The sequence below is a fragment of the Vespa crabro genome, chromosome 10, assembly GCF_910589235.1.
Source record: "Vespa crabro chromosome 10, iyVesCrab1.2, whole genome shotgun sequence".
Taxonomy (NCBI): domain Eukaryota; kingdom Metazoa; phylum Arthropoda; class Insecta; order Hymenoptera; family Vespidae; genus Vespa; species Vespa crabro.
This window is the reverse complement of record NC_060964.1, coordinates 251,629-361,570: the sequence shown is the minus strand read 5'-3', so window position 1 is coordinate 361,570 and position 109,942 is coordinate 251,629. Positions and strand designations below refer to the sequence as shown.

Here is a 109,942-nt window from a genome sequence, read left to right as displayed (position 1 = left end):
AAGGGGAAGAGTTCATTTTTGTTCATGGAGAAGGCATAACCGCAAGGACTCAAATGCGATTTTTTTTGTCTCCTATTCTCTCTCTCTTTCTCTTGCTCTCTGTCTCTCTGCTCTATCTATCTTTTTTTCTCTTTTCCACGTGCAAACATACTTGCAAGGCTAGAAGCAAAGAACTGCTGAAGGATCAATCATAACTTTTGTTAAGGGTAGAAGAGGTGGCTTGCCTTGTGTAATCTATCAAGCCACCCTTCGATCTGCCCTATCTGCTGTGTTCCTTATCTATCTATCTATCTATATATCTACCTATCTATCTATCTATCAATCTATCTATCTATCTATCAATCTATTTATTTATCTATCTATCAATCTATCTCTATCTATCTGTCTCTTTCTTTCTCCCTCTTTCTCTTATATATACGCAGATGCATACAATAAAATTTTACAATATGCATTGTCGTAGAAAATTCGAAAAAATGACTCAGTTATAGAGTGTGCACTTAACGATTATTATGAATTATTGCTTGGGACGATATCGTTCGGCATATAAGCAACATCGTAATGACTAAATGAAAAAGAGAAAAGAACGCAAGTTATAAGAAAATTGCCACATTATACAGAGCCAACAATCCATCGTACACATGCCAGTGAGAAAAGCGTAATCGATAAAATGAACAATCTTAATGCATTAATGAAGTTTTAACGCGCAACGAGGACAAGGAAATTTTTTGGTCATTCATGTAATGCAAAAAGAATGAGTACTTCATTCGGTATTTCATTTTTCGAAGTTATGAATCGCACTTGTAAAACTCCACTTCCAATTCCTCATAGCTTTTCCCTCTCCCCTTCCAGCCACTTCCCGCCCCTTCTTTCCCTTCCTCACGCCATTATAGCCGGCATTGGCGACGTTTACGGCAACTCTGCGTATCTGTGGCTACTTCATTAAATGGACAAACTGGAATACTAAAGTGATGCTAGAAACGAGATAATTAAAAATTTAATCGTCTTTCCGCAATCCATTGGTGGTTCTTTTTTCTCTCTGTCTCTGTCTCTGTCTGTCTGTCTGTCCGTCCGTCCATTCGTCTGTCTGTTCTTCCCCATTCTTCTCTCTCTATTTATCTCTATCTCGTTCTCTTTCTATCGTTACTATCTCCATCGGGTCTGTCTTTCTCGCAAGATATTCAATCTTGGACGATAATTATCTTCGATTTGATATTAAACGATCCTCTCATTTTAGTATTTCACGCTTATAGATTCGTCGTTTCTATACAAGACCAGCGAGAATTGTTTAATCTCGATATTGATACGTGCCATCCACTTTGGCGATATAAAGTGAAGTGATACGTACTAAATATTTCAAATCGTCATTTAAATGATTCATAAGACGATTTAGTTGAAACTATTTATTGGAACTATCGAAGTGTTATGAGATGGAAAAAGCATTTATAAGAATGATTTTCAACGATGTTGATGTTACTATTTGTGAGAATAATTATGATGTTCATATATTGAAATGTATTTCATTTGTCATAGTGATTATGCTACTTAACGATGTTTGTTAAAAGTTCGTTATATGGATTGTAACAACGCATATTATTTTTGGATTAAAAATTGAAATAGAACAAATGTCGATTAAAATAATACTTCTTTTAATTTCAAAATTCGACAAAAATTGCATTTCTTCTCTATTCATCCGAATTTTTCTATCTCGATTTAATTCAAAATTAATAAAAAGAAAAATCAAAGAATAAATAAAATGAATTGTTTACTAATATTCGATATTATCAAAATCGAGGATGAAGAAGTTGTAATAAGTTAGACGGATTAGTTTTACGCACAGACTCAACTAATTAATCGAGTCAGATGATACTTGGCAAGTCGAGATGGTGAACGCTGTTTGGATGTACAAGCCAGCGTACTAGCATGCGGAGAAGAGTAGTTGGTCGTCTGTTTCCAGGCGCGACTGATAATGCACTTCTCTTGCGCAATTCGCTGTCAGGAGTAATGGTTTCCTCTTGAACATGAAAAACTCGAGGCACAATAAACCGCCAAAATTATGACTGCAGGCTTACGGCGTCGGCATCGGCATCGTTCGGCAATGCCGTTGGAATGGGCGCCATCGTCGTCGACGTCGTCGTTGTCGTTGTCGTCGGTAGAAATAGACGAAAGGAGAAAGAGAGAGAAAGAGAGAGAGAGGGAGAAAGAGAAGGAGAGAGAGAGAAAGAGAGAAAAAGAGAGAGAGAGATGCTAGTCTAAAAGAGGGAACGACATGAAGAAAAAAGATGCAAAGCAAATGGACAAGCATAACTATCGTGAGAAATCGAGATATATCTCAGACTCAAATTACAGACTTTGGCGACTTGGTAAATTTGTGATTTCGATGTGCGATACGATATAGTGGTCAAGGTGACGCATCCTTTCGTTCGGTCTTTTACAATGCGACCGATTCGAGATTTGTCGCTGGCAATATTACACAAACGAATTTCCCTCTTCTCTCTCTCTCTTTCTCTCTCTCTCCCTCCCCCTCTCTCTCTTTCGTTTTTTCTTCTCCAATTTTCCAATCTTCTTTCTGAAATTAACATCATCTTTAACTTGATCGCCACGTAAATCGGACTAACTAAAAAAAAAAAATCCGTCGTAAATTTAATAAACTTGTATGGGGCGCTCTTGCGTGCATTTACGTATAAATAAATTAAATAACACGAACGATTTAACATTCTTCTCTTATTACTATTATTATTATTATTATTGTCATTAATGTTATCGTTTATTATTATCGTTATTATTATTATTATTATTATTATTATTATTATTATTATTATTATTATTATTATTATTATTGTTATTATTATTATTATTATTATTATTATTATTATTATTATTATTATTATTATTATTATTGTCATTAATGTTATTGTTTATTATTATCGTTATTATTATTATAACAAACTTCGGAATCGACGTTGAATTTAGTTTGGATTCTTTCTCGAATCGATACTTAATATTTCTATTCTGATTCAAATCTGGTTGATGTTCTGATTCAAAGTAGTCTCTTTTTTATCAATCTTAAAATATTATTGATTTCATTTGCAATGAAATAAAAAATTACGGGTGATCAATATATACGATTGATGTTCTTGCTAGTTTTTTTAAAGAAAGATATATAAGAATTCGTTTATTATGATACTTGAAATAAATTGTGATAATTAGATAATTATATTGATTTATTTCTCATTTTTGTATTTAATTTACGAAAAATAAGACTATTATTTACTGTTCATAACTAATTTATCTATTTCCTTATTTTTATTAATTTTCTTCACTCATCATTAGTAATTGCACCTTTTTGATTAATTTCTACGTAATTATTAAACGAACATTTACCAAAAAAATAAAAAAAAGAAACATACACGATTAAAAATAATCTCCAGTTAGCACTATTATCTGACATCGCAATTGATAAAAGATATATTTGTATTCTTTGTTCCTTTCTTTCTTTCTTCATAGCGTTATAAAAATTGTCTTCTCAGCAACGTAACAATACCCCCTAGGTTAACGGAAGATGCATAAATTCTTATGATGTCTTGCAAATGGCTGAGAAAGAGTGGCGAGAATAATGCAGACATTGTTTTTGCACAACTTCCAAATCTCTTACGATTTAACGAATTGACAAGGAACGACAGAAAATACGCTTGATGTGTTTTCTCTCTCCCTCTCTCTCTTTCTCTCTCTCTCTCTCTCTCTCTCTCTCTCTTTCTTACTGTCATTCTCTCTCTTACTCTCATTCTTTCTTATTTTTTCTTTCTCTCTTTAGCACCTGTGCGCGCGCGCTAACCTGCACGCGAGTACTTGCGATGTGGGATATGGTAGTTTATATCGATTGTAAGTACCGTTGGCTCGTCGTAACCGTTGGTGGTCGAGTGTCTCGTCAGGTAACTTTTTAAATACCGTTTATTCACTCTAGCTCGGTGCTTTACCGGCAGAGGTCCTAGGATATATCAACGCCAACGTGCTGCTTCTTCGTCTTTACTCACGGTTATTCAATCTTTCTTTTTCATTTTTTTTCTCTCTTTCTCTTTCTCTCTCCATATCTTTCTCTTTGATAATGAAATTAACTTATCCGTTCTTTCATGTTTTTCTCTCTCTCTCTCTCTCTTACACTATTGCTTTTTCTCCCCTTTCTCTTTCCTACTCTCTTTTTCTCTTGTCTCTTTCTCTTCTCTTTCTGTCTCTCTTTAATCCGTTCGATACCCTGTATAACTCGAAGTCTCTCTAGAAAGAATGCATACATCGCGGTGTTCCTCGTTAATCGAATAACATCGGGCAACGTGAACGTATCAAGCCGTCGATAGATGTTGATCCGGATTATTAAATGTATTATAGTAATGTGATAAGAGACGAATGGACAAGGAAATAAACGATAGCGATCGATAATAAATATGTAATATGATTTTTCATTAACATTGACGAGAACGAGAACCATTTATAGGATTGATAAATAATAATTTTATATATATATATATATATATGTATTTACTCTTCTCCCTCTTGTGATCGAGTGATGTATCTAATCTTTTACCTTCTGTGATCTAATGATCGTAATTGTGTTTCTTAGAGAGAGAAAGAGAGAGAGAGAGAGAGAGAGAGAGAGAGAGAGAGAGAGAGAGAGAGAGATAAAATCCCGTAAAATCGTTTAGCATTTTCTTTCTCCGACGAATTATGGAATCATGTAATGTCATCAATTAAAACATCGTTACTAATGACACGCAGGCCGGTGATGTAATTTGCGTTTCTCTTGCTCGTGCAATTAGAGCACAACATCGTTTAAAGGAAAGAGTGATTATAAGTGCATTCCTATGGCACGCAATTCGCATTTCTATGTTTCTTCACCTGCATTATCTTACTTTTCTCTTGATTCTCTTTCATCTCTCTCTCTCTCTCTCTCTCTCTTTTTTCTTGTCTCATTAATGACAAGAAGACATATTCGACGATCGATAAAAAAAATTTTAATGACCTTACGAGATGTTATCTCTATGTAAAATCAGATATATTAGCTTTTAATGATTAATTTTATTACGTTTTATTGTAAAAAGTCAAAAATATAGCGAAGTATTAAATGAACGAAATATACCGATACAGTTCGAATTATTAGTAATTATTAAATCCACGTTGAGTCAGGATACACAAGGGATTGTAATGAAATTTATTAATAGTCGTTATTAGATCCGTTTGATATTGTTGTTTTACACTTTTAGAACGATTGCTCCAATAATAATAATTAAACGAAAGCATAAGAATATCGCATAAAGACGAATTAAAATTATCAATTACAATAAGTTAATGATTCGCGAGATTTGTATTTCATTAAATTTCTTTCGCATTCTTGATGCTCGATAAAAAGAAAGAGAGAGAGAAATAGAGAGAGATAGAGGAATATATAAGGAGAGAGAAATAGAGAGAGATAGTAAAAATGTTTGAAAATGTGAAAATCCTCAATCGTTCCACATAGGTTGTTCGAGTTAAGGATATAAAAGAGGTTTATCGGTGTTACGTAGAAATGTTTGATTTAAATCGCGTGTCACGATAGGTGAAATATAATAAAAGCTCCGAGAGAAGGACGATTCTTACCAACGCGATTTATGGATACGGAATAAGAGAAAAATCAATAATCGACGCGACGGCTCTCCGTATACGTATATGTATATCTAGATGCGAGCCAGCTGAACGATTTGCTAATGCCGTTGAAGGGTCTGTCGCCATCGAGTGAATTGGAACTTTCATTTTTCGAAGGACGAAAACTTTTACGGTAAGAAACGATCACAATCGACCGAGACCAATTGTTCTTTCTTTCCTATCCACCCGAAAATTTAGCTCGGAATACATCTCGCATTTTTTCTCTCTCGTTTTTCTGTCTTCTTCCAGTCACAATTTATATTAGGGAAAGAAGATAAAGATAAAGATAAAGAAGGAGAGAGAGAGAGAGAGAGAAAAAAAGAAAAACAAGATAGAATATATTATTGTATTACTCTTCCTTCTATTGTCATACATGAAGAAGAGTGGTTCGAAGCAATCGAAAAGGAAGAAATTAATTTCATGAGAAATTTAAGAAGAATCTTGAAACCGTCCATTGTTATTGAGATCGACATTTTTCTTTGGTCTATTATTACCGAGGGGTAGACTTAAAAAAATTATCTCTAAAGGAAAATCGTATTTCTCTCTTTCCCTCCCTTTTCTTCTCTCTCTCTCTCTTCTTCTTTTTCTCTCTCTCTTACTTCTTCTTTCTCTCTCTCTCTCTCTCTTTTCTTTCTCTCTCTCTCTCTTTTCTTTCTCTCTCTCTCTCTTTTCTTTCTCTTTCTCTCTCTTTTCTTTCTCTCTCTCTCTTCTTCTCTCTCTCTCTCTGTTCTTCTTTCTCTCTCTTCTTCTTTCTCTTTCCTTCTTTCTCTCTCTCTCTTCTTCTTTCTCTCTCTTTTTTCTCTCTCTCTTCTTCTTTCTTTCTCTCTCTTTTTCTTTCTCTCTCTCTTTTCTTTTTATCTCTCTCTCTTCTTTTCTTTCTCTTTCTTTCTTTCTCTCTTTGAACAAAGCACAAAAGCGAAGAGGAGGAGTAGCTTTGAAGTTTCGTAATTAAAGGACAAAAGCGATAGTGGGAATACATTATCAGGAGTCGCCGTTGGCCCAATATCGCCACGTACCACTATCATAGGCGTAACAAAGAGGAAATAAACTATTGGACGATCGAATGTCAATATTATCGAGCTGGTCGGCGTTCTGAAGGAGGAGGGAGAGGAGGACGAGAAGGAAGAAGAGGAAGAATAGAAGAAGGAGGGAAAGGAGAACACAGAGCGTGTAATAAATGAATAACAATGTAAAATCTTAATGATTGTTGAGCGAAATACTCCCTCGAACCATGTTTCCTTTATTCCTATCATCCAACGTGACATTTTGAGCGGTGTTTGAACCATGTCGGACGTAATAGAAAACTCGATGGACGGCTCGCTTTCCCAAGCGAGAGTTCGTGGAATTTTTGTCTTTTCCATGTGTATGTATATATATATATATATATATATATATATATATATATATATATATATATAAAAAGAAAAAAACGCGGTTATATGGAACGAAAAGTTTTTTCCCGGGCACCTCCTTTCAGTGTTCCTCTTCCAACCACCTCTGAACCCACGCAACCCTCTACACACCCCCTTCCCCGCCCACGACTAACGGCCGATGCACGTCGATGTTGGTGAAGCGAAGCCGGCTCGTAGTTTCTTTAGTTTCTTCAAAAAGAATGACGTGTTCCGTTGTTCCCCGTGTGTTCTATAGTGAGAGGCCGACATTAACGTTAAAGTAACACACACGTAAACGCATCGGTGATGTACCAAGAGAAGGGGAATCCGCAGAGCCAACGACCACAAATTCGTCTCATATTAAATCACGCTTAACTCTTCTTTTCCCTGACACCTGTGAGATATTTCACGGGAATGCTTTTTATCAAAGTCGCAATTCGATCGGAAGGAAATATCAAAGTGTTTGATGTAAGTAGAATTTGTTATACATGTCGAATTAATTATAGAATAATAAATAATTCAGAATAAGAAATAATAAAATTCTATCGTTATAAATTATGTAATATATGTAATTGAACGAATATACGCATTATATTATCGTAAAAATATATCGAAGTAGGAAAATTAATTTAATGATTTGATTTGATAAAAGAGAGCAAAATGATTATAAACCTTCTAAAATTGCCTTTTGGATTTTCAGCGGATGGCGATAAAGAGGTGATATAAATTGAAGACATGGTAGTGGTTGGATTTGAAAAGGAGGTACGAAAAAAGGAAAAAAAGGTGAAACGAGAGTGGTTGATTAATTTGAGCGCCTAACGCTCAACTCGGCGCCGGCGCGAGAAGACAACACCAGGCCATAGTGGCCCGCACCGTCCCAGCACTATTGGCACAAGTAACATTAACGTCTCTACCTTGGGGTTCTATTACCCTTATTGTTATACTTAGAGTTAGCGAACTATAGACTGCTGCCGCGACATCGACAACCGCGGGCCACGTGGCTCCAAGCGTGTGGCCACGCATGTATTCGAACAACTCCGACAGTCACTACTTGCCTCTCCAAATAGAGAGGTGTCGACGTTTAATCTGATTCCGATTATTATCGAATATCTTTTATTTTCTTCCTTCGAACGATCTCTTTGATTTCAAGTAGAAATAATATTCAAACTTTTTAAATTAATCGTATCTTTGGACAACTCAGAGAAAAAAGAGAAAGAGGAATAGAGAGATAGATAGAGAGACAAAAAGAGAGAGAGAGAGAGAGAGAGAGAAGGAGAGAGCGAGCTTTTTTATCAGATCAAAAGCAATATAATATCAATAATTAAGAAAATTCAACGCTACTCAAAATTGTTCGAGAACAAGTACGTAGCTATTAATATTATATATTCATTTATCGAGAAATGGAAAAGAGTTAGCTTTCATCATTGATCCTTTCTCTGTTAATTAATGAAAAGTAAAAAAGGTAAAATCAAGCGGCAATAAAGTACCATCTTCACCTGTTAGATAATCATACCCATGTAATGTAATTCAAGTATTTCATAGAAATTCTAATGATTAATTATTATATCTTTTCAAAGATTTTTCAAGTCGTTATCCGACTATAGTTTGAAATCTTATAATTTACGTTAGAGTGGATTAACATTGAAAGAGAAAAATTGTTGCTAATGAGAAGAGGATAGATGATATACGTACCGGGTTCGGCAAAAGTAATAATCTCCGATGTTCTTGCGTAAAAATCATCCATCTCCTCCTGAGGTTCGCGCCCCGGTCTAGTATCGTAATCACCATATCCCTGATAGGGCGTGGTGGTCCTTGAATTACCATCCGTTGTCGTCTCCTCGTTTTGCTGATCAAGATTCTTGTACGAGTATTCGTCGCCACCATAAAGAAATTCACCTGAATATTCGGCCCCGTGATCGTTCCGTGTCCTCTCTGGATACTGCGGCGATGCTTGAGCTTCAGCTCGGTATAGAGTCTCCAAAGCGAGATGTCTCGGAACAGCAGCCAAGGTTCTGTTCACGTCAGGCCGTGTTCTTAAGCCCAATTTCGTTAATATCTGATGTTTGATTGCTTCCAATCTGAGGTCGTCAGGACTCGGCGCAGTTCCATGCTTGCTTCCACCTCGATGGATTTCATGAAGGTGCTGATGTTGCTGCTGCTGATGAGGACAGCCGGGACAAGTCTGATGATGATTCTGTCTCGGTTGGACGGGTGGTAAAGTCAGGTAACAGAGAAACAGTCCAATAAGAAGCAAATTGGAAGGTATCAGGAGTCCGCCTCCATATCTGGAGAACAGTTTAGGCGATCGCACGTGTAGGCGTCGTGTACTTTCGTCTCTTCTTTCGGTATATTCGAAAACTCGACTCGATCGTTCGCAAATGTCGGCGTTGTCACCTTTGTCTCGTTGACGAGGCTGGCAACGAGATTGTTGTTGCTGCCGATGTTGGTGTTCTTGTTGATACCGTTGTCGTTGATGGTGCCATTGCCGGCAATATTGGCTCTCCTCTCCGAACTTGGCGATTCGACCTTCGTTCGAGGTGAGTCCCACTCCGTACGGCACCTGGTGCATTTCGGCGGCGAGTCACCTCCTCCTCCCCCACCACCTCCTCCACTTTCCTCTCTTTTCCTCTCCCTCTCGAACGGCCGATCTAAGGAGCACCCTATCTCCTTCCTTCTTTTTTCTCTCCGAGGCAAAGATTCTATGACTACGAACTGTCTCGCTTTCCCTACTATCGCTACTATCGATGCTACTGATTCTCTTTCTCTCCGTCTTAGCAGTCTTCTTTTCCTCGCTGCTACGAAAAAGAAGGACGAAGACCGTAAGGAGAAAGGATCCAAAAAGGTGCCTATCCGCGGTGAGAGCTTTCCTTGGGTTAGACAGCTGCAAGGCGAGGCTGCGATGACGACGGCGACGACGACAAAAACACGGACGCAACGATAATGCGACGACAGTGTGTAACGACGGTGACGACGACGACGATGACGATGACGACGACGAGAAGAAGGCATCCTCGCCTAAACCCCCCATTACCAACGATCCGGTGCCGGTGCTTTGGGATCGATCTGACCGTCACGTTGGACCGCCGTAATCGGGTACACCCTGCTCGTTTTCTTGGCCATTCGCGCTCCCTTCGAATACACGCAAGGCACACGCACGATCGAGCTTCGCGATCCCACCTCTTTACGATTCGTCGACTCTCCGCCAACCTGCTGAGTATCGATCTTGATCTTTTTCAATTTTCTTATTCTATTTTCTCTTTCTTAAAGAATCGGAATAATCTTACTCTTTCAAGTCAAGGACACTTGTCGTTCTTCGCATATCGTTTTTTTGATTGATCCTGGTTGATTCTGTCTGTTTCTTTCTCTCTCCCTTTCTCTCCTCCCCCTTTCTCTCTCTCTCTCTCTCTCTCTCTCTCTCTCTCTATCTATCTATCTCTCTGTATTTCTCTCTTTATTTACGATACGCGAAAATAAGCAAAAGTCTTACGTTCTAAGGTCTCCGCGACTTTCTTGGACACTTTCTATGTGTACCTAATGCTTCACTACGACTAAACCCTTTGGAGGAGTGCACCATTTAAAAGTTTGGCGCGGCCCAACAAGCAAGAATATCTGACGACATCGGCCGACTCAAGATCTCTCGTCTAAAGAAGGCGTCGCGACGATCTATCGCGCCTCTCTTTAGTTCTTATCCCTCGCGATAGCACGTCATCCTCGTCATCGTCGTCGTCGTCGTTATTATCCGTCGTAGCGCGTCCCTTTGGAAAATTTTCTATGAGCTGACAAGGAGCTCTAATATGCTCTCGAACGATAAATCCAATCGCATCGCCTTTTTCCTTTATATGAAAATTAAGGTAAAAGAAACGTTTGCTCTTGATGTTACTGCTGTTGTTTTTCTTTTCTTTGCTGATATTAGCGTTGATATTGCCGTTTCGTCGAGAATGGCTTTCGAAAAATTTCAAAAATCCGTATAAACATTCGAGTGACTCCAGTCGTCCCGAGATATTTACTAAAGATTCTTGATCCTTCCCGATTTTCGTCGCTTACGACCTTTCCCGATTTCGGTCCACTTGATTTCGCGAGGACACGGATAGACTAGCATCGACGAAGGAGGACGAAACGCCACAGGATCTCCGTAACGAGCGAAGCACGCTTGTCGGAGGCGCGCCGGACACTGAGGGGCATCCACCACCACTACCAACAAACACAAGAACACCACTACCGTTCTACGATCAGCGCTACTAACAGTAGTGGCAGCAGCACCGGCACCGGCATCACCACCGCCACCACTATCACCACCCACCAACGAGACACTATCTACCCATCCACCCACCTACCCATGACGATATAGCTACTCTACGACGCTCAGCTAAACTCTTCATAAACTCTTTATATAGGTGTTTTCCCATATAACGCGATGGTATACCGTTCAAGATGCGCTAATACATTTAAACCTTCACTCATCTATATGCCATGGAATGTTCTGCGAACATGGAAATATAGTTGTGTAACATAGCCATCGGATGGTGATCTGTTCAGATCTTGAGATAGATAGATAAATAGAAATAGATAAAACCAAAGCCTTTTTCTTCTTTCCACCGGTACCACCTCCGCTATATAACGAACAACAGCAGAAATCCTGCCGCCGACATCGGCGCCACCCTGGCATGAAAAGGGGAGGGCGAGAGAAGATCCGTTCAACTAGCAAACACGTGCTTCACGCGTGGTACTCTAATTCCGACTAATCATTATTCTCCTCTTCGTCCTCCATGTTCTTTTTTCGAACTCCTCCAATTGAACAAAAAGCAAATTTTCAAGAAATTAAGATTCGAAGAAAAGGTCTTATCTTTTCGCTGAACCTTTTCATTTCCTTTCGTAATGGAAACGTTTCGACGTCGTCGCTGATGTTCTCGGCGTCGGTTTTCAGGATGGTGGTTAACGTGTAAAACGAGCGTAGAACGTAGAAGGAGATAAAAAGAATAGGAAGAAGAAAGAAAGAGAAGCGAGTTAGCTGTAAGCATATTGATCAGGAGACAGTAGTTGGCCGCATGCCACGTGGTGATGCTGAGGCGCCGGTCTCTCCTCCTATTATGAGCCAAGACTCCTATCTTCGTCTTTTCCTTTCCCTAGGACTTTCTTATTCCTTCCGTAATAGTACTTTCCAGAGGATTCAGTCTCCTCTCTCTCTCCCTCTCTCTCTTTCTCTCTCTCTCTCTCTCTCTCTCTCTTCCTCTTCTTGTCATTTTCTTATTTCTATTTTATTAATCTATCCTTTCTCTTTTCTCCAACCTCTCCTGTATTTCTTTACGAGAGAAAGAGAAAAAGAGAAAGAGAGAGAAAGAGAGAGAGAGAGAGAGAGAAAGAGAGAGAGAGAGAGAGAGAGAGAGAGAAAGAGAGAGAGAGAAGTAACGTAATATGTAATACGCAAAAATGCGTTTCTCCATGATACGTAGACCTATATCAACGTATATAATCCTTTTCTATCTCTCTCACGTTTTCTCATTCTGGATAATTTTGCATCTTTTGCTTGCATTGATTCGATTCAACTGAACCTGCGTGCTCGAAAGCGTTTAAATTGAGACGTCAAGTTAACAAGCTCACCCCGCGTCGCCGAGGTGCAAAAGACTCCTCTCTTTCCTTCTTTCTCTCTTTTCTTTCTCCCTCATCTTATATGTTCACCATAGGCAGCGGTAACCTTGAAGGCAAAAGGTACGAAAAAAAAGCAAAGAAGACCATGTTAAAAGCGGTCGACTTCAGAAAGAAAGGGAACCGCCTTCTTGGGTGGCTACCGGTTCCTTCCTCAATCCTTTACCGCTATGTTGCATTTCACTTATCTTTCTTCTTCTTTCTTTACTTTTTTTTCCTTCCTTTTTTTTCTTTCAATTTCGCCTTTTCCCTCGAGAGATCACGTCGATACTTTAGAAACCTTCTCATTGGATCATGTTCATTCTAATAGGATAATTCCAATCATAATAACGATACCTCGTCTTATGTTCAAATGGATTTCCTTTATATTTGCAATCGGTAAAAAGATCACTTTCGCAAAACGTCAATCTGAGATTATTCCATTACCTTTTGAACAAAGGTTATCTTTTTAGCAAGAAAAACAGTTGAAATTTTTATCATAGCAAGATAGCATAACGTCAATTGATTTTTTAACGGAACTTCTCCTTCTTTACGACAGCCACTCTCTCTGTTTTACCCTCAATCGACAAGCTCGGTACTTTCTTACTTGGGACGATTAATATTAAGAATTAACATGGTCGCCGTTGTCGTTATTTGTCGGTTAATTTTATATAATTTTGTTGTTTTTTTTGAGATCATTTTATCATACTAACGTCAGAAACGAATTTCGCTTATTTGAAATCGACTTGGGAAGATTTTTTGTCTTTAGAACACTGTCAATCCAATTCTTAGAAATAGATAGACATTTAGAGGTCAGTTCCTAAGCAACAAATTGTTATTTTGTCAGTGGTCACTGTTGAGATCGAGTAGGTATCGGCTCTAGTAGCGTGACTTTTTAGAACGTCAAAGATATGACGAAGATAAACGAAAAAGAAAGAGATAAAATACAAAAAATAACGAATAAAGAAAGAACGGAGAATGTGACGCACGACACGCGTCTACCCATGCAAATTAGATTGATCTATCATTGTCTTGTCTGGCTGTCGTCTCGACCGTTGATTACCAACGAGGCGAATATCATCTTCCTAGAATTCTAGGGTATCACTGGTTTCATTTGCTCTCTTGCTATTTATTCTTGTATTTCACAGACGATCAGGCATATTTAGCAATTAAGAAAAATCACGAAAGACTTTGGCAATCCATAATTTTTGTCATTATTTTTTCCATACGATTACGAAAAGGTTAGAACCGAAAAGGTTAGGTAAAGAGTTCCTGAAAGAGCTCTTTAAGATTTGAAACTAAAAAACTGGTTGTTCCAATGAGGAAACCTTCAATTACTTATAAAAAGGAACAATTAAACTGTTATATCGTTGGTCACGTATTTATTGAGAAAACGAAATCTGGAGAAACCAGGAGAGAAAATGAAATTAGGAGAGTCCAAGACCCCACAAAGTTTGACGACATTCAACTGAAAATGGAATAGACGTGATAACGGAAGAGAGAATTAAGGAAGAAAAAGAGAAAAGAAAGAAAAAAGAAGAAAAGAAAGAAAGAGAGAAAGAAAGAAAGAAAGAAAGAAAGATGGAACATGTTAGCTTCGCCTTCGCGGTAAGTTTGATTGAATGCGGATGTGCGTGCAGCCAGTGGTGCCGTTGGTCGACAGCCACGAATCGGGGGAAAATTATAGGTAGTCCTCTTTCGTACGTCGGGTAGTTCGATGTTATCTACCTTCTTCTTCCGGGAATTTCGCAGTATAAATAGGAACGTCGGTGATCGTCGGGAGCAAGTAAGTACTCGCGAACACTTGCGACTACTTGCGACTTACTCGTACGTTCGCTTGCACTTCGGCACGTTAAACCGAATATTCGGCAACCGACCTTCGTATAGCTCTTCAACGAATATATATATGTATATGTATATATATCGAACGTAAGCATTTTATCACGAAATGCTGACGTGGTAGTGTGACCATCCCCAATCTCAGAACGCAACGATGTCCGATGTTTTTTCTTTCCACGAGACACCACCCTATTATATAGTGTTTCGTATTATTTTTCAAAATAATTGGACATTGTAAAAATAAACCTTTTTCTCGTTGTATCCGATTTTCTCATAGATAAAAATTCCGAAACTCGGAGGAAATTAGGAAGTAATGAATTCATAAATCCAGATAAGATCTTTCTTAGATCGATTGGTATGTATATTCGATCAGGATTTCAATGTCATTAAACATCATCGCAGACTGTCCATCCATTGAGTGATACCGGCTCACCAGGACAATGGGACGGTCTAGGCGTTCGATAAATCGTGACATATCCGTGAGATAACACCATCCCTTTTCACGTTGTTCCCCTCAGCCCTTTAATCTCGGTATAACACGGTCGAAAGAGGACAAAGGAGGTGAAGGAAGAGGCGAAGAAGAGGAGGTGGTGTCACAGAGAAGGAGGAGGAGAGGAGTTGGCTTGGCTACTTTATACTCGAAGGCTACCTGTCTGCTTGAAAGGGGAGGTATTACGGGGTTACTAAAGTATTGTATGGCCTCCCCAAGCCCCATAAGGATAGCCCTCAGGCACGCACCCCTATTATCGTATGCGTATGCAGTTTTTTCGCTGGTGCGTGCGCGGGGGCGCAGCCCTTATATGTGCAGTGAAGGTGAAGGGGGCATCGGGTAACACGGGCAGGCAGCCACCCAAACGACCGAAACCTGAATGCTCAGCCGGGAAGCGACTTCTTGCCGTGCTAAAGGTGTGCTCGATGCTTACCTCTTCTCTTTCTCATTCTTATTCTTATTCTTCTTCTTCTTCTTCTTCATCTTCTTCTTCTTTTTCCTCTTATTTCTCATCCTTACTTGCCGTCCAACGTACCTGAACTATCGTAATCGATAGGGACCAACGTACGAAAACAGATGATATCGATGTCAACTAGTCGGAGTATTTAGAATATTATTGTTTCCTATTAGTTATATTTTCTTTCACTTTTGAAGTACTTCAACGATGATATGACTTTGAGATAGGTAGATAGGTAACTGCATTTCTCAGTACTAAAGATAGCTTTAAAGCTATTCAAATCGATAGTCGAACATTTTAATTTGAAAAGCTAGGTGTGTCCAAATTTCATCTTTTTTACACACTCTTTTCTACGTTAGTCAGATAACAATGTTTCAAGAAAGAAGAATATCTTTTCATATCGTAAACAAGTCAACCCTCTTTGCTTTTTAGTGGCTGTTTTTCTTCTTCATCTTTCTTTCTTCTTTCTTTGGCTCCTTAGAGCTCGTGAAACGTCGATATTCCCCCACGTTGTGAATACCGATACTTCATCATCGTACGGCTCCTCGAACGAGAGGGTCTCTCTTCAGTAACTGGAGTATTATACCGATTGTCACATTGCTTTCTTTGCGAACTAAAAGAGTCATGGTACTGATAAGCCTGTGCGCGCGTATATAAAGAGAAAAAAAGAGAGAAAGAGAGAAAATGAAAGAGCATGCATCAACCTACACAACATAGTCTCGCACGTTACTAGAATGTTTATAGATATATTTATATGCATTTGTATAATAATGTAAAAACAAATTAGATCTCATTAGTATAATAGTAAAGAAATGTTACCTATATTGTAAAGTCTCTCTCTTTCTATTTTTAATTAATTTCGTAATTCTATTTTATCAGAATCACTTTCGATATTAACATCACTCCTTTTTTTCGTCAAAAAATTATAAGGAAAATCAATTTAAAGGTTTTAAACGTTACGATTAATAAAAGAATATTTTTTAACGACTTCCCTTAAAAGATATATTTTAATTTATTGAGATAAATGCTTTGCATATTTTCGTACGTAAATGAAATTAATTGTATTATTTTTCAATTTTCAAAGTGAGGAAATAAGAAAAAAGTCTTCGTTTTTCGAATTGAGTTTTCAGTTTTCGTTATTGGGAAAGAGAAGGGGTCGAAGGAGATTCGATCAGGTTTCATTAGATTCGATTAGGTTCGATTTAATTCGACAACCGGATCGAGCTTCCGGTGGTGACGACCGAAAAAGTGACGCGTGCGTCCTATCTTCTTTTTTCCTACACCTACCACTTTTCTTCCTCTTTCTAATCTATCATTCACCTCTGGCTGTTCACTCGTAAAATGCAAATCCAAGTAACGGGTGTGCTTGGCCGCTTTAAGCCTACTCGTAATTGAATGGCTCGTAAAACACAACTGCGGACTACCACCGACGTTATCCATGATAATTATGTCAAAGCCCATGACTTCGAGAAATAATATTACCACTTAACTCTCGAAAGTATCCTTCTTAATGGTCACGCTAAGAGAGACCTTTTGTCTTTCTCTCTCTTTTCTTTTTATATTCTTCTCTCCTATATTCTCAACCCTTCCTCGATACGATCTCGACAACGCGCAATGACTTTCACAATCTGTAGCCTTTTTCCAAGACGATCGACAATTTTTTAGAATAATAAGTAGGTACTGCGAATCGACCAAAGATCGATCAATATTTCTCTATAAATATGATTTGTTGTTCTTCAAAAGTATTAATGTTTATAAGTTTAATTAAAAAAAATAAAAAAAAAATAAAAATAAAACTAACTTTACAAGTTAATTCTCTAACAATTAACAGTACGGATTCGCATTTTCTTTTCATTATTTATAAACAAAAAATGAATTTCATCTATCTTCGATATTTTTTTGTGTTTTAACAATAAACTTTTCTGTCATTCCTTATCATTTGTGTCAAATCAGATACGATTGACACGAATGATAAAGCAACATTATGATGTTTGAACGGTAACAAATTTAACAATTTATTTATTAAATATTTATATGCGTTATGGTGTTCTTGAAATCGGCAAAACTTTTTTATAGGCAGTTCTACAATGATCACTTTTACTAAACGTTCAGTCGCATTGTCTTTCGGAGTGCATGTTTATTAAGGCACAGTCTCGTCGACGAGTACGTGCCGTTCACATTAGATTGAACTTCTGGCCGCTGTCATCGAGAATTCATTGCCATCGACGAGAAGCAAAACTTCGTTTCGGATTACTTAACGTTCCGTCCTTGTATAGGAAATTGACCCTCGATCTGTTCAGTCGGTTCTAAGCACTAGAGCAAATGCGAAAATGTAATTTCGTTTTTTATGTTGCCTACGTTAAAATTGTTATATATCTTTTTTTTATAATCCTATGATATTTAGATACTTTCTTAAACATGAGCAAAAAACAAACTATTTAAGCTTTTAAAATAACAATTTACAATGATTTCAGTTACTATGAAATTTCCTGATGTGTTCAAACGATAACGTATTTAATTTTCTTTTTTTCACCAAAAGAAAGTATATGAGGCAAGGTCAACCTTATAAATTCATGTTTTAGCAAAAGGAGATCAGTAACCCGTGCAAGGACGAGCTATTCGTAAGACCGCCGAAGAGGAACAATGAGACCGAGAATTGGAACGTCTGGCGAAACAGTTGACTGCCGTAAAGTCAACTGGTTGATTCGTACGGCCCATGCATCTACGATCGCATTATGAGCGAGTAGACTTTCGTCGTGCAGTTCGCAAAGATTCGTGACTTCTTCTAGCGCGCGCAAACTCTCGATGACCATTCAACTAATCATGAGGTCATCGTTCTCATACGAAACAAGTAGATATATTGTATGTAATTATATTAAATGCGAATTTTTAAATGTACAGGAGCAACCAAAAGTTTATAAACCATTTGACAGTTTTATTAATATTATTAATATCCCAAATATATACGATTACTTTTAATTTTAAATTTAAAATATTAAGTTAATAGTAAGATAGACATGTTAATAATATAAATAATTAATATTCTCAGAATGATCTAAATTTATAAAATATACTTTTATAATAAGTAGGTATATATCTATAAATTGTATAAAATAATATACGTTAAATATATTATATAAAATATACATTTGCTATGCAATTCTGTATATAGGAAAGATTATTTTTACAACAGTTCAGATAAGGACAAACTTTAAACGAATTTAATTATCTATTTCTAAATATAATATACGTATATTTGTTGATATACTATACTATATATTTTTCTTTCTGTCGTAGTAAAACATCGTATCGAGTTTAAAGAAAAAAATCAAAGTACCGATTCAATTCGAAGAAGTTTATGCATATACATTTGTACGTGATATCACAGAAATGAGATTAGTATACCATGATGTTAAATCCCTATCGATGATTTATTTATCAATAAGCCAAAACCATTACCGTGCAATCAAACTCTAATAACAATAATGATAACCTTATCGTTTTGATATCTATTTCGTTATCGTCTATTTGTGACTAGAGTTCTTAATCTTTCAATCTTTTAAACTATTCTAATCCATAACGAAAGAAAAGAAAAAGAAGGGGACGATTGGTGAATTGAAAGAGAAGGATCACTCTGTCTCGAGTTTCTGTTCGAAAAGCGAATTGCGTCTTGTCGATACCGAAGTGATCGTTCTCATCAAATGATTTATCACGAATTTATTGTTGCAATATCTTGTCAATGCTCTGAGTAAGGAACAAAAAAAATAAATGTACTATAGAGTAACATAGTTTTATCGTTGATTAATGGAATTACATGGAAATGAAATGTGTTAATCATATTTCGAAACATTGTTTTCAATAGTCGATAACAAAACAACTTTGTTATAACAGAGAATTGATTATTAATAATTTGTTTAATAATTATTATTGACTATTAATTTGTGATTATTGATTAATTCGATGCGCGTTAAGAAAAATAACACGTTTCATTTTTCTTATAAAAATTAGTATTTTTGACTTTGTGATCATGAAAAGCAGTACTTTTCGATTTTTTCCAAAAAGTAGCATATTTTCATTTATAGCAAACAAAGAATAAATGCTCAAGAATAGATTTTTGATTATGAAAACTAATAATAGTAACAAGTTTCAATAGTTTGTCACAAGAAGAAGCACGTTTCGATTTTGTTCGCTAAAAGTAGCATGTTTTACTTCTGAAATGTGCTAATCTCTTCATAAGACAAATAAATTGAATGCAATAAACTGAATATAATGTGTAAACTGAATATAATGTGTAAACTGAATATAAATTGAATATAACGTAGACAAATTAAACGTGCTACTTTTCACAGCAGTGTTCAAAATATACATACTATTGTTAAACAAAATTGTAAAGTGCTTCTTTTCTTGATAAATTGATATGTGCTCAGTTTTCGTAAGAAAATGAAACGTACTACTTGTTATCACTATGCAGATCGGACTATTCTTGATTATTAAAAATTATTAATAAAATCTTCCTTATACTCGACATTCACAAAAAAAAGCAAAATAGATTTAACGCGATATACGAAAATGTTTACGTTCATCGAGCTCGTTATTGTCGGCACGATAAACAAAAAGAAATAACGCAGCTCAGTATTCTTTTAAATGCGCATTTACATGCTTTTTAATAGAGACATGAAGGTGTACTTGTGTAAACAAAGATACGCGTGTATACATAAATAAATACATATTAATATATGTATACGTACATATAAACCCAACGCGTACATATCTTTCTCAGAGTGGTAGCTCGCTTGTAATCGGGTGCTGCACTCTGATTAATGACTCGTTTAAATGAAGCCGTATATTGTAGATAAATTGACAAATGCGCGAGGCACATGCGAGGGTCTATAGTTCTTGGTCAAACATGCCAGACAAACAAGTACTCATGCATTCCACACATGTAACGGGTGGTTCGATAAAAAGGTGATGCTTCGTTGATCCAGGTGCGATCGTACTTTTACCTAACGATCTTGATTGTGTATTTGTAATGTTCTTTAAATCTTCCATTTTTTGAAATATCACAGATTAGAAATATTATTAATACTTTTTTCTGGATTCCCCAATCAATATATTTTAACATTTTATCTATTATTATTAATAATTTCTTTTTCGTGGAATTGATTAGATTGTGCAAGAACATAAATAAAAAATGATACATGAAATTATCCAAGATTATTCGATAAGGTAATTATACTTACCTTTAGACCTGTCAAACTGGTAATTAAATTTGCCAATCGTAAAAACGAATAGATCTATGGATCACTGTTTTAAAAGTTGTTTCTAGCTGGTTCCAAATTTGAGATAAGTTCAAAGTATGCTGGTAAGTGATTGGTTACGTAAGTTCATTATTGCTTATAGTGCTATATATACTATCAATAAAAGTGAAACTTTAATTCAGGTTTATCGACGATCAATAATGTCGCCATAATATATTCGTAAGATTATAATAATAAATCTATTTGATCAGAGTTAGAATTTGAGAAGCTCGGTAGGAAATTCTTTTTGATCATCGTCGTTTAATCGAGAAATTAAGAAGTAAACATAATTTTGAATGCAACTGATTCGATTTATTCGCGGGTCAAGTTCTATCAGGTTCGATAAAGAATCATCGGTGTTTTTGACTCCGAGTAGAGGCCAACGAAAATTTGATTTTCATTATTTTTTACGTTTCTTCTTCTAACAGCGTCGTTAAGATTAAGAGACCCTCGAACGACAAAAGAAATTTATCATGGAAAATTCAGCTGATCTACGATATTTTCATAACTGTTGCGAAAAATATTTACCTCCTTCGTATTTATTTGTACTGATCTTTCTCTCTCTCTCTCCCTCTCTCCCTTTCTCTCTCTCTCTCTCTCTCTCTCTTTCTCTGTCTCTGTCTCTCTCTCTTCCTCTCTCACTTTTTTTTACTTTTTGAACAAAATGCATTTAGTTTAATACTTGTAGACAAAAAAGCGATCATCAAACAATCGCAGCCGCCTCTTGTGCCCCGAAAGTTTATCGCGTTGAACGTCGAGAAACGAAACGTTGCCGCTTTCATCGATTTTGATTTCATTCTCCGACTTATAGAAAGAGAAAAGCGATTTCGTCTGAAAAATAAGAATATCAAAAATGGCAATGAACAAAGAAAATGCAATTCAAATTTAACGCGAATCTTTTTTTCGACTAAAGTCCTTCGTGAATTCAAGGAACACGCATGAATTTACCCTTAACACGTTGACGTAACAATCATCATATATCTTTTTTGTTAAAAAAACAATATCGATTTCAACGAACAAAATTGCGGTATTCTTTTAATTGCGATAATGTGTGTCGACGTGTTAATACAAAAATTAAAGTAAACGTAAGCGAAGATAAAGACAATAAAGACACTTGTTTCTCGAAAAAACCATTTATTTTATCGAATAAATATTTTTCTATCTATGCTCTCTACCTAAGAAGTACACATTATACATATAAGTATGCATTTTTTTTTCTTTGTCGTTCTCCTTCGGATACTGGAAAGTACACAATTCCATTATTTTTAATAATAGATACACTGACAAACAAACGAAGAGCGAAAAAGAAGACAAAGATAAAAAGACAACAAAATCAAAGAAAAAAAATATAAAAGAGGTGGTTGCCTTTTCGTTTGAAGGGCCTTAGCTCTAAACGATAGTAAGGAAAAGGGAATAGCCTCGGTAAGAAGTAGTATTGAAATATTGGGTGTACGAATGAATAATCCAATTTTTTCTTTTTGCAAACCTCAAGGTTTATTTTGAAATCAAATGAAGCATTCAACTTATTCACTCAAGTTCACTCAAGTTATTCGCCGTTACTTTTTATAAATTTAAGCTATCTTTGAGACAGGTAATGAATTCAGTCTCGGAAAAATATATCTTTGAATGCGATTAAATCGTTAAGCCATTTTGTTGTATCTTTCATCCACTGATTGGAAGTATATATTGGATAAGGATATGTTGTATCGTTCGGAACAAGCGGTAATCCGATGAAGCAGTATCTGATAAATATGTTGGATGTTCCGGAACATCCCGCTAAAACTCATTATGATATCTTTAGAAACAGCATGTGGTCTGATGTCATTGCAGCAATTTTGCAGGACACTTTTCTTTCCTAGTATACGGACTTTATTGTTCCAATTCTTGGCTTAAACTGATTAGTCGATTGATTCGATAACAGTTGGCAGTACTATTTCACTCGGTTTCAACTTGATATTCCATTAAATGCAGAGGAATAATTGTTTTTCGAAGCATTTAAGCTTTCCAACCGATGTTGTTGTTTGTTCTCAGGATTTTTGCCATGATTTTTTGCATCTCAGATTAATTGTCCGCAAGAAAAATTTTCTACATTGTTTATTAATTAGAGGAAGACACTCTCACACGTTATCGGATGTGTATTTTACATGTTGCCATATTCGACTTTATCAAACTGAATACAGTTTGAGATTATATTCAATATTATTCCAAACCGATTCTCACTTCTAACAGCTATATACCAACGTAATATAATTGTAAAAGAAAAAGAAAATCAATCAATTTTAATATTAATTTTTTAACTACTGATAAAAATTTGGATTATTCATTTGTACACCTAATATATTTTTATACACTTTCCTCGCATAATTATTCGTTGTAATTTTTGAGACGATGCACAAGTCAATTATCTATTTTACAAAAGTTTACTACGGTGCACATAACTTGGAAAATTCGAAGCCGTAGAAGATAAAAAGAGAGGAAAGAGGTGGAGAGAGAGAGAGAGAGAGAGAGAGAGAGAGAGAGAGAGAGAGAGAGAGAGAGAGAGAGGAAGAGAGAGGAAGAGAAAGGGAGAGAGATGGAGAGAAAGGGAGAGAGAAAGGAGAAAGAAAGGTTGAATGTATTCAGGTGTATCAAAAATTTTCGTTAAATTGTAGTAAAGTATTTCGTTAAATTGTATTCGCAAATTATCTTAAAATGGCGTAGGAAGGAAACCTTCATTATTGTACGATAGAATTTAATAAAAGACGCATGCCCGGGTCAGTTACACTTTTTATCTACAACTTACCATATTAGATATTCACTTTAGAAAAGAGACGGAGCTTCGTTAATTAATTCGCTCCTCTACGAATTCCCCGATACGAATCGAGAAATTTGACAAAAGTTATGTCATACTTGCTTGGATTATTTTATGTACACATTCACAGTTTATAAGCATTCTCTCACAATCACTCGTAATATCGATTTAAAAACAGAAAGAAAAGAAAAAAACAAGAAAAGAAAAGGAAAGAAAAAAAAAGAAAACAGAAACAAGTGCATAGGAAAAAGATTAGAAATTTCGAAAAGACTGGAGTATGAAGAAAAATGTTAAAAAAGAAACAATATTATTTCACTGTATACCGAGATCTTTTGGCCAGTACGTCCTCGTCGATCAAAAATGATCTTTGCTACAGATATTATAAATGTAAGACGAACGATGTCATCATTTTTATTACCATAGCAAACGCTGTAGTATTACAAATCGCTAACAGCACGAGAGAGAGAGAGAGAGAGAGAGAGAGAGAGAGAGAGAGAAAGAGAGAGAGAGAAATTTCAATAATCGAAAAAAGGGACGGGATCAGTATGCTCGAACTTCGTCATTAACGTTTCTACATTCGAAACGAAGGAAAGGAGAAGTCGAACTAAAAATAAGAGAAGGGATGTACGAGGAACACGTAACGAGGAAGAAATCAAAATGCCTTATAAAGGTCGTTCTCTTGAATCAGGAGCAAACGCATTGGCGCCTTAAAAATAATACCGTGACTCTAGGAACTATTCGCCTTGCCGTGGATTCACCATCAAGGTTGCCCGCTCGAACTTTTTTCTCTTCCATTCCTTTGTTTCTATTCTCACCCTCTTATTTCCATCTTCTTATTTTTCTTTCATTCCTTTCTTTTGAACGTCATTTTCTACACGTCCAACGTTCAAGCGCGCGGCACCTAACACTTCCGAACAAGGCACTTTCAGTCTATCGGATGAAGAATTTTTTCCCATGTTTTTTCTCTTTTTTCCTTTTTTGTTTTTTTTTTCTTCATGGAAAATTCACCAGTAACGAACCAACGACACACGTCTTCCTCGTTCTTGCTTCTCCAGAATGGAAGTAATGAAGACTATGAGCATCCACATCTTTCAACTACCATGCCTGGTAGTCGCGAGAAAACGATTTGATACTCGTTGTCAAAGTAAAGCATCGTAATCTCCGAAAGCTTTCTCGGAGCACAACATGGACCCGTGTTGTTCGGTGGTTCCGCCAAGCTAACTATGTGGGTGTTCGGATAGACTGGCAGAAAAGCCATCGGACAATCGCCCGAACAGTAATTTGCATCGTATCTGAAACAAAGAATATGAAACGGAGTTGTGTTTATACCTGTCATCGTATTATGCTGATTTTGCTTTTTTTTCTTTTTTCACCCATGATGATTTGAAACAAATTTTGATATACACTTTTAATCATTTCTTAATATGTATGTTAAATCCAAAATTATATATACATATATATACATAAAAACTCACTTTTTAGGCGCAATTATCCAATCCCAACCGAACTTCTCGAAATCCACCGTGAGCTTGTAGCGACAGCACCTCGTTTCTTGACTGGCCTCATCACAATTAAGGCCGACGTTTCTCTTAATCCTACCACCTCTCCTCGTGTCCAATTCTTGTGTTTGCACTTCGAGATATGGGGCAAACTCAGCCCCGGGATTCGTCTCGACAAGTCTCGAATTCCTACGATGATTTCCACCAGAACCCGAAATCTTTAGAGCGACACCTAAGTTATCTCTAGGATGCTTGAACCATTCGGCCACCATTCTTCTTAATTCAATCGTGATCCAAGCACCTCTGCGACCGATCGGTCGAGGATGTTTCGTCGTTAACGGTGGGCCCAACAACGGACCACCTGATTCTGTGACACCGCGAAGAATCCTCTGAAGCGTGATCGTCATAGGTCCTTCGTGATGAATCTCCAAGTTATCCAGATCAACTGACTCGCTTGGCTCGTCATTATCCTGATTGGTACCCCAAACCCAGAGAGACAATTCTGCTCTTGTCACTCGATGTTGAATCACCTTGTCGGAGAACTTAAAGTACAACACGTCTAGACTTCCTTTTGAATGCCTTAGCCTTTGATCTGTCAACAGAACATTACCGATTTTTTTTTATTTAGTTAGACATATTCTAAAAATGATTAGAACATATTTAAATATTAAATAAAAACGAGTGTCAAAAAGTATAATACACATAAAAGTATAACTTTTGTGTGTGTATACTTTTTAACAAATGCGTTTAAAAATATTCCGACATTAGAAAATTCATCGCGCACTTGTTAGAAATACTTGCTATTATGAAATACGTTGAAGAACCACATTACTCTGATATAACGCTCACGATCGGAGCTGTTAAACTGGCTTGAAATAATCGCTTGTATACATATATACAATTACCTATTATATGCAAGAATGATTAGAGGAAAATGCAGACTGAATATATGATTTCAATCGAAACATAGTCAAGCATTAATGATTTCCACTAACGTAGTAAGAATCTACACAAGGATCGTTGCTTGTCACGAGGTTATCAGGATAGAAAAGATTTGCGATAATCAATGATGTGTATGCGCACACGCCAATGATTAAAATGCGAGTCTCTTGCGATTATTACGAAAAGACTCTTTCGTTATCGTATGTTATTAATCAGAACAGTGTGCCGTATTAATAGAAGAAAGTCGTTTGCTGACATTAAAGAAAATTGTTTCGAGTAATAATACGAAATAGAAAAAAACGTGATTTTAATTTACCAGACCCGATCATCGTTCGCAACAATAAAAAAGTAAGTATCTAGAGCGTATTGGTAATTATTTCTAATTGACAAATAAGTTGTTGCGAAAGTATTTTATGCGATAAGACGTATTAGAAACTTTGTAACTAATTGCCGTTGAAAATAAATCTAACTAAGTTATTAACATGTTTGTAGTGTGTTCATCTTTAAATCACGACGCATTATAGTTTTTCTTAATTCGAAAGGAGTGATTAGAATTACGTGCTTATTTTTCGTTAACATTTATTTAATGATTAGGATTTGAGAAAGAATTGCGAAGGAATAGATCTAATGTCGAATAGATGCACTGTAATTTTGTAAAGATGAAAAAAGAAATGCTATTAAAGTTTACGAAATATCCAGATTATCATCTTGTTCTTCTTCTTTGTTTTCTTCTTTAAAGAAAATAACGAATAAGTAATGGCGAGTTGATCGGTAAGGTTAAATCCAATGGAGAAATGAGTGTCGATGATTTGAGTCATCAGGTCAAAGGGTTAAAATCTTTGAGTGTCGTTCGTTCGGAGTAACGTTTCAGCTTGGCTTGTTCGCCTAGAAATGACAAGAAAAGGCAAACCGTCGTGGAAAGAAAGAGAGAGATAGACAGAGAGAGAGAGAGAGAGAGAGAGAGAGAGAGAGAGAGAGAGAAAGAGAGAGAGACCTCAAGAAAAGTCACCATCCTGATTGATCGTTGTGAGAAAAACGATGCTCCGCATAACGGTAAGACTCGCGAGGCGGGCTTTACCCTTCATGGAAGCGGTCTTGGATGGCCCGAATAGAAGTCGTCACTACCGCCACCGTTTGCAGGTTTAACGGTCCTAAGAAATTTTCAGGCACTCGACCAAGAACATATCTTTCGCCTTAGTACATCGGACCGTCCATTAATCCTTTCGCTCCTAACAAATTGGACACGGTATGTGCGATCTTTGCGATGAATTTGTCCTAAGCCAATGATCAACAGAGAAATATTGAATAGTCGTGGACCGAACAAATGTTTTACCTCTACTTTCATGTAAATATTACCCATGACGAAATTTTATTAAGTACTAAATTAATTTTCCCAATTGATTCAATAAATATACCACCAATTTGTTACTTCTTTTTTTTTTATCGGACACATTCTCAATCTTCTCTTCTCCTTCTCTTTTACCTCTTCCTTCCCCTCCTCCTACTCTCAATCACGGTCACATTCGAAAAATGACCAGGACTCCATTCTCTCGTTCGTATAATTCTACTTTAAAATTTCACTTAAACAAGGGAAATGGTTATCTCTACGGGAAACATTTATGTTTTATCAAATAATACACAGCACGACGTTTTCTTGCACGATCATAATCTCGAATAATTATAGATTCGACATATGCTATCGTACTCGACATTTATGAACTAATTTCTTACGACTAATTGCGTTAATCTTACAGATAGTAAGATCTTCTATCCCCTTCGTTGGCGACGTCTTTTGGAAACTTCAGACGATCAGAATGAAGGTGGATCAAGTTTTCCCTTCCCGTCCAGTATAATCGACTTAAGGAAGACAAACCTAATCTCTTTACTGTGACTTCACCTTCGAAGTGCCAAGGATTCATAGACATACACCTAGTCTCTTTCTCTCTCTCTCTCTCTCTCTCTCTCTCTCTCTCTTTCTCTCTCTCTCTTTTTCTCTGCCCCTCTCTTCCTCTTTTTTCTCTCGTTCTTACAAATACCAACAAAACGACATTTGTCTTCCTTTATCCATGAAATCATATATTATGGATTTAATCGAATAACCATTATTATACTACCACGCTTTACCTTCATCAATTTGACTTCTCCCTTGCTAAAAATAATTTCTACATGAGCCAACAAAATTTGTTTCATTGTATCCACAATACATGCATATATACTGTCGCTTTTAACCGAATGAACTACGGGTATTTCATTTCGCAAAATATTTTTTTATTGACTGATTACATGTTACAGAATAGTCCGAAAAAAAAACATTTGATTTTGATAATTTTTAGAGTTTCAATCTGAACAGAATTTTAAATCGAACTGTCTGGAGGTTGTCTGAAGGTTCTCGGAGTGTCTGATTTTAAACAGGAAAACGTGCGTCATAACTGAGGTGAAGAGTCGCGCTTTGACGAGCGAGGAAGAAAAAAAAGAAAAAAGGGGGAAGAAAATGGCGAAAGAAGAAGCGAAAAGGAAGAAGGAACGACAAGACGGAAAGATGGGTGACTTATTTTGGTCCAGACGAACTACCGACCGTCTGGCTTGGCAAGTTCGAGGACTAAATTTAAAATTACGCGAAAAAGGGGAAGAATTGTGTCTGGAGAAAAAGTCAAAGGAAAGTGAACACGATTACTGAAAGGGAAACGACTGGGATCTTAAAACGTCTAAGGCACCCTTGAAAATACTCGAAATATTCTCGACATTCGTACGTTCTTAACGCTTCGGCGATTGGATTCAGAAAAGAACTGAGAAACTTGGAACCGTGACATCTCGTTATATACGTATAAATAAACCATTTCTTAGATCTCAGACGAGAGTAAAATATGAATGAAAGAAAGAATTAACAAATTTACGGATATCGTTTAGTTATCATGTGGACAATCTTAACATATTTTTGTATTAGAAAATTATGTAAACTTTATTTATATTTCTCCAAATGAGAAATACAAAAAACGATTAATTTGAACGAGCACCGAGAGAAATAAAGATTTTCAAAACAAACATTAATCGTTTTAATTTTGAATCGATCTCTATGAGGTATATGAGAAATGAGGAAATCTAAAAAAAGAAGAAATAAAGAAAGAGAGAGAGAGAAAGATATAAAGAAAGAGAGAGAAAGAGAGAGAGAAAGAGAGAAAAGGAGAGAGAGAAAGAGATGATTCTACACGTCTAAGAGATACATCTTCGTGGTTATGTTTTAGCTTAAGGCTGTCACACGACGTTTAAAGTCCGCTCAACGCCGGCACACGTGATAGTACTTGGCGCGGATTTTAAATTTGGCGGCGCGCAGACATAAATAAATGTGTGGAACGTACGCCAGCGAAAGTGACTGAGAGAAAAAAAGAGAGAGAGAGACAGAGAGAGAGAGAAAGAAAGAAAGAGGGAGAGAGAGTTAATGGGAGAGGGGAAACGAAAGAAAAACAAAAATAAGAAAAGGACAGAAGAAAGACAATAAAGCGAAAGTGCTAAGTACATCGACGTTGCGCTTTAGCTCTCTCGAGATAAATATAGTGTTCGCAAACGGAGGTCACTCGCATCGCTGGACCAGCCGATGAAAACGTCTCTTCTATCCGAATCAAAATCCCTTACTTTCTTGATAACTTGATGACAACCTGATCGAAATCGAAATTAATTTATCATAACTTATTCATACTTTAAGATTAAATCAGTAAAACAATTATAAGTTCTTTACATTTTCCTCTTTACAACACAATGTACACACACACACACACACACACACATATATATATATATATAATATGTATATATAAGATACATATATAAGATATTTAGAACAAAAACATAACAATATAAAATAAAGTTATTATCGATTTATAGATTAATTACAAAATTACATATCTGATCCTTGAAAATGTTTATATCACGCATAAAATAAAATATAATCTATAAATTTGTTTTCTAATTAACCCATAAATCTAATTTACTTTATATATTCATTACTGTGTATAGTTTACACATACACGCACGTGTGCGCGCACATATAGAGAGAGAGAAAGAGAGAGAGAGAGAGAGAGAGAAAGAGAGAGAGAGCGATAACAAATAGATTGATTGCATACAATTCACATAAATTTGTAGGAATCATTTTATCTTTACCACGAGACAATCTTATCTCATTTTTCTCTTGAGCGAGCACATCATAACGTTCAAATTCTAAATAACGTGGGAATTTTTATTATAAAGAAAAATAAATAAATAGATAGATAGGTGAAATAGATAGATAAAGATAGATAGAAACAGACAGGTAGATAGATAGATAGATAGATAGATAGATAGAGATAAATAAATAGAGGGAATGAGACAGAAAGAGAGAGAGAGGGGGGGGAGGGAGAGAGAGAGAGGGAGGGAGGGGGAGAGAGAGAGACAGATAGACAGAGACACAGCGACACAGAGAATCAGTGGAAACTATGGAAAACAACGGTGATACCGCGATGTCGTGGCCCTGCCTATAAATAAACGAAGAAATAATTGATACGGAACGACCTCTCCTCCTCCCTCCTAGTACTCGATCGTGGAACGCGAGTTCTCACTGCTATCGGCCAGTTCTTTAACTCTTCGGCGTTGCGGAACGCGTAAGGGCGACGACGTTTAAAAATATCATGCGACAAATCGTCTACGTGCAGCGCATGGCCACGTACCAGAGCGCGAGAGCGGATCGTATGACTCGTCGAAATTTAATACCAACCTTGCTGTTGGCGGATAGGATAGTCCGGTAGTCGAGTACACACTCGCACACCAACCAAGCTTTCGAACGTCTAACCGAACGTCTATTTCTCAACCCCCCTCAACTCAAAAATTATCGTGTTAGCTCTCGTCAACGTCCAATCGATTCTTCTTTCTCTTCCTCTATTTTAAACGAGTGTTCAAAAGTGCCTAAGAAGGATCTCGTATCTCTTTCGAAAGATTTTAATACAACATGTTTTCGTTATTTGGGTATACCTTCAAGTGTCAAAAAAAAGTATTTTACATGAACATTAAGTGAGTCAACAAATGTTGTGTATATATTATTTTCGTGTTGAACCCTTTCAAAATTTTCTATCTTCGTTTATAAAATTTTCTAACTAGAAAGAGGAAACACATTTAACAAATTATATTTATTTTAGTATTCTTATGATCGTTAAGTAAGTCGTTTGCATAAGTATCTATATTAAATAGTGCATAATATTGTACTCTTGCTAGAAAATATAAAGCAAGAGCGAAGGATTTTAGCCATCGGGTGCATTTTACAAAATCAATGGGAATTCCGATTGCAAATGAACGACGAGACAGGTAGGTGGTGTAAATTAGCGAAGAACGAAATTGAGGGTCGATTGGAATTCGAAAGAGTGAGGAAGAAGAAGAAAAAGGAGGAGGAGAAAATTTTCGAAAACGTTGATTCGTCGATGCAATCGGCCCGAAGCGAAAGATCTTCGCGTGAATCTAAAGAAACGATCGTACCCCACCTACGTGCAAGATGAAAAACATTGAACACCAAAATTCATGTTGTAACCCTATCTTCCTACCTCTTCCCTTCACTCCTACCAAAAAAAAGCATTATCTCATTTTTCCCTTAGAGAGAGTTATCCTATTTGATCTAAAAACATTTGATAACGTTCTCTCCAAGCTCTCCGAGAGTTTTAACCGTAGCTAATTGCAATTGTGAATCGTAATGCTGGCTAAAGTAAATAAATAGTCCGTGGATATATACGCGAAAATTATAATACCAATTCGGTGAGAATGCATTGAACGACGATCTGCGCAATGTCCATTTGGAAGATCTCCAAAAATCTTTTTGCGATGCCATGAAAAATATTGAGATTATAAATTTTCGTTGTCTTCCTTTTTCTTCTTTCTTCGAAAAAGAAGAAGAAAAAAAAAAGAAAGAACGTCTCACACTCTCTTTCGCAAAATCTAGCGAACGAACGAAAGGTCGATTCGTTCCTTCTCACGAATGTGGTTGTAGTCCTTTTTCTTCGCTTTTGCCGGAGGGTCATTTGTGTCGAACTGTGTACATGAAAGAGCGATGGGGTGCAAAAAGAGGCGTTCCTGCGTTTTTCTCTCGTCATTCCTTCCCTCGTGCGCGCCCACCTGTCGTTTCGAAGGGGGTGATGCGAGAGCTGTCACGAACGCACGCGATGTCGATGAAAAGGCCCCGCGTCTATATGCATATGGACGAGTGAACAAGAAAGAAAGAGATAGAGAACAAAAATAAGAGAAATAGAGAGAGAGAAAGCAAAAGAAAAAAGGGTGGGTGGTAAGAGAAACGCGTGACCCAAATGTGAATTTTATCGAGTTACGCCGTTATACTGTCGAACTGTAATCAGCAATTGTGAGCTATCTTCATCACGCAATAGCTAATTATTTGTAGGATCGTTCCTTTTTACGTCCGACTTTGGTCTAAACATCAAACCTGCTTTGAACGATATGGTTCCTTTCAAAGAAAAGGAAAAATTGAATTGTTTTCTATCCCAGGATAATCTTCGTATCATTTATGACCGATACTTCTCGAAAAGCGATAAGGTATCGTATTCGTGGATTTTTTCTTTTCAATTTAAAATTACATATTAAATATAATTCTATCCAAATTACAAGTTTTTTTATGAACCAGATTATAATAAATTATCCGACGTTCATTCATTTCCAAAAATATAACTAATGTTGTACTTTTCTAAAAAAAATAACAGAAAAAAGAACGAAATCTGCTCAATAATTAAGTTGATACATGTAAGAAATCAATGGATCTCCTATTTACGTATATAATATGTTAAAAAAAAAAGAAAGAAAAAAAAAGAGAAAAAAATGATAGAAAAAATGAACAAAATCTACTTGATAATTAATGCGATACGTGGAAGAGATCAATGGATCTCCTATCTACTTATCTAATATATTAAAAAAATTGCGAAAAGGGAAATCTCGATCTGGATTTAACGAAAATATCGGATCTATAGAAATTTGGGTATAGCTCGTAAAGCAAACTGTATTACGAAAGCCGCACGTAACGAAAATATAAATAAATAACGCGTGGCGATAGTAAGCCGATACGCGAATCTAACTTTATCTAATGTCGTAAACGTCGATGGAGCGGTAATACACGTTGAATTGTTATGTAATCCAAGTAGCCCTTAAACGCATTCGCGTTGCTGCGTGTCAGTGATATTTGCACTCTTAATATCTCCAACTAAGCCGGGAACACGACAAACTGGTTTTCTGCATCGATCTATCCCGCCGCCACAGTGGATCGGTTAGAACACGTATCGTTAGCACAAGAGAGCGCCGTTTCGATCGGTACCATCTCGGTGTTAAAATGTTAGATCTCGATTGCACACGCAAAGTATTTAAGTGGTTTCGATAGCATCTTACGTTGTTAAAGAGTGATAACGATTAACTAATCCGATAATCCGAAAAATGACATTAATCTTGAATCTTTTCGTGCAAATTGAAATCGGAGCACATATTGTCGATGACGCAATAAATTTTAATAAATAATCTTTCACAAAGAAAAAGAATATAATTGTTTGCAACGATAAAAGAAAAAATCGAATTCGAAGTCCGTATTTTGGTATTATCTGTTACAGAAAAAGCACAGGCGAGCACGCGTATTCCTCGAAGGAAAAGCGTGATCATTCGGATGTCAGTAAATAATATTGAGAACCACTAAAAGTGCGGCGCCTGTCTGCGAGTATGCTGACCGCAAGTGCCGCTATCAGAACTGTCATTATTATGTATCTGTTCCAGAGTTATTCATTTCACGAAAGCGGGTGGATTTAAGGCTGCACGCGCGCTACAAGATTCGGAGATGAAAAGATCGGACAGATCGTTCAATAAATAGACGAATATATTTTAATTTATTATAAGTTGGGTGATCTTTACTTAATTATAGATTGGACACTATACTCATACTATTTTCATACTGTTATCATAAACAAAATGAATACGTAATTGAAATAGAAAATAGAAACGTTGTACCAACGATAAACAACATTTAACCAAAAGTCATTGTCAACGTATCGTAACTTCTACGGCTGTATGTTATCAAACATATGGTTGAAGTATACATGTGTGAAAAAAAAATTCGCGATAGCGATAGCATGTACTGAAAAAGAGTGTTTATGTGGACGTCTATCGCGATACTCGATTCTTTTAATAACTCTTCTCACATAAGATTTTGATTATTCTCGGTAATCACCGAGTTACGTTCGAACATTGGAAATAGTTATCAATTAATAAAAATATTTTTTTTCTAATGTGCTTCTTTTTCTATGGACGATGGTTACAGTCAAATAAATCTCGATAAATTTAAATATAGAGACATTTCAATAAAATTACCAAATTACATGATGCAACAATGACGTAAAAATCAAATATTGAAGAATATGAAAAGAAAAGGTAATGTCAGTTAAACTATTCGTATATTCACTTTTCCGGATCTTTTTGATGGAAGTTTCGTTTTTTTAAGCGCACGTCTTTACGGGTTGTTAAATGACACGAATTAAATTCACACAACGGGTTGTTAATAAGAATTATTTCATTTACGATATGACAACTAAAAATATTACGAAGTATTATACATCCCTGAAATGTCGGATACGACGATAAATTTGCATGAAATCATGTTGAAATAGACTCGTTTTTTCGGTCATTTAATAAAGTAACGATAAATATAATTTAACGTGCTAAAGATGAACTGAGGATACCGCAAAAATACATTATTATAATAAGTCAGCATTTATAACGAACTTTTATTAAAAATAAACAAATAAAATACTCGCAAAGAAGAAAGTTCAAAATAAGAGGAGAAAGATCGATTCTAAACTAGAAGAGTCCTAACAGCGACCTGTCACCTACTACAGACAGCTTTAACGCGATAATGAGCGATGGGCCTGACCTAGGCTGTGCATCGGCCGTGACCTTCGTTACAAATCGAGGCCGGTTCGTCGTTCGTACTTGGAAATTCGTACACGCCCGTCTCAGCTTGGATTGTAACCTTATTTCAACAGGTTAATGTCTCTCTCATTCTCTCTCCATCCCCTCCTCCTCTTTCTTTCTTTACCCCTTTCTCTCCGAGCGACACTAAACTTGAAATAAATTTGTTTAAAAAAATCAACCTAGTTTATATATATATATATATATATACTCAGGAAAAAAAGAAAAATTAAACATTAAAAAGAATAATTCTGAGAAAAAAAGAAATTTAATCTATCGAGAACATCAGAACAGATTCAATTATATTTAGTTTCTTACTTTTTACAAAATGAAAAAATTCTCCTCTCTTTTGAGGGAGCCGCCTTTACTCCTCAAAAAAAAACCAATGGCAAGATCTAGATAGAAAAATAATTCGTTTTCGCTATTTATATGAAATTTTTCCATCAAAGCAATAATGTAAACGTTCGAATGCTGCTCGTTCAGTGTCGAAAAGAACAAAGAAGTTATTTCGGTTGAATAAACGTAGGCCAGACGACAAAAACACCGTAAGGAAGTGACTAATTCGTTAACCACAAATCGCGCATATGACAGATCGTTGTTAGAACACTTACAATTCAATTCCAAGACACGTATGTACACCGAAATTATTTCGCTTGCTTGTTTCGAATTAATTCTTTGCGTATATCTACATGCATATTATAGTTACGTATTGCATGGTAAAAATCGAAAGAGAACAATCTGGAAAATGGAAACGTCTTGTAAGTATATATGTATATGTATATATGTATGTTGTGTGTATTATATAAAAATTGTTGATGTTCGCGCACGCACATTCGATCGACTTGCAACCGAACGACCAAGATCGATCGATCTCTCGAGGATGTACTACAAAAAACTGACTGCCGTTTCGCCGAAGGAAATCCAGATGCAAGAATGAGAAGTAAGAAGGAAAGAGAAAGAAAAAGAAGTAAAGGAAAAGAGAGAGATGAAAATTCAAAGAGAGAGAAGTAAATACGAAAGAACGGATAAAGAAAGAAAGAAAGAAAATAAGAACAAATTTGTAAGATCGAGATCCAAAGATCGCGTCCTGTAACAGTTGCAAAGTACTCGTAAAGCGATATGGGTCGCCCTAAGCGATAACCCCCACGAATTTGATATTTCGTTCGCTATCGTCCTGTTCTCTAAAGATACCATCTGACTATCTTCTTCCTTTGGTGTGTAAAACCCGTTTTCGATATAATTAACAAAGTAAAGAGCTTCTGTCTCATACTGACATAAACAAATCGAAGAGAACGCATGGTATCCGTTGTATTTTTTGTTAACTGATAACAACCAACAAAGTATAAAAAATACGAAACAACGATTAACTTTTACTTTTCCTTTTTTTATTATTATTAATATAAATAATACAATGAAGGTAATAAATAATAATGAAAAAAATGTATTTGTTTTTCTTTTTCTCTTGTTATTTCTTCATTTTCTTACTTCAGTAAAAAAATGATATTATGCTCTGTGATCAATTAGTAATGTCCTATTATCGACACGAATCAGAACAAAAACACATGTAAAACAAATAAATGAATGCTAAGACACGTAAAACCGCATTAACAGTTGAAAAGGATTCGTCATCGGTTCGGAAAACGTGTCTCTAAATGCTGTTCGCAAGAACTTTGTTTTACTGTCCTAAGATAGAAGGATTATAATATTCATTCAAGCAGTTTGCGATATGTTTATGTGCGAATAGAATAGAACATTTAATCATCGATTTTCATCGTAAGGAAATTCCGCAATGCGGAAAACAAATCGAACTCTATATACAATAATTTTTTTGTTTACATACCTAAACAACTTTTCTCATTTATTTCATTAATTCGAACGATTTCGATATTTATCGTTTTTATAACTTATTCTATGAAATCCAATCGTTTTTATGTTTTCGATCGGCATCGCCCATCTTTGAATGACCTTGCATGAACATAAAGAAAATACTGCGTTTCATCTTGCAAAACAAACGTGAACGAAAGAATCTCCAAGCGAAGCTTTATCTTTCTTAAAACAAAGCGCACAAATTTCAACGAGTAATTAGTTATCGTTGATTTGTAGCTCACGTTGACTTTTATACGTCTCCGCAGACAGCTTGGACTACGTTCGCGAGTGATTCATTCTCGTATAAATGTGCAACATTGTTAACAATTTAAATGTAAATCTAGAAGAACAAAACTATTTAAAAAAGTCTAATATACATATATATATATATATATATATATATATATATATATATATATGTATGTATGTATTTACGTATACACTTATATATTTATGTATTTACGTATGCATCTACGTATGTGCGCACATATATGTGTATCTGTTCACCTGTTACCTACGTACATGGAAATCTTTAAAATTATATATTTTTTAAAGGTTCGACGCGAAAATTATTCCCAGCATTACGAACATGAAAAGACAACTTTCGTGAAAAGATCAAAAGAACATGTTGAATAAATGCCGTTTCGTGGAACAAGTTATACGTAATTATCAGTTACGCTATCGAGATTGATCTCGAAATTTTCAAAGTGACGCAGTACATCGATCAAGCCTATATTAAGTACGTTAATACGGCCATGAAATTCAGATTAACTGGAAGCAGGTAGAAGAAGAAGCCGTCGGTTGTTCGCGTCGATCATTTCTCGAGGTGTTTTTTAACAATACATTTTTTTAATATATGAATACAGGGAGGAAGAGTTAAACACAGGTTGTAAGATAGCCTACTAACACAAGTACATGCCTTTTACCCTACAAAAGATTCGAGGATAATCTCGCCTAAAGGATTCGCGTAGGTAGAAGTAAGTCGTGTCTTCTTCTGAACCTTCCTTCCCTCCTTCTTCTTTCCATTTTTCTCGAAGGAAGAAACATGCATTATGTATGTATATTATATAGAGAGAACGTTTTTGACGGAGAAAAAAAGAGAGAGAGAGAGACTCAATAAGTCCCATTATCGCCTTGTACGAGCCCTCGACGCCTAAAGGCAAAGATCGAATTTCAAATCGATTCCGGTAGAATCCGGTATGATGAAGAAGAGCAGATATTGCCCGATCCGTTCCACTGATTAACGATCGAACAACTTTTATTTAATTTGTTCCATGTCGATACACGAATTACCTGGTCAATCGCTAGCAAGAGTATAAATGAAAAAGCTTTTGTAGAAAAAAAGATAGAAAGAGAGAAAGAGGGAGGGAGAGAGAAGGGCGGGGAGAAAGAGAGAGAGAACGTCAATGATAATGGGGTACTCACGTGGTTGTGCCAAGGCAAAGACGCTTTCGGTCTTGGCGGTGTACTCGTCGACTTCCTCATGATGAGTGATACCAGGTTCTACAGGTTGAGGTTGATCGGCCTGCATCCCGTACATGTCCATGAGTTTCGAAATAGGCGGGATCCTCGGTAAGGCCCTGCCAGTCATATTAGGTGCCTGTTTCAATCCGAGCTTATTGAGTATCTGTTCTTTGATAGCTTCAAGACTGAGAGCCCTGATCTTCTCGTGCATCTTACAGGCGTTGCAAGCATTGCCGGCCATCACGAAATATCCGACGCGAGCTCTCTCGATGCCAGGCGCGTCGAAGGCACCGAGGAGGAGCAACGAGAGTATCAGGAGCGTTCTCGTGACCATTTTGCTCCCAAGGTCACGCTCCTCACAACGAGGAAGCGTCGATCGCGGGCTTCCGTCTTAGACGCGATCTGACGATCAGATGGCCCGCAACGACAACGTCATCCTCCTTTTTTTTCTTCTTCTTCTTCTTCTTCTTCTTCTTCTTCTTCTTCTTGTCTCCCTCCTTCCTTTTCTACTCTGCTCTCAGCGCTTCTTCCGCTTCCGTATCCTCACCTCGAAAGAGAAAACTCCACCCTCCTCGAGTTTTCCTTTTCCTTTTCCTCCTCCTCCACCTTCTGCCTCTTCTTCCTTTCTTCCGGCTGGTCGCCGTCCTCTTCTTTCTCCACCACTTTCTTCTCCACCTTCCTCTTCTCTGCAACCACCACTTCCTCCTCCTCCTCTGCCTTTGCCGTCTCCTCTTGCTCCTCCACCACCACCACTACCACCACCTCCTCCTTTATCGCAAAGCACCAGCTTCTTCTTACCAACTACGTGTGACCTCCGTTTCACGTTTTTCACTTCGAGAAACTTCCGTTTGGCGTGTTTAGCCGTCGGTGATATTATACCGGCTGGAATATGCGATCGCCAGCCCGTCGTAGCAAGATCGCGATCTACGCGATCCAGCTTCGCTTTCTTCCCTACGTCTTCGCGGTTTCAATCGGTGCCCGTTTTAACGATCAATTACATAGAAAAGTTAGCCTTTTTTGGCACTCGCGACTAATTCACGAGAAGATGACAACGACGGGATAGGATCAATCGGTTCTCGCTTTTAAGGCACACTTTTAATCGGTCGGTAGACTTTTTCTCATCACATCGCGAAAACGAAATAATGTACGCATGGTAGTAGGGGTTGAAAACAAATAGATACGACACACTGTCTGATAAAAGAAACTTTGACTGACTAGGAAACAAAAGGATAGAAAATATGAAAGAGAATCGAGAGTGAGAGAGAGACAGAGAGAGAGAGAGGGAGAGAGAGAGAGTGAGAGATAGAGAGGAGAGAGAGAGAAATATTGAGAGAGGGTGGGAGGAGAAAGAGACGAAGAGTGCGACGAGCGGTCCCGCTGCACCCTCGTAACCTTCAGTTCCGGCCCGGTCTCCTCATCATCGTCATCTCGAAGAATATCGCGCGCGTACTCGAAGTCGAAACGGAGCTTCTTCACCGATACACCACCTTGGCCTGCTTTCCTATGATGACATGCATCCTCCCGATGAACATTGCCCCCCTTTCGAACGACCGTCGCTGCTATTTCTTATCCTTCTTCTTCCTCCTCCTCTTTCTCCAGTTCCACTCACAAAGACACACAGGCACGCTCGACCTTGGCAATTTTAGCGACAGTAATTCTTTCTTCGGTTCTTCCTCCTTAGATCTTTCTTTTCATACATTACGTCAGACTCGAGATGGTTCTCCAGAGACAAGAGTAATGTACCCTCTTCTGAAGTAACAGAGTGAAAGACGCTGATCTCCTCGTGGTGTCTATCTGTTTCTCTTCTCTAGGATAGCAAAAGAAAAAAAGAAAGAGATCGAGATGAATAGAGCGAGAAAAAAGAGAAAGAGAGAGAGAAGAAGAAAAAGTAAAACAAGAGCAAAAGTATCACGCGTGAAAAAGATCGAGTCGATAGGGTGGGGGAGGGGTTCAGGATTGTCGGTAGGCGCGATACCCACAGATCCTTAAAGCTTGCTAGCCTGTCAAGCACTGAGTCAGGAGGCGCGCGGTTTCACCGCATATATGTCGAGGTGGTGGCCTCCTCCTCTCTTTCTTCTTCTTTCTTTCTCCATCGTCCTCTCCTTCTACTCTCTCCCTCTGCCTCCTCCACCACTTCCTTCTCCTCTTCCTCCTTCGCCTCCCCTATATAACGCGCTCCCGTTTTCTCTCCCGGCGCCTTACTCCCCCTCTCTTTCTCTCTCTCTCTCTTTCTCTCCCTCCCTCTTCTTTTTCTCCCTCTTTGACGCGCGAGCGTAGTATCTTACGCATTCGCGTGTAGCGGGGCCGTGCGTCTGCCCGTCGCCGCCGCTGTCGGCGCGACTGACGCCTATGGCTCGTTGCCCCCCACTCTTCCACCCCTTCCTCTTTACCATCACCATCACCTCTTTTTGCACCCTCCAGCCCGTCACCTCCTTCGGCCCTCCCACCACGCTCTGCGATCCTTCGTAGCGATCATCGTTGCCGGTTAAAGAATGCTCTTTCTCTTTATCTCTGTCTCTCTCTCTCTCTCTCTCTCTCTCTATCTATCTATCTATCTCTCTCTCTCTTTCTCTTTCTCTCTCTTTCTCTTTCTCTCTCTTTCTCTCTCTGTCGAGTTTGAATCTCTTTTCTACAAGCAAGAACATCGTCGCCAATCGACAATCGATCGACGACCGATCGACCGACAATCGCTACCACGTGCATAGAACGCCCGTTGCTGACAACGAATCTCTTCGCTGTTACTTCTTCATCTTATTTATTTTCTTCGACTTATTCTTGGTATTCTCTTAACAAACTTTGTGCATCCTTTATTCTCTAAGAAAAGACTTTCTCTCTAAAAATCTTTTTGGCCGAGATCTTCTTGAAGAAAGAAATAAAAAATAATAAGTAACCCGAGAGGAGTTATTCTTTTTCTTCGGATCATCTGTATACTCCTGCGTATATATACATACATACATACAATATATAGTATATATATTGTATATATATATATATATATATATATATATATATATATATGTGCCTACCTCTACGCCGAAATAGAATTCACACGGCTTTACAAAATGATCGAGCTACTTCTACGTGACGCATTTAAAAAAAGAAAGTAACAAAGAGACAAGAGGAGAAAAAACGAAAAGAAAATGAGAAATTTGAAATTCGACGACATCGGCTTGCTCGACGGCACACGTGCACCGTCTGATGCGCGTGCAATTTGATGCACGATCTCTCGAGAGTCCCCAGGAGAATTTCGATCGAATTTTTATGGCTCACGGAATCGAGGGCACGCTCAAAGCCGTCGTCCCGCCGATCGGCCAGATAGGACTACGCATGTCAGAAAGAAAGAGATAGAGAAGAAAAAAAACAAAAAAGGAACGAAGACCGAAAGACCGAGATAGGCCATCGACTTCTTCTCGTGACGTTTGAAAGCCAAATCGACTTTCAAAGCGATTCAAATCTCGCGCATTGGTCCGCGTTCCCTGAAAGATGCACACCAGCCGACATATATTATATTCTAAACAACGAAATCGCCAATTCTTTCCTTCTTTTGCAAGGGTATGCTGCATATTCTTTAGGGAAGAAATCTCGATGGAGTTAAGCGAGCGAAGATGCACGAATGCGATACGTACAGAAACCTGAAACCGAACCCGTTCATTTGCATTTTCGATCTTTTTTCTCCTTTTTTCTTCTATCTTTGTTCTTCACTAGTTTTCGCTCCCTTATTTTTCTAGCATAATCAGTTTAGCGACTTTTGTTCATTTTTTGTTTACTCCTATCTTTCTCTGTTGTTGTAATTTTTTATATAATAAGATAACTTTAGAAACGTTCTCCTAACGTTTGTTAAAATCGATGTTACCTAAAATATTCCAAAATAAACATATGGGTAATAATCGATGTTACCTAAAATGTTGCAGAATAAACATATAGGTACGCTTATTTGTGATTGTGATCGCTATCGTACAATCCCTGCACTCGTTATACTGCCCATAATAATGCTTATTATATCGTTTAATAAAAATTAATGACTGCTCGATCGATGAGATTCTCATTCTCTCCTCTTTTCTCCCCTTCATCTTCTGTAACAGTATCTTGGATTCGTGGTCACGAAACCGTTTATAACCATCCATAACTTTGATACTCGAAGATTAAGTGATTTTATGGTTTCTTGGAAAAAGTCGTCGCATCGGTGGTCTGCAGAATCTAAATGGCCCATATATTCTTTGGTTCTTCGATCAGTTATTTTTTCTTTCTTTTGTTTTATTTTTAATATAGAAAATAGAAGATACCTTTGAATATATTCTAATCTAATCAGATATATAATTAAAACCTATTTTAACTAACATTATCAATCTATAGGAGCCGATTGTCAATAAGAAAAATTTACGAAAAAAAAAGAAGAAAAGAATAAAAAGAAAGGCATTTAATAATCCATTAATATTTTATGTAATTATTAACTAATACTTATCGTAATTTGTTTTGACAGAAGTGTAAGTTTACGGAATAAAAGAAAAACGATTACAAGGAAGGTAGAAATCGGAGAATCAGGGCATGGGAATGCGTGAAGCCATCCTCGATTCTTCCCATGTTCCCCCTGATTGCCCCACACGTTGCACCCGTCTGTCATCATGAGGACCAATCGAGTGGCAACCACGCTTACAGTTGCTTTTGCAGTCGTAACAGCAGGTGGCTCCAGAAAAGGACTTTCAATCTTTTCGTCCTTTTTTTTATGGTGTCGTATCGCACTAACAAGCTACCATTGCTGGCCTTTTCACGCTGTGGTGGCATTTTTCCCCGGTCTTCCCTTTCTTTCCCTCATCTCTTTTTCTTCGTTGTCTTCTCTCCTTTTAAAACAAACCGATCACAAACCATGAGAATTTGATTGAATTTGAGGAAATATCTTAATCCTGTCTGATCGACGAAACTCTCAGAAACAAAACTTTAATTTTTTATCATTGACTTTTCGACATCATGCGATCCAATTATTTCATAAATCGGTGTTGTTCTAAAGAAAAAAATTAATTAGTGACAGTAGCACGAAAGAGTGTAATATATTTAAACAAATAAAAAAAGATAATAACAAAATCATATAAAAGATAATGACAAGCAGTTTCATCCAGTCAAGTCAATGGAAAATGATCGCAAAAATGATCGGAAAGATTAAATCGTATTTAAAAATGGAAGGAAAGAAAAAGAAAGAAATCGAGAAAATTTCGATGATAAGAAAATAGTAGGTACGGCTGTGATTTTCAGAGATTATATACATCGACAAAGTTAAAAAAAGATTGATTTTTCAAAGATATTTTTTTTCGACAATATTATCTTTTAAGAATATTTTTGGAAAATTTCATCAGAAAATTCCAAAAATTAATAAAGTTACAATTGATTTAAAATCGATCCTACAGAGTTCAACTTTGTATATATCTTAATCTTTAAACGCTGTTTTCTCGAAGTTATGTTTTTCGGATCGATGTTAGTGTCATGTTGAAAACTACTGAACCAATTTAAATGAAATTTGGCTTGATTATTTCTTATATCATTATATAATTTTTATTATATGGAAAATTTTTTAAGAACCCTAGTATTTTTTTAATTATTAAGAAGCTACTGAAATTTTTTTATCGAAAATCGCATGATAAATTCAATCACTCATATTTGTTTATAAAATGAGAATAATAAAAATTAGCTCCGTGAAGAACTAGTTTTTTAATGTACTTCAAGAGTTCTTTGATTTTTTACATTTTTGATAATATTCTAAGGAGATATTATTGGCATCGCAAATGCCGTAGAAAATAACACTGCTTCGTTCGACATCGATAAGTTCAAGAAAATAATAATAAATGAATTTCATTTTTTTTTTTTAATATTCCTCCAAGTACACATTATTTTATGTTCTTTTATTAAAAAAAATAAATTACATGCATAAAAAGAAACCATAAAAATTGCCTTTTTTGGGACCGTTTAGGTATATGTAACCTCTTAATTTATCATAACTATAATTCCTTCTTTAATGCAGACGAATTTTTCTTTCTGTACCTTACGTTATCTCTCCGCTCTTATTCTATAGCGAAACATATCAATATGTTTGTATATAATTAAGATGTGACGAGTCAATGATATGTATCTAGAAATAAACAAAAAGCCGATGACGACGTTTTCACGTCGCTAAGGTTATTTGTAAATAACGAGCATATGTAAAAGCGGTATATAAATTAAAAGCTTTCCCTCAATTAATTGTTCATTATTCTATGATAATTCTACGTAATAAACATTTAATATCCACCTGATTTAAGTTTTGAATTGAAAGTTATTTTTAACATAAATTATTGTCGATGTTCGTTATTTACAAATAACAATAGTGACGAAAAAATTGATTATCATTAGCTGTTTACTTGCTTCTAAATAAATATTGGTTTATCACATCTTCACTACATACAAACATTACAGAGATGCATTCAAGTTCTAAGATCATCTCATTTTTTTTCTGAAAAGCTACTTATACTAAAAAGCTGAAACTACTGTTATTTTTCAATTTAGTTATCCTATACACGTATACATTTTTCACAACGTCGACGCCATGATTCTACGGATGCTGTGAACAATTCTTTAGGAGTCTGTTTTGCCCTCTGAAAAATCGCTAGTACAAGAGCGGCACGATTGGAAATTGATCAACCACAGTCTACATAAATTCTTCACGACAAACAACTTCGAAGTGATTCCTCATGCTTCCTACTCACCTGGACTTTGCACCTAGCGATTTTGGGCTTTTTCCAACGTCGAAGGACACTTTCCGTGGTCTCTCTGTTTTCAATCGTGCCGTTCTTGCATCAGTGATTTTCCAATGGGCAAAATAAACCTCCTAAAGAATCATTCACAGCCAGGTCATGCAATCATGGCATTGACTTTGTGAACAGTACGTACGTGTACAGAATGACTATGTAGGAAAAAGACAATAATTTAAGCTTTCTGATGTAAGTAATTCTTCGGAAAGCAATGAGAAGACTATAGAACTTGAACGCACCTAGTACTATCGCATAATAATACTTCGCTAAATAAATAGGATTTACGTATGATTTATGAAAAGGAAAACTATATGAAAGAGTAGCCTCGCTAACGCCATTAATGATTACAGATGTATATACTTATGTAACTATGTAAGGTAAATGTTATGTAAGGTAAAGGTCGATGTAAACTATGCAAAAATTCTACAAACAAAAGTACGAAGCTAAAATATACGAAAGGAAGTATACGGAAAGAAAGCGCTCGAGGTGATATAATTACAAAAATGGATAAGTATTGTCACATACACTTTTATATGACATGCGTATTGTGCGATTCGTCATGATCTCGGATACTTGCAACAAAATGGAAGAAACAAAGTATATAGGTCTCTTATGTACTTTTATGTTGTATACGCGTTTACATACATATATAGATCGTATATGCTTATTTCTGACGAAACTCTTACAAACGAGTGACCGGTCCGTCGGCCCTGACATTCGCAATGATACTTTCTTGCAACTGGAAATAAACAGGATATTATTGGAAAAGTTAAAATCTTCAGGAAAAGCTTAAATCATCAATCAACAAATTCCGATTCCTTCTTCGCCTTTTCCGTAACTGTAGTTAGTCCACTACATTATAATCACAAATACAAACAATCCTTAAACTTACGACGGTAACATCTTTAACTGCTGTCACAACTAATAAATGTTTAAATAACTTTTTCAATTTGCAATTTTTAATCGAAGTTGTTCCTCTGTAACACAGTAACCTCGATATTAGAGAATGAAAAAAACGTGTTGCGCATAAATCGTTTGCAACAACTCGATTATCGGAAATAAAATATACGTCGACGATGCGTTATTCCTTTCCTTATCGTTTCTTATAATTGTATATACGAGAAAAGACTTCGCTTAAAATAAGCGCGAAAGAGGGGCAAGTTCAGCGTTATTATCTCTTTACGCTTAGTTTACTACGAATCTACTTTGACTTTTTTACTCGTTCACTCAAGAGTATTCGTTGAGTTCCTCTAAATTAACTGAAAATATGAAATTTAATGTAACGAATCATACAAAAGAATTGAAATCTAATAAAAATTAATTGACCGATCGTTTAAATATTCATCACAAATCTTTTAGATAAACTCCGTTGAAAAACTCGATTCATCTTACCTGCCCTTATGCGTGAATAAGTAATTGGAAAGTACAACAGTTCTTGTCACCTCTAATATTCTACAGGCAAACCTGTCAATTATTGTTCTCATTAAGGCAGTAGAATGTGCGCATAGTCGATGATTAAAAATTAAATTCACTTCGGAAAACGGAACAGGTTAGTAACGAAGGTGCCCGGTGTCATTCGAAGTCAGAGCATTCGAACTCGAACTACCATGAGGAATTTCGTTTGTTTCGCGGTGGGTAATATCCTTGCTCTTAAAAATTTACGCTATTAGACAATGACAGTTATTAGAACAATTCGTTTCGCCAAACCATTTCAGGCATTGTTTCTCATGATTCAAGCAGAAATCTGTCTACGCCTTTTAAAGAATAAAGAAGAGAGCAGAATCTTGCAGAAAAGTCCAGGTCGGATTTGGAGATGGGATTCGATCGCAGAAAACTTTGTTCCATTGGAAGCATTGAAATCGAACAACGGACTCGTGTGTAGCGTCGATTTCGTCAAGGACTTGGCCATGAAATCAATCACGGTGGTTGCCGATAATGTGAGCTATTCGAGAAAACAATTTCTCGAATTAATCAAATGAAAATGGTAAAGGAAATTATTTATCGACTATCCTTCTCATTTTCAGATGAATCCGTACATCATAATAAATGCAAATCAGAGCCAAGTAACAGGATTCATAGGGGACGTCTGGATGACTTTGGAAGAAACCTTAAAATTCACGTTCGTATATAAACCCCTTCATTACGAATTCGGTATTAAATTGGTCGGTGAGGAGGAAAACAAGATAGTTTTCTTTTTGTTTTCCTATTAGTCCGAATCGATTAAAATCATATTATTCCTATCGATTATTTTCATATCGTAGGTAACCTTACTTCGTTTTACGCCCATTTTTCTTTACCTGTGCAAGACAAAGATCTCGTTGTTATCATTGTCGGCACGTAATCTCATAGAAAATCCACGTCCGTCTGGTCACGCCTTTCACGTTTTTACCTGTTACTCTCCTTGTCGATTTCATTCATTTGCATGCCGAGAGAGTGAGAGGGTCAAACTGACACGACAACCTATCCGTACGTAGAATCTGCCTAATTTTCCGCGTACCATCCAGACGCGCAGTGGTGGGTCAAAATACTCGCATGATTCATTCGTCTAGACAGGTATAAGTATAGTATCACGCTTCACGAAAAACGGAAAGAGAGAAAGAGCCGCTCACACCGTTGGGTGCGCTCACACCGTAATAAAAGTGTTTCTTCGTCGAAAATACAGGACGATTTACCGTAGAGCGGGATCGTCGGCCGGCTGGACGCTGATGAATGGTCGAGCTCACGCACTCTTGGAAGCTACGGTGATTTACTCCTACACCTCCGGTTATTACACTTACAGTGTTCCGATCACGACCAACTAGTAAGTTGAAATTAAAAAATACATAGTAAGTAACATATATGTTCTTTTATTCTTTAAGAAAGAAACAAAAAAGAAACAGAAACAAAATAAATATTATTCAAGCGAATAATATTATTTAATAATATTATTCATTCTATCATCAATAACTATTTTTTTTGATTCGATAATATATATATATATCGCGAAAAGAAATTTGAAATCCTTAATAAGTATGATTATCCACAGTTACGCTCTATTCGTGCAATCCGAAGGTACGAGAGTTTCAACGTGGTGGTATGCTAGTATTTTCAGTCGGAATCTATGGAAAGTAACGGGATTATTTATTGTTTGTATCGTATTCATTATTATGGGAATTAATGCATTAAGAAAAACCATCTGTAAATTTAACATCGAATGCGACGACGAACTCTCGTCTCTTTCATTCGTCTTCCTTTACGTTTTAAGTGGCATAAGTGGTCAAGGTACTTATCATATATCATACATTTTATATATTATTTTAAAAATTAATATTTTGTCAAGACATTCTTCTGACACATTTGTTTTCTTTGTTCTAATAAAAAATAGGTTGCCAGAAAATTCCGTCGAGCTGGTCGTTACGTTTGACGATCCTCTCATTTTTGTTTATGGGAATGTCACTATTTTGTGGGTTTAGTAGTACCCTAACTTCGTATTTAACAATCGGGATAACGTCAGTACCTTTTACTAGTTTAAAAGATGTTGCCGAAAAACGTACTCATTCTTTATGTGTGAGAAACAATAGCGGTGCATACATTTACTTTACAGTGGTACGTGTATATATATATATATATATATATATATATATATATATATTTATATATATATATATATATATTTATATATATATATATATACGCACACATTCACACGCACACACATATATAAAATTAGCGATAAACTTACATGATCATGAAAATAAAAAGCTATAACAAAATACTTACATTGCAGAACGGATTAAGAGAAGAGGATTTAATGCCTGAATGGAAGGATCTAGTGAATAAGAATTGTCCTGATACCATGAATATGCTTACTATCGGCTCAAACCTTTGTACCCCTGGTTTTGTTTATTTAGAAGGGCCAGACATTTTTCTATCGATTTATCAACAAGTATTAAACCAATGTCACTACGTGCAATTACCTCAACCATATTGGATCTTGAAATTAGCTTTTCAACATGCCAGGTCCTCGAAATATAGAAAGATCATCGATTTATAGTGAGTTATCTCTTTTATATTTGCTCTCCTTTACCATACTCTTTTTATTTTTCTTTCTTTCTACATTTATAAAACTTAATGTAAATTTAATATTGATTAATTATATCATTACAAGTTATATTTGAGAGCAAAATAGAAAGTAAAATAAAATTAGAATTTCAATTTATACGTATCTTTGTTGCAGCTTGATGCGACTCCGTTCGGTCGGTATATTAGATTACCTTGAAAAAAAATGGATAAAAAAAGAACAGAACATTTTAGTACAGCCTCAATGGACTGATTTTCGTGCTGTCGAATATGGTCATATACATATCGTATTTTCAATGCTCTCAATCGCTGCTTTATTTAGCGTGCTGATATGCGTTCTTGAAAATATTTTTTACAGACAGCAAATATTGCCGCAAGAAAAAACTTTATGCGTTACTAATCGAAAAATTGCAATCCCTTGATATTCCATCTTTTATCGACATGAACGAATATCACGAGTTTTTATCGCGAAAAGAGAAATTTCTTTTTCATGGAAAATGAGTTGTAGAATATTTTCGTATTATCGACAGTTATTTTACCTCGCATTTTCTTCTATATCGATACAATGTTAGTCGATAAAGGAAACGTAATTTATTAATAGGTAACATTCCCTAGTTTTTGTGAAATTTTTTCTCGGCAATTATACGTCTCAGTAGCTTTTAAATGTGGTGAAAAAACAAAAAAAATTTTCTAATAGATATACCTATATACACACCCACATGTGTAAATGTGTACAAGTACGCGAGCATGCGCGCGCGCACGTATGTATGTGTAGGAAAATTAATAAAAATATAAATATAATATTTTAGGAACATATTTTACTAATTAAAGTTTACATCCGTTTTTAAAAGATCCCTTTTTTAATCGGTAAAGAATAATGTCGATAACAAATGCTCTACATTACCGATTATTTCATCATATTCTTCCTTTCTATCATGGCGTGATTCAGATAATTTTTCGTTATGTATGTACTTCGAACAAAATTACACACAATTTAATATTTTTATTTCTTCTTTAAAACTTGTATGGCAATGTACAAATATGGCTGAAAGTAAGTATTTATATGTATATGTGTGTCTGTGTATTTGTGTATATATATATATATATATAATTTTTAGTGACCTTTTTTACCGACTAGAATCAACGATATAATTAATTAAGCATAAAAATATCCTCCATATCCTGTTAACGTATTTGTAAGTTACGCCGCTAGTCATACATATAATTTACTCTGAACGTCAGATAAGTAATCATCGCTGCACAAATAGAATAATATCGCCATTTAGTAACTATCATCCTTCATCCAGCAATGCATCAACCATCGTACCAAATATGCAACAACCGATAATCGTGGACAAGCCGAGAAGTATCACCATGCTATTTGATTTTTACTATGTATAGTTATCATTTGTTTATTTTGGCTCCCACGTAATCGATTATTGCTGTTTCATTATAAACACCACCTATCGCCTATGGATTTATCATTAGGTACTATATTAATACTGTCTTCTCAATTCTCTCTCTCTCTCTCTCTCTCTCTCTCTCTCTCTCTCTCTCTCTCTCTCTCTCTCTCTCTCTCTCTCTCTCTCTCTCTCTTTCTCGCTGTTCGATCTACTTACCGTTAATTCTAAGCTCTTCCGATATAAAATAATTTATTTCTCGAATAACTTCTGTACGTTATATATTTTATTTCCTCTGATCGCGAAAAAAATTATTTGAAGAAAATAACAATAAAGGAACTATTTATTTGGAATAAATCTATGTAAAAATTGATCGATTGCATGAATATTCGTTACTTCTTTTCCTTGTGATGCATTCTACCTGTTAATTAATGTGTAGCAATAAAACAATTATTGACAAACAACGATTTTCTCATGACTAACTTCGAATTGGTAAAATAATCTTCTCTTGTATGTAGAGATCGAATAGATTTTTTGTTGTGAAGAAAAGATACGCTATCATTGATAAACGTACCATTTCGTTATTTTTGCAATCGTTCATATTTTATACATGAAAAAATCGTGTATTTGATTCGTTCAAACACCGTATATATGTATTATTGAGGTATACCTCTATAATGAAAATGCTCGAATAATACAATTAAAAATATTTTCTTATTTTTACCTTTTACGAAGACGTGAGCTTCCAAATTTTTCCAACATCACCAAATTGCCTAACCTCGTTTATACTTTATATTAGATATAAGTATTCTTAGCTTTATACATAAAATAAGTTTCTTAAATACAACACTAGATCCTACCTGCAGAAATTATGGCACCGTAATGATATGTCTCTTCCTCGGTCCATCGACAACATCGATCGCTGGGTCCGATCAAGAGCAAGTATATCTCGAGAAAAATTGACCAATCTTTATAACAGCAAGTAAAATAAGAGAAAAATAAAATAAAAAATAGAACGTACGTGACATACGAAAATTAGGCAATTGTAAACGCGAAGGAGAATCACAGAACTAGTATACGCGATAGTAGTATATATACACATGTTTTATCTTTTATAAACGTTAAAAGTCGTTTCACTCATAAAGCAGTAGAATCAAAGAAGTCCATTTTTCGCGTGTTCTAATGCACCGAGAATCATTTCGAGTATAAAAGTGAAAAAGGATCTGTCGTCGTTTAAAAAATTTTCTTGGATCGATTTTATCTCGATGAACCGTGGACGAAAATACACTAAAAAGTAAAAAGTTTGAGAAATACTCGAGCTTACAACGTAACTCTCAAACATAACCTGACTAAGAAGCGCTAATAATTCATTAAAATGGTCCTTAGCCAACTTTCATATCGATTCTCTAAGTTCAAAACCATTCCATTATCTCGAATCATAGCCAAATTCTCGTAGAACCAACATTATGTGAATACTACTCGATACGTTCGAATCGTTGAATTGCAAGACACTTCTCAGACAGAAGCTATCGTTATTGTAATAGTTCGTCGATTTTCGACTAAGGAATTTTAGGCATTCGATCGTCCAATCCGCTCACAGCCAATCAACGATTCAAAAGGATCGGAATACCATTGGACGAATTTAATTCGCATGGAAGTAGTAGTAATCATCTTTAGATACAGATTATTATCGTCAACCATATAAACGGAGCATTCGTTATTCGATTTGTACCGACGTACATATATATACCAAAATTACAAGATTTTCCGTAATTTTAAATGTTTCATACGAGACCGGTCGTAACTTCCTCGTTGAAAAATTTCGCAAAAAAAGAGAACGAATATTATCGATGATCCTGATGATGATACATAGAATCCGCGTTGAGACGAATCTTTTGTCGACTGACATTCAAGATATTTTTCTAAAAGGAAGTTCGACAATCTATTCACACGGCGTTACATACAACAAGAAAGATTCCATCAAACGAGATCGACATTGAATCGCTCCTAATTCCGGCACGTTACCAAACTTCGCATTTCTCCTCCGGATTCATTCTCGAACCTATTGGACAATCGAATTCCGTTGAGAACTCAACCATATTTGTCAGAGGTCCTATTACTCTATATTTCGGTGGACAGTGAGAGTCCTTTTCAATTTGGAGAGCTGTCAATTCAGAAGTTTCAGCAGAACACCACACCTATCGATAAGATTATAATTCAATATCTGTGCAGATTAAAAACACTGTAAGTATAATAGTCGAAAATATAATTTACGTACATATATATACAGTATATTCCAACAGTAGTAGTACAATTAACCAGCAAGTGATTCCTCGTGAAGAAATAAGTCGAGAACATAGAATTCAATTTTTGCGTATGAAGCTCCGTTTTCGAGAAAAAACCATTTTTAAAATTTGAATTTGCTGTAAGTTTCGATTTGATAAATCTGCTTTTATTCGTGTTTGTGTTTAACAACACATGTAATATTATTATCGTTTCCTCTTATGGCTACTATCGTACTGTTGTATTTGTTTCGAATGATCAAGTCGAAATTTACGGTAAATACAAATGTATTTAAGAAATTTTTAAACTTCTTTTTCTTAAAAACGGAACCTCATATGTAATAACTATACTTTACATTTTCTACTTATTTTTTCACGAGGAAATACTCTCTGCTCAGTTGTACCAATTTTTCGAAATACTCTGCATATAATATAAACATATATATAGTGTATGTGTGTGTGATCATAAATGTAATTTAAACGCCATTTAGCGGCCGGATGGTGGAAACTATTCAAAGTATATGCTCACGTATATAGAGTGTATATAAAAATAAAAGTAAAAATCGCTCGATTGTATTATAGATACGCTTCGTACCTGGGCAAAATTAACGAAAAACAATTGACGATGCGTTAGATTAAGACCAGGAAATGGCAATTGGTCCTTCTCGGTTTTAAGTGTTGCTAAATAAGCATGGTACGCTGCTTTAAGTCCACCGTTATCGGCGATATTCTCTCCTAAAAATAGAACAGAAAAAATCATAGGAATAGCAGAAAAACGTTTTACGTTTTGTAAAAACAGTATAAGTATTAAATATTACCTAAAGTTTGACGTCCATTCACGTGACGACCTTGTACCTCATACGTATTGTACTGCTCCACAAAGCATTCCGTTCTATTATTGAATTTATCTATCGTATCGTTGTTCCACCATCTATTCAAATTTCCATGCAAATCGTATTCCCTACCTACGATGTTAAATTTAATATTATTTATAAAATAATATAAAGGAATACTTTCGTAATTGTATTTTATTTTCTTTTTTGTTAACTATTAATTGAATGATCTCACTTTAATCTACAATTAATATAATCAATTAAAATGAATAATTTATCAGATTTTCACCTTGATCGTCGAAAGCATGAGTGAGTTCGTGACCCATAACAACGCCAATGCCACCATAATTAAGACTATCAAAATTTTGCATGTCATAGAAAGGACTCTGAAGGATTCCAGCGGGAAATACGATTTGATTTTTCGTTGGCGTGTAATAAGCATTCACCATCGATGGCGACATGATCCAAGCGGACTTGTTTACCGGTTGATCGAGTTTCTCAAGAGCTTTCTTTAAAGTGTATTTGCTCACCCTTATATTATTTTGGAAGTATTCGTTTGGCTTAATCAAAAGATCTCTATATCGTTCATCGAGATCGCTAGGATTCAGAATGAAATCTGGAAAACCGATCATATCGGTAATCGCGTTAGCCTTTTGCTCTGCCGCCATCCTTGTATCAGCGTCCATCCATTCAAGATTCTTCAAATTCTTTGTAAAGGCTCGACGTATCTCATCGATCATTTGTTCCGCCTAAAATCGATTATTGAAATCGTTTATTAATTTCTACGATTGTCGAATAATTTTTATCGTGATTTTGGAAAGTTATACAATTGACGTACTGATTTATTTAAAAATGAATAATAACAAAATTAATTATATGATAAAAAATATAATAATTAATTATATAATATAAATGAAAATACATAAATTCTGAAAATATTTGACCGTATTTGATCAAAACGAACCATAGGTTTGCTTTTCCCGTGAAACACTTCCCTGACGAACATAGCACCAACAGCGAATCCCATCTGAGTATTTGTATCAGTAACACAATAGCGCCATTGCTCTTCCCTCCCTTCCGAGCCAACAAGAGCCTTCCTCAAGACTTTGTAAGCATCGCGAAATGGCTTAGAAAGAAACACCGTCAGGGACCTCACGGTCTGCCAAACCAGATAGTTATTCAGTATTCTGCGGAAAAAAATAGAGAAGATGGCAATACGAAGAATCGATTTGCTTTCCTCTTTTCTCTAATAACGTTCAATGAAGCTTTTGCTTATCGTCTATTTGAACAACATATTTTACTTTGAATTATTTTTCTAAACGGTCATACAAACAATTAAGATATGAAATAACATTTACGAATAAAAGTATAAAGATACGTACATTTTCTTTTCGTTCGTCTTGTTATATTCCTGTACCAGGTTCGTCAACTTAGCGAAAAAATCAGGAGCAAAATTAACGATCATCACCTTACTGTTTATCTTCTTATTAACTATACGCGTTGCGTTTTGGAAGAAGTCCACCCATGACATCTGACATGATAGATACATTGGCCTTTAAGTTTCGATGCTCTACCTATTTCGATGTTATCAGGCTAGTAGTAATCGTACTCACAAAGTTCGCCTTGCGTTGTAATTCACTCAAAGACATTAAATGATAGAGCTTCTCCTCATCCCGACGTTCCTCCTGAGGCGTCGTAATGTTCGCCAATCTTGTCTCGAAAGCTATCACATCCTGCATCTGTCGCCTCGTTGAATTCTCCTCTCCTCCAAGTAACACGCCTATCTGCGAACGAATGTCTTTACTCAATTCGATCAAGGTGCCTTTTTTGTACCTACAAAAACGCGGTTATATACCTTGGTCATGTACTCCAAGTAAGCCGTCAATACTTTACCATGCTCGGTCACGTTCAGGTAATTATCTGCCGTTGGTAAAGTGAGCCCGCCTTGATCGATCTTTAGAATGAGAAGAAAAAAGGAAAGAAACATTATTAGCAATGATACTATTATGAAAACAAATGTTTCTCATTAATTGTCTTATCTAATACAACCTGAATTATGTATCTGGTACTGTTACGATCGTCCTCATTTACCGCCCAAGAGAACAATCCGCCCATGTTATAAACATTTTGCAATATATGCATACTATTTTGTAGAGACCAACGATCGATGCTAAAGTTACCGGATATATTCCAACCGCCGATAGTATCCAAAAGATCGAGCAAAGGTTGAGCTCCCAACGCCTCGACAGTCTCATTAGCGTCCATACACGACATATAATAATTCTTTGCTTTTTTCTCTGCTTTAGATTTCATTTCACTAAAAGGCTTCTCTAAAGGAATGAACGTTTACACATTTCATTTGATCGCGAATAATCGATAATATTAATATTATCGTTGAAATTATATTACCGAGTACGTTTTTAATCGCGAGTTGATTTTGCTGCTCCATATTTGCGAATATTCCCCATGTGCTCTTTCCATCTGGCATAGGATTTTTTTTTATCCAACCTCCGCAGGCATACTCATAAAAATCATCGCATGGCTTCACGGAATGATCTATACTGTTTATAATCGTCGCTGCCACCGTCACGCAATGTTCCGTGAGACAGTAACTAGCATCTATCATGTATAAATCAATTAGGATTTATCGTTTTAAAGTATTATAAACTTATCGATATATAATAAATTTCTTATCTACTTCACATTAGATCACGTTTATTTGATAAAAAGATATTGATTTTTTCAAAGGAAAAGAAAATATATATTTTCTTTTGCATGCTAAACAATTTATAATAATAATAATAATGATAATAATAGTAATAGTAATATCTTACTTTCGCTGTGAACCCCGACGTGTACGTATTGTCCTTTGTTCCAACTGCCTTTACCGCTGATTACTATCGACAGTACCGTTACCATCAATAGCAAACAAGCACATATTATAAAAAGACATTTCTCTAAAGTATTCCTTGCTCTCCATAACGTTGTACCCTATATACCGATATACAAGTAATTAAGTAATAAGATAAGGGAAGTATAGTCAGTAATGATCGAGTCTGATAATAATTCAAAAAACGATCTTACGAATTTGCTTGCTCGACCTTTATTTTTATCTAACATCTAGTATAATGAAATAAAGGAACAGAAATAAAATCGAAGAAGGAAATATTCTTCTTCAGACTCGCGTTTACGATGAAATCGGCAAATATAGAGCGAAGAATATAGAAAGCGATTGCATCATTTTCACCGCATATAAATTACTCAATGTCCGCTTTCAATTCGATGCTAAGCTGCAATTTGTAGAACAGCGCAGTAGAGCGCAAAATCCTTGCCAGTTTTATCATCTCAATTTAACAAAACGATCGGAATGATAAAATTCCTGCAGGAATCAAATATCGATCAGAAATCGATCGAAAATGTACTTTGATGGCATCTAATGTTTAATCGTATTCTTGCGAGTACTATCTATACAATATGTAATTAAGTTAAAATTGTCGAAATGATCATTTTTATTCCTGACAAACTTACCGAATAGTATCTAATGTGAGTAGCTGAAGTACTGATGCCTTCGCTATTTAATGCCACAGAGCCAATGCTGCTGCTGTCCTCGTCCTCGAACTCTGCTTGTTTATACCTCGTCATCTAAAAGTATTTTAATACGTAAGTCTACAATGTAATCAGATATTTTTCAGTCTCATATGAAATGAATATTCGACGATCCAACCGTATAAATGTAACTTTTATAAAATGTGATTTATAGCACTAAATTACCACGTAAATTATTTCCTTAATTATTCATTCTTTGAATATGGAATAAGAATGCTAGTTTGTTTAAATAAAATAAAAAAAGAAAAGAAAAATGAAATGAAGAATATTTGAAACTCGACAGAAAAACTCTATTTGCACAAAGAATACGATAGTATTCTTGCAAAGCTTTTGTTTTTCTTCGTCGATGACGATCGCAGATCCTATAAACAAAAATAAGCTCAAAATTTACAGTTCTATCTTAAAATAAGACGGTCATTACTAGAACGAATATCTTTACGATTTCTCGATATCCATACTAATACAAACTCAAAACGTAACGCTTGGCCAAGTAAAAATAGAAAAAAAATAAAAAATACTATTCAATTGTTTTGCAATTACTTCTTCATTAATTCCGCTTGGTAAATTTGGCTACAGTAAATTCGTGACAACAGTAGCAAAATAAAAAAAACATGCACGTATACAAAAACAAAAGAAAAAGAGAAAAAAGTGGAACATAAAATTGAATTGTTTTCCTATACAAAAATTATTACTCAAATCGAAATAAACATATTTCAAATACGTTTCTCTAATTTCGTACGAACGTTCGTAAGCTCTTCGAAAAATACAGATTTCTTCAAAAAACAAAACTCTCAAAGGAAGATACCGATAATATAGTAAAACCGCATACGGCGTTCGTAATTTTGGCAGTTCACGAAAACGCCAAATTTACAGCAACTTGTTCTAATTTAGACGTAGTCTAAAAATATAAACTTCTGTATCTGCTGTAACGTATACAAGCTCGAAGTATCCGATAGGGGCACGTCGTAATTTTCAGTATTGTTAAAATATTATACTACATATCTTGGTTTATCATCGAATATGTTAAAGTTCAGATTGAATACCTATTCGATTATATTGCTTTTGTGTTTTGTTTTATTAGCCCAATAAAAAGATATGTGTGTGTGTGTGTGTGTGTGTTATATGTATATATATATGTGCACACATACATATATACACACACAATATTGCCCTTGCTGTTTCAAATAATCGCTCGAAAAATAATTCCTTCTTTTCGCACATATGAAAATAATTGATCAATATATATTTGTGTGCATATATGCATACATTCATATTACGTGTGTGTACGCTTATAATATCGGAAGATTGCGATTTATGACATTTCATTCGTTCGATTTTCCAAGAAATCTATTTCACTTTGTTAAATAAACGTTGCAAAAATGATTTCGTAGTAAAATAGAGAAAAAGAGACATCACTAGAATAGAAATAATTGCTAAGACCAATTTTGCATTAAACGTGACAGTGTTCTATGATGTGCTTAGTTGAATAATATGCTCAAGATTAATGCCTGACCGTTGACTAGGCAAACGAACGAACCATGACACAATTCCATGTGTTGCAAATAGTCCATATGATTTAAAAAACAACCAAACTATAAATGCAACATCTCAAAAGCAAAGTAACGTGTCTAAATTGAATATATATATACATATTTACGTACTTGAGTATGTAAAAATGTACTTTAATCTCTCGTATCATTGATCTAAACAAATGCTTCTTACCTAACGTCTTACCCTGTCTATTTTCATTTTCATAATCTCGTAAAACTTTTTACCCAAAAATCTTTCTACCTAAAGAAACGAGTTGAGTACAGTCCCCTTAATACCTAACTTTAATTTTAATTTTGAACATGTTATTTCGAAGCACAACGAAACGTTTAATTTTGCAAAGACTCGTTCATACGATCGATACACGATCTCGTTATCGCCCGTTGTCCATGGATACCTAGATTCGTTATAATCGTAAAAATGGATAGCATATAAAAATGATATCAAGTAATATCAAGTCCTGGTGGCATAAAAAAACAACATTGATGCTAATGGATAACGCAGTGCATAAATAATTGCATTACTCCGATTATCTTATCGTTCTTACTATAAATATTATTCTTATCGAGATCTCTAAATAAAAGATAAAATTTGTATTCTTTACATTACTCGACTTCTCTAAATAAATCTATGTAAATTTTTTATATAATATTAACAATGTGTATGTATAACATAATAACGACAACAATAATAATAATAATAATGATAAATGATGAACATTCTAATCATATAAAATATTATTCCACATAAAATATAGTCCGTTTGTCTATCTAAGATTTCATGGAACAATTTTGTCGCTCTCAATTTTTTGTAAATTTCTGGAGGAACAAATCCTCTAAAAATTCAATTAATGATATTTGGATGAATATGAGCTATAATTTCTTCTTATCGTTCGTAACGCCTGACCTTTACCTTCCCAACCCCTTAAAATTGTTTTTAGTTTATTTATTTAGTTTTAATAATCATTTATTATAACAAATGTTAGCCCCAATAAGGAATCTGCGATTGATGACTGAATTTAAATACGAAACTACTGTTTCGAAAAGTATTTCATTATATATACAAACGACTTCATTCGTTTTCGCGAAAAGAAACATTAAGTTTGCATGATATATAAATCAAAATAAAAAAGAACACCTAATGAAAAATCCTTTATTTATTATTTTTAGAGCAATTTAGAACTAAGCTATATTTTAATCGAATTTGATTTTATGATCTTCGAAAAAGATAATTATTTAAAAAGCTTTTCGGTAAATATTTGAAACGATTACTTTTTACCATACATAATTACCTAAACATTTAAATTAAATTTATAATACGATAAGAACCTTTTAGTTAGAAATTGGTTTGTATCATTATAAAACTAGAATGGGTCAGATATGAGAAGATAAAATACGTGATAAATATCTTGCAAGAAAATCAATAACAGTCGAGAATGTAGCAAACGGTCTTTACGAAACACCGACTACTACCGACACACTCTGCCGTTTGTTTTTAAGTGACTGCGGAAACGGTTCACCCGTTCACGATCAACAAACTGGTCGCGTCGAAGACCGAAAACATTCGGAAACCAACGAGTTCAATGTCTAAACGACGACTGCGAGCATCGAGCGACTCATGCGTCTCACGTGCGTGCGAGCGCGAGATTCAACGCAATCGCGCACGCGCCGCAAAAGAGAGCACGCGTATTTCCATTGCTTGCGTGCGTCCGTGCATTAATATGTGCGTATACAATCACCCGCTGTTTTCTTCCTACTAGCCTATATTTATATATATATATATATATATATATATATATATATATACACATATGTATATACATATATATATATATACATATGTATCTCACAGCAAGCAGGAAACGGACACTTGTGGCGCCCGTTAATGACATTAGGATATTTCATTCTCTGATGCGCATATATATATATATATATATATATATATATATATATATATATGTTTTATATGTTCCTCTTACATTCACAATCAGTTGAATTTACGAATAATAAAGAAAAAGAAAAAGAGAGAGAGAGAGAGAAAATGGGAACATTGAAATAATGACGCTAATCGATAACGTTCGAGTTGTGAACCTTATATCTGCTCTTTTAAAATAACTCGATAGACGAATTGATGATAAATAAAGCATTCTTTTCTTAAAAGAAAAATGGAATAGCTAGGAATTTAATTTCGTTTCGAATATTTCTTGAGTTTATATGTTAACACATTTAAAGTTTGTCAACATATATAAAAATATTTAAAAAATTTAAGATAAAAAAGATCTTACATAGACATATCTGTCTGTTTAAAGAAATAGACGTGCTACAAATTTGTCCATTTGCGTTCAGCAATAAAATGAGTTTAACGTGGCTACTTTATATTGTCACTTGAATAGCAATGTAGGACATTATTTAATACGATTGTCGGAGTTAATGTGATCGAGGCACGAAACGATACATAAAGTCTTCGTTTGATTGGGACACAAATAATCGGACCTTTGATACTCCTACATGCTTTGCATCACAAAAATAACGGAGATTATATATAATGCATTATCAATTAATGAGAATTGCTTTTGCAAAACGCTCCATGTAAGTGTAAATTGTAACAACTTTTTTTAGTATCCGTATCTCCATATCAATGTATGTATATACAATTTTCTCTTTATCCTTCACAGTGTTATTATAAAAGAAAAGCTTAGTATAAGACTTAACCGAAAGCAACAAAGATTTTTCAACATATGTAGGTACCTACAAATACTCTCGAACATATGTTCGTGATTTTCAATTCCTATGAGAAAAGCATATGTATACACATACCGAGTTAATATTTGTTACACAAATATTTTATTATTTACAGAAGAAAGAACCATGTAAAACCATAAAAATCAAGAGACAGAAAAATATAAATAAAAAAAGGAAAGAAACCTTATGGATAATCATATGAGGAAAGTATTATGCCGAAAACAATAATGGGCTAAAGTTTTTATCGTTACGAAAAGAAAAATTTATTCTTCGTAAAGTACATCTTTGGTCGATGACTCATAAAAGCACAATCGAACTGACGTAATACTGAAGTTAAACATGAAAGCGCGCGAACCTTAAAAAAAACATAATGGCTCGGACAAAATAAATAAAAATAGATAAAATGTATTAAACGTTAGAATAAGTATCACATAATATACAAGGTCGAAAAAGAAAATAATTGTATCAACATATTCGACAGAGTCGACTCGTCCGTTCCTTGACGTAGTTGAGAAAGAAGAAACATTTTGCGAGAAAAACGAAGTTTCTTGGAGTTCATCGCGTGTTAACGATCCTCGAGGACTCACCTTAACCGACATCTTGGACCGACACGATCGCGCAATCACCGCACTTTGTCACCTTAATTATTGATTCACCATCGGGGGTTGAACGTCGAGACAAACGAGCGAGCGAGATAGAAAGATAGATAGGTAGATAGAATAAATAGATAAATAGAGAGAGAGAGAGAGAGAGAGAGAGAGAGAGGGAGAGACAGGCAGGCAGAGGGATTTGATCGAAGAATGCAAGAAACGAATAAAGGGTAAATAGGACGAGGAGAGGGTTCAAAAATGAGGGTAAAGAAAGATTACGTCTGAGATATTTGATTTCTCGCTATAGCTATGGCATCTTCTCTATTTGCCAACGTGGCCGCGAAACCCGTGCGCGTCTCGCTTTTGATGGTTGCTCGACGACATGCATGAGGGATGCTTTTACAGCAGCAACACCAGCACCACCACCACTACCGTCGCTACTAATAACAACGAAGCCGCCCTCTATCGCGATCTCTTTCTCTCTCTCTATTCTTCTATATTGATTTCTAGAACGATGCTAGTCACGCCGAAGCTGCCATCTTTTACGAGGAGAATGTCTACGTACATCCGCGAACATCAATTTATGAAGACGATTACATCCAACGATTTACATCTTCGTGACGTTCTTCTGAAAGTCACTCGATTAATCTGATCGACGATAGTAGAGAGAATAAGCTTAGGATAATTTGATTATGTTGAATTTTTTGAAAAAAGAATGATTTTTAATGGAATAATATTATCTAGGTGGTAATAGGATAAATATGTGGTAATAAAGAGGTCAAAGTGAAATTCGACGTTGAAAATCGAAAAAATTCACGTTTACGCTAATTAAATTATTTTCAATGATATATATACATATATCTCTCGCGATATCGCGATAAATTCTCTTACGAATCTTGTTCTTTACATTTGGTATTATAATTACTTGAGGTATTATCGAGATACAATCAACGTCGAAATTCTATTGAAAAAAGGATTCGAGATCGAAGTATAATAAATAAATGTACATAATACATAAATGTATTACACACACACACACACGCGCGCGCGCGCAATTCTTTTTTTTTTCTTTTTTTATGTGAATAAATATTTCGTGTTTTTATTTCATGAAGACGTCCTTCCATGTTAGTTACAATATTTACTTCGTTTTGCTTTTGTTTCGCCTATCTTCTTATCATTTCTTCGCACTTGTAGTAGACTTCTTTCGTGTGATACATCGCGCGACTTTTGTACATTACGATGCAGATCGGATCTAGATTTGGTGTTCCTTTTTTTTGCTTTTTGTTTATCCTTTTTAAAGCTATCATTATAACACATAGATTATGTACGCACATAAAATATAGTGATGCTGGAAATCTTTAGGGATCCTGATCAAATACAAGGCGCCGTACACGATTACGCTAATGCTTTTTTCGCGTGTTACCTCGGTGGACAGATTCACTTTAATAAATTAGGATCAATTACAAAAAATAGTGTATGTATATTTCATATCTATATATAGCACACGCGTATGTATGTATATATATATATATATATATGCACGCATATACGTATATACCTTTGCATGCGTGATTGTGTGTGTTTATATATGTATCTATGTTTCTGTCCATATGCGTGTGTATATATATATATCATATTTTATATTCGCTTTTTTTTACATTCTTATCTAAACGAATTTGACGCTATTGGCACGTATGTACGCTTATCTTGGACCGCTATTACGTTTGAGAACTTAGTTACAGACAGTGGCATAGCGTTTCTTTCTTCTTATTCCTTTTCCTCTCTACTTTTGTATTTCTCTTACTTCCCTCTATAAGTTCCATTTCGAATCTTCACAAAAGAGAACAAAATATGGCGGAACGTGGCACTGTAGAAACAGATTTTCTGGCATCGCACGATATACACACCTAATAGGTGTATTCCCTGATGAACGTAATACTTATTTTATAATAGCGTACCTCGTATTGATATACAATATATATGTATGTGTATGTATATATAATAAAATAATCATTTTTATATTTCTTTCCTCAGCAATAATACATAATGATCGTCGCGTTAACGTTACGCAATCGTATGTTTATTGCGATCTTATATTGATTAGGATATTGTAAGGATATATAAGTAAGAAATAGAACGTGCGTTACTTTAATATAAGAAAACGTACTGGGACCCGTACAATTGATCGAATAATAATCGTCGTATTTTCATCTTTGTCCCGATCATATTCTGTTCTTTCTTTCTACATACTTACATACATACGTACGATCGTTTCTTGTTGGAAGCTTTCGTCAATATTAACTTCGCGTATCGTTATGCGTCGTATTACATATAATAACGCAACCAAACTAGAAATCCTTTCGCTAAAATTACGGTTTAACGTTTATATATTCCGATAATTGATTGTTTACTGTGCTTTCATTAGTCCTTAATACTGAAATTGCAATAACGTGCATTATTGGTAAAGACTAAACTCTCTTAAGAAGCCCGATTAGAAACGGACATCGTCGTCGAATGTTTGTCCATCGTCGACGTCTACGAATATTAATATAATATAATATATATATTATTTTTTATTGGTTCTTATTAAAAAATACGACAAGATAGTCATTGTAAATTATCCTATGGATTCAAATATTATATAATATTTAAAATTTATCTGTTTCATAAAGTGTAACGAACTGTGCAACGAAGAAGATTAGAAAAATGACATTTATCACATCGACATAGAATGTGAAATGGACTAAATATAAGATCGACATCGTTTCTTCTTTCATTTGTTTTCTTCACTTTGTGCGTAAATTGAATGAATAATCATCAACTTGAAAATGCGGAAGCTCCGCATAAGCAAAAGGAACATTTTGTGTAACGCAAAGAACTACCACCGCGAGCGGAAATGTTTTGCCGATTATTTACAACGAAACTGTTCATGATCACAATGAGTTTTAAGGGAAATAAAAATAAAATAACGGTATTCTATTATATAAGTCGTGAATGAGCTTATACAAAACATATTGTACGTAGCTTATTAATTCGGACCGATCTTATATATCACTAGAGGCAGTGGTCTCGTATATATCATAAATCGTAAAGACAAAATTTCGTATTAGAAAGCCAGTAAAGTCACGACTGAAATTTGTTACATATTTTATCGGAAAAGAAACTATAGCAAAAACGTGTTTTGAATATCACACGTTTAGTATATATACATATATATGTATATATCTATGCACAATATATATACATACGTTTGCACGGGCACACTGGACTAGGTCCTAAGCACAAGGTAAAATATCTATGTAAGAATAAATTTATGTCCGAAAGTTGAAAAAGTTACGCTTACAACTTGTAATACGTCGTCGGAATCTTTGAATGAGAAGAAAAGATTGACTCAATTGTAAAGTCGAAAATAGAGAAAGAAAAATGGAGAGGAGATGGGAGAGGGGAGGAGGGAGAGAGAGAGAGAAACAAGTTTTACATTCAGTTTTTGTTGAGAAAAAAAGGAATTTGACGAGCCAAATACACATAACATAATACATCACACAGCCAGTAATATAGAATAAGAAATATGTATGTAATATATATGTATGGATCATAAATATGCATCTTTCTAAATATTTAACGATAAACAGAAGAAAACTATGTAATAAGAAAATAAATGAGAAATTCATCAACAATAAAGTTTAAGAATATTAGAGAAAAGAAAATTCATTAAATAAAAATAATTGCATAAGCGTTTACGCGAATTTGCACGAAGTTATACGAATTTGCATAAAAATGAAGAAACAACACGAAACACTTCTATGTTATCCTAGTACGTAGTATATAATTGAAATAATAGAAAATTCGAAGGTCATATCTATTTTACCGGCACATGCGACGTAAGCGATTCCTTTGAACGGTTTCAACACATACATCCTTTTTTTCCACATGGAGGACGGATCAATCAGACACAACGAACAGCGTATACATGAATAAACGATCGATCGATTGATCGATCGATCGATTGACGAGGAATCATTCATCGGAGCGCAGATAAAAAGAGACGCGGTATTTAATCTAACGACTTTGACCTGTCTAATCTACGTTTACTTTCAAAACCAGAGTCGGTGATCGTTCTCGTCGCGTCGAAATGTCTCGCGGCGGAAACGAATGACCCCGCTATCACATTATTGGATGGATTTGATTGAGGACTCGTAGCGACGTCCGTAAGAACACGATTTGCGAAATCATGTTTCCCCTTAGCGTTCTCGGACAAAACAAAAGTTGTTCGCGTGAAGATCCTTTCGTGAGAATCTAAGGAATCCCTGACTTCCTTTTCCTCGTCCTCCTCTTCTTCTCTTTCTTCTTCTTCCTCCTTATCCTCATCGTGTTTCGAACCAGTGGCATATCTTCCGACAAATTTGTACAATCCACCAGCATTAATCCGGCCAACGACGATCTCATCCGATTTCTCCGTTTTCCTCGTACGAACGGCCGAGAAAAATTCATCTACGTCATCGTCCTTCAGGTCCTCTTTCCATAGTTGCTGACGATGCTGTCCGTATCTTTCTTTCGAGGAACAACTTTCGAGCTTCGTGTGTCCATGCATCTGAGATATCGTACAGTCCACGCCCTCACAAATATCTCTCAAAATCATCCGTTCTTTCGAGCCAGTCGAGTCGACTTCTGGCTTAAGCGTTTTACCTTTTCTCGAAATACCATGAACGGTTGGCGGATGTTCAGAAGTATCAATCGTTGAAAGCGTCTCCGAACTCCGCTCCTGTCTCAAAGGAGAAACACAAAAATTCTGCCTGACGATGGCAGCGCTACCGATAACATTCTCCGCCGGACAATACTGCGGAAAATGTACGTACGCTGCATTCTCCTGCATACAATCCTCGGTGTTGTTCTGTCGTGAATTCACCGGACTGTTTGTACACTGTTGCATGGACTGTTGACCACGCGAGCCTGGATCCATCATGGTAGAATTTAATCTCGCTGGACTGCACGGATAAGCGAAATATGAAGGCGCGCTCGGATTCGTTATCACATTACTCCCTGCTACCAAATTCAATCTGGTAGCTCTTGCTTCTGGTGATGTTGGCGTTGATGACGCCTTCCCTCGAGTCTGAGCGATCACCGTTTCGTAACTCGGCGGTGGACCATATAATTGATAGTAGGGACAATTGGTATCGTTCAACACTACATTCATGTTTTGATAATACGTCGACGTCGTTGCATTCCCGTTGAAATTGGGAGACGTTCCATTCCTTTGAGGACCTAACGAAAGAATTGTCCTTTAGAAAATACCATCTTCACATGCCAACTATAAATTTCACGGGCTATCGAGCGTTATGTACATTACCAAAAAGTTTTTATAGATAAAGACTTTTGAACTTAAATGTAATAATATCAGTCAGTAGAGTTCATTTTTAAATGTTAAATCAATTTCTTTCTGAAAAAATTGGGAAGTTTTAAAATACGATATCGTAGGTGTATAACTGTATCAACAAAGGATAAATTTAAAAAATAACTTCATCGAAGTTAAATATTCAACAATCAATAAAAATGACATCGAAAGAAAATTTACTAGCCTTTCCACATACGATGTAATAAGACGGTGTTTCTTGCTGAATTATAAGAGATACGGGCTTGTTGTGGTTGACAAGCTTGACCTCGAAGTGTGCTTTGCGTTCTCGAGTTGGAAGATCTACTTGGGATTGTGGATGCAGTGGTTCTATATCTTCCTTGTAACCTATATCGATACCACCAACCACCTCCGGAACACACCAGAAACATAATTATAACTAAGATCCTAAAAGAAAATGAAAAAATCATAACGTTAATATGAAAAATTGAAGTAACGAATTCAAATCTCGATTTATAATTATTAAAAATTTACGCACCAATAATACCATAAATGATGAAAATGAAGTCCAGGAGAGACACAGCAGCCGAAGGCGCAACAGTATTCACTTCTTGAACATCTGAGATCGAAATAACTTATCATTTTCATATAAATTCGTTAAAAAATATTTCTCATAATGAAAATTAAATATATGCAAATCAAAGAATGTATCGATCTTATGCAATTCTCACATATCGTTATAATAAATATAAACATTATAAATCACGTATGTATAAATAAAAATCTTAAGATACATTAATTATTAAATATAACGTATAAAACATGTAACTCACTCATAATATTTCACTTGTTCAGGCATTTCAGAGGCACAATATTTGGCTTCTGCCTAAAAGAATTTTGTCATTAATAACGATCTGATAATAAAAATAATATATAAAACTCAATATATTTTAAGTGAATACGGTTTCTATGATTGCTTTTAAATACTTGCAACAAACCGATGCTAAACAACTATTTTATTCATGAACAGATCTCAATAAAACGAAATATTCGCTTTTTCTCAAAGAAAATTTTTGTTTATAAATACTTCAATAATTTTCTTTATTGTAATGAAACAATTGTGCTTGATTAATATAATAAAATTACATACAGCGTAATATAACTTACATAAACTAAACATTTGGACGTTCCTATGAATATCGCTAATTTCCTCTTCGTGCTACCAGTCATTTTGGCGAAAAACATTTATTCCACTTTCTCAAGATCAAAAACAATACAAACTCGTGCTACGTTTTGACATAATCACCTCCGACTAGCATGTGCACACAACATCGCACACCATTTATTGATTTCAATTTCGGGACTCATTCATGACGTCATGTAATGCAGTGCAGCCAACATGGATAATTATTCATACAGATTCCATTGTTACCGACAGTAAATTTAAAGAATTGTAAAATATAAAAGGAAAATAAGTATAAAAATACATAATTTTATATTATTATTAGTTAATATTTATATTATGACTATTATAAAATTGTTATAATCTTTTAATATCTCTAATAATTGAATAAAAAATATAACCATCATAAAAATACGATATACAGATACAAAATACTTAATATACATATCTTATTTTAAAATTTATATAATACCATAGTATATATGGTTACATTTTCATAAAATTAATTGATTTCATTATTGTTATGCATACTATATATATTAGATACATGAGTATACAATATTGAATATTTACTTTTATAGTGATTTTAGAGACATGAGATATTTGAAATAATATAATAAATTCACTTATCATTCTACTAGTCAAAAATAATTCATGTAAAATATATAAACTTATATATATGTCATGCAGTTGTAGTTATAATTTTCTTCCTATTAATTATATATTATTATATATTATATATTATATATTATATATTATATATTATATATTATATATTATATAACTATAGTAATTATAAAAAAAAATCGTAATTATAAACAAAAAATATATAAAATGTCAATACTTTATCACAGTAAATAATAAATGAAAAAGTTGCTCTTCTATTTATTATTCTTAAGATTTTGTATTATTCTTCTATTATTTTTCCCTATTATTCTTCTGATTTTTTCATATAATACAAGTATCTTTATCCATTAATATCTCTAAATACTTATTTGTTATTGCCAATTTTATTTGTAAGTCAGGATTTAATCGTACTATCAAGTTTATTATACCAATATGTCTCTCTCATGTTACAATAAAAGCAGATCCAGCAAATCATGATTGTACCTAATATTCCTAAGATTATTGTCCTGTAAACATAAAAGAATATAATTTTATCTAACGATCTTAAGTATGGTTGTTCAAAATTATAATAAAAAAAACTTTATTTACATCATAAAAACTATTTCATGTCCAATAGGACAAGTTTCTTCATCGGCACAAAATTCCCTTGGATCGTACAATCCCCATGCGCAATTATGTACATAGTACTAAGATAGTATTACAAAATAGTATCAATTAGCCTATACAATACTATAAAATCATAATATATATACAATACTATAATTTCAAATACAATACTATAATTTCATAAGCAATTATAGGTATTATAAAATGGATACAAAAGTATTGAATTTTTTTTCTTTCACTCATCATTGAAATTGTTGATACTAAAATGGTAAAATATGTTTACATATTCAACAATAACCACATGATCTATAATTAAATAATTTAATCGAACACAAACTTATAATACCTATGTTTTCTTAATATGTTAACAATGTTCATATACGTAATTACTTTTATGAGATGTTTACACAAAAACAATCTTATACCTTTAATTAATATTTAATAAAATTTTATTTAATTTGAAATTATAGAGACAAAATTCATTAAGATTAAATTTCAACATTTCAAATTAAATTTATATCATTATCATTTATTGTTGTATATATGCCTTAATAATTAAACGTTCACAAAATCACCTATAACAGTACAGGAATAAATTACATTCCGTTATAACCTTACCTGATTTGTCACAAAAAAAAATGAATAAAATCTCATTCTATATACATGAATATATGACTTGTATTTTCAAGTATTGAACACCATATCTGCGTTAATAGAGATTATTGGACTAAGATTCCCTTTGGATTGAAGTATTGGACACCATATCTACGTTACTTGAGATTGTAGGGCTAAGATTTCCTTTGAAAACGCACATGGTATTTTCTCAATCATCAATCAAAAATTAATTTTCTAAAAATGGCAATAAGTCCAAGTACAAAGCAAAAGATTGCTATTGTCTTAGATGTTAGCAAAGTTATATTTCATTGGGGTTTTATTCCTACTGTCCTCTTTTTAGGTTAGATTTTATTATTTCCTACTTGATATATTTATTATAAATACTTATTGATATTTATAACGCAGTGTGTATGATAAGTGTTTCAATATTGGTAAATATACTTACATGTATATATATTTGTAGGATTTAGAAAAGGTGCAGATCCTGGCATGCCTCCACTATCGCTTATGAAGTAAGTTATCTTTCAATTTAATAAAAATTAAAGTAAAGTTGATTTCTACTCCTTAAAAATCTACGAACTCATAATTAAACATATTTTTTTACAGCTTACTATGGCAGTAACATGATTTCTCTGTTTTTGTTTATCAATACTTTTCATTTTTATTCAATCAATTTACATTTCTAAATTTCTAAACTAAATTTCTTTTTCATATTGTCTTATCTATAGAATTATTTAAATATAAAATTTATACTTGTTAAATAAATAATATATTCTGTTCCATTTTGAAATAAATTCTTATTTTGAATATTATGCTAAGTAATAGATAACGAAGAAGTATTTGTAAAGGAAAATGTTACCTGTGTATGTATACTTTAAGCCCATAGAGAGAAAGAGACCTTCATGTTTTATTGGTAATTAATATCAAAAATGAAATATAACAAATACTTAAATAAATGTTAATTTATAATGCCATGAGAAAATGGAAAACAGTTTTAATTATATTATTACCTATCCATAACTTATAAAAATAAAAGAAAATATAAATTTTATAATAAATAGTTTCGTAACTTCATTAAAATTTTTATATAATTATAATCCGTACTAATTGATTAATGCATGACTACTACAATGTCATTTACTTTCCTAAATAATATAATTTAATGAAAAGTTATGGCAAATGTAACTTTTTAGAAATAACTATATTAGTGAGAAAATTGATATCATTGGCTACATTCAGTAATTCATAAAAAAAATGATGGATTCAATGCTATTTATCATATTAGATGAAGATCTTAATCTAAATAAAAATTAAATTAAATTAAACTAAATTAATTAAATTAAATATTTCTTATTTATTTATCCTTATATTCTATATTCTAATGATCATTCTCTGCATACATTATCTAATAAAGAAATGAAATATTCTAAAATACTTTTTCTCTTGAATTTTATTCTGTTTTTCGATCCTTCCATCTATCATATGAATTGAATCTATTATTCTTTCTTCACATTCTAATATCCTTTTATATAGATCATATAGTACTTTTAATTTATTAACTTTCCCTTTTAAATTCTTGAGAGGATGCTATTTTGATAGAGTATTGGAAATAGGGGTATAGGATATAAATAACTGCCCTCTAAGATTTACATTTGCAATATTTTTATTGCAGTTACTATTTTCTATATCATTTATATGAATCAAAGTTAAATTGTGCACAGTGGTTTAGACAATTAAAAATACATAAATCACCTCCTATAATTTCTTTTATACACCTTATTGAACTAAAGTTTTCTTTTATTTCCAACCGTGCGTTATCAATATCCGAATGGATAATATTCACATGTTCGTAATCTTGAATTGATGTTGATAAAATTGAAATGGAACTTTGATTATATACAATTAACATTAATGAGATTAATTATTTGAATTAATTACATATTTAGTTTAATTGATATGTAATTTAATTTAATTGATATGTTTTTTAATAATTCCATTTTTCTCTGTTTGATCCAGCATATTAGATTATATTTTTGGCACCTCAATTTTTAACTGAGAAGTCCTTATGATGTGTTGAACTTAAGTAGTAAATGTTCTTTTATTATATTGCAAAAGAATAGGGACCGCTAGGCAAACATATTGAAAAGACATAAAACGATTGGTGGTGTTTAAACCTAAATGTTTATTTTACTGAATGAAGCCATTATGATATAATTTGAGTTTAACAATTTATCTTCAAGTTATATAGTGATTTTTCTTTCTTTTAACTTGCTTATTTATCAACATTATAAATCGATAACTATAATATTAATTATTTAAAAAAGAACTTTATTAAAATATAAAATCACTCAACATTACATACAAGATGTGGTTCCACGTATTTTTATTTTCTTTTTCTTTTAAATATATTCAACATAAAAAGCAAAGACAGAATAATAATTCTAATTTAATTAGTATAACGAACGCATAATTTTATTAATATCGCAAGAAGATATGGAATTAAAAAACGACTGCAAAGTACATAAGAAAACAAATGAACTATTAATAATTGAAGCCTACTTTTAATGTTACCATAAGTTTAGTTTTTTTCTCTTCAGATTTATTTAATTTCATTAAGACAAGAAATGCGTCATATCACATTCATGAAATGGAAAGCACATTCTAATTCTTACATGAATACATCTCGCATCTGCGATTTATAGTCAGTCCTACCTTCAAGACATGTTGATATAATAGAGATTACCGGTCTACCATAGTTGTTAATTTTTAAGGTCATTTAGTTATGAAATCTTTGAATTAATTATGGAAATATAGATTCCCTATATCTACTTTTTATATATCTGTACGAATAACCATTACATATGTATAATTCTAACAATTTTTTATAATTTTAATATATATATACTATTTTTCTATTAAAAATTATTCGGATTAATAATTTTTTAATCACGTAAGAAGTTATTTTCCACTTCATTTAGCATTCTCAAGTTAGTATTTTCAAATTTTTCTTTCTTGTTCTTAGAAATATCAAACAAAAATATTTAATAAGAAAGCTTTAAAAGAACAATTATCTTCTATAGATTTATTTATAACAGTGAATTCACATATTATTCTTTATAATAAAATTTGCAAGTCATCATATGTAAGTTATTTTCATTCAAACCTTAATAGAATAAACATTTGAACAAAAATATTATTATAATGCAGTATATATGTACATACGTAGATACATATATTTATTATTTATTAATGAGCAATAAAATATATTTTGTGTACAATTTTTATTTGAATTTATAAATATTGTTATTTATAATATAATGATCTATATTAGATATAAATTAATACGAAAAATAGATACGAAAAAAGAGTAGTTATATTACTTGTTCGTTATCTTTCTATTATTTTCAAATATTATAATATTATAATTTTATATTTATATTTTAAAATACTTGAATTTTCTAACTTTGTATTTATAATTTAATGTTTCATCAGCGCCATCATACTATAACGTCACAGATGATAACATTTACAAGCATTTGGCAACCACGCGCTCCAGTCGACAAAATTTTCAATGTACTCGAAGTTTATAAAGGTAACGATAGAATGAGTGAGCCACAATTAAAGAAAGTGAAGATGTCGAGTTCACTGGCTCAATTAAAGGAGATGACAACAGTTGTTGCCGATACCGGTGACTTTGAAGGTAATAATTCGAGTAAAAAAAATATATTTAAAGTCATACGATTCCGGGCATAGGTGAAGGTTACCGAACTTGGTTTAATAGACACAACACAAACGCATGATTTGTTTCTTACGATTAATTCTTCGATAGTAGATGTGATATATCCAAATATTAATGTAGAATTTAATATCAAAACGAAATAAAATAACAGTATATATATATATATATATACTGTGTATATATATATATATATATATATATATATATATATATATATATATACATGAAAAATGTTATCGATATGTTCGTGCGACCAATTCAAAAATGTTCGTATGTAAAACAATAACATTCATTGGTGAGTATTTGAAATACTTGGAACGGCATTAATTTTATATAATAACGACAGTACTAAAATTAAAGTCATTAATTATTTTGCCATCAATTATTGTTAAACGCAATATGAAGCAGGTTTATTTAATACGTACATTTTACAATGATCATATGCAAAGTAACCTTGGCAATAAATAATAAATTACAATTTAATACTATGTTTTATTAATAATACCTTAACACAGTATCCTATATATTAATTTTTAATAATAAAGTTATTATCATTGGTTTGAATTAAATGACTGAAGGGTGAATTGAATTATTGATGCATTGTTTTATTAAACATCTTTGGAAAAAATAAAACTTTAGAAAAAATTAAAACTGCAGTTTAACTAATATTAACTTTATACATGACTTAATCTTTAATTATAGCCATGGAACAATTCAAACCGACTGATGCAACTACCAATCCATCCTTGATTCTTGCTGCAGCCAGTCAAAAGAAATATGCTAATTTAATTGACAAAGCTGTTCATTATGGCAAAAAAACAGGATCGTAAGTAAAAATATTTACTTATTTTTTTCTCTTTAATTAAAAACATATATTATTATTAGCACATTAGAAGAACAAATTGAAGCAGCATTAGATTTCACATGTATCTTGTTTGGTAAAGAAATACTTAATATTATTCCTGGAAGAGTTTCTACAGAAGTAGATGCTCGGCTATCATTCAACAAAAATGCTAGCATTGAAAAAGCAAAAAAGTTGATTGATTTATATGAAGAGAATGGGGTAGACAAGGAACGTGTATTAATTAAATTAGCTTCTACCTGGGAAGGTATTCAAGCTGCAAAGTAAGTGTTACTATATATATTATACTATCATTATATTTTAATAATATTTAATATTGAATATATTTTAATATATATTTTTATAGAGAACTTGAGGAAAAGTATGGCATTCATTGCAATCTAACACTTTTATTTTCTTTCACTCAAGCTATTGCTTGTGCAGAAGCTGGAGTAACTCTTATTTCACCTTTCGTTGGCAGAATTCTTGATTGGTAGATGTTCTATTTAATTTAACATTTTAAAATTATAATTATTCATATTAATCATTTTTACAGGTACGTAGCAAACACAGATAAGAAAGTATATGAAGCTAAAGAAGATCCAGGAGTATTATCAGTTACAAAAATTTATAATTACTATAAAAAGTTTGGTTATAAAACTGTTGTAATGGGTGCTTCTTTTAGAAATACAGGTAAACTTATGACTTTAAAAAAAAATAATATATAGACATTTTGATATATACAAATTTTAGGTGAAATTAAGCAACTGGCTGGTTGTGATTTTTTAACTATAAGTCCAAAATTATTGGAAGAATTGGAAAAAAGCAACGAACCTATTCGTAAAGTATTAACAGAGGATGCAGCTAAGAAAAGCGATCTACACAAAATCAATTTAAATGAAGCCAAATTCAGATGGCTTTTAAATGAGGATCAGATGGCAACTGATAAACTAAGCGAAGGTATTCGTAAATTTGCAGTAGATGTGCGCAAACTTGAAAAACTATTGCAAGAAAAATTGCAATAAGTATTTTCAAAAATAGTTGCTCATAAATGTAATAAATAATTATTTTGTAAAAATGCTTATTAAAGATATACTTTAAAATGTATTATACATTTTGTTTGAAATTCTACTATTTGTAAAAAGGATGGTCTAATATGTATACATATATTATATTTATAAAATGTGTATATGTATATATTTATATAAAGAATCATATATATATATTTACATGCATGTATACCTCTTCGAAGATACTGATGTAGTTATTATATAAATATTTACCTATTCTATCCTATTTGAAATGATTTGCTTTTTTATATATGTATGTATGTCTACTTTTACTATTACTTCTGCAACATTTTTACTTTGTCATGAAAGCTTTTCTTTTTTATTAGTTCTCATAGGGATACAATTAGATTCTCATTATGATACAATTATAAAACAATCTCTATAAATTTAAAATCTTACAAAAAATATGTAACTTGAGTTACATGAACGTTGTGCTAAAAACTTAAAACCTCATAGCATATTAAAAAAAATAATTTAGGGTTTAAAAAAACAATACTTATTAAGTTGAGTTACTATGAATAAAAAATTTGATTTTAATAGAGTTATAAGAAATTTTTACCTTTGATAATGATAGTGACTTATTTACTTGTCATTGTATGACAAAATAATAATAGCAAAAGATTATTAGAAAAGATCTCATTATACTTTAATGTTTAAAAACAATATTGTACATCTATGTTTGTTTCAATTGTTTTTGGATCAGTTAGAAGTTTGTCTCTCAGACATTCTTAAATTTTATCATTAGGATGATTATCATGCATTTCCAGTATATTGATATTACTTATTTTATATAATAGTTATATGCACATACATTTTATTTTTATAAATAAAATTGCTATTATATTATATTTTGAAGTTGGGAAAAAATAAATAGTTTGAAATTTATAACAAAAATGTAATACATTATTATATTAAGAAGTAATACATTTATCAAAATTTTCATATTATTAAACAGTTTTTTGTTATTGTATTAGAATCTATTCAACTATTTTGTTAATTTTTAGTATTAAAATATTTATAGTAAAATAAATACCAATTTGTAAATCAGTTGAAATATTTATTCTGAAATTAATATCATAGTTAATTTCTTGCTAATTTAGAAAATGTTATTCGTACAAAATTTCAAACCAAACTTAAAACTTACGTTTGTATCAAAAGTAATAGCGAATGAATGTTTTTTACAATTGTGATTACATAAGATATTCTCGCGTGACGGTTATATCTAAAAATGCACTATAATCGTACATTCTATAATCAAACATAAATTGTAAAAAGAATACTTCGCGCACAAGAAAGGTTTTATATTAAATCAAACAATATTTTTAATAATTTAAACGATATAAATTTACGTTGTAAATATAATGATATTTAGAATGCTATAATGTGAATTAAAAGAAAATAATTCCCGAATGCTTTTAATGTATTCGAAGAAACTTGTTTACAGAATCATAATTACATAATGCTATTACACGAAGTAGTCAGAGACGTGCAAAGTTGGCTCGTGGGTTTTTTTTATCTCTTATTCCCACTATATCAGAATATTCCAATTACACTTATTATTATCACATTATCATACCACGATATGACTGTGTATCATTACGAATAAAAGATTTTTATGTATATAGCTCATTGAATTATACACCTAAACGATGAAAAAATTGTCTAGTGATATATTTAATGAAATGCGAAACATTATTACCATTACGAAAAGAGAATATGATTATATTGAGTCAAAAGTTACTCTTGATTATAACGAAAATGAATCTTTTGTTGATATATTAAATCAAATGTCAGCATATACCAATTACAGAAAAGCGTTATATCCTAAGTTAACTTTTGAACTTTTGAATGAATCTGTCGTCAATGTATGAATGATGTACAGGAGACAAGGCATAATTTCATTTTAATTATTAAATTTAACAAGTAATAAATTATGTGCTTAAAACATTCCTAAGATGACGATACTAAGGATTATAATTTATTATCTAAAGTTGCGATCATGAGAAAAAAGTACTCTCTTCTTGTTAATGATAATTTTATAGTTTTATGAATATTATATCTTTTACACAGGTATATAATTAATTTAATGAAGTGGACCATTGATAGCTACATTTCTGCATTATCGACTTTGTAACGCCTTCAATTCAATATTTTTTAACATTCTTGCACATTTATATTTTACTTCTTGCTTCACTCACTTTTAAGTGTAAGGTAAAATCTGTAGAGGATTCTTATGTGCAAGTATAAACTTGTCACTGTGCAGTATATATATATAGAGATACACAAAACTAATACTATCTTGTGAAGAACAATAATATTTTTTCTTTATATATTTATAGTAGCGTCATTTTATTGTGTTCTTTCAACTGCAATGGAATTGATTAAAACCGGTAGAATTGTATGCTATAACTTAGTAGTTTAGAATTCTACCTGCTATAATTTATATAGTAGTCGCGATCGATTGATTTCGTATCAATAAAAAGATTGATTTCGCATTAATAAAAAGTACGTTTTCTTTTCATCTACTTCATGTTATTCTTGCCTCAAATATTCTATTGTATAGAGAAAAGTACTATTATATGAGAATTTTGTTATGTCAAAGGTGCACATATTTTCATAGGCATACAAACAAATAGATGATTGTTTTTCCTTCTGAAAAAGTATGATTTTTATTTTAATATTTTAGTAACGATTATACTAAATTTCTACTTTATTATGACTTCTAATTCCTATAATTTATATAAATATTTAAATATTTTTTAGCAGTATTTTCCTGATTCATTGTCATATTTTAAATATATGAATGTTCTCAACTGATAATCATATTTTTTTATAAGAGAGAATAACGTTTATGGAAAGAGTATTTTTTCTTATCGGTGTAAAATCCAATGATACGTTATTAACCTAACATTATGTGAACGTAAGTACATGTATATTTGCTTCAGTGAGGTCATATAATAGGAGCATGTGATTAGATAGCGTTTGCAGTTATCATCTTATAGTTATAACGTATTTTCTCTTTACCAAAAGTAAATTATTATTTCATAAACTATTATATCTTGTAATTAATTTAATATATTAAAATAATTTAGAAATTTGAATCCAATGCATTTAATTATAACTTATATAGTATAATTTATTTTTCGAGAAAAATATACATTTCAACAATATGGCAACGTTAGATGTAAAAAAATTGAAAATTACAGAAAGACCATTATATGTACCAAGTCTTCATGAAATAAAAAATGGTAAATATTATTAATGTTTGTACTGATTTAATTGCTTTTTTTAGTATTTTTAATTTTATTTGATATGTCATATTACAGTTTTAGAAGAAGGATTATCTACAAATTTTGCAGAAGTCAAAGTAGAAGTTGTAGATTGTCCAGATTTAACACAGAAACCATTTTTACTTTCTGCTTCAGGTATTACTTTATTTGTATTTTATAATTTTTATTATCATGCCAAACATCAAGTTTTATATTAACTTATATTGATGGAATTCATATATATTAATTATAAAATTATGTAAAAATGTTATTAGGATTAAGTGGCAACCCTACGATTCTTGAATTCGGAGGTCCATCTTATCTATTGCCTCTTGTTCAAAGGGATAAGATATATGACATTCGTCAGCTTCTAGAACACTTAAACTATTCTGATAAGGCTTTTGTTATTGGTGCAGGTGCTGGACCATGGCCATATTTAAATTGCAATTGTGAAGTACGAAAATGAGTATATATATATTCCATATTTATTTATTTTCATATTATAATCAGTAATATTTTAGTTAATGATGAATTTAGTAATTTCATCATCTGAAGTAAAGAATGAAACACGTATTGCTTCAGTTGATAAGTCGAATGAAAAATGTACACTTGAAATATTAAATGGGAATGAAACACGACTTGCATTGTTAGCAAATCTTTTTTTAAGTCAAGGTGAAACAGGATCTGTTTTAAAAGTGCATGTTAAAAAGCGCATTGGAGAGGATGATTTTGTAGCCTCTATGCAAAAAGCACTTGCACACCATTATAAAAATAAACTTGTCGGTAAATAAATTTTATTTATGTGTGTACAGAATTCATTATAGTCTCTATTTAAGTAAGAAAAATTAGTACAATTTTTTAAATAGGCATTGGTGGAACATTTTTAATTAACAAAGGAAAAGTAAAACAGCATGTAATGCAAGATTTTTCTACTAAATCATTAAATAATGTACAGCAACTAAATGATTGGTTACGTTTTTATAATATGTCAACTCCTCTTGTTGCTGTTGGAACATTTGTGAGTTCAGAAACAGTAAGTTCTTTTTAAAAGTTGCAATTTATTTACGTACAAATAAATTAATAGAGAACAAATAAAAAGAATTCATAAACTTAGTATTAAACAGTTGTCCAAAAAATAAATTATTTTTGGTTAATTTCTGCTGCAGCTATTTAAACTATTTAATAAGTTATGGCTTATAAGATTACTATAATAAAATATTATTTGAATATTTTATATTTTTATAGGATTTAGATCTGAGAGTACAACATTTTCACAGTTTCTCACACCATGGTGAAGGAGGACATTATCATATTGATACTACTCCTGAGACTATAGAATATTTGGGATATTTTAATTTAGGAAACAATTTATACCGTATCGATCAACCAGACAAAAGTTTAAAATTTGGAAAGGACTAACTTATTATATGCATATAAACTATTGGTTTGCCCAATAAGAGTAATATCAAAATATTTAATATAAAATACTACTGCTTTTTATTTAGATATAAAATACAAAAATACGGAAAATTTTGATATTACTTATTAGTTAATCCAACATTTACATAGTTTTATTATACATACATACATATATACTCACACACGCGCACAGAGAGAGGGGGGGAGAGAGACACCCACAACATGTATATATGTATGTATGTTTGTGTGAGAACATGCACAGATGATATAACTATACTTATTGACAATAATATATTTTATAAATAAATAATATATTTGAAAACAAATACGTTTAAAATAGTCTAAATACACAATATATAGATATATATTATACCACAGAAAATTAATAAAAATATATTCTACTTAGCTTAATCTTTTCTTATCTTTACATATACTTTTTTCTTTTTATATATTTGCAGCATTATGTTTTACAATTAGTTTTAATGTAAATATTTGATATCTCATTTCACTCCATCTTTTAAGGATTATTAATCCTCTGTTAATCTTCTTGTCGCACTAAGCTATAAGCTAATTGTATGGAACAGATGTACAGTAGACAGTAGTCTGTTATATGTACTACATTCAAGAAAATTGTGTATTGTGCAGGTTTACAACAATTTGAGTTATGAAGTTCAGCATTGAATCTACAACTTCTTACAATAGTGTCCACCCTGCTTACCATTATAATGAACAATTTGCTAACAATATTGAAACATACCAGGAAGGTACAAGATGGTTTGGTGTATTTTTAGCATTTCTGTCTGGTACATTTTTTACAATCAGTTCTGCTCTAGTAAAAGTAGTCCGTAATGTTGATCCGATGTTATTGCTAATAATTAGAGCAATTCTGCAAATATTAGCAATGGTTATTGTTGCAATTAAAACATCTAAGAATTTTCTAGGGCCTAAGGGTCAACAAATGCTTATACATCTTCAGGTATGTATATCGCCATATCATATATGTGAGCGTATATGTTTTTTATTATTTCACATTTTCTATTTGTTTCTATTAACAATATCCGGTTTTATTATTTTACAAATGATTATTAGTATTATATTTAATATTTGTTATAAAAATTATGCAGAGTTTTAATATACAGTGTAATGTTTAATGTTATGTAAACCAATATTAATATCAATAGTGTAGTATTCTATAATTAGAGTTTTTTAAAATGTGTATATTTTATATAGGGTTTTGTAGGTGGTATGACTTTATTATTATTATACTACAGCTTTAGAAAATTACCTTTGGGCGATGCTACGACAATTATATTTAGTTCTCCAATTATTGTTATTGCACTTTCTTTCCTATTGCTGAAAGAGCCATGTGGTTTGTTGCGCATAGTAGTTGTCTGTGTGCTTTTTACAGGTGTTATACTTGTAGCCAGGCCACCATTACTATTTCAGGTAAAAATGATTTATATTGAATTAAATACAAATATCTTTTACTTTAAAATCAAGAATAACAAGTTCATCTATGCTTTATATAATGTTAAAAGCAATGTGTTAATAATATTTATAATTAGATATTGTTAATTAAAATGTTAAATATTCAATAATTATTTTATTGAACACATTTAAGAACTTACCAGTTATTTTACATGCATTCATGTACAATATTAAAAGGATTCATGTAATAATTTTATTTTACAGATACATAAAACAGAAACATATGATGTTATGGGGTATATATGTGCACTGACAGCAACTTTATTCACAGCCTTAAATATTGTGATAATGAGAAAATGTCTAGAAATACACTATTCAATAATTGTTTTAAATTTATCTGCCTGGTCACTCATAGCAGCAACATTTTTCTTCTTTATTATTCCTGAAAATCATGAATACAAATTGATTCTACCAAATGACTGGTTTTCATGGGGCAACATATTTTCTTTATCAATAACTGGACTTTGTGGACAAGTTCTTGTGACAAAAGCCTTAAAAATTGAAGGAGCAGGGAAAGTATCTATTACCAGATCATTAGATATTATTTTAGCATATATTGTACAAATATATGTTTTTAAGGAAGAACCATCATCCACAAGTATCATTGGAGCACTATTAATTATCCTTTCTGTCATATGTATGGGATTTGAGAAAGAAATTTATAGTATTTGTGACTTTATTCCCTAAATAAACATACAGTTTATTAAATTATTTATCTGTTCTTAACGTAAATACAATTAATATTATAGATATATTTATGCATTGCAAAACCATACCAGTTATACCGATAACTCTGTTTTCACTTGTTTTAGTATTGTGAAATTTAACTATATTTATTTCAATTAATAAATATTTGCATGCGTAATGTTTATTCATGCTTTAAATTGGATTTTCTATTTAATCAAATTACTGTTCATAAAAAAACAATACTTTTTAAATATTCATAAATCATGAGCTATTGCACAAAATAGAAATTTATCCAATTTTTGCCGAAATGTTATCTTTATCATAGCAGAGTATACATATCCACAATGCTTGTGTATATATATATATATATATATATATATATATATATATATATACACACATTTTATATTATATATTAATATATTGTATATAATATATAATATATATTATACATGTATACATTACATATGCGCGTACACAATGTAAGTCCCTTTCCACACGCACGCACGCACGCGTGTGGATATATACACATACACACAATTGACAATGATGTATAATGTGCAATACCCTGGTCTCTATAAATTTATATAGTTAAAATACAATTGAGTACATATATACATATGTACATATACACTGCAGTATATGTGTATGAATATCATCCTTAATTATGTGCGGATATAGATAGCTGCATCTTTAATGCAACTTTAATTAAAAAAAAAAAAATTAAAATTACAAAAAACATACCAAACCCAACGTGATAATATATACATTTTTACTGATTATTCATTGAAAATGCAAATGCATTTTTATGAATGACAATACAAATCCAATCCTTACATATCTATACATATCTTAGACATTAATTCATTAATAAAATGATTTATATATAAGATTTTTTAGAACTGGTTAAAATTTTATCATGCGACACATTATTATAATGCTTAATTTATTGTAATAATTTTATAAGTTTAAAGAGCCATAATTTACCTATATATAACTCACTCTAACGATTGAAAATTATACATATTCTATTTGATCTTCTTGATTTAAGCCTTCCTGAATATTTTCTATACTAGCTGCTTTATATTTGCATTCATTAAATGATTAAAATAATGTACAATGTGAAAACATATTAAAAAAAATATTAGATATTATAACGAGGAATGTGATTTGTATTAAATTTTGTCCATTTATGAAAGCTATATCCTTAAAATTTTTAACCAATTTTTATGACATGATTTATGCAAATAATATTTACACATTTTTCAGATGTTATTTTTTTACTTTATACATAATATGAATTATAAATTCATATTTTACATTGGTCATATTTTTGTAATTTTTTAATCTTATGACACTATAATCTTGTTTTATAATAATACATGTTTTTAAATGACTTCAATTTTTTTCTCATGAACAGGAAAAGAATAATTAGGCTTTACCAAAGGAAGTTATTAGTTGCAAAATATGTACATTATACATATAAACATAAAATGTTATGATAAAAGTTACATTAGTCATGTTTTATCATATTAGTTTATCCTAGAATGGATTCTTTATTTATTCAATCTTCTGAATTCTTGAACTCTGAATCCATCATTAAAATGTGACTCATTTTTGGAAAAATAGAAATGAGTTTATAAATAGGCACTGTATCCCAATCCTGTGGACACAGGGAAGGGTATATCAAATAATAAAATATATTCATTTCTGCAAAAAGACTATGACAGACAGTACAGAAACCTTTATCATATTCAAATACTTTTTTGCTACAAAAATACAGCATACATTATTTTTGATTGATTGCCTTACATAATGCCATTGAAATATAATGAATTTCTTTTAATCTGATGTTCTACAGATGGAAAATAATAATAGTTTAGACTTTTTAGAAACATAATGCATATGTCAATACCAACTATAGTATGAATAAAAACATAGGGTACATAAAATATATACATTAATTTGTTGATTTTGAAAATAAATTTTCAATTTTATAGAATTTAATTTCATTAAATTTCGTGTAATTTAAATTTATAATTTAATAGTTTATGAATGAATTATATTTTTAGTCAAAGAAGTCCGAGATATATGGTCAATTGCTAAGCTATAATAACACGTTTACAAAAACATTAATTAATAACCGAAAATATTAAACATTAAAAAAGAATAGAAATTTATTTGGTAGTTTTTAGTATCATTCAGTTTATAAGTAACATGTTTACAAACCTATAGAATTTTTTGAATGATATTAAAATAATATATAACAAAATTGTGATGTTAAAGAAATTACTAATTCTAGAATAAATCTTATAATATTGTCTTTTTTGTCTGTTTCAAGGTGAAAGAATAATAAGAATACAATTCTAATATATGACCACTTTTATGGCAAATATAAAAATTACATTACAGCAAATTTCAATAATTTGTATCCATTCAAATATCGTTATATAAACCAATGAAATAGGAAAAACATACTGTTACTATTTTCGTAGAATAAAAGTCTTACAATCATTTTCATAAAATATTTTTATCATTTAGTGATATTATACTTTAGCGCTTGACAAAAATACCTCTAATTTTCACAATAGATATTACTAGGCTTACAAATCTAAATATACAACAGAATGTACAACAATACATAACAGAATATTCAAAATAACATTTAGTTTTATAACTTTTTCATTATAATTTACACCTAGTATTTAGTTAATAAAATATAATAATATTTGTATTACATGTTTTGTATTACCCAATTGAATTATTTGAAATCACTGTCATAGATATTATTACACATACTTTTATTAAATTTCAATAACAATGCAGTGTTACCAAAATAAATGTGCGTCTATACAGTAACAATATTACTGCAATTATGACAAATTAAACAATAATACTTATAAACATTGATATATTAAAATTATTGAAAAGTAAAATTTGTTATTTATATAAACATTGATATTCTTAATAATTCCGAGTGAAATTCACACACGCGCGCGCACACACACGCATACATATACACGATAATAAAAATTTAATATAAATTTGATATTAACACTGCTTCTTTAAGAAAAAAATAATATATTTGTCATACATTCACAACAGGCTGCACTCATAAATTATTATAATAAAAATGACTTTTTAGTGGTTTAATTCAAAAAATTGTTTTTTGTTTTTTGTTTTTTAAGAACAATAGTTATTTCTGTAATTATTACATTTATAATAATCACAATTATATTAAATATACATGTATACACTATTGGTGAGAAAAGAAGCACAATTTTTAAACAAATAATTATGGATTAAATTATAATGTACTAGCAACATATCATATGATAATTTACAAATTTTATCTTTTAATTATATGACTTCATTAAAAAATAAAGCAAATGTATAAATAAAATTTTGTAGTGATACAAGTAACATATGTTTCTTAGATCCAATTATTAATAATTGAAGTTTTATTAAATTCTATACTTTAAAAGAATATGACTTACAACTGATCATTATTACTAAATTATCAATTGTTAAATTTCAAGTTTTTAATTTCTTATTAAATATTTACCTTCTTAATTGTGTGCATGTATATAAAATCATTTTAAACATTTCCTGTTGCTGTATTATAATTCAAGTTGAAGTTAATATTTGAATCGAAGTTTTTTTCTTAAAAACATTAGTAGTATAAAATGAACATAATATTACCCACAAATGTTTTTATGTTTTTAGGATGATACAAATTAACTCATAAAATTAATAACTTTGGAACATATCATAAACATAAAGTGCACTCCATGGAGCAACAAATAAGGGATACTTTGGCATAATATAAAGCCAACTTAAATTAAACAAATTTCATTCATTGTTAAAAATTGATTCATTAAACAAGTGCATTTAGAATAGAACAAATTTTCATACCTGCTTTCATAATATTAGATAAATTAAATCAAATATGTATTGGTACATGTACCAAAAGCTCTGCACGACTGGAAAATACCGCGGAACACATTTCGCATGTATATTCCAGAGTATCTGGTATTATAGTTTCTGGAACGTCATCCACAGGTGTAATTACACTATGAATCGCCAACATTCTCTGAGGTGTAGATTCTACCTTCACACTAAGCTTAACATTTCCATTTCCAATATTATCATTATTAGTCATTGTATCAACATCAGGAAGAATAGTTTCTTCTTCCGCTGTAACAACACTAGCTTCAAAAGCAACTTCTAGGCTATTTCCATCTACTGTGTGTTCCATTAACCGTATAGAATTAGTATTCTCTGTATTGTTATTGTTTTGTGTTTCATCTTCATTCGTATTATCATTTGGTTCTTCTTTTATGAGCATTTGCTTTTGCTTTTTTATCTTCTTAAAAACAGTGGACTTTTTTCTTGATGTTTGGTCTAATTTATCATTATTTATTTTAACAATATTACTATTATTGTTACTATGATTACTGTCCAAAGATTTTTTTACACCAGGTTCTATTTTTATATTTGTTACCATTTGTGGCTGTACTTGTGATGATAATTTTACAATGTCTTCCTTTGGTTTAGGAAATGTTGCAGATGTTAATTGTAATTTTCCCTCAATATGATAACTAACATTTTTTGTTCTTGGTCTGTTCCTTTCTCCTCCAGGAAAGATACCCAATTTATGTTCACTTGGCATTACTTTAGGAGTTCTTGTTACCATCGTTTTGGTTTTTTGACCCTTTTTAACACCATCACTACCCATTTCAACAGGTACTCTTGTTTTTTGAGTATGTATCATTTTGGGTCTACCTGGTTGACACGATGTTTGCCCTTCATTTTTCTTTTCTTCTTTCCTCAGTTTTTTCTTTGATAATTTTGATTTTGCAGGATTCAGTTTAGAATTACTTACTATTGAATTTATATTTTGTAAAGAACTTTCAAAACTTTTAAGAACATTTTGATAACCTTCTTCGACATTTGATCTATGTTGTTTATTTTTCCTACCAAGTTTCCGTTTTGTATTGTCGTCTGAATCAGATCCAGCTTCAAGTGTATCATAATTTTCATTAATTCTTAACATTGTAGTTGTTTCATGAGGCTTTAATTTACGCCTTCTTTTATATTTGCGTGGTCCAGTCTGTGGTTGACGTCTTAATGCAGTGTTATCATCACAGTGCTGTACTATATGAGCTACAATTTCTTCCGATGTTGCATAAGCATCACCACACACTTTGCATAAATATGGTGTAACACTACCAACGCATTTTGGATCAGGTCCTGAATGATGAGCTCGTACATGTTCTCTGAGAACTACCTATATGAAGTTAAATAATAATCGTTAATAATATCACATATTTTGATGTTTCAATTTTCGATGATGTAAAAAACATGCAGAACAAAAATAAAAATTATCAATAAAAATGCTAACAAAGTTATATTTATAAATTATTATTTCCTTACTCTTTGATTAAATGCACGAGGGCAGATAGCACATCCATAGGGTTTTTCACCGGTATGAATACGTTCATGTTTTCTTAATGTACCACCATCTGCAAATGCTTTCCAACAAAACCTGCAACCATAAGGTCTCTCTCCTGTGTGAATACGAATATGTATTTGCTGAGAGCTACGACTACCAAATGTTTTTCCACACTCGCGACAAGGAAATGAACGACCACCTAGATCTTTATTATGAGAATGACGATGACTCACAAGAGCTCTACCATCAGGAAATTCTTCTCCACATTCATCACATGCAACCATTTTGTTACGATGCGAAACCATATGCCTATAAATGAATTCAATTATATTATTTTCTTGTTGTATAGCTTAACTTTTTAAGTTGTATAACTTATTACCTTCGTAACCTAGCTTTACTATGAAATCGTTTTCCACATTTTGTGCAACTAAATGTTTTATCAACATTATGCACCCATGAATGTTTCAATAAACTACGTTTGTCTTTGCATGTTTTTCCACAAAGTGTACACGTATTTGGTGGCGCGTCTTCTGCATGATTTTGACGAACATGTTCTGCAACTTCTGCATCATCACGACATCTCTCCCCACACAATAAACACCGACGACTAGGAGATCTACATAATAAAATGGAAGCAATTATTAGTAAGTATAAAAATAACAATGTAGTGTCAATCATTGGAAAGGCATTATCTATTTAATATAGCCTTTCAATTTTTGTAATAGAGAAGATATATGTTATCTCTTATATATAATTTTTTTAATTTTCTTTATAAGCTTTTCATTTTATTTGAAACTTAATTTTATATCAAATATTATGAATATAGATACAGAATACTGGATACAAAATATAAAACACAGAAATAAATATTAAATAAATGTATTTAGAAATAAAATTAACAGAAAGTGAGAGAAGTTATTTTGTATGTAAATATAATCATGTTAACTTCTGTAATAATTATTAAAAATATATCATACCTAGCATGAAGTTCGGCATGTGCTAATAAAGCTAATGCTTCTTCAAACCACTCTCCGCATACATTGCACACATGATGCTGACTCGAACCTTCCATCATGTCCATTTCTTGCTTAACATGAATCCTAATGTAACCAATAATAAAATTAAAATTATAGTATTACCATGCAGAATTACAAAACTATTTTCCTGTAAATGACTAAAAAATTCAAGAAGTAAAATAATTTCCAATTATTTATGTGTTAATCATAACAATATCACATATAGATTTATAAAAAAAGCTACTATTATAGATTATATGTATAATTATTAAAAGAAACCCAAAAATGATATATGAAACTTACTATTGGCAAGATTAACAATGAAACATACTGATTTGTAAATATAATTTACATCAGCCTTATAAACAATAAATTTGTATTATATCTATACTTTTGGGCATCTCTTTCACTCAGAATATGTATATAAGTCTTACTTTTGATGGCGTTTAAGCAAATCTAAACGATGAAAAGGAACTCCACAAGTGTTGCAATAAAATTCTCCAAATCTTTCATCACCTGTATAAGTAGCATCATTTGTATCAAACTCCTCTATATCCGATTGTGCAGTTCCTCCATGTTTAATTCGAACATGTTCTCTTAAACTATTAACATCCCAGAACATGTCACCACAAGAAGTACATTCAAATGGACTGTCTCCACCATGAATACGAGCATGGGATGCAAGAGCTTTTTCTCTTGCAAAGCCCACACCACAATACTGACAAACATATGGTTTTGTTGGGTCTGTAATAGGCCACCGTGGAGGTTGTTGTTCATTTGATACTGGTGATATTTGTTCATTCCATCTTGAACTTGATGGATAATTATTACCACGAACTGAATTTCGATTAGTCATTTCTTCTAATAAACGCATATCTTCATCCACATAATCGTAAGATTTATTAACATATTTATCCATTTCAACTTTTACATCATCATTATTTCTTTTGGGAATAGTTGAGTTGTTTTTACGTTTTCTTGGTGCGTTAGATTGTACTTTCTTACGTCTACCTTTATTAGTTTCTTCTTCTTCAGGAGCTAATGAATCATCATCATTTAAATCATCATCCAAGCCATCCCGAGATGGAGCATAAGCATGAGTTTTTAAATGATTCATAAGATCACATTTTCGTACATAACGAGCTCCACATAAATTACAATGATGAGGACGATCAGTTTGATGTGCCACCATATGATTCATTAAATTTGCTTTTTTTCTGAATCTTCGACTACAAAAATCGCATGGATATGGACGAGTATTTGTGTAAGAATCTTGATCAATAGGTAATGGTATTTCCATGTCATCATATTCTAAGAGATTGTCATGAGAAACTTTTGTTTCTGGAATTTCGACCCTTTCATTGAAAATATTTTTGTATTAAATTTTTATTTTTATAGATAAATTATTAATTACTATAGTTTAATGTATAAGTACATAATTTTGATTTAATAATCGTTTATAAATATACCAGATATATAATTTAATTTATGTTCTTAAATCTGAACTATTTGCTGTATGAAAAAATCAAAAATTCACTTGACATTGAGAACACATATAACAATATTCAATATTTTTCTCTATTTAACTTTTTTGATAAAATAAAAAAGTCTCCAATTAATGTAACTTTTATTATGATATACGTTTAATCTACTATTTTTACTAGATTTTAGAAAACAACATGAGTTACTCACTAAACTTAGTGTAGTAAAAATTATTTATAGTAACAGTATTCGTGGAAGAAGATGAAAATATAATGAAAATCTTGTAATTAAAATTTTATACGCAAGCAAAAATTCTAAATCAACTAAGTAGTAGTATAATCCTACCATTTTAAGATTTTATGTCTTGATAAAATGTTTTAAAATAATAACAACTTCAATATGCAAAAATGCATAGTAATGTATAGTAAAATTGTAACAAATAAAGAATTTTGATGATAACAATTACATATATCATATCAAATTTTATGAGATAATGAAATTAGCCAGACTAGTATTGTATAGATCCATTAATTTCAGAATTTTATTCAGAATATTATCCGTATCACCTTTCAAAGCATTAGGGATGCCATGAGAAAGAGTTTAAGAATTATGTACAATCTTATGAGTTTTTTCGGCATCAAATAGAGAACACAAATTCATATCCTAACAAAATTGTAAGAATAAAATATTTTATTCATTGACGAAGTTATACTCATAAATCACGGATGCTAATTTAAAAAATATGCACTTGTAATCAAAAAATCTTAGCATTAACATCGAAGCTTTAACTTTCCGAAGTTAACATTCAAAAATACTAAAATACTATCTGGTATAGTACAGTTGATTATAGCATCATAAAATCATATTTTACATTATAATATTAATAATATATATATTTAATATATATTTAATATATATAATATATATTTAAATTAATTATGGTTTAAAGGTATTCAATTTTTGTCTTAAATATTACTGTTTTTTCTAAAAAAATCTACCATATCAACATGTTTGATAAAATGATCAAAAATATATCAATATGATAACTGTCTTGCATATTATGGATAACAAACATAATAAATATTATATTACAATTTTACTGATTGTAAAAAACAGTTCAAACATTGTTTAAAATAAAACATTTTACTAATTTCTCAGTAAGTATTAACTTTATTTTCTACCTTATATAATACTTTTTTTTACTAAGGTTTTGATACTGTATCAAAATATATGAAGAAGTATTAAGTGTCCTATTACAAAAGCTGAAGGTGATCTTCATATCCTGACAAAAAAATAAGACGGTAAGATCATTATGTTATATGTTCTCTTTAATGTCGAGCAACTTTGTTGAAAAATTATATTATACAGCAAATAGTTTAGAGTAATTTAAGGTTGTCAAGTTGAATGACTTGCTTAATATATATTTGTTATAGATAAGAATCTTACCCATCATCTGGACCAGATCTGTCCCAATTATCTGCAATTACTTCTTCTGTAACTTGTATATTAAGGTAATCATGACCTTGATCTTGTGGTACTATATAAATAGAGTCCATATCACTGGTCTGGGGAACCATTAGAATTTCTGATTCAGTTGTTGGAGGTACATTGGAAACCGATTCTCCAGTTTCTTCTACTGTAACTTCTTCGCAGGCTCCTATTACTTCTTCTTCGGGTGCTACCAATTCTGCTTCCAAGCCACATATAACTTCTTCGTGAATCACATTTCCTACCTCTTCCACCCATTGCAATGTCAAATCACCAGAAACATCCATTTTGTCGAAATATAATGTTATTTATTTCCAGAAATCACTGTAACATATAAAATAAATAATCTTTAAATAAAAGAATATAAATAATTATTATGAATAAATAACGTTCATTTAAATCAATTGTTTCAATATATTGATACTAGTATAGATTTTTATCGATCAAAAATAGATCATAAATATTACAGCATTAGTATGATCTGATAATCCTTTTTAAAGATAGATTATTTCGTTCGTTCCGTTACAAAAATATAAAACAATATTTCAATTTTAAATATTTAAACACTATACTAAAATAATTCAAGTTATAGTAAAATATCAACATATTTAAAATATTGACGTCTAAGGTTATACTATATAGGTTATGACTTTAGAGGTTATAAGTAATCATAACATTATGTATTAACGCAAGAAGACACGAATAAATAAAATAAATTATATGCCAATTGCATGATACATTAAAAACTAAGAGCGAGAAATCGGATAGTAGAATTTTACGCATGATAAAAGTAGTAGCCATAGCCTCTGTGTGCCAAGCCTTCTATCATCCAACTACAAATCATAAATTGCTCTATGTATGTACAATTTCGTACGTCAATATACATTTTTGTATGAATTTATTGCAAGTCTATAAAAGCACAATAGTAATGATCTACTTACTTTTAATTTCATCAACACAATTATTAACCTAACCAAAAATACTTTATGCAAACCGAGAGCAGCGTCGACCTTCGGTTGTTTTCAATTTGGAGGGGATACGTTTGGAAATAAATTTAACAAAATGGCCGTCAGATGTTTCCTCAGTGAATAAAGAATTTTAGATAAGAAATGTCTATTGAAATTTGTGTACCACTACAAATTGTCCAATATAATTTAAACCAATCACTAGATGACTTTTACTAATTTTTAAGCGTTTTATATTGCACTTAATTGCATTGTTTATTAATTTCCATAATATTACTTAACACTATTTTCGGATTCGTTTGTCTTGCTTTATTAACAACTCAAAAAACTGAAAAACGATGAAAGAATATAACTACTTTACATATTGTATTGATGAATGAAGTACTATTAATAGGAATTTGTAAAAGTTTTATATTTACAACCATGTTTTTGTCTGCCACACAATGTAATTTTATTATTACATAATTGCAAAAAAATAAATCCTCAGCGAAATATTTGAACTATAAAGGTATATCTGCATATATGTATGTCTGTATTTAACAAAATTTTCGCGTTATGTATATACTCCTTTCCTTATTCGTTTATACAAGGTGGGCCAAAAGTTTCTAAGTGAACTAAATGTTTCTAAATGAGATAAAAAATCAACTATAAGTTAAATTTGTGATAATTTAAAAAAAAAAATTAGCCTAAAAGTTTCGAGAAAGAATAATTAATTTTTTAAATTACTTATAAATTTTGTTGCCGATCCTAATAATTGTTATGAATGTCCAGCTTTATATTTATATTGAAATGACCAATGAATGATAAAGAACATTTAATCATTTGCCCGCCTTTATGATTCATAAAAATTAAAATTACACTTTATAGTTTAAATATATTTTATTAAAGTTATAATACAAAAGCATAGATATAAATTACTAATATTAGAAATAATAGATAATTTTATATTGACAACCAATAGAAATTTATTGAATAATTTGAAAGTGTGTTGTTTTATGCCATTATACTTTTATATTCCAGTAAATATCAGTTACGGAGTATACTAGAACATTTTATTGTCGGTTAGCAAGTCTTATTCCGTTTAAATTTGTAAGATAAAATTAACAATTTCAATATATTTAAAATGTAAGTAAAAATTTACATTTTTATTTGCAAATGCTTTTCAATGGTTTTTCATATTTTTATTTTTTTTTTATTTACTCGAAAGATGTAATCGACTTTAGAATTGAAGATAAGTAAATAGATAAAATGACATACTTATAAATCAGTCTATTAATTTACAAACATATTAACAGTATAAACAATGGAAATTGCAATGAAAGGCTGGCATTCTACAGTAAGTATATAAAAAACATTATTATATGTTAATTTTAATGTTATTACAATGTATTAAGTCAATTATTATATAAAATTTTATAGATATTTTCTTTTAGGTAAAGCCTGACATGAAGTCTAATAAATATATAAAATTGCCACTACATAAATCATGGTCAGAAATATCATCAGACTGTAAAATTAAAGGTAAGAATATAATCTGTAATAAAAGTATATGAATTTTTATGGAATTTGATTAAATTTGAATTTTTTATAATCTATTAATATCATTGTTTTGTTTTATATGTAATAATAATATAATTATATTAAATTTATAGAACAATCAAGATCTCAACCGGTAAAAATAACACAATTGCTTGATTCAAAAACAATTAATCGCACTGGTTTGTACATATATGTCATTGTTATGATATTTTGGATTTATTTTGTTGTAAAAGTCTAAAGTTTATTTTTCTATTATATTAATTTACTTAATTCTAGTGCGCAAGAGAACAAAACCAGAAAGATTAAAAAAAGTTCTTTCTAATGAAAAGAAAATAGGATTAATTCAAAAAAATAATGGTATATTTATTACTGTATAATATTTGTTTGACTGTTTTAACTAATCATATTTTTTAAGAATATATTGTTATTTCTTATTTAATAGTATATATTATTTTAGTTCGAGGAAAATCACAGAAAAAAAACCTAATAAAAACAAGTCTTCATAATAAACAAATTCTGCAAAATTCTGACAATAATAGTAAGTTTGCTATTTTTATTTTTTATAATAATTATTTACATATATTATTTCAACTACTTATTTTTAATTTACACATTATATAAACACATTTATTACTATCAAAATGTATTTATTCTATTTTTAGAAAAAGACATATCTTCTAATTTAATTAGACATGATCGGAAAGTACGGAGAAATTTAAATTTTAATTTTGTATCTCCAAAACAACAAAAGGAAAAAAATACTAATACAGTGTTACTAAAGGTTCAAGAAGAAAACAAATCAATTTGTTTAAATTCAAGTAATCGTAATACAAAAACTTATCTTTTACCTCCAAATTTTATAAAAAGTATGTATTTGAAGCAACAATCTAGCAAAGTTAAGCTATCACCTTCTGTTTCTATCAAAAATAATATGATAACGAATTTACACATGCTTGAAGCTTCAGAGAACCTACATATTAAAGATCCTAATGTTCAAATTTGTTCTTTTATACAAAGAACGCATGATAATTCACGAACGGAAGTTAATTTGAAATTACAAAAACTTTTACAATACAATTGTGAAAATAAAATAAATACATTGCATAATTCTATTGATAATGAAGTGCCATTATCTTGTGATGAAAGTGTATTTATAAGAAAAAATATTACATCAATAGATAATAAAATAAAGAAAGAAGAACATTGCAATATAAATAGAAATAATTCTTCTATAAATAAAAGTATTGATAATTTAAAAGATTCATGCAAAGAATTAAAAAATATAATTCTCACAGAAGTATCGGAAATGTCTGTAAATGATAATACTGTAGGTTTTTCAGAGAAAGACCATTTATATGTAAATAGAAGTGCTATTGTGTCTTTAAAATCTTCTTTAGAAGACTTGTTAAATATATTTCAAGATAATGCTTTAAAGACAGATTTATTATTAAAACGTATTAACAAAATATTGTATGTTAATACTGATTCAATGGAGAGACAGGGTCAAACTGTTGATTCTAATGATAAAATAATGAGAGAAACTTTGCAAACATACCATGAAGAAAAAGGAGAAGAAAATAATATTGATATTGTAAGCAGCAAATTAAAGAAAAATAATAATAATGTAAAAATAGAAGCACCAATTGAATTAAACGGAGAAGAGAAAGAAAATGATATTTACAAAAATTTAGAATTTCAATTTGATCATAACAAATCTTTGCAACTAAGTCCACAAGTTCTTCAAATTACTATACCAAATTATGATAAATTTGGTGAGTCCGCTTTGCAAGATTACATAAATTTAAAATCATCACTTAATTTTTTAGAAACACCATCTAATAAAAAATTCAAATCATACAAACAAAAAAATAGAAATATTCCTAAAGATAAGTCATATCTTTCTACCAAAATTTTAACAGAAATACAAAATTTATATGATGAATAAGTAAATGAGTATATATACAATATACATGCATGCTAACATGCATCTATACAGGATGATTTTAAACAAATGTGTCAATATTTATAAGTATATTCTATACTTCAAATTTGAAAAAAATTCTTAATAAATTTGGATCTACAATTTTTTTATTTCCTTGATAAATCACTTTTGCTTTGGCATGAACATAGTTTATCGTAATTGCACAATTAATCACAATAAATAGTAAAAGTAGCCTTTATTCTTAAGTACACTCAGCATCATATGAATAATTGTTTTACATATCTTCATAAAATTTGGCATATTCTGAATTATATCGCATGCAATTTGAATGCGTATTTATAGTTCTTGTTTGGTTGTTAACTTAGCTATTTTTTATTTAATACAAAAAATATTTATGTATTCACATCGAAACTTAAAATCTGTTCATCTCTGAAATAAGAAATGTAGGTTTATGTTTATTAGGATTTTTTTTTTATCAAATTTAAGGCAAATTTTAAATTATAAACACTACAAAATTTAATATAAGATTTCATATATGTTATTTTTAATATTAATATCTTTTAGTTCATATCAATTTATGTCGATTGAATTGATATATATTTATACATTTTATTAGAACAAATATTATATATTTATTTAATCTTTTATAATTATATAATTTATAAATAAAATCAATACTATTATAGTATCAAAATAAAAATGTAATATATATTAAAAAGGATACTCTATATCCCAGTATAAACAAAATCATATTATAATACGAATGTTACAATAAATGGCTTACAATATAAATTCATGCGAATAATATAAGAGATTGTAATATATACATAAACAAAAGTTTATTTCCATTTAGTTTCAGTAACATATAATTTTTTTACAATAATAATAATAAATACATAATAATACAATTTCCATTGAACACGGATCTTTAACGTAGTATTGAAACTTTATTTTAATCTAAGATTAATATTTTAATTTATTAATTCAATGGCTTTTCGGTTTATAATATTTAAATAAATAACTATTAAAATATAAAATATTTGTATGAAATAATTTACTATATTAAAATTAAAATAACTTCTATAACTATTCAATTGTAAAATACACACATATGTATATATAATATGTACATTATATATTATTATGTATATAATGTATGATTTATTGAATAAAATAGTCAACAGATCTTTGATTGAGTAAGCACTAATGTAATTTTTCTTTCTATTTATTTATTATTTCTACATATAGATGGTGCGTAAGTAGTTACATTTTAATTGTATTTCAAGTAGAAATAAGAATATAGGTATTTGAAATCGAAACCAACGAATTCATGTTTGGATACATATAAAATGAGAGAAAGTAAGTCAATTGATTAGTTACTTTCTTTATCGTATTCATCATTTAGCAATACAAAATAGTCCATAGTGATTTTGTTTGAACAAGGGTGGTAAGGAGTAAATATTTTTGTTGTAAAATGAACCGTATTGATTTTCGAAAAACGATGCAACCTGAACTACAAAATTATTTTTATTTTACACGTATAATTTTACTGTTTATTATGTTCACATTACGACAAATTTCATGAAGGCTACTATTGCTTACTGCAATCGTGCATTTAGCCAAGAGGACTCACGTCACGGTAGCTTTATTAATAAGTAAAATGACGTCGAGTTCGTTATTTACAGTCATATCAATAATAGAATAGTTATTAATTGTTAACAATTGTTAGCTAATTATACTATATTTTTCTACTTTACCCTAATGTTATAATAAAGTATATTATTAAATAGGAAAAATGGCTCGTCCTAAACACAGAGTGAATGGAGATGTATGTGCTGATTGTGGAGCTGTTGGTAAGTACATTAATTTTGTTCGTTATGATTTATACTATTTTAACAAAATTATATTAAATAATTCCTAATGTAATAATAATAATAGTGTTTTGAATATTCCGCATACATTTATATTGTAACATGTAATTAGTTTATGCTCTTTGCATAATTATATGTTTTGAATATATTTTTATGACATAATTTATTATCTTATGTCTCTAGTGACACAGATACTGATTTTTTGTAGACAAAAGTTGATTTAAAATTTTAATCAATTTTTGGCTTATTTATATTGTATATAAATAAAAATAAGTTTATACAGAACCAGGATGGGCCTCAATAAACAGAGCTATTTTATTATGTGATGATTGTTGCGGCATACATCGTAGTCTTGGACGACATATATCACATATTAAGTCACTCCATAAAAGTATTTGGAATATACATCTGCATAATGTTAGTGTAAAAATATATATATATATATATATATATATATATATATATATATATATATATATAATATAAGTGATTTAAATGCTTCAATTTATGAAGAGTACTTATATTTTTACTATAATATACAATATTTATATTATATTTATATATACAGATGGTACATACATTAAATGAAAGTGGAGCAAACAGTATTTGGGAACATTCTCTCTTAGATCCTAATCATTCTAAGATTAGTAGAAGAAAACCACAAGCTAAGGATCCAATACAGTTAGTATAAAATAACAAAACACAATATTTTTTATGCTTCTATAATATTTTACACAAAAATATTAGAAAAGTTAAATCTTGAGATTCAATTTGTAATTAAAATATAAATATATAATCTGTTTTTAGTCCCATTAAAGCTGAATTTATTAAAGCTAAGCATCAACACTTAGCTTTTATATTAAGGCCTAGTAAAGAAGAATGCTGTAGTGAAGAAGAACTCAGTAGACAATTACATAGCAGTGTTCGTACATCTAATTTGGAGACTTCATTAAGATTATTAGCACAGGGTGCTAATCCTAATTATTTTTATAAGGCAAGTTAGCAGTATTAGGAATATACAATTTAATATTTAGTATATGTTATTACTTTTTTACATGTCTCTTTATGTTTTTTGTACTTCTCTTTTCTTTTTTTAGGAGAAAGGTACAACTCCTTTACACGTAGCAGCAAGAGCAGGACAAATTTTGCAAATAGAATTATTGATTGTCAATGGTGGAAATCCTAGTATATTAGATTCAAATGGACAAACACCTACTGAAATTGCTAAGTAGGATATTAAAAATCTAAAAATTATTATATTATTAAAAATTTACATATAATAATTTTTAAACTATTATTATTATATATTTATATCTATACATGTATATTTATATATAATTTTATCATTTTAGAATGGCAGGCCATTTAGATTTATCAGAACGTATTAAAGAATGCATGTATGAAGTTACTGATAGATTAACATATTATGTATGTTCACGTAAGCCAGATCATCGATCGGATGAACATTTAATCATACCTGAATGTGCATCAATGGCGGAATCAAATGATTCGATCATTGAAGGACATAATAGATTACAAACGGTGAATATTAGCATTATTGTTTTATGATAGCTAGTATTTTTTTGTTCTACATAGTTTTGAAAGATGTATTAACTGTAATTGTAGCTATCAAATCATCTCTTAGAAGAACTCGCAATAGATGTATATGATGAAGTGGACCGTAGAGAAATGGAAAGAAGTGAGTTTTATTTTATATTTTTATTTATTGAAGTCTGAATAGGTTGTTGCAGGATTTCTATCGTATTTTTAGATAAAATTAAAATTGATATAATATAAAAAAATATTATTTTTTTAATTATCATCATATTGGTCATTGATATCTACAATTTGTTTTTATTTAATGGACATCTAATCAACTCCGGATACAACAAAAATTTCAATTTTATGATGGAAGAATTTTGATATAAGTGCATGAAATATATGATATATACGATGAAATAACGATAGCAATTATGTAATGACCTAAAAGTAAAATTATTAATAATGTTATACAAAAATATATACGGTAAATATATTAAATTAAGATAAAAATATAATATTCATGTAATTACAATTAAATATATAATTTTTTTATTGCATTATTCCTAAGGAAGGGTAAGTTAAAATAGATTTAAAAGTATATATTTAACTTTAAAATAGTTTGAAATAATTTGATGATGAATATTTCAAATTTCATACATTTAAGCAAAAAGAAAATAAATTAACATTACATATATTAATGTTAGCATGGAAAATAACGTTTTTATAATTTTGTAAGATAAATTTTGTTATGTGATATATCAATTATTAATTATTGTTTTTGATACTGTTATATAGTTTGGTTTTCAACTGCATCAGCGCCAGAAAGATGTACAGTTCCATTTTTACCTGTTAATCCACAACTGTCCACAACAAGAAATCAAGGTAGACAAAAATTAGCAAGGTTTATTCCAAAAGAATTTGCTAGACTTATTATAGATCTACTTATTGAAGCTGGTAGAAGACACATGCTTTCAAATAATATACCATTGCAAGGTTTGCGAATTACTGTAATGTATAAAAAAATAGCATGTATAAATATAAACAAAAATACATATATATATATCATATTCAAGACCCTGTGGTATCAATGCTTCGCAAAGAACAATTTGGTAAACATGGATCACAAATGTCTGATGACGAACCATTATATGACAGTGTTGCTTCTGATGATGATTATACTTTAACATCAGTAAATAATACCACAACAGAATTATCTACTCAGCTAAAAATTGTTGATGAGGTATAATAATAATTATAATTATAATTCATATAGTTTAAACTTAAATTTTAAATTTGATGTATAAGGATTTAGAACTGAAAAATTATTGAGACTTAATAATATAAAAAAATATATATATACACATTCATATTTTTTAAAGTAATACAAAAATACAAGGTGGAAATATTTCTAAATTGAGAATAATATGTCCTGTTTTTCGTGTGATCATGTATTTTTATACTTACTAAAGAAAAAGATTCTTTATTAATGAAGTTATATACTAATATATTGAAGGTATCGACTTTGGTAAGAAAAAGAAGAACACGGAATCGACTAAACTCATGGCTGTTCTGTAAGCAGTGTTATTAGGCAAGTGCACATTATTGGTGCATGTGCAAAAAGTACAAAGTTCTATATGTATGTGTGTATATATACATATTACAATATATAAATATATATTTAATATATATATATATATATATATATATATATATATATATATATTTAATATATATATATTTAATATATATATATTAAATATCAATATATGTATTGAAATTAGATATTTGTAAATTGAATTATTTTCTTACAAAATGACATAAAATATGTATATAAATAACAAATTATTACTTACAAGACAAGTAACCAATACCTTCTTTACAAGTAAAATTATTGACTTTACTCATCATGTATTTTATTTATATTCAATTCTTACTCTGTACATGAATGTTATTATACAAATATATGTAATTCAATATTTTTTCCAGTATATATGCTAATAGTTTATAACAAAGTTATACATACAGAGTGAGTTTATAGTTTTTTAGGTCATTTTAACTTTAGGTCATTTTAACTGTTTAGAAATATATAATCAATATATAATACTTATCATAACCTGCAATATTTAGTAATATATATATAAGAAAACATTATACAAAACATTATATATATATTAATAACTATTGCATATATATATTTTTTTTACTTAATTTTTTTTATATCTATTATATTAACTTTTTTTAGGACGTTTTCGTTCCAATGGCAAAAGGTCTTCCATCAGTAGTAGAAGTTCTAAAGAAACAATTAACACTTTCAGAATCTACTGTACGAGATTTACAAAGTCAAGTACATGTTCTGCAAAATACTGTAGATAAACTTACACAAGAGAATGTTGGTTTAAAACAAATAATAGAGGTGACGATATACTTGATTTCTTATTTAAATTGTGTAAAGAGAATATATCAGAAATCAATAGTGTTATTGTAAATTTTATTAATTGAAATTCTTCTTTTAATAAATTGTGAAATAAAAAATAATTGCAGCATAATAAAACATCTGCTGATGGTATTTTAAATGGGCACATTGGAAGTGAACAAGAACCAGAATTAGAACCAGTTTTGGATATTAAGACATCTATTTCAAGAAGCAATCAGCGACCTGCATCTATGTATGAGACGAGAGAAGGTTTACGAAAACCAAATTCATGGTCTACAACCATTTGTCAGGTTATTTAATTATTTTTATAAAAAATACAGTAGGATACAATATTTGTTTTATTTTTATATTATGTCTTTTTATTATACAGACCAACAGAGATACAGAGGCTTTATCTCGTACAAATACACAAAGCTTATGGGACTATGGCATTCCTACTTTGCCTCCAAGTGAAGAGGTAACGAGAAGAACAGAGCAAGTTACAAGAAGGATACAAGAATTATGGATGGCTATGCAAGATCCGCATCAACGCGAAGCTTTTGTACCATGTGCCGAACGTATACGCGTTGCTGTTGCGGAATTAACAGCTATATTTCCACAGGTAATAAAATTACGCCATATAATTAACAAAAATACTTTCTTACTAAAAAATGTTAATAATTCTGATATTACTTATTATTGATTATAGAATCCTATAGAAGAAAATATTAAATCAGCTTTACGTCAACTGAATGGTAATACTGGTAGACTACAAGCGGAATGTTCTGGCCTTCAAAGATGCACTGGTGACGCCGAACATATAGGCCATTGCCTCCAGCAAGTACGCTCTTGTGCATACGACATTGCCAAAGCAACTAAGCTTCTTGTTACCCAGTTTCAAATTTCTTAGAATTGGTAAATTAAAGAAGAAAAAAAAACAGAAATATACACAATATAAAGTATTATAATTTATCTATTTTTGTAACAATCGCGCCAAATGTAAATATTATGTATAGTGCCTTATAGAATTTGAGAAAACAGAAATTTTTATTGGTGAAGTGTTATACTAAAAGAAGAAGTCTATATCTTTTATTTATAATTATGTAATAGAAAATCAGCTATTATATATCTCTTAAATTATTATAACTGTCCAAAATAATCAATCCATATTACAGAATACGAATGAAATTAACTAAAGACATTTATAATTATATATTATTTACATTTGAGAAAGACTGAATGTCCATGAACCAATGAAGTCTATGAACATATAATTTAATTGTTAGATTTTATTATAAAAATACAGTATGTTATGATTTAAATGAAAAAAAATGATAGTAATAATAACTATAAATTACAATTATGAAATAATCATGAATTTTATCCTACACTTGTATGTTTAAAATAAGTAATATTTTAAAATTCATTCATATATATATAAATTGTACAATAAATTCTGATGTCTTTTTGTTAATTTAAAAAATATCTAAATATATATATATATGTTTTTATAATCACTAATAATGATTTTTAGTGATAAGTTGTTAAATTTATTATATCTTATATTTGTATTTGTTAAATCATTTTATATCGATAGATGTTGAAAAAATTATGTTGAATTTAGAAAATGAATTTGAAACAGTAAAAAGCTTAATATGTTAAAGATTTTCAACATTTATGCATAATTATACCTCATTTCTTTAATAAATAAAAAAATTATGGCATTAATTATTAATAAATTGTTGTAAATATATTAAAAAGAAGTGTTTATATATCTTACAAATAAATCACGAATTTATTTCAATCTTTATCATAAGAATAAGTTGAAGTATTTTATTTTATTTGTTGTTACTTGTCAGATTTTATAAATTAATTTAGAAATATACTTATCAAAAGATTTATTATAATATTTAAAAATTGTTTTAAATACATTATATATAAATTGATATATAAATATATATATATATATATATATATATATATATATATATATGGTTATATGTTCTACTATTTGATCTGTTTTTAAAATTAAATAATGTTAAATTTGTTAATAATTTAAATCTTAATTTAAAAATTTAATAGAAGGATTTTTCCCATTTATATATACATATGCACGTGCATATAATATGTACTTAATCCTGATTGGAGCACTTATATTTCCGATTGATCTGTCATCTAACAAAAAAACTAATATACGCCAATCTTTTATATAACATGTGTAAATTATAGAAAATAATGAAACTAGTTTTCATATCTTCGTAGAAAAATTTTTCTGCTCGATGATAAAAAAAATCGATTACATAGATCCGTATTTATATAGTTATTCAAAGGAAAAGATCACGATTTTATAAATCTTATGAATTGAAATTTAAATCTACAGTAATCTGTAGAAAAGAAATTTTAAATGACTGGGAAAATACGCGTGCGTAAATTCAAAGTCAATTGTGAAGTGGACGTAATAACGATTGCCCTTCATCTCTTTCTTTTTTACTCATGTCTGCACATACCATGATTATAATTAGGAAGAAAAGAACAGCTGACAAAAAATATATCTATTGATGTGTCATTAGTCAAACAGTGATAAACTACAAAGACGTAAGTTTTAAATAATTTTTTTATGATAATTTTAGGTATAATGAATAGGTTTTAATAAATTGACGTTTAATAAATTTTAACGTTTAAATTTTAAGTTGTAAATGTAATCAAGATTAACTAACCAAATATTTAGGATATTTTGAGTATTACTTAGATCAAAATGTTACTATTAGCTATATATGTTCAGAAAATATGTCATAGTTTTTGACGTTGTAAATAAAACTTTTAATATTATAAAAATCTAAATTTATTCAAATATACTAGATACTATAGTAATTTTTTTTTAAGTTAACAATAGTATTGAGATATTTTGAATTTTTTATTTATTCTTTGAACATATAACCATATATTATTTTTTAATTTTTTCATAGAAATGTCTTTTCCAGTTCAACATGGAAGTCAATCAGTGAATAACGCAATAAAAGCAAATTGATAGATATGGCTGAAAATATTAACTGTGGTGGTTTTGTATTTTACAATAATTTTGATTCTGCTAATTTGGCTAAAGTTGAGTTGGTAAGAGTATCAGAGATATGTAATATAGGTAATCATTTTTATCTTATAACGTGCATAAACTAATATATTCATTAATAATATATTTATTCTCAAACTCAATGATAAATTCAATATTATTTATATCGACAAATTATCATTATTGACAAATTATCATTATATATATATATAATATATATAATATATATGTCCATAATATATATATATATATATATATATATATATATATATATATATATGTCCATTTATAGCAATTTCTGAAAATGAAAGTAGATCCTGCAAAAGTTTAAATTCTGATGAGACATTTGATTATGAATTTAATTTGTGGACGAAGTATGATTGCCATGGAACAGAATATCAAAACAATAATCGAACATGGTTTTATTTTGGTGTTAAGGCATGTGCTCCAGGTATTTACGTCAGATTCAACATAGTTAATTTAAATAAACAAGTTAGAATGTTCAGTCAAGGAATGTGTCCAGTATATAAAATAATACCAGGACAACTTCATTGGGAACGGATCCATGATAGACCAACATATAAAGTAATTATATTATGAATAATATAACAATTGGTTAAAAATTAAAGTACATAATATCATAATAATAAAAATAATACTATTTTTTTATTTGGATTTATTCTTGAGAAATAATAAATTAAAAATTGTCATTCTTAATACTGTTTTTAATTCCACAGGTTGATCAAACCAGTAGTGACTTTACGCTATCTTTTACTTATTATACCCCAGAAAATCAAAAGGCTGTAACATATTTTGCTTTCACTTATCCTTTTTCATACACTGATTTACAAAACTATTTAAAAAAAATTGACATAAGAATGGCGAAACACTTTGTGACAAGCATTGATGACATATATTATCACAGGGAATGTGCAATAAAATCATTAGAAGGTCGTAGATTAGATGTTTTGACAATAAGTTCTTATCACAATATATTAAATGTAAGAGAGGATAGATTTGATAACATGTTTCCAGAGAAACATGAAGAAAGACCTTTCAAATTTTTGGATAAGAAAGTATATTTTCTTTTTGTTTTAATTTTTAATTTGTGTGTGTAAATATTTGAATATGGGCTAATTCATTAAATATATATATTTATAGGTTGTCTTTATAAGTGCAAGGGTACATCCAGGAGAAACACCATCGAGTTTTGTACTGAATGGGTTTCTGAAGTTTCTTTTAAATCGAGAAGATCAAATAGCTCTTCATTTACGTCGCATATATGTATTCAAGTTAATACCAATGCTTAATCCTGATGGTGTAGCTAAAGGACATTATCGAATGGATACTAAAGGAGTAAATCTCAATAGGATGTATTTAAATCCTTCTGAAAATGATCATCCTACAATATATGCAGCAAGAAATTTAATAAGGTAGAATATTTGATGTAATTTTTTCTTTGTTTTTTCTAATACGTGATCTTTTTATTTATTTTTCTGTAGAAATATTTTATTATAAATTATTTTTTATAATATTATAGATATTATCATCATTCTTATAATATAATAGAAGAACAATTATCTTTGGAAATAGAAAGTACATGTATAAAGAATAAAAACAATATCAAAATGAAAGAGATACAACATCTACGTACTAATGTTATATGTAATACACCTACAAGATTACTACAACGGGTAATGCTGCATTATATTTTAATTACGTCAAATTATGACAATGGGTCTGTCAAACATAACTTAATATTCTACAATATCTATTGCTTTTCATTAATATTGCCTTCAGGTAAAATTAATGACATTAAATGAAAGAGCTAAATCTGATACAGGAGTTAAATATGAGTGTATGTTCACATCAAATAATTTGGATAATACATGTTGTGGTAAGGTGCAACATTATCAATTTGGTATAGTCATTTAGATTTATTAAATTATGAAATTTGTCTTTAAGATATAAATTTATTTTAATGTATTCAGGTGGACAAGAATTATTTAGCGATACACACGAATATCAAAATATATTAAAAGACAAATATACTGATAAAACAATGAGTCAAACTGATTCAAATGATCTTTCTAAATCATCCACTGAATCTGGTCTCTATTTATATATTGATCTTCATGGTCATGCCTCAAAGAAAGGTGTATTCATGTATGGAAATCATTTTACCGATTCAGAAGATACTATTATGTGTATGCTTCTGCCAAAATTGATGTCCATTAACAATCCAAATTTTCATTTTTCATCATGTAATTTTGCAGAGAGAAATATGTACCTTATGTTAGTAAATAGATGATTGATGCATTAAAATTGATACTTAGTAAGTGTAAAAGTTTAAAGCAATAATAATAAGTTCGTATTTATTTCAGTGATAAAAGAGATGGTATGTCAAGAGAAGGTTCGGGTCGAGTAGCAGTGTATAAAATGACAGGCCTCATACGTAGTTATACTCTCGAATGTAATTACAATTCTGGTCGCTTAGTAAATATTATACCTGCCAGAATTCGTGATGGTATTAGTAAAACAACGAATCATTTGTTTGTACCTCCTAAATATACTCCAACAGTGTTTGAAGCGGTACAAAATTTTGCTTATATATATATAATCTTAATTCATAAATCTTATTATGTATATAATTATAACTTATAGGTAGGAGCAGCATTAGGACCTTCTATCCTTGATCTTACTAATAATAATCCCAACAGTCGATTACCAAACAGTCAATATCGTTCATTAAGAGGTGTAAGATCTTATTTGAAGTTAACGCAAATGAATAGTCTTTCTGCATCATGCAATAAATCTGCGTATAAGGTAAATTTCCGTTTAAATAATGAAAGTAAAATTTTAGAAAGTAATATAACATCATGCGTTTTATCCTAATATAATTTATATGTACATTACTGTATTAACAGTAATGTCTATAAATATTAGTTTATTAATAAAAATAACAATATTAAATTTTCCTCGTATTTAAACAAAATTTTATTTAGATAGAATTTAAAGAAATTGATAATTTATTATTTTTCAAGTTTTTGATCATATAAGTAATTATTTCTTGTCATAATATATTATATTATTTGTATATTTTATAGAAAATGAATTAGTACTTGGATAAAAAATAAAATGCATAATAAAAAAATTTATTTCTCATAAATCAATTTTTATAAGAAATTTTAAATAAATTACAAATGCACAAATTTTCATCAGTTTTTATAAATTTTCAATACGTATTATATATAAGAAATAAAAAAAGAAAAAAAAAATATATATATACATACATACATATATATATTAATTTATTGTTGAATCAGATGTAATGTTTTGAATTAATACATACAGGAGATATAGCGATTCTTAAAGTTTCAGAAATAAATAGAAGATAACTCCTTATAAAATTATAAATAAAATAACTTCGAGACATTCTCTAATATTATTGATACTTTTAATATAATCAATATAATTCATTATATATAAAGATTTTATATATAAATATGCATTAGTAATATTGAAATAAACAACGCATACATTAATATTGTATCAGAAATGTTATCACATAACCAAGATCATAATATTTGTTTACTATTTATTGCTCATTACCTTTATATGTGTATATGATAAATGATATCTATTTCTTTAGAGAAAATCACGACATAAAAGTATACACAATCATATTTCTGGATCATGAAGATCTATTGAAGCAGATTGTATCTTAATGAGCAATCGTAAAAATCTCCTATATTTCATTACTAAAAATGATACGAAAATATCTACTGAATTCCATGAAACAAATAAAACTTACAGAAGATAGTATATGTGTAATTATTGCATCTAGTCTATATAATCATTTTGGATACATAAAATTTTGAATAAGATATATTAGAACAAGAAGTAATAATAGTTTTATCAATAATAAATTTTTAGTAAATATATGTTTTATAAGGTATGTATGTGCATTGGAACACGACACATACACTTAATGATCATGATGTGCTATGCAGCTTAGCATACATACACTTCAAATAAAAAAATAGCATCACATATATAACATTTCTTTTTCTGTGATTTTCATATGAATCACATAATATATGAACACATGTATACACACACAAAAAATAACATTATTTTATAA

General features: G+C 31.4%; 12 protein-coding genes and 3 long non-coding RNA genes across 38 annotated transcripts in view; 10 read left to right on the top strand and 5 right to left on the bottom strand.

Annotated features, from left to right (window-relative positions):
• Window positions 1-11,235, bottom strand: part of LOC124427324 (inhibin beta chain) — a 36,323-nt gene extending 25,088 nt beyond the window's left edge. The window contains exon 1 of the mRNA XM_046970105.1: window positions 8,754-11,235. Within this exon, the coding sequence (XP_046826061.1) occupies window positions 8,754-9,630 (877 nt within the window). The 5' untranslated portion in view covers window positions 9,631-11,235. The remainder of the gene's footprint in view (window positions 1-8,753) is intronic.
• A 10,648-nt stretch (window positions 11,236-21,883) lies between these two features.
• On the bottom strand, window positions 21,884-40,784 carry LOC124427689 (growth/differentiation factor 8). Its single transcript, XM_046970930.1, has 4 exons — window positions 40,269-40,784; window positions 38,251-40,096; window positions 25,033-25,648; window positions 21,884-24,849 (listed from the first exon to the last, which is right to left on the bottom strand). The coding sequence occupies exons 2-4, from the start codon at window positions 38,621-38,623 to the stop codon at window positions 24,630-24,632; spliced, it is 1,209 nt and encodes a 402-aa protein (XP_046826886.1). The 5' UTR covers window positions 38,624-40,096; window positions 40,269-40,784; the 3' UTR covers window positions 21,884-24,629.
• Window positions 25,985-27,426, top strand: LOC124427690. The gene is made up of 2 exons (XR_006943004.1): window positions 25,985-26,346; window positions 26,491-27,426. It is a non-coding gene; the product is annotated as an uncharacterized LOC124427690 (long non-coding RNA).
• Window positions 40,785-46,573: 5,789 nt separating the features above from the next.
• Window positions 46,574-50,738, top strand: LOC124427688. Its single transcript, XM_046970929.1, has 8 exons — window positions 46,574-46,696; window positions 46,781-47,002; window positions 47,090-47,184; window positions 47,728-47,865; window positions 48,091-48,326; window positions 48,430-48,650; window positions 48,832-49,097; window positions 49,282-50,738. Exons 1-8 carry the CDS (start codon window positions 46,673-46,675, stop codon window positions 49,544-49,546), a joined length of 1,467 nt encoding a protein of 488 aa, XP_046826885.1. The 5' UTR covers window positions 46,574-46,672; the 3' UTR covers window positions 49,547-50,738.
• Window positions 50,739-50,788: 50 nt separating this feature from the next.
• Window positions 50,789-62,525, bottom strand: LOC124427685 (endothelin-converting enzyme homolog). Of its 6 annotated transcripts, none has more exons than XM_046970920.1 (13): window positions 62,122-62,525; window positions 57,168-57,281; window positions 56,474-56,630; window positions 56,049-56,258; window positions 55,689-55,969; window positions 55,495-55,593; window positions 55,253-55,423; window positions 55,022-55,170; window positions 54,604-54,826; window positions 53,929-54,388; window positions 53,625-53,771; window positions 53,402-53,541; window positions 50,789-52,722 (listed from the first exon to the last, which is right to left on the bottom strand). In XM_046970920.1, the coding sequence occupies exons 1-13, from the start codon at window positions 62,131-62,133 to the stop codon at window positions 52,546-52,548; spliced, it is 2,340 nt and encodes a 779-aa protein (XP_046826876.1). In that variant the 5' UTR covers window positions 62,134-62,525; the 3' UTR covers window positions 50,789-52,545. The 6 variants fall into 6 exon arrangements, with proteins under 6 accessions (XP_046826876.1, XP_046826878.1, XP_046826877.1 ...); XM_046970922.1 differs by lacking the exon at window positions 62,122-62,525 and adding an exon at window positions 60,085-60,402; XM_046970921.1 differs by lacking the exon at window positions 62,122-62,525 and adding an exon at window positions 60,122-60,402.
• Window positions 60,843-61,532, top strand: LOC124427691. The gene is made up of 2 exons (XR_006943005.1): window positions 60,843-61,381; window positions 61,468-61,532. It is a non-coding gene; the product is annotated as an uncharacterized LOC124427691 (long non-coding RNA).
• Window positions 62,526-62,737: 212 nt separating the features above from the next.
• On the top strand, window positions 62,738-65,510 carry LOC124427692. The gene is made up of 2 exons (XR_006943006.1): window positions 62,738-63,598; window positions 64,797-65,510. It is a non-coding gene; the product is annotated as an uncharacterized LOC124427692 (long non-coding RNA).
• On the bottom strand, window positions 63,180-68,827 carry LOC124427687. Of its 2 annotated transcripts, none has more exons than XM_046970928.1 (5): window positions 68,642-68,827; window positions 68,308-68,356; window positions 68,013-68,093; window positions 67,701-67,921; window positions 63,180-67,386 (listed from the first exon to the last, which is right to left on the bottom strand). In XM_046970928.1, exons 2-5 carry the CDS (start codon window positions 68,331-68,333, stop codon window positions 66,179-66,181), a joined length of 1,536 nt encoding a protein of 511 aa, XP_046826884.1. In that variant the 5' UTR covers window positions 68,334-68,356; window positions 68,642-68,827; the 3' UTR covers window positions 63,180-66,178. The 2 variants fall into 2 exon arrangements, with proteins under 2 accessions (XP_046826884.1, XP_046826882.1); XM_046970926.1 differs by having other exon boundaries at window positions 68,308-68,360; window positions 68,642-68,826.
• A 5,143-nt stretch (window positions 68,828-73,970) lies between these two features.
• On the top strand, window positions 73,971-76,192 carry LOC124427507 (probable transaldolase). The gene is made up of 6 exons (XM_046970501.1): window positions 73,971-74,205; window positions 74,947-75,070; window positions 75,130-75,369; window positions 75,453-75,578; window positions 75,642-75,778; window positions 75,839-76,192. The coding sequence occupies exons 1-6, from the start codon at window positions 73,986-73,988 to the stop codon at window positions 76,108-76,110; spliced, it is 1,119 nt and encodes a 372-aa protein (XP_046826457.1). The 5' UTR covers window positions 73,971-73,985; the 3' UTR covers window positions 76,111-76,192.
• Window positions 76,193-78,955: 2,763 nt separating this feature from the next.
• On the top strand, window positions 78,956-81,118 carry LOC124427321 (ester hydrolase C11orf54 homolog). Of its 2 annotated transcripts, XR_006942950.1 has the most exons (7): window positions 78,956-79,403; window positions 79,482-79,580; window positions 79,700-79,878; window positions 79,946-80,207; window positions 80,291-80,457; window positions 80,670-80,899; window positions 80,950-81,118. XR_006942950.1 is itself a non-coding variant. In XM_046970094.1 (6 exons), exons 1-6 carry the CDS (start codon window positions 79,325-79,327, stop codon window positions 80,841-80,843), a joined length of 960 nt encoding a protein of 319 aa, XP_046826050.1. In that variant the 5' UTR covers window positions 78,958-79,324; the 3' UTR covers window positions 80,844-80,909. The 2 variants fall into 2 exon arrangements, 1 of the variants encoding a protein (XP_046826050.1); XM_046970094.1 differs by lacking the exon at window positions 80,950-81,118 and having other exon boundaries at window positions 78,958-79,403; window positions 80,670-80,909.
• A 94-nt stretch (window positions 81,119-81,212) lies between these two features.
• On the top strand, window positions 81,213-83,042 carry LOC124427320 (solute carrier family 35 member G1-like). Its single transcript, XM_046970093.1, has 3 exons — window positions 81,213-81,819; window positions 82,074-82,289; window positions 82,536-83,042. Exons 1-3 carry the CDS (start codon window positions 81,508-81,510, stop codon window positions 83,016-83,018), a joined length of 1,011 nt encoding a protein of 336 aa, XP_046826049.1. The 5' UTR covers window positions 81,213-81,507; the 3' UTR covers window positions 83,019-83,042.
• A 1,724-nt stretch (window positions 83,043-84,766) lies between these two features.
• Window positions 84,767-93,558, bottom strand: LOC124427318 (zinc finger protein 845-like). Its single transcript, XM_046970086.1, has 7 exons — window positions 93,401-93,558; window positions 92,418-92,783; window positions 89,924-90,844; window positions 89,451-89,573; window positions 88,853-89,089; window positions 88,455-88,782; window positions 84,767-88,308 (listed from the first exon to the last, which is right to left on the bottom strand). Exons 2-7 carry the CDS (start codon window positions 92,744-92,746, stop codon window positions 86,962-86,964), a joined length of 3,285 nt encoding a protein of 1,094 aa, XP_046826042.1. The 5' UTR covers window positions 92,747-92,783; window positions 93,401-93,558; the 3' UTR covers window positions 84,767-86,961.
• Window positions 93,559-93,640: 82 nt separating this feature from the next.
• On the top strand, window positions 93,641-97,506 carry LOC124427319 (uncharacterized protein MAL13P1.304-like). Of its 5 annotated transcripts, none has more exons than XM_046970087.1 (8): window positions 93,641-93,932; window positions 94,445-94,549; window positions 94,632-94,760; window positions 94,858-94,945; window positions 95,077-95,142; window positions 95,240-95,320; window positions 95,421-95,501; window positions 95,626-97,504. In XM_046970087.1, the coding sequence occupies exons 3-8, from the start codon at window positions 94,728-94,730 to the stop codon at window positions 96,906-96,908; spliced, it is 1,632 nt and encodes a 543-aa protein (XP_046826043.1). In that variant the 5' UTR covers window positions 93,641-93,932; window positions 94,445-94,549; window positions 94,632-94,727; the 3' UTR covers window positions 96,909-97,504. The 5 variants fall into 5 exon arrangements, with proteins under 5 accessions (XP_046826043.1, XP_046826047.1, XP_046826045.1 ...); XM_046970089.1 differs by lacking the exon at window positions 93,641-93,932 and adding an exon at window positions 93,996-94,014; XM_046970091.1 differs by lacking the exon at window positions 94,445-94,549 and having other exon boundaries at window positions 93,914-93,932; window positions 94,720-94,760; window positions 95,626-97,505.
• Window positions 97,507-98,083: 577 nt separating this feature from the next.
• LOC124427471 (ARF GTPase-activating protein GIT1) lies at window positions 98,084-104,005 on the top strand. Of its 8 annotated transcripts, XM_046970429.1 has the most exons (15): window positions 98,359-98,544; window positions 98,696-98,758; window positions 99,051-99,193; window positions 99,345-99,457; window positions 99,584-99,770; window positions 99,874-100,004; window positions 100,129-100,318; window positions 100,403-100,475; window positions 101,114-101,200; window positions 101,255-101,311; window positions 101,392-101,558; window positions 102,561-102,731; window positions 102,860-103,042; window positions 103,123-103,353; window positions 103,441-104,005. In XM_046970429.1, the coding sequence occupies exons 1-15, from the start codon at window positions 98,487-98,489 to the stop codon at window positions 103,639-103,641; spliced, it is 2,055 nt and encodes a 684-aa protein (XP_046826385.1). In that variant the 5' UTR covers window positions 98,359-98,486; the 3' UTR covers window positions 103,642-104,005. The 8 variants fall into 8 exon arrangements, with proteins under 8 accessions (XP_046826384.1, XP_046826386.1, XP_046826389.1 ...); XM_046970428.1 differs by lacking the exon at window positions 98,359-98,544 and adding an exon at window positions 98,084-98,264 and having other exon boundaries at window positions 101,114-101,311; XM_046970430.1 differs by lacking the exon at window positions 98,359-98,544 and adding an exon at window positions 98,085-98,264 and having other exon boundaries at window positions 99,060-99,193; window positions 101,114-101,311.
• Window positions 104,006-105,005: 1,000 nt separating this feature from the next.
• Window positions 105,006-109,621, top strand: LOC124427468 (cytosolic carboxypeptidase-like protein 5). 6 transcript variants are annotated; one of them, XM_046970415.1, is made up of 11 exons: window positions 105,007-105,326; window positions 105,713-105,870; window positions 106,091-106,383; window positions 106,536-106,874; window positions 106,960-107,231; window positions 107,339-107,492; window positions 107,599-107,695; window positions 107,790-108,093; window positions 108,183-108,390; window positions 108,463-108,624; window positions 109,451-109,621. In XM_046970415.1, exons 2-11 carry the CDS (start codon window positions 105,765-105,767, stop codon window positions 109,496-109,498), a joined length of 1,983 nt encoding a protein of 660 aa, XP_046826371.1. In that variant the 5' UTR covers window positions 105,007-105,326; window positions 105,713-105,764; the 3' UTR covers window positions 109,499-109,621. The 6 variants fall into 6 exon arrangements, with proteins under 6 accessions (XP_046826372.1, XP_046826371.1, XP_046826368.1 ...); XM_046970416.1 differs by lacking the exon at window positions 109,451-109,621 and having other exon boundaries at window positions 105,006-105,326; window positions 105,713-105,842; window positions 106,237-106,383; window positions 108,463-108,812; XM_046970412.1 differs by lacking the exon at window positions 109,451-109,621 and having other exon boundaries at window positions 108,463-108,812.
• The last annotated feature ends 321 nt before the right edge of the window (window positions 109,622-109,942 follow it).

Coding starts and splice junctions, on each gene's coding strand:
- LOC124427320 (XM_046970093.1), top strand. CDS start 81,508: ATGAAGTTCAGCATTGAATCTACAACTTCTTACAATAGTGTCCACCCT. Junction 81,820..82,073: donor AAATGCTTATACATCTTCAG/GTATGTATATCG, acceptor TATTTTATATAG/GGTTTTGTAGGTGGTATGAC. Junction 82,290..82,535: donor GGCCACCATTACTATTTCAG/GTAAAAATGATT, acceptor TTTATTTTACAG/ATACATAAAACAGAAACATA.
- LOC124427685 (XM_046970920.1), bottom strand. Junction 56,259..56,473: donor CGTCGGGGTTCACAGCGAAA/GTAAGATATTAC, acceptor TATACATGATAG/ATGCTAGTTACTGTCTCACG. Junction 55,171..55,252: donor TACAACGCAAGGCGAACTTT/GTGAGTACGATT, acceptor CTATCATGTCAG/ATGTCATGGGTGGACTTCTT.
- LOC124427507 (XM_046970501.1), top strand. CDS start 73,986: ATGTTTCATCAGCGCCATCATACTATAACGTCACAGATGATAACATTT. Junction 75,370..75,452: donor GAAGGTATTCAAGCTGCAAA/GTAAGTGTTACT, acceptor ATATTTTTATAG/AGAACTTGAGGAAAAGTATG. Junction 75,779..75,838: donor TGCTTCTTTTAGAAATACAG/GTAAACTTATGA, acceptor TACAAATTTTAG/GTGAAATTAAGCAACTGGCT.
- LOC124427468 (XM_046970412.1), top strand. CDS start 105,765: ATGGCTGAAAATATTAACTGTGGTGGTTTTGTATTTTACAATAATTTT. Junction 106,384..106,535: donor ATGATAGACCAACATATAAA/GTAATTATATTA, acceptor TTAATTCCACAG/GTTGATCAAACCAGTAGTGA. Junction 107,493..107,598: donor CTACAAGATTACTACAACGG/GTAATGCTGCAT, acceptor TATTGCCTTCAG/GTAAAATTAATGACATTAAA.
- LOC124427321 (XM_046970094.1), top strand. CDS start 79,325: ATGGCAACGTTAGATGTAAAAAAATTGAAAATTACAGAAAGACCATTA. Junction 79,404..79,481: donor TCTTCATGAAATAAAAAATG/GTAAATATTATT, acceptor GTCATATTACAG/TTTTAGAAGAAGGATTATCT. Junction 80,458..80,669: donor CATTTGTGAGTTCAGAAACA/GTAAGTTCTTTT, acceptor ATATTTTTATAG/GATTTAGATCTGAGAGTACA.
- LOC124427689 (XM_046970930.1), bottom strand. CDS start 38,623: ATGGTCACGAGAACGCTCCTGATACTCTCGTTGCTCCTCCTCGGTGCC. Junction 25,649..38,250: donor CTTTGCCTTGGCACAACCAC/GTGAGTACCCCA, acceptor TTCTGTTGACAG/ATCAAAGGCTAAGGCATTCA. Junction 24,850..25,032: donor TGGATAATTGCGCCTAAAAA/GTGAGTTTTTAT, acceptor TCTTTGTTTCAG/ATACGATGCAAATTACTGTT.
- LOC124427471 (XM_046970426.1), top strand. CDS start 98,487: ATGAAGGCTACTATTGCTTACTGCAATCGTGCATTTAGCCAAGAGGAC. Junction 98,759..99,050: donor TGCTGATTGTGGAGCTGTTG/GTAAGTACATTA, acceptor AATAAAAATAAG/TTTATACAGAACCAGGATGG. Junction 102,732..102,859: donor GTTTAAAACAAATAATAGAG/GTGACGATATAC, acceptor AAATAATTGCAG/CATAATAAAACATCTGCTGA.
- LOC124427318 (XM_046970086.1), bottom strand. CDS start 92,746: ATGGATGTTTCTGGTGATTTGACATTGCAATGGGTGGAAGAGGTAGGA. Junction 90,845..92,417: donor AGATCTGGTCCAGATGATGG/GTAAGATTCTTA, acceptor TTTCAATGAAAG/GGTCGAAATTCCAGAAACAA. Junction 88,309..88,454: donor CTCGTGCATTTAATCAAAGA/GTAAGGAAATAA, acceptor AACTTCATATAG/GTAGTTCTCAGAGAACATGT.
- LOC124427687 (XM_046970926.1), bottom strand. CDS start 68,719: ATGTTTTTCGCCAAAATGACTGGTAGCACGAAGAGGAAATTAGCGATA. Junction 67,922..68,012: donor CATCATTTATGGTATTATTG/GTGCGTAAATTT, acceptor ATTTTCTTTTAG/GATCTTAGTTATAATTATGT. Junction 67,387..67,700: donor ATTACATCGTATGTGGAAAG/GCTAGTAAATTT, acceptor TTCTTTCGTTAG/GTCCTCAAAGGAATGGAACG.
- LOC124427688 (XM_046970929.1), top strand. CDS start 46,673: ATGAGGAATTTCGTTTGTTTCGCG. Junction 47,866..48,090: donor GTTCCGATCACGACCAACTA/GTAAGTTGAAAT, acceptor GATTATCCACAG/TTACGCTCTATTCGTGCAAT. Junction 48,651..48,831: donor CATACATTTACTTTACAGTG/GTACGTGTATAT, acceptor CTTACATTGCAG/AACGGATTAAGAGAAGAGGA.
- LOC124427319 (XM_046970091.1), top strand. CDS start 94,728: ATGGAAATTGCAATGAAAGGCTGGCATTCTACA. Junction 94,761..94,857: donor TGAAAGGCTGGCATTCTACA/GTAAGTATATAA, acceptor ATTTTCTTTTAG/GTAAAGCCTGACATGAAGTC. Junction 94,946..95,076: donor ATCAGACTGTAAAATTAAAG/GTAAGAATATAA, acceptor TTAAATTTATAG/AACAATCAAGATCTCAACCG.